Source organism: Populus euphratica, unplaced genomic scaffold, assembly GCF_000495115.2.
Source record: "Populus euphratica unplaced genomic scaffold, PopEup_1.0 scaffold43.1, whole genome shotgun sequence".
Taxonomy (NCBI): domain Eukaryota; kingdom Viridiplantae; phylum Streptophyta; class Magnoliopsida; order Malpighiales; family Salicaceae; genus Populus; species Populus euphratica.
In genome coordinates this window covers 1,279,039-1,421,375 of record NW_011499889.1, presented here as the reverse complement: position 1 = coordinate 1,421,375, position 142,337 = coordinate 1,279,039, and the positions used below count along the sequence as shown (strand labels likewise).

Sequence of the window (142,337 nt, the reverse complement as noted above, 5' to 3'; positions counted from 1 at the left end):
ATCATTATTCTTTTAATATCTTTAAATCCTTCATCTAATTGAATTTTATTTCAATTTCATTCTTCATCATATGATTTCAATTTTTTTCATGTAAAATTTGGCTCATGTTCTTTTTATTGTTGTTTGTTTTGTTTTAGATCCTTTATATATATATATATATTTATTTCATATCTCTATATTTTTTTTATCAAGTCACGAATTTCAAAGGTTAATACAGGTTAATTTTGGTTTAATTCCTTTTAATTTCATGTCTCAATATTTTTTTATTATAAATTTTGTTTTATTGTTGTTTGAGTCTGCCTTTTACGCCACCAATCCACCCTTATGACTACAATCAAGAGTTTTAAAAGTTAATACATATTAGTTTTGGTCTTTTTAGGTTCTTTTTAAAATTAATATTTTTTAAAATTTTAAATTTTAATATATTTTTTTATTAGGTCATATCAATTCTGTATCAATAGTCACAGGATTAACAAATTAATTTGGATTAAGCTACACACACTTCTTGATAGTGAAAGGTAGTTTACTAACTCGACACTTTAGAGATTGGTTTGCCGCTAAAATGCCATGGCCTATCTCTTTTCATTGATTCTAACATGGTGCAGCTCATTTGGTAGAATGAGTCCGAGAGCCCTGAAGTAGCTCCTCTTCCTATTTATTCATGCGTGACCATAGGCCGTCAGGCTCCTTGGTAGAGAGGTGTTACCAGGTAGTTGCCTTCATAATGCCTCTGTCTTTCTTTTCTTTAAAGCTGGATGGCTGCTGCCTGCAAAGTTGTCCTACATCCCTTTCAATTAGTCTACAAGTGTCATTGTAGACAAGGGCGTAGCCAGAATTTTTTTTTATCTTGGGTTGTCAAATAAATATATATAAATTATTTTATAAGATTAATTATTAATTTATATATATATAATTTTCAAATTAATAATAAAGTTTTAATTTAAATTTAAAGTATATAAAATTAAAAAAATAAAAATAAATTACAATATTGAAGTTCTACCTTTCCATATTTTGTAGAATAAAATTTATTAATGATCGAATCTGAATCAATATTTTCAGCAAGCTCTCGATGTAAATTATCATAGAATATGTTAAAAACTCATCTTTTATTTTATTATAAAACATAATTTTAAAATGTTTTATTGTTGAAAATACTCGTTTTATGGTGGCAATGAAAATAAACAAAATTAAAATAAAATAAATCAACTTGTTAATCAAATAATAATGTTATGACTTATTTATTTTAACTAATCCTCAACATAATTCAGAAATGATAGAGATATTCTAAAAGTTCTTATGATGAATCACATCAATTTAATAATGTTCTATCCGAAATTTCAAATAATATATTTTCTATTTATTAAAATCTTCATGATAAAATTTCTTAGCAAACTTGCAAATAACATCAACTTTAAATGATTTAAAGTTTTTCTTAAATTCTAAAGCATAGCTAAGTACAAGGACTTTTATTATCCCATCATTAAATCTAAAATTCAATTATTCATACTAAAAATCTATTATTGAGTTAAATATATCATAATAATAATGTTAATAAACTATCACTGGTTTTTGTTATTGATATAAATGACCTATAGTTTTTTATATGAAGCATTTATATATGGTATGCCAATCTCATATTGTGTGCAAATAGATTACACATATACAAGGAGAAAAGATTAATTTTGGTTTAATTCCTTTTAATTTCATATCTCAATATTTTTTTATTAGAAATTTTGTTTTATTGTTGTTTGAGTTTGCCTTCTACGCCACCAATCCACCCTTATGACTACAATCAAGAGTTTTAAAAGTTAATACATATTAGTTTTGGTCTTTCTAGGTTCTTTTTAAAATTAATATTTTTTTAAATTTTAAATTTTAATATATTTTTTTATTAAGTTATCTCAATTCTGTATCAATAGTCACAGGATTAACAAATTAATTTGGATTAAGCTACACACACTTCTTGATAGTGAAAGGTAGTTTACTAACTCGACACTTTAGAGATTGGTTTGCCGCTAAAATGCCATGGCCTATCTCTTTTCATTGATTCTAAAATGCCATGGCCTATCTCTTTTCATTGATTCTAACATGGTGCAGCTCATTTGGTAGAATGAGTCCGAGAGCCCTGAAGTAGCTCCTCTTCCTATTTATTCATGCGTGACCATAGGCCGTCAGACTCATTGGTAGAGAGCTGTTACCAGTTGGTTGCCTTCGTAATGCCCTGTCTTTCTTTTCTTTAAAGCTGGATGGTTGCTGCCTGTCCATTTACATTGATTCATGCCTTACCGCGGGCCCTGATAAGCTTTTTTTTTCTTGTTTCACTCCAATCTTGATCTATCAGCTTCAGTTCTTTCTTCTTTCCTTTTTTGTTTTTAAAATTTTAATTAAATTAATATTAATATATTTAATAATATCTTTTTTTTAATACCACAATATATACTGACTAAAATCTTTTAGTTTATGTAAGTGGAATCTAAAATAAATTTATATTTTTTAAAATACTAAAGGTAAAGGAAAGAATATAATTTTATTATTTTTTTATTAAGATATTCTTATCAATTTATTGGATAAAAGATAGATTATTTATATAAAAAATAAATAAATAAATTTAATATTTTAACTAGATTTTTACTAAATTCTGCGTTTTAGTTATTTATTAAGAATGATTTTATAATTCTAAATAATATTAGATGGAAATATTAATGCTAACTTGGAGTTTTTTTTTATGAAAATAAATTTAGAAAAAAATAATTTAAATTCATTAGAGCTCTAATTTATTTTTTTAAACTTATTAATTACTACATTACATTTATCATGTATAAATTAAAATTTTAAAAGGGCCAAGTTGTGCTACATCCCTTTCAATTAGTCTACGAGTGTCATTGTAGAGAATACCTGCCCTGTTTTCCACATGGTTATTTCCTCTATTGAAATAAAATGTCTTTTGCCATTTCTTTTTTTTGGTCTTTTTTGTTTATATACTCATCATCATCCCGCCGCTCCTATCATTCAACGCTTACTTATATGAGATATGAGAAAAAAAAAAAAGGATTATTTAATTTAAAAATAATCAGCCCGCTCGGTTCCGTCCATTCCCGCTAGAAATAGTTGCATGCTAGAGAGATCTCAATTCTGTATATATGGCAAGCTTAATGGAAAAGACCGCCAACTTCCACCTAGACAAAAAACAAACGTGAGCGCCTAGTGAGAAAAGTTGTTTTACTAGAATATATGTATATATTTTATCATTCAAGATTGTTTATAGTCGATTTTCATAATTTAATTCACTTCGCTTTGTTTATAACTTTTTTTTACTTTTGACACAAATAATCATTTTATTAAATAAAAAATATATTATAAGAAACATAATTATTAAACACAAATTATTTTAAAAGTTTACGTTACAAGTTCAAATATTCTTTTTAATTTTATTAGTTAACATTTAATTTTTTTAAAATTAATTTTATGTTTTTTATTTAATTTTTTTTGATATAAGGTTATTGTAATCATATGTTTATGTTCACGAGGTTTGTGCCTTTACATGAATTGACCCAATTTTGTTAAAATATTTTTAGTTTTATAATTTGATGTTGAATTATTTTAAAGTTTAGCTTCATATTTGATTTAGCTTGCTTGTGTTTATAAATTGTTTTACCTTTTATCAATACAAATAGTCATTTTATTGAGTAAAAAATATATTATAAAAATATCTTAATCTTTGTTATATATTGATCAAATATCAATTTAATTATATATATGAAAAATCTGTACATTTATTTTTTATTTTTAAAAATAACGTACTCACAGCGAGACTGGGGTAGACGTTAAAACGAACTCTACCCAGTCTGACTTGGATCTATAATTGCACACGACACCGTTTTCTGCACTGCCCCAGCAATACGAGTTCAAAAGCTGTTTGAACCGTTTCTTTGTAAAAACAGGTGATGCCCGCCTTTTGTTTCAAAACCCTGAAGACCTCTCTTTCAAAAATTTCACTCAAACTTCGATTTTTTTCACCCCATATTCGGTTCCTTAAGTCCCAATCAGAAGTTTCCAAAACCCATTACTCTAAACTCACATTAGATGACTCTCAACTTCTCTGCTTGCTCTCTCAACAAAAACTCCAACAAGCACGCAACCTACTTGACAAGTTTCCCAAGAGAAGCCGCCATAGCCGAATTGCTCACTGGACTTCTTTGCTTACAAAATACTCAAGAATTGGCTTCATTGACGAATCCAGAGTTCTTTTTGATATCATGCCTGAGAGAAATATTGTTAGTTACAACGTGATGCTGTCAGGGTATTTGCAGTGTGGGAGGCTGAGTGAGGCAAAGGGGTTGTTTGAAGAGATGCCAGAGAGGAATGTTGTTTCATGGACTTCGATGCTTTGTGGGTTAGCTGATGCAGGAAGGATTTGTGAGGCAAGGGAATTGTTTAAGGAGATGCCAGAGAGGAATGTTGTTTCGTGGAATGCAATGGTTGCTGGTTTGATTAAGAATGAGGATTTGGAGGAAGCAAGGCGGGTTTTTGATGAGATTCCAGAGAAGAATGTGGTTTCTTGGAATGCTATGATTAAGGGGTTTGCAGAGAATGGTAAAATGGAGGAAGCCAGGGTTTTGTTTGAGGAGATGGAGGATAGGAATGTGATAACCTGGACTACTATGATAGCAGGTTATTGCAGGATAGGTAATGTTCAGGAGGCTTATTCTTTTTTTTGTAGAATTCCTGAGAGAAATGTTGTTTCTTGGACAGCCATGATTAGTGGGTTCACTTGGAATGGTTACTATGGAGAAGCATTATTGCTTTTTCTTGAGATGAAGAGGAGGTCCAATATAGCACCAAATGGAGAGACCTTCATTTCACTTGCTTATGCTTGTGCTGGTACGAGGTTTCATCATCTTGGCAAGCAGTTACATGCTCAACTGATAATTAATGGGTTGGAATATGAGGATTATGATGGCAGGATAGCCAAGAGCCTTATTCACATGTACTGTTTATTTGGTTCCATGGATTTTGCACGCTATGTCTTTAACAAGAGCTTAAATAGTTATGCTGTTCAGTCTTGTAATCATATGATTAATGGCTATACTCGGACTCGACAAGTGGAAAAGGCTCGAGAATTGTTTGATACTATACCTGTTCGGGACAACATCACATGGACTTCAATGATTGTTGGGTATTTTGATATTGGAAATGTTTCTGAGGCTTGCTATCTATTTGAAAACATGCCCGATAAGGATTCGGTTGCATGGACATCAATGATTTCAGGGCTTGTCCAAAATGAGCTTTTCCTTGAGGCAACCTCTTTCCTCTTGGGAATGCTGGCTCATGGTGTTCCACCATTAAGTTCTACTTATGCTATTCTTTTTGGAGCAGCAGGTGCAATTGCTCACCTTGATTTTGGGAGGCAGTTGCATAACATGCTGATGAAAACATTATCAGACTGTGACTTGATTCTTAGTAATTCTCTGATCTCAATGTATGCGAAATGTGGGGAGATACATGATGCATATAGCATATTCACAAACATGAATTATCGAGACTTAATTTCTTGGAATGCCATGATTGTGGGATTAGCACATCATGCTCTGGCAAATGAAACACTGAACGTTTTTGAAACCATGCTCCAATCCGGGACTCGCCCAAATTCAGTTACTTTCTTGGGAATCCTTTCAGCATGTAGCCACGCTGGGTTAGTTAGTCAAGGATGTAAATTATTTAAAGCAATGAGAGACGTTTATGCAATTCAACCAGGATTGGAGCATTACATTTCTATGATCAATCTCTTGGGAAGAGCAGGGAAAGTAAGAGAAGCCGAAGAGCTCATATTGGGACTGCCTTTTGAAACAAATCATGCTCTCTGGGGGGCATTGCTTGGTGTATGTGGGGTTGCTGAGAAAAACGCTGACATTGCTCAACATGCTGCCAGGCGACTCCTTGAGTTGGATCCTTTGAATGCACCAGCTCATGTTGCACTCTGCAACATATATGCAGCCTGTGGCAGGCATATTGAGGAGCAAAAATTAAGGAAGGAGATGGGCTTGAAGGGTGTGAGGAAGGTCCCTGGATGCAGTTGGATAGTGCTAAATGGAAATGTTTGTGTCTTTCTATCAGGAGATAAGCTAGATCCTGAAGCAGATGAAATGCTATTATTCTTATTTAAGTCTGGTGATGGATGATAGTAGAAGTTAAGGGATTTTCAGAGTTCTGATTGCGTGGACACTTCTGCAATTTTGCTAACTGTTCAGATTTGATATGTGGCACTATCTTGATGATATCTATAAGGTCCGATTCAGATAATCCTTTGGTTGGGAATTATTGGATGCAATCTGGAGTGGCTAAACTTTTTTCTGCAACAGACCTACTTTTTCCTTCAATGCTCCGCCATTGTTTCCGATATATATTGAAAACTTTGATCACTGAAGAAAACAACCTTCGTTTCCTCTACGTAGTTTTTATATGTATATTCAGAGGGCAATATCCATTTGTTCAATATATCATCGTACAAATTCATGTAATAGCACAATACTGCTTACAACCTGAATGCTACTTGTTGTCGTTCCATGTAAATAAGCCCCGTCTGGATCTCAAACTAGTTGGGACATCCAATGTATCCTCTTCCAATGTTAAATTTGTTTCGGGTCAAAAATTTCTATACAACAGCTGAGGGATGAAGTCTGCTCGGCCTTTTTATAGTGACCTTGTTGATATAGTCGGTCTCCCCAAATATCCTTTTTTTTTCCTTCTTTGCAAGATTCTTTCTCACTTTAATTTACTATTATGAGCTTCAATGTTCAAAATTGCTTTATGAGACGGAATATGTTAGAGTTAGTTTGCTTCTGTGATTGTGTTTGCTGCTCCAACAAACCATGAAAATTTAATATTTGATAATGGTATAAATCGTTCATTATTATGCATGAACCTCGTTATTAATAATACTTTAAATGTAAAATTGTTAAAAGTAACTCCATGCTGTTTGGAGTTGAGAGCGCCTCACTCTCCACTATTCACTGAAAACTTAATATTTGATAACGTGTAAATCGTTCATTACTATACATAAACCCCACCATTAATAATATTTTAAAAGCAAAATTGTTAAAAGCAACTCAATGTTGTTTTCTAAAATTATTTTATATCTTTAATTTAAAAAATATTTTTAATCAAATATATTAAATTATTTTTTTTCAATCTCAATCTCAATTATAATTTTAACCAAACATATATAAATATCATACTAACTTTAACTAAAATCTTTTCCTGTAAATTAAATATTTTTAAATCATAACTATAAAAATTATCATGACACCAAGACACACGGTGACTTGCAAAATCTTCAATGTTCAAAACTATTATCACTGGAGGAGCAGCAACCGTGACAAAACTACCGGAGCTTTCCTTTCCGTTGAAATCCAGAACCCATATTCACTTAAGTTCCGCGGAATCTTCAAGCCGGTATGGATATAGGAACTTGAGTGGGAAAATTAGACCTTCATTACTTTAAAAAAAATGGTGATATGGAGTATACAAAGTAAATTTTTATTTAAAAATATATTAAAATAAAATTTTTATTTTTAAAAATTATTTTAAATATCAGTATATTAAAATGATCTAAAACTATAAAAAAATATTAATTTAAAATAAAAAATAATTAAAAAAATACTTTTAAAATACAAAAACAAACAATAATAACTCAAGTTTTTAGTTTTATTCTCAACAAATTTAGTAATATCCCAATTCCTAGTTTCTTAGGATCCAAAAGCTACGACATTTCCATCAGGAGTGGAAGCATTGGCAGATTTTGTACATAGAAAAGGGTCTCCAATGCTGGGTATGATCTAATTATACGTGAAAAAAATAATATTTCTTGTTTTACATGTGCATGGAATTGATATGAATATGTTTATTAATCAGATATCAAGTATGATCAGTTACCCTTCAATCATAAAGATGCTATAAAATTAATCTTCTAACTTTTTTATTTTATTTTACTGAATTTGGCTTGTGAATTTTGTAGTTGACTTACTAGATTCTTTCGTTGTTGAATTGTTGATATTCTTCCTGAATTCAAATTATACTTGATGAATTATTTCTTGTCTGAATTTGTTCATTAGTTTATAACTTATAGTGGACATCTGTTCAATTTGGTTTGGTAATGGATCTTTGTTACCAAAGCCTAAGCCCAGTAAAAAATTGTTTAAGCCCACTTTAAAATAGATTTATTAAAAACCAAATACACAAGCCCATTTAAATGATATTTAAAATAGACTCAACCGAAGGGGTTTTTAGTTCTATCTAAGTTAAATTTTACAAAAATAAAAATTTTTAATTTGGTTAAATTTTTTTTATCTAAATCAAATAAAAATCGATGGTAAACACCCCCAAAAATAACCATATGCAATGTTATTAAAATTATAAATTTACTTATAAAATTATATAATTTTATAAATCAATATATATTTATGATGTAAAATCAAACTAAAAATTTAAAAGTTAGTAAAGTCAATCAGGTAAACTCATATTAATTTTACCAGTATAAAATTATAAAATTAATAATTCATATCTTAGTATTTTTATTATTTTAAATTCATATTTTGTAAAAATTATGCAATCTAATAATCTAGCGTTTAATTTTGATTATAATTATTATAATATTTTTAACTATAAAAGTTATTTTTGTATTTTATTTTATTTTTATTAAAACCTTATATAAATTATTAACATATTAATTAATAATTTTCTCTTTTTTAGTTAGCAAATATATATAATAAAAATTATAAATTAATATGTTTAACTCTTAAAGTAATTAATGTTAAATAGTTTACTAAAATTTAAAAGGTATTTGTTTTTTATAAATTGTGAAATAAGTGAATTTTTTTTCAAAAAAATTAAAGAATTAATATAAAAATAAAATTATTTAGATTTTTTTAATTATTTAATTAAAATTATTAATATATAATTAGTGATAATTTACCAAGTTTACCATTCAAATTTATATTATATATTCGTGCCGTGTAAAAAAAAAAAAAAAAAAAGTTTTTGAAAACTTGACCACGTACCTAGCCTAGGTTTTGAAAACTTGACCACGTACCTAGCCTCTCTTTTCTCTCGGTCTAAAACACAAAACAACCCCAACTCAAACAGCAACTCAAACAGCCACTTAAGTTCTGCCGAGACCCACAAGCTGCCACCTCCTCCACGGGATCCATAGCCACCACCAGCAACAATATATTCTTAAAGGAAGGGAGGAAAGCTGGTATAATAATAAGGTTTCAGTCTTTTTCAATACCCTCTAGATTGAAAATCTTACTTTTTTTTTGCTTGTTTTGTTGAGATTCAACGTGGGCTTCTCTTAATATAGTCTAATATACTTGATTTTTTGTGTGTATATATTGGGTATTTCATTTTTCCCTCGTCCACTAGGATCTTGACTAGGGTATCTCTTTGTTTTTTCTGAAATTGGCAGCGTTTTGTGTATACTGGTTTGTTGCTGTGCATAGGGTTAGTAGGTTTTTTAATTCTCTAATGGGATAGTTGCTTTCTGATAAAAAATCAATCTGGGTGTTTTAGTTTCGACCTTGTTTTGTCAAATTCTCCCCCTTGTACATGGAGAGGGAATGGCAGTTCATGCCGTAACAAAGATCAGAGGGGCTAAAGAAGCAACGGTAGTTCTTGATATTAAGTTGTATGTCCTCTGATTCCTCTTGTAACTTACCATAAAGAATCTGGTCCCTTACAAAATGGTTACTCATTGCTTCAATATGCAGTCCTCTACGATGCATTAGCATTAGCTTCATTAGGATTTGGAGGCATAAGCTTCATAATTCAACCTATGGAAGGAAGATCAGTTGGATAAGCCAAAAGGGCAAGGAACTTATTGTAGTTGGTGTTTCTTCATTCTGTACCTTGCCGGTGCCATAATCTTCATGGCTATAATCTACACCCATCACAACCCAAAAATCTGTGGACTCTAAACCATCCCCTTCCCAAATTAAAATTCAAAATCCTTGCTGGTGTTTGGCTCTAAAACAACCAGTTAGAGAAATTCTTTCAACTGTCCTCACAATTTATCAAACTCTGAATATTCCATTCCCTTTTATTTTCTATCCCCCCCTCTCTCTCTCCCCCTCTCCATCTCTTGGTTTCTCATTTATTGTTCTTCAAAGTTTCTCTTCCTCTTTAATCTCCTTGCTAAAATAAAAACTATCGAATTTCAATTTCAACCACAACACACTCCCAGCCTGCTTAATTTATTATACTCGCCATTGGTGACTGATTGATGCCTCCACCAGACTTCTCCTCTGGCTGCTTGGAATAATTCTTCACTGGTCCAATTTTACTCTCTATCTTTGATTCTATTAATTATTGAATTTTGAATTGCTTATCTCTAAGTTTATGATTATCTATTTTAAAAATAAAGATTACTTTTTTTTTTGTATTAATTGTTTTGTCTGGTTGATTATTGTTTACTTATTTGTGGTATGTAGTAAGATGTTTTAAATGTCATACCAGGAAAGATAATTATATTAATTTATGGCGTCTTCGACTATGGGATCCAAGTCACTTAAAGAATATTTGAAAAAATATGGAAGTGACAATCAAGAAGAAGAGAAGAAAGTGAAAAAGAAGAAGAAGAAAGTTAAACCGAATGCCTCTGGTGTTTTAGTTGTGGATGAAGACCCTGTTTGGCAAAAGCCAGTTAAGCTTGAAGAGGAGGAAAATGATTCAGCTGGTAAAAAAGAATCATATATTACTAGACATTATTTTATTTGAGAGTTTCAAGTTTGCTTTGATAATGTTTTGTGTGTTATGATTGTGTAGATGAAGAGAATCCTCAAGTTGATGAAGACATAGAAGTTAAAAGAATGAAGAGGCTGGAGCTAATTAGAGCTCGACGTGCTTACAATGCAATTGCTGAGGATGGAAGTGGTTGGGTTATATTATCTCCTAACCATGCCAATTCTGCTGATCCTTACCCTGATATGTCCCCTCTTCATAAAAGGAAGGTTCGGAATGACACACCCTCACCTGAGCATGAAGGGAAGCCTTTGCATAATGGTGGAGATGATGCAGATTTGTCTCCTCCACGGCAACAACAGAGACAGCACCACAGTCCATCACCTGGTCCTGATACAAATTTGAATTCAGATTTGTCGCCACCCCTTAAGAGAAGGTATCGAAATGATACACCATCTCCTGAGCCGCAGTTGAAGCCTTCAAGAGAAGCTAGTGATTTGTCACCACCACGAAGGCAGCAAAAACACCATCATTCTCCATCACCCAAGCCCTATACAAAGTCCAAACACTCCAGCGTTCTGAATTCTGATTTGTCACCACCACGAAGACGTAGGACTGATCCTGAATCACCTAAATTGAAGCCTTTGAAAGAAGATACTGATTTGTCTCCTCCAAGACAACAGCGGCAACGACACTATACTCCATCACCAAAACCCGAGCCAGATCTTTCACCCCCAAGGAAAAGAAAGAAGGATGTTGGGAGATCAGGATTGCCTGATAATTCTCATTTATCAACACAGCTTTCAACTCAGAGTGGTAATTCACGTGCATCCATGGCTCAAGACATTTCTCCACCAAGGAAAAACAGGAAAGAATCATCTGATCCAGTTTCTTCAAAGGAACTGCCAAAAACTGGTCTGATCACTGGTCGTGATATGCGGGAAGAAATTAAAACTAAGAAGGAAGCATCATTGTTGTAAGTTCTAATGATTATTTTAAGTGCTCTGACCTCTTTGCTCATTTCATGCGCTGACTTTGTCTATTTTCTGGTTAATTAAGTAGTTTTTTGGTTTCTGTCTGTACAATGTATGTTCACATATTCATTTCAACTGTGAATTATTTTAAATGCAAACCTCTATTGATTAGTGTTAGCTCTCTGGCACGCACTAACCATATGGAATTTTTTTCACATGATTGTGGCAGCTACTGTTTGTTACATCATAGAATGAACTATGGGGTAAAGATGTTCTAAAATGGGAAAGATTGTACTTGTTAAGAAACATTTTCTTTGTGGTTTTCTAGTATGTGGGATTAGTGCAGTAGAAATTTCATATATCATGTTAGAGGTGGTTGGTTGTGGTAGTGAGTTTTTTGCACTCCAAATGTGTTAAAAAAGAAAAATTAAAAATACTACATCAGTTTCAATTGTTTGGTGTAAAACCAATCAAGTCTTGCAATATTTTTCACTGTATCCAAACACAAGTCAAAACACATTTGAAGTTTGGTGAACCTCATTTTATGGTGAAGTAATCACCCCATTATTTTTGTGCTTGCAACTTCGAAAATGTTAGGAAGGGACTTGTGGTATAAGTTGCTACAGGGGACTGCTAATGCTCATGGCCAGATAATTAAACACCAGTTATAGACTTCTCTGTATCATTTGCTGATAGTTCAATATGTCTGCATACTGGTGTTTCATGAAGTCTCTGAGTTTTTGTGATAGGGTCATATAGTTATTTAACTAGCTTTGAGATATGAGTGATATTTCCAGCATTCAGCTCACAAATACATTGAAGCAGCAAGAAAAAAAAATCAACACTAATGGCTGGAACACTCGAATGCTCCTTTGTCTTGGAAAAGGAATAGTGCTTCTTTCCTTCTATAATTCTCCCCTATTTCACCATTAAATTTTACCCATGAATTTCTTATTACAATTTTTGTCTTCTATTTATTGATTTTAATTTAAACTAGGACATTTTGTTGGTCCTCGATGAATATCATGGTGTAGGGAAGCTGCATTCTATGCTCTGATTTCATATAGCCAATGCACAATCCTTTCAGATTGAATTACTTTCTATAATTTGACATTTTTACTTACAATAACATGGAGAAGTGAAGGAACTGGTGTTATGCTATGTTTTGGTGGTTTAATGAATCCAACTTTCTTGATGCAATTTATCCATTCCCTTTTGCAGATTTGACAAGATGGATCCTTCTATAAGTGGACGGGGTGCTGAACCTGTATACCGTGATAAGAAAACAGGCTAGTGAATTCTACAAGATGTTGATGCCTTATATATTTCATGTTTGACAACTAATCTTTTATTTGTAAACCTAAGATTAAAGTTTATGATCATATGCTAACAAATATGACATTTTGGTCTAAGGAAAAATGTCCTAAGTCCATAGTGCTTGTATTAGTCCTTAATTTGTTGCTGATCTAGTTTATTTACGTTTTCACGCTTTATCAAGTTGATGTTATTTATATTGGGTGGGTGTTTTTTTTTTTTGGGTTGGGGGGGGGGGGGGGGGGGTGTTGTTGAACAAGCTTCTGTCACATTTCAGTTGGGAACAAGCTAAACTAAGTTGTGCCTTTTTTTATGTTTTTTCTTTGCGATACATATTCTTCTAGCCTTTCCTAGCCAATTAATTCATGAAAATCTGCCTTCGAACTTTAGCAACTGTAGTTTCTAACTTATAACAAATAATAATCGTACTATTATATATGAATCCCAATCCCTGTCCTTAAAATTGTAAATTTAACTCTGATTAAACTTTATCCCACCAAAAAGCTTATGATGGCAGAGCCATCTGCCAAAACCAGTCCTACTTGAACATGCTTTTAACCATGCTTTACTAATTAATACTGCAGGAGAGCGCATATCAAAAAATGATTACTTGAAATCAAAACAAAAAGTAGAGGAAAAACCCAAGGTACTATTTTAACTTGTATTTATGAACATTCATTTTTGAATGGTCTTATATGTCATAATTTGATGAAATTGTTGCTATAGTTGTTTCCGTGGTTGTGGATTCACTATGACTTTAATCTGATTGGTATTATCTTGGAAGCTACATGATGTTTTGGGATAAAAGAGCCCGCCCTGTTGACATTAGTTAAAGTTGTTTTCAAAGTTCTTTATACACATGGAAGGATTTTTATTTTGCAAGGATTGAGGTTTCACAGTTTGACAGTTGTTTAATGGCTCTTTATCTCTCCTTGTGTGTGGGTTTGCATGCACATAATTACCAGAAACATCCAACATTTGGTTTGTGGATTACATAGATGGCAGGCTTAGTTGGTAAGTTAATTAACCTGCTTTGGTTTGGACACTTATTTGGTTGTTTAGAGCAATAATATTATGACGCCATAAACAAACCTAATATTTGTCCTCGAGGCAGTCATATCATGAAGCCTCCAATAGATTTGCTTCACTTTGACATCATAATATTCTTGCAGAACACAAACCAAATAGGTGTTATAAGCACACAACAATCCAAACTAATTTACCAACCTAAAGTACAGAGAGATTCCACAGATTCGTTCAAGTGTTTACCCCTACACCGCAATGTGAATGTTCCTTGGAACTATTTTTGGACCATTCTGTATCAATTTTGTTCTTTTTGTGCGTCGTTTTATTTTATCCTTTTCCATGCACAGAGCATGAGTTTTACTTCTTTGCTGCATTATTTAATCAGGAAAAGAAGTTAGAGTGGGGAAAGGGCTTGGCTCAAAAGCGGGAAGTTGAAACTAGGCTGGAGGAGTTAGAGCTTGAGAAGGACAAGCCATTTGCACGGACTAGGTAAGACTAAACATGCCAAACAATGCCTTAGTGCCAGTCTTTGCATTGAAAGTGTTCAGACCAGTAGAATATCTCCTTCTCTCTTTTTTTGTTTTTCAGTTCTGTTTTGGACTCTGCATGTCAAATTTCTCACCATGTTATATTATTCCTTAGCTAAAGCCCAGATGATAATTTTGCTTGTTGCAAACTAAAGCAGTCATAGATTAACTATTGGACACTTTTGCTATTGTCATCATTGTTGGTGGTGTGTATTGAATTTCAGCTTCCTGTAAAAAGAAAAAAAAAAACCTTCAACTGGATTTGCTAAACCCATCATCCTGCGCAACAAAAATTGGTAGTTTGGTATGACAATAGAAACTGGATGCGAATAGGAAGCTGGAGAAGCTACCCCATTTTCAATATCCATTTTTTCTAATTTTCATCCAAGGCTACCTGGTTAATATGCTAGTTTAGTGATGAACAATGTTTTTATGCAAAAATAAGCAATGTAATTGTTCTGAAACTGAAATTTTGGATTGAATGTTTCTTAAAACTATATTAGCATATTGATGAATAAGATGCTTGATGAATGCTTCCTATTTATAACTTTTATTTAACACCTTTGTGGACTATTTTACACTTCTTCTGCTTGTTGAAGGATTACATCATTTTTTAGGCTCTTTTTTAACTTTATAATATTGTTGTTTTTTTATGAGAAAAGATTTTGGGTTATTTGTCAAATCTTCTTTTAGATCCACAGAAAGATGGGAAAATAAATGATGACCAATAAATTCCTGAAGATATATTTGTTTTTCACCCACCTTGTATTATGAAAATTTGTTGATGCATGTTGTTATGTTCACAGGGATGATCCGGAACTTGATAAAATGCTGATGGAAAGAGTAAGATGGGGCGATCCTATGGCACATTTGGTCAAGGTGATTAGTTGACTGATTAAGTTGGCTTAGATTTTACATAGTTTGATGCTTGGTTTTTTTATGTATCTGAAAATACAAAGTATATGCTGTTTGACGTTGATTCTTAAATACTGAGTTGGACATTATTTTGACATGTTGCAGAAAAAGCATTCTGAACCGGTTCTTGCAGACCTAGGGGATAGCGAGAAGATGAAGGAATCGGGATTTATAATTCCCCAGGACATACCTAGTCACAGCTGGATAAAACGAGGATTAGATGCTGCTCCAAATCGATATGGTATAAGACCAGGAAGACATTGGGATGGGGTGGATCGAAGTAATGGTAAGTTATGTTTGAACTGATTGCTTTCTCTTTCTGCTAACCAGAAAGAAAAATCTTTAACGAGTCAGTCCTCTGCTTCTTTAAATTGTTTTTAGATCCACCATCCATGCTAAACTATGGTAAGTTACCAGTGTGGGGAGTAATTAGGTGGTAACATGTTCCATAACATGTGTTTGCTAGAGTTTGATATCCAAGACTCAGTGGGACTGAGAGCCCATCTTTTCAATCACTTCCAGTTTTTATTTATCTGTTTTTTCTTTTGTGTACATTCCGTCTAAGTCCTATGTGGAGGATTTATTCTCCCTGTTACGAAGCTGGCTTTCTACGTGCTTAAAATAATACAATTTTCTTGCGCTAAAGTGAGGCTCCTGGCCCACCTAGCAGTAGGTATCATTTTGGGTTATAATGTGTTTAGCTATCCTGGAGAGAATTCAGGGTGTGTGTAGAAACTGATCATTTTGATGTCTCTGTTGTAGGATACGAGAAACAACTTTTCAAACGGATGAATGAGAAACAAGCTACAGAGAGGGAAGCCTATCTTTGGTCTGTGTCTGATATGTAACTGCAAGTGTGTGAACTGGAGTGAGATGGTAATTTATTCCTTTAGACCTTGGCGGCCACTGTCACAAATTAAGCATGAATTTTACAAATTAACTTCTGTTTCTTCTCTCCAATCCCACTATTAGCCTGTTTTTTCCTTTTTTGTGTGAGCATATGGTGCTCTCTTGGAGTACATTTGTAGCTCTGATTGATTAGATTTGTCATAACAAAGAATCTTTCAAAAATCAAAACCTGTTCCGGATTTAATCCCCCATCCAGTGTAAACTGATGAAATTCCTTGTATATATTTTTAATAATCTCTAATTATTGTTCGAAGTTCGACAATAATACAAGAGTAAAATATATTTTCTTATAATTTATCGTCTTGTTTATCAAACATTATATAAAGAGTTATTTTATCTTGTACATCATTTCCAAGTTCAATTTTGTTTCTCATGTTCTTCTGTATAGTCTTTTTTTTCTGACACTAATTAAACACTACCTTACAAATGGAAACCAACTATATGTTACGAGTTTAGCTATTATGTTGCCTGTGCCTTTCTCTAATATCTTCTCCGAGTTCAAAATGTAATGGATCTTTCTGGTTAAATCCTGCGGAGAAATTATGTCTGATATTTGCAGTGTAATCGATTTTCAACTAATGATGCAAGGAGATCAACCAACCACCATCTTTTTGCAGTATCTATGTGAAGGTTCGTGTTCTCTGTCTCTGTCCACACTCGGAAAGTAAAAGCATATGAAGGTTCGTGTTCTCTGATCTCAAGAGTTTGAAAAGCGCGAGGGTGCGTTCCATCTCTGTCCACACTCGGAAAGTAAAAGCATGTTGTGTTTGGTGGTCATGAACTGAGTTGTAGTTGAATTAGGTCTTCAGACCTTCAGCAGTGCTCCGCGTACAGTGATCAATTATGGCTTTGCCGCAGGGGCGCTGCATAAGGGCGGGAGGAGCCCACGACACGTCCTCCCGAAGTTTATTCTGATTCCCATAATTATGTAAATTATTCAATTATATCCCATAAATTTTTAAAATAGCCCCTTAAATTTTTATATAATGAGACTAGTTTACTAGCCGCTCTACAATGCGGGGTGGAACTTCAAAAAATTAATGTAAAAAACATCTAGGCTTCCAAGAACTCTTTTGTATTGTTATTTAATCTGCTTCAACAAGTTAATATTGAAACCTCTAAGACATGATTTTTTGATTAGTTTGAGTTTAATTTAAACTATGAAAGTTAAGACATTATTTTATGAGAGTTGTCCATAAATGATTCTGGCTAGAGATTAATGTTTTTTTTTAAAAAAAACTATATAAATACTTGTAAAATCAAGTATAAAAAAAAATAACAAAATTGAAAGGACAAAAAAAAAAGGTTATAAGATGTTGATATAATAAAATTGAAAGGACAAAGAAAAAAAAAGGTTATAAGATGTTGATATAAGACGTGAAAAAAAATTTCTCAGGCAAAACTCCTATTTTCATATTAATTTATCTTTTTATAGTAAAACATATCTTTTAATAGCATATTTTTATTTAAAAAAAAACTTATCATAATATGAGAAAGTTTCAAATAAATCTCAAATAAAAATAAGAAAATCAAATTTGCTAAGTCATGAGATTTTAATAATTTTATAATAATTTTATTGAAAGTAAGTAAAAAAAATAATATTAAATTTAATTCTCAATCAACCCAATATCCATGTTAACCTGTCAAACCTGAGTCATTGAACTAAGATAACTTCATAAAAAAACAAATCAAAACAAATTATAAAGTTCAGTTCTAAATCAATCCAATGTTGTATGATAATTTCTTTTTAAATCAATAAAAAAAAGACACAAAAAACTACTAAAGTCAACCGATCAAACCTTTAACTCAGGTCATGAGATTGGAATAACCTTAAAAAACACAAACAAAATAATTTATGAAACTAAATTTCCAATCAACCCAATATTACAGGATGAAATTGAAAAAAAAATCAATTAATAAAAAAAAAAATATCAAGTCAACCAACTTGACTTACGACATGAGTCATAAAACTATGATAATCATATAGAAAAAAAAAATATGGAGCTCAATTCCCAGTTAATCCAATATTGAAGGATTAAATTAAAAAAAAAAAAATTTGAATCAACCCAGGTTAACCTGCCAAACTTTGATTAATAGAATAAGATAATTTCATATAAAACAAATAAAACAAAACTTATAAAGTTCAATAACCAACAAGTCTAATGTTGGGTGATGAAATTGAAAAAAAAAAACTAAGTTTGAAATAAAAAAAAGATCCTAAAAATTTTTAAAAACCAAGGTGAAAAGGACCTTGATATTTTACTATTCATTACTACAAGAAAAAACCAAGATCTTTTAGTATATAACAACAACAACTATGATATTGAAATTTAAAATAACAAAAAAATTAAAACAGAAAGCAAAAACTTTGTAGCCTTCTTATATTTTTCTATTAACTAGTACAACGTGATAACTTTTTTATCCCTCAAAAGAAAAATTGCTTGTTTTTAAACTAGGGGTATTTTTATCTTTTTACATGGTTCTTTAATTATTATGAATTTGTTTAGGGTGTTTTTGTTTATTCAATATATTTATGAATAGTAAAAAAAACTAAAATATCCTCGGTATAATAATAAAAAGAAAACTAACATTGTAAGAACTAAAATATCCTCGGAATAATAATAAAAAGAAAACTAACATTGTAAGGCAGGGGCGTTGTTATCTTTTTTTAGAATATAGACTATGTATATGACTTTAGGAACAAAAAAATTAAGCCATTGGAATAGGGTATGGATGTCATTTTATCTTGGTTTTTTTGTAATTATTGGTTTTGTTGAAGTAATAATATAATTTACTATTTAATTTATAATTTTTAAATGATAAAAGTTGTTAGCATGTGCTTCCCAAGTGCTAGCTTGTGGGAGATGCCACGTACTTTAGATGACGTGTGTGGTATCTCTCGGTGGTAGAATGTCTCTTTTAGTTCTTTTTTGTATTCTCTTTTCTGTATTGGTGGAATATGGCATCTAAAGATAGTCGGTTTGTTGGGTATTTTTTTTTAACTCTTAATTTCTCTTTTTTACCCTAGAAAATTATCTCTAGTCCTTGTTATTGTTGGTGTTTTGGATTTAGTTTTTTTAGTTTTGATTTTTTATCTTTGTTTCTTTTTGTTAAAGTTTTTTTTGTTTTTAATTTAATTATTCAATTCTAATTTGTATATGTAATGTTTTTCAATTTGATCTTTCTACTTTTGATTCTTTTTTTTTCTTTACTCTTTTATCAAATTTTTTATGGTTTTCAATTTTATCCCGCATATCGGGTTTTTTATTTTTTTTTGCAATAAGAATAATACTAATTTATTTTTTTTTTGCAATAAGAATAATACTAATTTCAATTTATTCCCTTTTCTTTTGATTTCTTATTTTTTTTGCTTTGTTTCTTTTTCAAAGTTTTTATGGTCTTTAATTTATCTTTCAAATCAAGTTTTTTTTTTTATCTCAACGACAACAAATCATTCTAAATTATAATTTAGAATAACAAATTCTTAGAAATTCTAAAATATATTTTTAATAAATTTTAAATGAATATAAATTTAGATTTTGTTCAAATAAAATAGAATAAAAAAATCAAATATATAAAAATATTATATAAATTATATGTATTAGATGTAATCTATAATTGAATATAATAGGAATATATAAGATAGATAATATGAATATAATAGGAATGGTCCTCAAAAGAATATACGGTGACAGGTATAACTATTTATGAATAAGATCTAGATAGTGTGCGTCAATACCAAGATAAAAAAAATATGCATATAGTCAAATAGTAAATTTCTTTTTATCAAGGAGAAAACGCAATAATAATAGTAGTAATAATGATATTGATTACAATAACAATGATTGTGGTAATAATATTAATAATAATGGTAATGATAACAACAATAATGACAATACTAATAATAGTATGAATAGCAGTAGTAGTAATGATACAAATACTAGTAATAATAATGATAATAATAATGAAATTGATAATAAATAAATTAAAAAGAAAGGATTTTTTTCTTGTAGCTATAAAAACAATCCTCTATTCATTATAGTAGTCAAGGGATGACTATGACCTTCCTAAAAAAAAAAAAGACTTGCCTTGAAATTAATATATTATATAAAAAAAAAGACTTGCCTTGAAATTAATAATATTTTTATATAGTTTATTAATCATTATAGATTTGCCCGAGAATATTTTTATCTATTTAATATTTTTAATTATAATAAAATAACAAAAGTACTCTCTAAGATAAAAGAATCAACACAACACAAAGAGGTAGGGGTGTTTCAATATTGTTTTATATTTTTAAATAAACAATCAAATTATACATGCATCTTTAAATATAAGAAACATAAGTAATTGAGGTAAGGGGTATTAAAATCTTTTAGCCTTAATTCTTTTTTGTTAATTATAAGTTTGATTGATGATGATGATATAATTTAACATTTAAATAATATTCTTAAATCTAACATTTTTTTTTACGTGTTAGGGTTGCCATGCAATTTGAAGTTTGAATGAGGCTCTGGATAGTTAAAAATAATTTTTTTTTTCATTATGGATGGTATATGTTATTCAAAAATAAATAATATTGTCTTAACTTTAATTAGTGTCATAATATATTTATTATTATTATTATGTTGTTTTTTAACCTCGTTTCAATACTTAAATATTTTTTTTATATAAAAATATAATCCAGCCCCACAATAAAACATGAACGCCAAGTCTAATTTATTATAAAAGCGAAGTAAGATCATACCTCTCTCTTCAATTAAGAGAATAGTAATGCTAATAATGTCAAAGTTCATTGAAAAAAAGTGTAGTCTTAATAACGGCTAAGAGGAGTTTTTACTCCTTGGCCATCGATTCTTTATGATTTTTCGTCAAACCAAATTGTAAAAACTTAAATTTCTCACGATTTTCTTTACTACCACACAGACTGTCTTGCATCGAACCGGTGAAACAAACCATAAGGAAGAAAAAAATGAAAATGAAAATGAAAACACAAGACCAAAAGAACCAAGAACTCTCATGAAAAAGAAGAAAAAAAGAATCTCTTTATTGCTACTGCACATCTACACCATGGCCACACCCCAAACATAGACGCTAATATGCAGTCGAGACTTGGGACTCCCCACCCGAACCATACCTCAGAGCCCTTTACCTTCCCGCCATAATACAAAGAAAATGACCATAAACCACAAATACTACAAGCACTCCCTTTCTTTGAACAAATTCCTCAAATCCAAGAAAAACCTCTCTAAAACCCCACCAAAACTCTTTCCTAATGACCCGACACCCCAACAAATCACACAAACGATTAGCAACAGCTCAAATGCTCCCACATTAGATCTTAATCACCCCATCTTGCAAAAACTGGAACAATCATGTACTAACATCAAACAATTCAATCAAATCCACACCCAACTTACAGTCTTGGGCCTTTTCCAACACCCTTTCGCCGCGAGTCGTTACATCAAGAAGCTCTGTGCTTGTTTAAATTCAGTTTCTCATTGCGTTTCTCTGTATAATCACATTGGAGAACCTGATGCTTTTATGTGTAATACTATAATGAGAAGTTTTGTGAATGTGAATGACCCTTTTGGTGCTTTGAGATTTTATTATGAAAAAATGATTGCTAAGTGGGTTTTGCCTAATCATTACACATTTCCTCTTGTTGCTAAGGTTTGTGCTGATATTGGGTCTTTGAGAGAAGGTCAAAAGGTTCATGCTTTAGTAGTGAAATTTGGGTTTGAGTTGGATTTGTTTGTGAGGAATTCTTTTATACGTTTTTACTCTGTTTGTGGGAGGACCTCGGATGCGAGGATGGTGTTTGATAATGGGTTTGTGTTGGATTTGGTGAGTTGGAATTCGATGATTGATGGTTATGTGAAGAATGGAGAGTTGGGTCTTGCACGTGAGATCTTTGATGAAATGTATGAGAGAGATATTTTCACTTGGAATTCAATGATTTCTGGGTATGTGGGAGTCGGAGATATGGAGGCGGCTAGAGGATTGTTTGACAAAATGCCATCCAGAGATGTTGTGTCTTGGAATTGCATGATTGATGGGTTTGCAAGGATAAAAGATGTTTCAATGGCAGCTAAGTTTTTTGATAAGATGCCTTTGAAGAATGTGGTTTCTTGGAATGTTATGTTGGCTCTTTATCTAAGGTGCAAGAAGTATAGTGATTGCTTGAGATTTTTTGACATGATGGTTGGAGGGGACTTTGTGCCCGATGAAGCATCTCTTGTAAGTGTCTTGACTGCATGTGCGGAACTGAAAATGCTTGATCAAGGAAAATGGATTCATTCTTATATGAGGGATAATGGGATTAAGCCTGATATATTACTCTCAACTGCTCTATTAACCATGTACGCAAAATGTGGGGCAATGGATTTGGCTAGAGGAGTGTTTGATAAGATGCCTGAAAAAAGTGTGGTGGCATGGAATTCTATGATCATTGGATACGGTATGCATGGACATGGAGACAAAGCCCTAGAAATGTTCTGGGAGATGGAGAAGGGAGGTCCTATGCCAAATGATGCTACTTTTATGAGTGTTTTGTCTGCATGCTCACATTCAGGGATGGTTTGGAATGGTTGGTGGTACTTTGATCTAATGCATAGAAAATATAAGATTAAACCAAAGCCTGAGCACTATGGTTGTCTGGTTGATCTCCTTGGCCAGGCAGGTTTGAAAGAACCGTCAGAAGATCTCACAAGGAAGATGCATACGGAGGTAGAGCCTACTTTATGGGGAGATCTTCTTTCAGCTTGTAGGGTCCACTGTATTTCAGAACCTGGAGAGATCCTGGCCAAGCAACTAATTAAGTTATTTCCAAATCATATTGTTCCATATTTGTTATTATCAAACACATATGCCGCTGACGGGAGGTGGGATGATGTAGAAAATTTGAGAAGGACTCTGAAGAATAAGACTCTTAATTCAAAAATGGTTTTCACTTCAAGGAGGCACTCAATGTTGAGTGAGGCGGCTGCTCAGATCAAATTGTCTAATATAGATTCTATTAGGACTTGAAACTCAGCCATACTGTTTAGCAAGTTTTAAAAATACACCTTTTCAATTGGAGATGGCCAAAATGACAATTTTTGCAATGGGAAATACGGAAGTCTTTTGGATGTCAAGTGTGAATCCCGGGAAGCACGTGGACTCCAGGTTATGGGCTAACTCGTTCAAACCGCTGATTTTCCCTGAGAAAGAACCTTGTAACTGTTTAAGGATACCATATCCAGCTGCAAATTGTAAAGATAAGGTCACACTGATTAGTAGCTGAAGAGGTGTGTTAAAACTGATTTCTTTTGTTTTCCAGTCTGAACTCTAAATCCATGATAAGCTGATAGCACATTTGCTGTGTATGAAATGTATTATGCCATTGACCTTTATCTATGGTTTTGGTTACAAACTCAGCATTGAAGACACTTTGTTGTTTCATTATCTTATAGTCCTGCTATTCTATTCCATTCATGTCAATGTGTACTTTTGTAGTTGACCTATACATCGTGGGAGCATTAAAAGGGTGTTTTATGTTTTTTATATTTTTCCCTTATCAGAATACGTATTTAACTTCTGCATAGCAACTTTGTGAGAGTAAGATATAATTTTGCTAAAGTTAAAATTTTGTTCCTGTGAATAGTAGTCTTCTGTAATGTGAAACATTTGTACAAGGTTTGGTGATTGGTGCCATTAAACCGAATTGGTATCAATTCTTGTGTGTGGCTCAATATGAGGTGTTAAGACATTTGAGTTTGATCCAGAACTGCTTAGATCTAACTTGGTTTAGATTACTTGAATTAGAAAGGCATCAACAATATCATAAAATGGGGCAATAGTATCTGTCAACTGAAGTTTCAAATTAACAGATAAGTGGACTCTTGATCTCCCATGCAACTCATTGTCTATATCCTGTCAGGGGAAGTGGTTAATTCATCTTTAAAGTTGTGTCCTCATTTGATTCTGAATGCAACTTCCACTCGAGGAGTTATATGAGTGAGAAAACTATCCTATACTTAAAGGCCTTTGTTGCTGTTGATTAAGTGACTGTAGCACATTTGAAGTTAGATTTGATTCAAGCTGTCCACCCCTTCAATATGCATGAACATTTGGGTAGCACGTAAAACAATCCATGAGATTGTCTTGGAATCCATCCCCCCCCCCCCCCAAAAAAAAAAAAAAAAGTTTTAGAAAGTGGGCATGAATTTTATTACATGCTTCTGTCAGTTCATATGTAAACTAAAGGAAACTGTGGAAAATTTTTATTTTTACCTTTCCAAACTTGAAGCAGAAATATTCAGGATTATGACAAGGTTGTTTTACATGTTAATGGAACACAAAAGTTCCTGCAAACCAGTAATATATTGAGTTAATCTAGCCAAATCTGACTTCCTTTCTGCAAGAACACATAATATTAGCTATAGCAATGGAGGCTGTAAGCTAGTTCTCTCACTAACAGAATCTCTAGTTTGAAATTATGTTTGTTTTGAGCTCAAATGAACACACGTTTGGTTTTAGATAAGCTGAACTTCATTGCTTTTGCTAACAGTTAGAGATGGATTGCATGAGGGTAAACTCTCCACTTAAAAGGTTATCCCCCCTGCAAATTTCTAGGATACATATGGGAGCATTCTGAAGGTAGCATGGTGATTTACAGATTTTAAGTGCATGCTACAGAACTTTGAAATTATTAGATAAAGAGATATCATGAAAGGAGAACCATAATTCTTGTCATATTTATCTACAACTTTGTTTTTATCCTATAACCAAAATAAAGTCTCCGATAATAACATGACACCATGCCATTGTTGCAAGGATTCCAGTGTGATTGGATTATCTGTGGAATTTTATACAAAGATGCTGTTTTTCTCTGATTATGAAAGAATGACAAGCTATTTAGTACAACCAGGTTCGGATGCCGACATGAGCTGATTTTCTCTTTATATATGTACAGCTATGTAGTAATTGTTAGATGGAATAAGCGTTAACCGTCAGATGTTGGACTTCACTTTTGTATGAATTTTTTCCCGTTCTCCCCTTCAAGTGCCAACAGTGATCAATTTATAGAAGTTGGAAACTTTATTCGTTGGTAACTCTGCTATGCAACAAAGTATATTAATTTATAAGAATATCTAAAGGGAAGGGTGCAGTATTTTCCATTACTGGGATTAGTGATGTTGACTAGTAGTAGACATTCTGGCTAGTGTAGAGGAAAGTAAAGTAATAAGAAATCAAATTTTATTAGTATACCAGGAATTTTTATAGTCAACATTAAAATGATTACTTCCGTGAGTTTCTTAGACCCTATACCCGTGTACAAAAATAAAGGATAAAATAATAAATAAACGAAGCGCAACGGGCTTATTTTGATAGATTTATCTGCTTCCCATGACTTTATAAGTTTACTTGTACTCCTGTATCATATGTTTCTCCAGCTTTCCAGTCATTAGGTATGTTGTTTACTGGAACTACCCATGTCTCGTCTCCATTTTCATCACTGAATAACATTCTTAGTGACAAGGGTCCACGGGGGGGAGAGGTAGTTGTCCATACAGCTCCGTAGCTTCTGTCCAAGAGCTTGCATACAAAATTTTGCGTCTGCACATAATAGAACTTTTGTTAGTAACAGTTTCGGTGACTCAAAGAACATGTAAAATTTGGATGATTTAAATTTGGTTGTTTTCATTCAATGAGCTAGTGACTAGTTGCTGATTTTACTTTCTTTGTATCCAGTTTCTTTTCCTGTGTTATATCAGCTAATATTCCCTTTGCCGTCATCTTTGACTAGGCATATTTAATAAAAGGTGCATTTGATATTATTACAAGATGTGCATGTTACCTCGCATAGCTGAACAGCAGTAATATCGCTTCTTCCTTGTTGATACCAGATGACAAAACCCAGATAATAAGGATAGTTGCTGTTCTCGTCGATTTTGATGGTTATATTTTTGTTTGAATAGCTGCATGAAACACTGCAAGGAGAAAGAGTTCAATAGTCCACTGTACATGACAAATCTTCATGAAATAAAGAGCAGGGGAAGTTTTCATCATGAAAACGAAGGAATAAGGCTGCTTGATAACCCTTCTATGATCAAGTTGCTATTTCTAAGAGTTCATCTTTGGGGAGATTGTTTGAAATGCTTGCCCTGCTGGTGATTAAAACCAAGAATATACTTCTTTTTGCTCACCCTATTAAAAGCAATCTTTTTTTTTCAAGTCATTCTTAAACTTGCTTTCACCTCTCTTGTAAATGAAAAAATAAGAGGTTCTTGCTTCAAGTCTTATTATGTACAACTTACCGTCTATATTCAATATCAACCACTCCAAGGGCTAATAAAGATGCAGCTGCATCTGTGGTTTGAGCCATCCGACCGAAGGCTCGTCTGCTGAGAATAAAGTCGGTATTATCACTTGATCCTTGGTCAGTTATAACAATGGTCACTCCCTTGTCAGTGCAATAGTAACTGTTGGTGCACCTTACCTGGTTCAGTAAACGATTATGGTGAGTATTTCGACGCTTAAAGAGAATCAATAACAGAATCATGCCATGTAATGATAAAGCGGGGAAAAAAGAATGTATGTTTGCAGTTCTTTTTTTTTGGGTTACAAGCTGGTTTGCAATCATGATGCTTTTAATTGGTACCTGATAGCAAGCACCACAACCGACACCATCACGGTAGAGGTCAGATGCGGCTGCTACATCCCCACCATTCAGTGTTGCTCCAAATGAACCATAACCACATCTGCCAGCTGCAATTCATGAAAAGAGACTCATAAGAAAGCATGCTCAATTGGTAATAAATGCACAGTTAATTTAATTGTTTTTATTCTTCTAATATTTAGTAGAGGTCTCTTACTATCTGTTCCATTTTCATCAGAATTTGGATAGTAAGCTGCCCGAGAATGAATGAAACAGTCGCTACACGTTGCAGCCTCTGCCAGAGTCTGCATAAAGAACAATGTTGCCGAAAAGAACAAAAGGAACCGCAGAGAAGAAGCCATTATCGGATACAAAGAGAGAAGATAATAAAAGCAAAGAAGATAAGGTGGTAATGCATGCAATGAACAAGGTTTGTGGTATTTATAGCAAAAACAGCCTCCCATATTCTTTAGTTTGGTAAACTTTGCCGAGTTTGACATTCAGATAAACAATATTTTCAACGCGTGGAACTCTGTTACGGGTGTTTCCTAGGTACCTTCTTAGACTTGGAATTACTTGTTTTGGTAAAATATAGAGAACTGCAATCTCTCATTTGAAAATTCTCTAGCAAGAATTTCTAATCGCGATTTATTCTGCTTTCACCATAGAAAATCTAGCAGCTTTTTACCGTTGTCCTGTCAAAATCGTGTTAGAGATAATGCATTATTGGAAATATACGTTAGCTGATTCACACATACAGGTTGCTCGGCCATGATGATCTCTCTCTCTCTCCCCCTCGGAGGGTTGGTTGTAATTGGGCTGAATATTGAATTCAAATATTGGATACTACAAATCAATTTGGCGTGAGAGGTTGGTAAAATGAAGGGGACAGTTTGGTGGATTTCCACCAAAGAGCCCTTGGGTTAGGCATCTATTGGTGTTCTCACCGGTCACCGTCTTTGATTTCTCTGGGCTGGAATGTGCATGGGAAAAACAAATATTGTTTATTTTTGCGTTATAGTCTCTTTTATAAAGTATTTTTTATTTGAAAAAATATTAAATTTTAATATGCTGATATTAAAAATAAATATATTTTTTAATAAAAAAATATTTTAAAAAACAGCATCGCAATAATAAATACATAATAAATTTTTACACATAACGAAGCCTCCCGAAACATCGAATTTGCACCATAAAACGTGAGATGAAGACCGCTGAAATGACCGGCATACTCTGTCATTTCTATTTCTTAATGCGTTCCAAAGAATTCAACGTCGTCATCTCTTGGAAAGAATTCAAAACTTGAGTTCAGTGCACCCTCAGTTTTCCTGATCAATGGTACTTGATTTTACCAAGCTCTGATGTTCGACTCGTGTTTCTTGAGCTCAGGAATTTAGCCAAGCTGACTGCACATTTCTTGACAGGCCGAGAAGATGCGTAAGCAGCACACCAACGCAGACTGGCAGGAAGGGAGAAGTCCATACTCCATGGAACTACATCAGCCATGACATGGAAAGCACTAGTCTCAGCAAGCCGGCGTAAAATTGACTCAAATGAAAGGTTTTAAAACAAGTTGTGCAGTGCCTTTCAGGGGCATGATGCGAGCTAGTGTTTGATGGACCCCTGATATCATGCATGAGAAATACAAGTCTGATGAGAAGTTGCATAGGTTAGATGTAATCATGAAATCATGTTGGAGCTCTGAAGTTTTTTTATGTGTTACTGTCCTTGGAACCCTAAACTTGTTTTGTTTAAACCCTAATGATAGCCCCCACCATCCTCCAGCAGACGTAATTTTAACTCTTAAGCAATGCATAAACAGTATACGCCTTCCATCGTTTAGAATCTGGACGTGTTTGCTATGGCCTACTACACCTAGGCCCAGAAGGGTGCTCTTAATGTGATAATCGGCTCATTGCATGCGGGTGATCAGGTCTGTACCTGGTTGTTAGGGTCCACGTGCGGTGTATTTGGGCAAGCCCATCTGATTGGACCCTTATTATTTTTTTGTTATATTATATGGCCCGCTGCATTTGTTTTTTGAAAATAAATAAATGACACGAGGTCCATAGGTCAGATATTTTTTTTGAAAATAAATAATAATAACAGAGATAGGGGGCACGTGGGCAAATAACAGAAGAACAAATGCAAATGACAGGCAAGTAGCCAGCTGGTCTGGAATCTCCCCATTGGTTCTCTCTTTAGATTAACGCCCTTTGGCAACGAGCATTTGTTGTTTTTCAAGAGCTAAAGAAGAGAGAAAGAGAGGCTTCTGTATTTCGAAGGGCATCAAATCATGACTGTTTCTGATACGTCAGTTTTTCTCATCTCTCTTTCTTCCTATTTGTATTTTATTGGCTTCTTTTAAATGCTTGGTTGGATCATCATCATCGTGTTCTTCTCTCTTTTATTTTTCTTGGAGTTATGATCTCTCTAGCTTATGGCTATCTTCCTGGTTTGTTGGACTTGATTTTCATAATTTCTTTTTTAAGAACCATCATATATGTATTGGTTTTTTCTGCGATCTGTTTGCTGTATCACATGCATTGCTCTGGATATGCCGAGTTTGACAAGGCAATGTTTTTTCCCCCCTCTTTGCCTCGTTTTTCGTGACACTGATGTCGGTATAATTCATCAAAAAAGAGAGCGGAGTTATGGTTGTGGAATTATCATGATCAAGGGTCATCGCTGCTCTCTGCATTGATGTTTAAGAAGATATATTAAAGGGTTATGGCTGAAATGTCAAAAAAGGGCAACATTAGTCTGGCAGCCTAGTTTCTGTTGATATAATAATATTCACTATTTGATCCAAACTTATTGAAGGAGTATTTAGGGCACAACTTATTGAAGTCATTCATATGCAATTGCTAAATTGTATCCACCTCCCCTGATTTTTTAACTTATCGAAGGAGTATTTTCGGCCTAAGGTCTTAACAGTTAGGCACATCTGAAGATGTGAGCTTGTGCTAGTGTGCTGGTTTTATAAGTTTCCCCTGACAGCCAGCCCCAAATATGTATGCATCAACTCTATGGTTCTTCTCACAATAACTTATCAGGAACTATGACTAATGATGCTTTTAGCTAGAGGTTTTCAATTTTAGGCTGGAAATGAATTGCTGCAAGCAACTTTGCTGTTATTACTTGAAAGTTAACACCAAACCTGGGTGCAATAGTTAGGAGTCAACATCATCCAGTTCCATGGTTGATTATGCTTTTATGCTATTATCACAGAGTTGGACCTGACAAAAACAAACTGAAATGGACAAGTTTATTCCTCTTCTTTTTTCCTTTGTGATATCATGTAATATTGGAATAAAGTGAATAAACTTGAATGACGAAAAAGTGACTCAAATCTAGTGGCAGAGTGGTTTGACACTGGTTCTTGATGCTATTTCGATGCCAAAGTAGCTGGCAGATAAGCTGGTGCCAGACTTGTCAAGATAAAAGCTTTGTGTTTTTTTTGGTTTGGGATTCTTTACTGTTAGATCATAATCTCATGCAGTTGTCTTTAAGCAGTAATTTTTCTCTCTCCAAGCTTGCTCCATTGGAAGCTGTACTATTTGATGTTGATGGGACTCTATGCGATTCAGATCCCCTCCACTACTATGCCTTCCGAGAAATGCTTCAAGAGGTAATGCGTCTATGTGGAAAAATCAGGTCTTGATTGTGTTGTGATCTTAATGTTTCTTTTACACACTTGTGCATCACACCATGGAAAAGTGTAAGAGGACATGTTCTTTCCTTAAGGTGGTGAGAATATCTTAAATCATGTTGTCTAATTGATAGAGACATATGACCTTTCACTTGAGCTATACTTTTGAAAATTAATCCCGATTAGAGACTTAATCACATTGCATTGTCAACCAGATAAGTTTCAATGATGGGGTGCCAATTACAGAGGAATTCTTTGTTAAGAATATTGCCGGGAAACATAATGAGGATATTGCTTTGCTCCTCTTTCCCAATGATCTCCAACGAGGCTTAAAATTCATGGACGATAAGGAAGCGATGTTTCGAAGGTAGATCACCTGCTAGTTCAGTTCATGTGTTGAGATTTTCGCTTGGTTAAACCATATAACTTATTCCATGCAAACAGATTGGCATCTGAGCAACTGAATCCTGTAGATGGCATATATAAATTGAAGAAATGGGTTGAAGATCATGGGCTGAAACGGGCTGCAGTTACTAATGCTCCAAGATCAAATGCTGAACTTATGATCTCACTTCTGGGCCTCTCTGATTTTTTTGATGCTGTTATCCTTGGGGATGATTGTGAGCACGCCAAACCACACCCAGAACCCTACTTGAAGGCTCTTGAAGTGCTCAAGGTGTCAAAGGACCATACCTTTGTGTGCGAGGTCAGCCTTTTTCCTGGCAGCGTTATTTTCTAAGCTTCTGCAGCTTGCGAGATTTTCCTAAATTTGTGTTCTGTTTTTCCTTGATTAGGATTCCGTTTCAGGCATAAAAGCTGGAGTGGCAGCCGGGATGCCTGTCGTTGGTTTAACTACCAGAAATCCAGAGCATCTATTGATGGAGGCAAAGCCAGCACTTATTATAAAGGATTATGAAGATCCAAAGTTGTGGACAGCTCTGGAAGAACTCGATAAGCAGGAAGCTGCTGTGAAACCTACTGCTTGAATAATTTCTTTGGTAACTAGAAGGATTATGATTTACCTGAATAATTCTTTTCCACGTGAACTTATGTATCTTCCCCTTGAAGCTGCTTGTGGGTTTATATCAAGCGCGTGGGCTCATAATCGACGATATCAATTTGGTTCCAGGGGCCGTGGCATTACGTTACATTTAACTAGAACGTTGGATATGTAATATTATTAAAATATTGGAACAATCACTTAAGAAAAATGCAATCATAATTCATTAGTGTATTCTATGATCGGAACGTGTTATCTAAAATCCAAGTTATATTTGATGATGATGATGCATTCTCTGAAAATTGCTATTTGGAACTGTCACTTTCGATTTTTTTGTCTTTCCAGACATATTCGAGTATAATTCAAGCTATTACAGAGTTATAGTCGAAAAGAGAAGGATAAAATTATATGTTAGAATTGAAAGAATGTCAGCTAGTTTTTTTTTTTCTTAAAATAATCCATACATATTAAAATAAATAAATAAACAGAGGAATCAGGAATTAACCAGGGAAAAAATAATCTGTGTGCAGGCTCCTGTAGTGTAGAGTCCCAGCCGTACTAATAACTTGACGTTGAAACACCTCTGTGGAGGTCCGTGATTAACATGGTTAGTCATCCCCGTATACTTTGCTCCCCTTCCATAGATTGTCTTTCATATATCTTCAGCGCCTAGACATCTTGTTCAACACGCACTTGAAGAAGGACAGGATTCTTCATATATCTCAAAGAGAGCAGCCCCTTTTGCTGTCTGAGGCTTCACATCAAAGGAATGGCAGTTTCTTCTCGTGAAAACTCAGTTGAGAGGTGTTCTTTAATCTCGTTTGTGCTTCATATTTGTTTCCAAGTTTAAACGTTGATCATGTATATTAATAAAATTTTAAATGGATGGTAATTAGGAGGACGGAAATGATTGAATTGATCAACGTTGATCAGTTCTCCTTTGGTTTGTAATAGATAAATCACAATGGAGGGGTTCCTATTGCCGAGAAGTTCTTTTCAGAGAAACTTTTTGGCAAGAATGATGAGGACATGGCCTTGGTTCTATTCCCCAGCGGTATCGAAGGAGGCATGGAATTTCTTGTTGATAAAGAAGCCATGTCTCTGAGGTAAAATGTCTCACGATCTTATATAATTAAAAGCTTTCTGAAGCCCTTACCATGGAATTTCTCCAACGGAAAAAAACAGCTTGTTCCCAGAAAGATTCACGGCTGTAAATGGCTTATACAAAATAAGGGAATGGGTTGAAGATCATGGCTTGAAATGGGTTCCAGTTACTGTTCATACTAAACACTCCAAAGGAAAAACTAAACAAAAAGAGAGATAAGAGAGATGGTTGGTTCTTTATCATTCGGCCAACACCAGCAGAAAAACTACAACCAAATGAAACTCTTCATATTAAAGAGCTTGTTGATATTAAACACTCCTTAATTGAGGTTCTACGAGACTTGGAAATCTTGGATTTTAAAGTTAGGATTTAATATTCTTGTGTTTAATTAGAGTTTTAAAATGCCTTTTAATGTTGTTTAGAAAATGGACTTGATTGGTTTAATGATGTTTCGAGGCTAGAGGGGTGGCCCGAGGAAGAAGCCGGTGAGATTTTTCAGTAAAAGTTATATCCAGTCCTTATAGTTCATAAATATTGCAATAAGTCCTTAGAGTTGTATGCATTCTGTTATAAGCCTACAATGACATCCTTAAGAGCGCAAGCAAGCAACAATGGCGGCGTTATCTTCGTCCTCAAACCCCCATAGCTCGAAATCAGAAAATGTCCAAAGCCAATCAGGTTGAGCAAATGGTCTATCAATTTCAGTCGATGAGATGGAGTTCGCCCGAGTGAATTATCTTTATCAAAGCACAATCCTGAGCAAGATCACTGAAACTCTCATGCTACTTGTAACCACAACAGGTCGTTCCCCTTCTTTCCTTTGAGGATCGTGGCGGACCTCATCTTGTTTAGAGATGCAGCTCGGCTATCTTTGCTATAGAACAGGATTTTGACCGTCTTTTAATGGAGTGCATGACGTAGCCAATAAACTGCTTTTCATCAAGCCCAGGCCTTCTACTCCTTTCTAATTGACTGCGTAGAATCAATGATGCCCATGGCTAAACTGTTGGATCCCCATGGATCCTTTTTTCCCCCGTCTTTGCCACCAAAATAAGGCCGAGAAGTGGCTCCCGTGTATGTTTCATATCGTATTCACTCCCGTTACGTTTGCAGATTTGCTTGTACGTTGGGCAACCGTTTATTTGCCATGCGTGTTCCTCTGTTTATTCTAAAGTGCTGATCGCTTGATTTCAGCTGGTATTAATATTTCTAGCCCGCAAATTGGCTGATGAGCATCTTTACTGAATGACCTTGTCTCAAATCTGGACAAAAATTGTCGACCATTTTGGAATGTCCTTTGTGTAATGTTTTTGGTACATAGTTTTTCATGGAATGAGAACAGCTGAGATTCACATATAAGGAGCATCAGCTCCATCTGTGTTGTGCAAGTCACTGATGGGTGATTTCATGAGTCATGATGATGGGTTGAATGATAGTAAACCCTAAACCCTAAATTCAGTTTTCAACTTCAAATACAACCCACGTTTTAATTTCATTTAATTTACCTGCAATAGCTCCTCAAAAAAGAGTAATTTACTAGTTGTATCTTATTTTTAGTGGATTTAATTAGAATCTTGGTGCACGAACAAGCTGATATTTACAAGGAAGCAGAAAGAAAGCAGAGTAAACAAGGAAGCAGTCGGTGAAAAACAGAACCATAAAAGTAGGGCAAAAAATAACCGCAAACGAGGATTGAAGCCACTAGCATACATAGCCATTTAGAAACAACAATCCTTGGACAGCACTAGTTATAACAAAAATTTATATGGAGGAGGAGGGAAATGACAGTGTATGACTGGAATAACTGTGCATGACTGTTTACATCCATGCACTGCATTGTTATACAAGGACAGACTGAACCACTTCCCACAAAAAGAAGTGCAGAGTAAACTTTCTCGCAACCTGAAATATCAAAATGCAGCATATTTAAAAAGCTCAGAATTAAATCTTGCTTAGAATCATCCAAAGATCTCTCAAACAAATCATCAAAATGCAGTCAGAGTAAACAGGCAGTCCAAGCAAAATGTAAGACCAATTGACACCAAAATTGCAGCTACAGGCTCAATGGACTCCCCTGAACTTTAAAATTGAAAAAATATATTCATGCAAGAATCTTCATATCCCTTAATCATGAGTTTACTTAGCTTATGTCTTAAAGATAAAACCGTTCTATCTTGCTATCTCTAAACAGGATGAATCAATTACTGAGAATTTTACCCATCAACCACAGAATAATTCAGAAGTTACCTCACATTTCTGCCACGTGACACCCTTCTTTGTGTTCCTCTCTGCTTCTTTGATTTTCTAATCATGATCATCATGACCAGAACCCAGCAGAAACTGTCGCTCTGTTTCTTCAATATTCCCACCACTTAATGAGCAGAAGCTAATACATCAGAATAGCATTTCGCTTGTAGTTTCAAACCAGCATCAAAATTTAGAATTAATTGAGGAGAGACCAGCCCTTGTTCTCCTAGCAACATCAGCAAAATCTTTGATCCTCCTGAATTTTTGGATCAGCGAGCTCAAATTTTCAAGTAAAGCCTTCTCCTGAATAGGTATCCAATTACATGGAAATGACACATCAGTCTGGCAAGAGACATCCTGGTACACTGACTGAAGCCTGTCAATTGACTCGATGAGGACAATTCTTAGCAAATTGCAGTACTCGGGTGATGACTCAACTCAACATCAAAGAACTATCCCAAGTAAATGTGGTCCTATCTCCAGGAATTTCCATATGCAACACCAGAGCCCCCTGAGATAAGACAACATCAAAATCAGAATCATATAACTTGCATTTAATGTCAGAATTTAGAACCCTAATTTCATTAAAAAAAATATATATATTTCACAATCCTCCTTGGAGGCATAGAGCTATTGACCATGGTGTTGTTGGATCTTGAACCCAATAAGGGTTTTTATGAAGTCACCAAATTAAATGTGCCTCAGTATTTGCAGAGTAAAAATAAGACAATATGTGTGTAATGAACAAAAAGAACAACTGAAATAGTAAAACCCCATACATAATTCCAAGATAGAAATTATGGACCTAGCAGGTCAAAATTCAACACACCCCATGAAATTGGTCAACCAGTAATAGGACAAAGTACACAAATCTTATGGGGGTGAAGGCTTGGAAACAAAAAGGAGAGTGAATAAGGAAGCGAGTAGTGACAAACAAAAGCATAGAAGGCAAAGAAAGCAGAGTAGGATTTAAATCAATGGCATACCTTCTACTATTTCAAACAGAATCCATGAATGGCACTCATAACAGAAATTGTACTAAAAATTCCAAAAAGAGAAAAAGATGTTGCTAAGTAATTTTCACAACTCTGCTGTAAGAAATACAAGATACATAATCCGTTCAAATTTGGATCCTGTGTAGAGTTATTCAAATATCTCACAACCTCATCATAATGATCCACATCAATTCAAACAAATAGACCCAAAGCAAAATGCAAAACCAAAGTCAATGAAATTGCAGCCAGTGGCAATTAAATGGAGTATTTTGCACTTCACATTGACTAAATATATTTAAATTTATCCAAGAAGTCCATATTCTCTAATCATAAACAATTTAACTTATTGCGGAAGAAACTGTTCCTCTTAACAAGATCAATCCAACAACAGAAATTTTGCCAGTCAAGCATGGAATGATACAATAATTACCTTAGATTTCTGCCACGTCAAACCCGTCTTCATGTTCCTCCTCTTCTTTGCTTTTCTGATCATAAGTATCTTTATCAGAGCCCAAAGGCAACTGTTGTTCTTTTTCTGTGTTATTTCCACCACTTTTTATGAGGGAAAGCTGATCCATCGTAATAGCATTTCGCTTGTAGTTCCAAACAAGCATTGAAATGTAGTCCTGAGATGAAACCAGACCTTGCCTTCTAATGCTACATAGTTGATCCTCGAGAGTTTTTGGATCATCAAGGCTTATATATTCAAGCAATGCCTTCTCATGATCAGGTATCCAATTACTTGGAAATGGGGTGTAATCAGTCTCAGGTACAAGAGACATCCTGGTCTACTGAAGCCCATCAATTGACTCGGCAAGGCCCATTCGTAGCAAATTGCGGTAGTCAGGTGAAGACCCTTTCTTCTCCTTCAAAGGATGACTCAGATTCCTGGAACCAATCTTATACACCTTTGCACGTGAACGCAGCTTGTATTTTGCAGCATATAGCTTTGCAAGTGAACCCCTTATAATGTATGAACAGAAGTTCACAATTTTCTTCCTATTGTCAGCATATCTAAACCACTCAACCATTGTTGACAAAAATTTGTTCATTTGTGCATTTGTATGAGATTGAGTGGCATGGAACATTCTAAAACAAGGCTGTGGATCTGGATCCCTGTCCCCCTTCAGAAAGTTCAACTTCCTAAATTGCTTAATGCATTGTTTCAAGCTTGCTGTGACCGACAAAAGGGTGCCCACACCTTTTTCACTAATGATCTTCCCACCAGTGGCAGTGTACCGTAGAGTTGGATACACAACTCTGCGGCACAATACATGATCAAGAAACATTATACCTTTAGTTATGTGCTCAATTGGGAGGCTCTCATTGTCAACCTTGAGCATGTATTTCTGATCAACAAACTCAATCAATTGCTTCCTCAATGTGGCTGCATCTGCTCTCGGTCCTCGCACACCAATCAGGATGTGACCCCCGTATCTTACATAATCCATCTTCCTGGTTTTGTCTGGGCCACTTGTAGGCACAAATTCTGGCCAGGATGTATTCCCCTGTTCTGCTTCCCCTTCTGGACTATTCCATATGACATCACTCTTTGAAGGACGATAAAACTCCTTAAGCTTACCCTCCATCCACTGGTCCAATTCATCTAAGCAGATGTTAGCCAAAAGAGGACTGAGTATCCCACAGTGTCCCCATGAAGGAATCTTCTCTGCCTCCTCAGGTGCAAACCCAAAAAAGGTGTCTAACCAATATGGATCTGGCTTTGGCTCATCCTCTGCCAAAACCCTCTTTTTTTTTATACTTCCTCTTCGTCTTCTTCTTTGGCTCTTCCATGCGACTCGTGATCACAGGTGTAATCAATGCTGCCTTTATCAAATCAATCACTTTCTTATCCCTCACACCCCTCATTAAAGCACTTATCACTAACCCCACCTTCATTCCATCCAATATTTTGCTGAAATCCCCTTTTATATACCACAAATACCCAGCAAAATTCCTCCTAATCACCCTCAACACTGTATGTGCATTTCTACCAGGTCTAAAAGCAAAAGACTTTTGCGAAAACCGTGCTTCATATATCGGCTCCAAAATCATAAATAACACCTCCTGAACTATCTTATCCTGAAATGCTGCCGGTTGTGTGGTTGTCAAAATTGCCTTAATCTTCCTCTTCGACAAAGATTGATAGTCAGTCTTATCCTTCGGAGACTTTATAAGAAAATCCAACCTAGCACCCCACTTAAACCTATTATCAAGAACTGCATTTCTAAGAGCTAGCAAGTCCTCCAATAAAGACCTTTGTATCGCACTACGGGGCATATAGGCTCCCATGTCATCAGCACACACTTTCTGATAAGCCAATACCCACAGTTCAAAACGGCGAAGATAAGTGGTCAAATTGCTCACAATTCTATCTGGTTCTCGAAAATTCTCAATCCACATTTGAGAGCAAACTGAGACACCATCTTCCTTCATCAGGTTGGATGGGTCATCAGGGTCCTGCGCACGCCTGTGCCCCGGAGTGAATGATAGTAAGCGAAAGAAAGCGAACCCATTAGTCCTAGGGTTTAAGGGATTGCATTGAGAGTACAAAAGGGTAGTGCTGGTGGCTGTTGTGATTGGAATAGAGTTAGTGTTAACGAGGACTTTGTAGGTGAATACTGCAAGGCGACGATGCATTTGGTGATGGTGAAATCAAGAACAACCCTCTTTTTTAGGTCATTTTTGGGTTTATAATGAACATTAATATTACAAAGGTGAGCATAAAATATGAGATAAAACCCAATTCAAAGATAAACAATGAGAAACTGGGCGTTCAATGCAGTGAAGAGAGAATTTGAGAGGTAAAAGTAAAACCAAACCCTGGCTAAAACCCTGAAAACTTCTTTTTCCTTGGAGGTTTGGGGATTCCTGGTTAAGAAAATATATAAGTTTTTTAATAATTGCAATTGATATTTTAGAATTATTACAATATATGTCTATAAATTATTGGATTTTCCATAGCTTCCATACATTATTAAATATAGGTATAAATATTATTTTAAACGATCAATGATTCGAGAAATATACACGATGAAATACAATAATAGATAATATATGTGAATATATAAGCAGGCTCGGATTTTTCATTAAACTGAAGAAAATGTTCTGTGCTCCCATGAGATAAAAATGTCTCCTATAGCATCCTCATGAGCCGGATTCATATACCCAGCTGTATGGATAATTTCACCATCCCTTGAAACTTGTACATGATGAGTTGAAGTTTTATCACCCATTTATATGTAGTGAAGATCTGAATTTCCATTTTGTCGAGCAAGATTCAATTTCCATTAATTCTCTTTATTTCTCTCAACAAATCATGAATTGATTTGTGTTTTTTATTTTATTTTTTCTATACAGTTTTGGCAGTGGTTATAATACCTTGAACGAGAATCGAGATAGAACGGCAAAGTTTTCAACTCTGCGGAAGAATCCATGCCTTATTCTTGGATGGGATTGCAGATTACAGGTTGTCTTCTAAATTTTAAAATATATTAAAATAATAATTTTTTATTTTTAAAATTTTATTTTTAATATTAATACATTAAAATAATTTTAAAATACTAAAACAAAATTAATTTGAAGTAAAAAAATAAAAATACTTAAATTTTTTTAAAATACTTTTAAAATATAAAACAAACACAACCTTGATAATTTTTTTAAATTTAACAAAAAGCAGTGTGATTAAATTTTTTTGGTTTTAAGTTAATTTTTTTATATTTTTATATTATTTTGAAGTGTTAATATTAAAAATAAATTTTTTTTTAAAAAAAATTATTATTTTAATATATTTATAAATAAAAAAAATTTAAAAATAAGACACTAACTACTTAAACCATGAACAACAAAGAGAGATTTTTGAAACAAACATAAAAAAAAATATATTAAAAATTATATATAACAATGCTTTCTGAAAAAATAGTAATATATTCAAAATAATTTTGCCGAAGTAGCATCTCGGGAGTTAAAAAATCGCATGAAAAAAATAAATCCCTTCCGGTATAAAATGTTTGTGACTGAGACAGTATTTTGCTCTTCTTGTTTGTTTTAATCATTTTGGTAAAGACCCTAGGGGATCCAAACAGCCAAAACTCTAACCCGACTCGACCTGTTAGCAGTCCAAAATCGGGCTTCTCTTTCTAAGGTGCCTTCTCCACTGCTCCATCACCAATCACAGACACAAAGTATTAAAAAGCACATACCGACTCCTATAGATCTCCTCCTCTCTCCGATTTGGCTGATCAACTATTATACAGATCCCTGAAAATATTAAATATATAATGGCACCAGTCTCAGCTCTTGCGAAGTACAAACTGGTATTTTTGGGAGACCAATCAGTCGGTAAAACAAGCATCATCACTCGCTTCATGTATGATAAATTCGATAACACCTACCAGGTAGAACCCATATCATTATTCTGTGCCTAGCACTCAGATTGATTTTTTTTTTGTTGGCTGATTTGTACTATTGTTTTGATATACCCATTTTTGGGTTTTGAAGTTGCTTGTTCTTTGAAAGATCCCACTATCTCATAATTGAACTCGATCTTCTTTTTTTTAGACCTTTCTTCTTACAACAATCAAGGAATCATATTGTTTTCTGGGTTTTTTTGTTTTTGCTATAAAATGGGGATACTTAGTCGTTAGAAAATCGTAACTATAAGTTAAGAGCTTTGCCCTTGTTGATGTTCAATCTCTGTTATTCCTGCCTCGGTGTTTTCGTTCTTCATTTTTTTGGGAAGTTGGTCAGATGAAGGGGCCTTTTTTGTAGTCACTATGATTTGCTTATTCGTTATTTCAAAAGTAGTTAATCTGTGATGTTGATCTAACTTATATGTATCTTGGAACTGATGAACAGGCTACCATTGGCATTGATTTTCTATCAAAGACCATGTACCTCGAAGACAGAACTATTCGTTTGCAGTTGTGGTTAGATCCATCACCTCACGGAACTGATTTTTTGTTTTCGTGTTAGAAATGCAATATGCATATTGCTTTTGTGCGTGAATCCTGCACTGAACTCTTTTCTTGAGAGGGGCTTTATCTATTCAGTTCTCGGCGGACAGGATTAATGTTGAATGGCTTGCGTAACTATATCAGTACCATGATTTATTTAGCAATGTGTTCTTGCGTTCAGTTGAATTTCTAGTGCTCATTCATGTCCGCATGGACAACAAAATGCTGTAAAACAGAGAAAAATAATGTTGCGGGCTTTAGAGTGCTATTTCTTTTCCAAAAAATATGCACAAATTTTATGATTGCAGAAGCTTTGTATTGAGTCAAAATGAATGGCAATCCATTAAAGAACTAGGAGGGATAGGCATTCTTAAAGAACTAGGAATGGAGATTTGCACATTAGTAGATGTGAGGGACCATATTATTATCACTATCTTCATAAATCTGATTGCAGTATTTTGTATAGGCCAATGCATATGTGTATGCACAGACCTATCTTTTTGTATATATAGTTACACAAATGCATATGCATGTATTATCAATCCTTGTTCTTATTGATTTTTGTGTGGCTTACTATTTCTCATGGAAACTCCTCCTTTGTGGATGATAGACCTTTTGCTTCTGTATGCTTGCAGGGATACAGCTGGACAAGAAAGATTCAGAAGCCTCATACCAAGTTACATTAGAGATTCCTCAGTTGCCGTCATTGTATTTGACGTTGCAAGTATGAAGTTTTTTAAGTGTCATTTATCCATCTTAAATAAATTGGTGCTTCAAGAGATCAAGTCAAGTCACTTATCTTGTTGCTAATTCCCTGATTGGCATGTTGGTTTCGTGAAGTCATAAACTTGTTTGGTCATGTACTCTTATTGCAATCAAGACTCATTGGTCTTTTTTTCTTTTATACTCATCAAACAAACTTTCAAACTATTTGTTTGGAAAAAGGAATCCATGTCTCATGGATGTTTCCTAACTTGATGGTTCATGATTCAGGTCGGCAATCCTTTCTGAATACTTCAAAATGGATTGAAGAGGTTCGAACTGAGAGGGGCAGCGACGTCATCATTGTCCTTGTTGGGAACAAAACTGACCTTGTGGAGAAAAGGTGAATGCTTAATGACAAGCATTACCATGGTCATTGTTTGCTGTTTTTGATGCTCTCTTTGTGCTCTGGGTCACAGTCTCACACACTCAAGTAGAAACACTGTTTTCTGGAATTATTTCCTACTGGTCCACTTTTGCTTGATCTTAGCCACTCATTTTGGCTTGTAAATTTTTGGTCCTAACAATTACCGAGGGATGTGAATTATTTGATGTTTTCCCTTGCTGCAGTCTGATCATTTCGGTCTTTCATTTGCATTGCCTCATGTTAATTAACATTTCATTATATGGATGATTTGACAGGCAAGTTTCTATAGAAGAAGGAGAAGCTAAAGCTCGTGAACTTAATGTCATGTTTATTGAAACTAGTGCAAAAGCTGGTTTTAATATCAAGGTATGCTCTCAAGCACATTGTCCTCCTCTATATGGCCTCCTGAAAATGTTGAGTTTTTCATGAGCCTAAAATGAACACAATTCTTTGCCCAATATGTTTTTTGAGTTAATGGCCAATGGTCTTTGAGAAGCGAGAAAGGGGAGAAAACAAAGAAAGTCTGGGCTGGATGAAAAATCAGTTGCAGGTCTATCATATGTCTTTTTCCGTTTTCAATCCATGGAGAGTAGATTAGGGGTATGACATTTTTTTTCCGGAAATGACATGTTTAATTCCTCACAACTTGTCCAAAGGGTTCCATGTCTCTTCTCCACCTCCCTTTGCCTCAGCAAACCCATTAGGAAAGTAGGCTTGCATATTAAATCTGTTGTTGGCTAATTAATTATTCTCTTTGGGATAAAAGAACAGGCCCCAAACTTGGCTATGGATTCGCTTAAGTTTTACAGGATCACGCTCTTCCCTTCTAATTGCATATTCTATTAACTTTTTCCCTCAGTTACGAAGTATCAACCAGATATAGTCCAGATGTCTACCTTGTCTAATGGTAGGGATCTTTACATGTCTGGGATATCAAAGAGAAGGAAGGAAATCTGATGGATGGGCTTCCCATCTTTCATTTATCCATCTCTTGAAGGTGTCCGTCATTGCCCAATAGCATGCATATAATGATTATCTGAGCTACATCTGGACTCAACATATTTTTTTCTCTATATGTAGGGGGGTAAATGTTTGGAAGAAAGCTACAGTTAAGCAATTTTGCCTTGGGAGTTGAAAGAGATCAAAACTATTTTTTTATCCTGACAACTTTCTTGGAATTTGAATTTGTTATTTTGGATTCAATGCCTTAGTGTCCTTGATGTGACTGCAGTTTTCTTATTCAGCGCTTATCTGTTTAAATATTCATTGTTGTTGGTATTTTATCTCTTTGTTGATGAAATTTGGTGCAGCCTTTGTTCCGAAAAATTGCTGCAGCGTTGCCAGGAATGGAGGCACTTTCTTCAACAAAGCAAGAGGACATGGTTGATGTGAACCTAAAGTCTACTGCTGGATCTGCCTCCCAGACTCAGGCTCAGTCAGGTGGATGTGCTTGTTGATGCCCTGAAACTTTGCACCGTTGCTATGACACCGTCCCTGCCGGAATTTTCTACAATATTTCACTAATATGTAAATGACTGACATATTTCTTCATCTTTTTTTCCCATTCAATTTGGGTAGCGTTCCCGTGTGTTTGAGGAACTCTCTGGTAACACTTGAGTAGTTGAAAACTAGGAATAGAAAGACTTGTGATTGGGGTTTTCTTGTGTTTCTTGGGTTGGTTATAGAGTCATAGGTTGTGGAATACGCAGTGGAATTACAGGCTTCCATAGGCTTTTCTTTCTTTGTTATGTTAAACGATCTGGTAATATTATGCGTACATCACATGCATATTGGAGTTATGATTTCCTCTCTGAGTTCACCAACTTGATGGCCTGATGGGTCTGTGGTGGATAGCAATGCCACCTCACTCTTCCGAAAGTCTAATGGCAGCTTCATCTTTCTTGTAAACAAGTTGGCGTTTTAGATCATTGAACCATGTTTTGCAGATAGCTCAAATTTGCCTCATGATCAACTGTGATCCCAGTCCTGTATGCTTTGTCCTATAAAGACTATGATCGTCGTTGAAGTTGTCCAGAACAAACCAGCACCTTGTACAATAGGGACCTTGCTATTATTTAAAAAGAGGACTCGGACTGCTTGGAGTAAGCTTCTGTTCGCTTCTGTATTTTGTTTAATCACGGGGGGGGAACTGTTCGTTTAGCCGAATAATTTTTGTTTTTTGCATTGACTATATAAGTAATTGTGTTTTAAATTTTAGTTTTATAAAAGATGAAATAACATTTTTTATTTATAAAGATTTTATTTATTTATTTTACATGTCAAAATTTATTTTGAAACAGTTTTAATTTTAATATATTTTTTAAAAATTTATTTTATTACAATCACAACTAAAAGTATTAAGAAGGTATTTTTAAAAGTTAGAATCGCAAAACCTATTATAATATAACACACTTTCAAAACCTTGCATAATGCTTCCAAGTAATATTTGTATTATTAGATTTGATTTCACCTGTTAAAATTAGTTGATATAAATATTATAGATGATGTTGGATTAAAAATCTAATAAATAAATATGTTTTAAAAACATTTACTAATAGAGATTTTTAAAAAAGCTTATGTATTTAAAAAAAAAAAAATTTATTTATTTATTTTAAATTAATATGTTTTTAGTATTTTCAAATCATTTTGATTTTGATATTCTAATATCAAAAATAACTTTAAAAAAATAAAAAATTAATTAATATATATTTTAATACAAAAAATTATTTAAAAAATAACCATACTTTTTCCAAACTAAAATTAACTCATTAGCCAAGTGCAAGAAACCTTGTATAAATATTATTTTTCCTCCTCTCAGCTGCACAACTGCCCTGTCTTTTTTTTAATTTCTTCTTCAAACTTCGGATAGTTGTCAATTGTTTTTCTCTCAATCGCCGATGCTCTTTGCTTTCGTGTGCCACACATTTAGCTTTCGATTGGGTCAGTGTGAAGCTTTGGGTTTCTGCCTTAAGTTCGCATGTGACTGTCGTACTCTCTCCCAAGTTAGTTTTCTGGTCCTTCGCCCTTTCTTGCTTTAAACTGACCCCAGCCAGAACATAAATATTCAGAACATTTTTTAGAAGAAAGAAGTTTGGCAAATAAAGCAGTTGAACATGAAGATTCTTTCTGAATCATCATCTACCAAGGCCAAATCCCGAACTTTGGCAAGCTTATAGAACTTCTTTCTTTTTAACCATGTCTGCAAAAGTTAACGTTACTTTTCATGGTAACTAGCAGAAAGACCCATTTTATTGTTTTGACTTTTAAGGAAGAAACACAAGTCAACTAAGTTTTAAGGTACATGCAACATGAGACATGCACTGGAGAAAGGATTTGCATGGTAATAATAAGGTAATTTATTCTATATACTACTGAATTTCTTTTCTATTTTCTTGTTGCCCGCTATTCGTAAAACCTGGAGGTTAGAACTTCCCATTCTATCTTCTTATCTTCTTTTTCTTTCCTTCTTTATTTATGGGAGAGCATCTAAAGCTCCTGCGAAGATCCAGTATAATGGATCCTTATAGAATCACTTAAATGACCATGAATAAGAAGAAAGTGCTAGGTCGCTAAAAGCTGGCAAATTTGAGAACAATTGCCATCTCCATGGAGCTAACTATAATCAGAGCAAGGACTTGTAAGAAGTTTATTTTGATAAACGTTGATGGGTGAGGTATTCACAGCGCATAAATAGTGCAGCTAAATTATTTACATACAGCGAGACTGAGCATGTGAATGATACACAGTGCTATATCAGATAACTGGAAGAGATTGTAATTCTCTTCTGTCAATGGAGAAACCACTCCTGTCTTCTCTGAGAACCCTTCTTCGCAGGTGGTTGATGCTTCCATAACTGCACCCACCTTCACTTCAGCGACACTATAATGTTCTGTCAGAAATGCTGCCACACCATCTACTATTGTCACAAGAGCATCTGCATATAGTTCCAAACAATCCTGTAAGGCAACCAAGGCAAAGCGGTCTAAAGTTTCATAACTCAACAAGTACTTAATGGTTGAAATGGTGTTGGTTGCATTTTCCAGAGCTAGTTCCAAGCCAATTATTGCTAGTCCGTGAATATTTGTCACATGGCTGACGGGAATTGCTTGGAGAGAGCTTATACAAAAGTCATAGCTGAAAGTTTTGGAATCCTCCGCACATTTTTTGCAGGTTCGGTTTGTTATATCGATGGTCGAAGCATCAAGGGTTGAAATGCTATTGTTAGGAGTAGGAGTTACTAAGAAGAAGAAAAGGAAGCAAAGAGCAAAGGAAGAGAAAGAGATGTGGTTCATTTTGATCTCTACTTGACATTTTTCGGCCTCTTTTGTTTATATAAGCATATGGTTTTAGACAAGGAGTGGCGTGCAAAATGTTTCAGGGGAAGCTTCCGATTCAGTCAGGGTATCGATTCCTTTCTACTGATGAGAAAACAACATGGCCAATACTTGAAAACATGAGGAGCTTTTGGCTAAATCTTAAAGGAAAAGATGCTGAATGAGTTCTGAGAATTGTTGGACACAGGATCGTGCACAGGTATAAATACGTCTATTATGGGAGGGGAGATCTAATAAAGGAAGCTTCCGAGAAGGTCACTAGTGCAAAAGAGTATACGGAAATAACTTGAACTGCAATCAGAAAAATGTAAAAACGAAAGTATAAGAGAACCAAAAAAAAGGGGAGGATGGTTTTTTCAAGAGGAATGAAGAGGAATGCTTGAATGCCAACTAGCTACCCTTACACTAGAATTTTAAGAATTGCCTAGAAATTAAGAGGAGGAAAACATTAAAGAAGCATTTGCTTTGTTCTCAGATATCGTAGACTATAATTTGAAGTAATTTGTACGCAATTATTTATCAAATTTAAAACAAGAAGCTAGTGTTATGCAGCTTCTCAGTTAGGAAAAAACTTGGAACGAAGTCATGAAGTTTCGTTAGGCGAAAAGTGCTGGTTTGGAGCTTCACTAACAATCCAGCAGTCTTATCCTTCTGTATAGTTCATTTGAGTGTTTTAAGGAGAAATTTGGGAACGTATTGTTGAATACTTCGATTAATCATACGATCTTGATCGTAACAATGACTGTTACTTTTGTATCTTCTTTCTTTTCGGAGAGGTTTTTTTATAGCATGTACACTAGGTCAAACACACACACACACACCCAAAAAGACGCAGAAATAAGCGTTCATGTGAAATTATGTGAGATCATTGTGAGAGAGAGAGAGAGAGATTCATTCATTATAATGATTGTTTATAAACTCCAAAGATTACAAACGATGAAGGGTGGAGATATTAGACTTCGATTTATGTTTTAGGTTTTAGATTTTGTTTGTTTAATGAAAATTAGCTTATTTTTAAGTGATTTTAATAAAAAATAGATTTCTAAAAAGTAAATTATTCTTGATATTTGGTAGCATTATATAAAATAAGTTAGAAAATATTTTTCAATATTCGATTATGTCATTAAAAATAAGTTATAAAAACTTATTAATATTTTTTTTTAAGTTTATTAAAATAATGAGAATAAATCTTACAAATTGAAAAGTTTAATAAGAATAAATTTGAAAGAAAATATAATTTTATAAATTATCTCCAATAAAATAAATAACAATCAAAATAATAGAGATCAAATATAACATATAAAAAAATAAAAGATAATGAAATTAAAATAATAATTATTATTATAATTTCATAAATTATTTCAAATAAAATAAGTGACAACTAAAAGAATGAGGACTAAATTTGATAGATAAAAAATTTTAATTAAAAAATAATAATAAGAGAAAAGCAAATAACAATTATAAAATTAAGGACCAAAGTTAATATAAAAATCAAATTATAAAGGATGAAATTGAAAAAAAAAGATTCAAAACAAAATATATAGCAATCAAAAGTTTGATAATCAAATTTGTTATAATCAGTAAATAATATGATATTTTTAAATTTTTCACAACTTTTAAAATGTTTTTTTTCATCCAAAATAAAAGAAAACATTTTCCTGAAAACCAAACAAAATTTTTCTTTGACTAGAAAGTGTTTTTCTTTAATTAATTTTTCTAATAACAAACAAATACAAGAAAGTTTGAAAAGTGATTTTCAAAAAATTACTTTCACTAAACAAACAAGGCCTTTGTTTAATTTATTTGATTTTTTATTTGAGGTTTATTAATTAAACTTTATTTGTTAGATTTTATTTAATTATTTTTAAGTATTTTATTTAGTGTGCAATAAGTCCTATTATTAGTTCTAACAAAATTTTGGCTTGTAAATTTTTGGTCCTAACAAATACCAAGGGATGCTCTCAATCGGATAATCTACTAAAATTATAAGAAATAAATTTAAAATACACCATAAGTGTGATGGCCCAGCAGATCCAAAAGACAAAATCATTGAAAAAGAAAAAGGGAAAATAATCAAGTTAGGAATATTGAAAAGGCAAATATTCATAAGTATATTCAAGTACATGAAACAATAAAAATAAGAAGATCTCAATAAATTATATATTTATAAGTACCTAAAAATAGTAAAAATAAAAAGATGGAACCAAAATGAGATAGCTATCGATAATATTTTTTTCATATAATATATTGCTTGCTATCATTAGTGAAAACAAGGATATTGAGCTTAAATATATTAAAGAATATCTATGTAAAAATGATTAGATAAAATAAAATAAAGCAATCTAGACATAATTAAATTCAATTATAAAATGTAAAATTTTTGGACTTGTAATCCAAACACTTGAAGGTGTAAAGCTAGTTGGATACAAATGAATATTTATGCAAAATTAAAATAAAAAAAATATGGATACAAATGAGTATTTATGCAAAATTAAAATAAAAAAAATAAAATCATAAGATATAAAATATGATTAATAGCACAAGGATTTTCATAAAGACCTAGCATTAATTACAATAAAATATATTTTTTTAATAATAAATACAATTATATTTTAGTATCTCATTAACTTGGCACCTCATGAAAGATTAGATATGTATTTTATGGATATAGTTACCACTTATTTATATAGGTTAATTGGTAATAATGTTTATATAAAAATCCATGAAGGATTTAAAATGTATGAATTATTTAGTTTAAATTCCTAAAAAATTTACTCAATCAAGTTGTAAAAATCATTAAATGGATTAAAATAATCAGGACAATGTCGTATAATCTTTTTAGTGAATATTTATTGAAATAAAGGTATGATATTGATTTTATATGTTCATGGATTTTTTATAAAAAAGTTAGAATATGATTTTGCTATTTATTGTTATGTATACTGATGATTTAAATATAATTAGAAATAGAAAGTGCTTAAAAGATTTTATATCAATAAAACATATCGATTAAGTACTCTTAATGGTTATTAGATCACTTAATGTAAAAAAAAAATCATTTTAGATCAAATAATAATAATCATGAATCAAATGGATATGTCGATGTATGATATTTATCTGATTCATCTAAAGGTCAATTTTAAATAAGTTATCTCTTTACATGTGGTAACATTGTTATATTATGGAGATCTATAAAGCAAGTATTAGTTGCACTTTTATGTGTGGTTGAAATTGATGACTTAGTATATTTAAGAAAAATGTGGTTTATTCTCTAATAAAGAAACTCAAATCATATTTGATGGAGATAATGTTACATATATAGCTTAATTAAAAAAATGAGATAAAATAAAGGACATCTCATCAAAAATCTTTTTCATACATGATCTTAATAAGCATGGTGATATTAATGTATAACAAATTTATTTAAAAAATAATCTAGCATATTTATTTATTTATTAAAATATTATCAACTACAATGTTTAAAATACTACAACATAATATCAGAATGTAATAGCTTAAAGACTTAAGGTAATATATTTATGAGTGGGAGTTAATACATGTTGTATTCTTTTTTCTTTTGCCAAGGTTTTTTTTTTCAATAGGTTTTCTCAAGGTTTTAAAAAGAAAATTTTTAATATGCAAGAGTGAAAAAAAAAACATATAAGAGAGAGCACTCTAAAACCACATATTATATATTACATATGAGTGTATATTTATTTATTTTTACCTTTTCATCTTCATGTTTATTCTTTATCTCCAAGTTAATTTAAATTCTATATCTTTTTATGATATTTATCCTTATAAGTATTAATGTGCATTAAACTATAAATAGAAGTGTTGTAGATATGATATTGTGGTGTGACTATATTTATAAGATTATATAAAATAAGAATGCTTTTTCTATGTTACTCTAATCTATATTTTATTTATTTATTCTATTTTCTTTAGTATATTGTCTCTTTCTAGATATATAGTTTTATAATAAATCTCATGTTCGTTGAGCATTAATCAAATACTTTAATATATTGTTTGGTTATTAGAAAAACAAGATTTGGAATAAAAAATAAAGAAATTTAAATGAAAAGTAAAAAATGGAATCACATTTTAATTCTAATTTTATGTTTGGCATAGTAATAAATAATCATAATGAAATTTAATTTTTTTTTATATATCTTATTATTTTTAAGATGAAAATGAATAATAATTATTAAATGATATCATCAAAGTAATAAGATTAAATAGATGATCATGATAGTAATAATAATATAATAATTAAAATTATATATTTTAAGAATTAATGCCACCATGAGAGGAAGTGGCGATGAAAGAAAGATGGTGGAGTGAAAGCGGTGCGGATGTTGGAAAAGTGGACATTCAATAATAATAATAATAATAATAATAATAATAATAATTTTTAGAAAAACGTAATCACCACAACCAATAAAAATAAAAATTTTAATAGCAATATTAATAATAATAAATAATATAATTTTATAATAAAAAAAATCACTTATATTATTTTTTTATCCTTACATTCCTGTGAGAGAGAAAAAATTTAATTTTTATTTTCATTCTTACTTTTCATTTTTATTTTTTTCAATCAAATACCTAAAACGTGATGATAAAACTTTTATTTTCATTCTCACCCTTCCATTATTTGTTAGCCAAAAACGTCTATTTCTCCTTTTCATATTATTAGTCTTCTTATACACACACATATACATACATACATACATACATACACACACATGCAAGTAGATTTACTCAATTAGACATGAATTGGTCCATGAAATCACATTTATCTTGTCGTTTCATTTGCCTCTCATGCCTAGAGGTAACATGAGGATGCTGTTGAATTAATACGAGAGTAATGTTGAATGATCATCATTATAGTTTTAATTTAAGAATTATTTGTGAAAAAAGCAAATACTGATAAAGATATGTAAATCTTCAAAGCGCGTTCCTATGAATGAATTGCTGGCAAATACTTATTATTCTTTTAATTTTTTCTGATATAATTCTGATATATATACATACAGTCAATTTGTGCCTCCCAATTTTCAAGGTTCCTTCCTTCATTGCTTGCATCATCACCAACCCAAAGACTTCTTTTAGGTACCATTTTTGAAGGAGAATCATTCATTTCATGGCGTAAGTACAATATATCGAAAGTTCTTCAGAAAGAGAACTTTATTATATTGAAGGAAAATAAGTTAATTAAAGTTTTATGATTAATCAAAAGAGTCCAAGGAAGTATATTACCGTTTCAGGGTTATTATAAACTTTAATCGAAGGGTATTTTAACGAAATCGTGTGTTTTAACACATTAATTCTTACTATTTAAGGACTATTAAAAACTTTATTTGAAAATTATTTTCATCAAATTGAGGCTAATAATTAACTAATTGAAAAATAATACAAGGAATTAGTGTATTACCTTTTCAAGTTTATTATATAATAATATCTCAAGATTATTACAAACTTTCTTAGGGATACGAAAGCATGCCAGTCTTGCTATAACATGAGGCTTATAACTAATTTAAAAAACACAGACAAATAAACCCACACCATACAATTAAAACAAGAAGATTATATTTAATTATTTCTAAAAGAGAAATACGAAGATTATGTAATTCATATGATATCATAAACATATAGAGGTTTACCCGCGACTCCAACATGAATATATGAGAGTTATGATCGACTTAACATGTTGATAAAAGCAAGCATAATTGCGGTCAGTTGAAAAAAAGTGTCGTTCTCCTTTGTCAAGGGAGAGACCACGCCTTCCCTCTCCTTGAAACCATCCTCGCAAGTACTTGAAGAATCCATGGCGGCACTGGCATCTATGTTAGCTTTGGAATAATCTTTGGACTTCAAAGCACACATGGAATCATGCAACGTGGAATTTGCATCCGCGTAAAGCTCTAAGCAATCTTGTAAGGCACTCGTATAGTATTTGTCTAAATTTTGGGCTTTCAAAAGTTGTGAAATGTAGCAGCTAATGTTTGTAGCATTTGACATGGCTAGAACTGTTGAGATCTCCACCAATTCTTCAAGGCTTGCCTCTTTGCTCTTGGAAATGGCTTCAAGGGATGCTATACAAAAGTCACGGCTCAGATTTGGATCGCTCCTTGCGGCTTCGTTGCAATAATGATGCAAGTTGTTAAAGCTCAATGAACCATGAAAAAGTAGGAATACAATAACAAAGTTGAAACTCAACGAAAAGGAGTGCTTCATGTTCCTTTGCGTAGGAGTTTGAAGATGGACCCTCTGTAGCAAGCATGAACTGGAAGAATGTAAAGGTTTTCTTCTTTTCTGCCCATATATATATATATATGGGCAGAAAACCAAACATCCTCCTTCGTTCTTATTTGATTTCTGTGGGCAGAAAACCAAACATCCTCTTTCGTTCTCACTTGATTTCTGTTTGGATTGTTGTTGGCTATACGGCACTACAAACTTTTGTAACCAAACACCCTCTTTCGTTCTCACTTGATTTCTGTATGGATTGTTGTTGGCTATACGGCACTGCAAACTTTTGAAGGCCATATCGTCGCATGTTACTCGTTGATCAAATAAAATGCAGACATTGACTTCTTCGTAGAATTATGCAATCTTCCTGACTTGTAACATGGTGAGAGTTGAATTTGCCATATGGCTTGTCTTCGTTTACTTTTTTTTTTTCTTATTCCTTTTTGGGTTTCTTTAGGCAATCTTTTCTTCTTCTCAAATTGCTTTATTTTGAGCATTTATATTTCATGTATGCATATAAAAATGGGATTAACTGGCTAGGGGAGCTGGCCATGTGGGGTTAACGCTATGACTGATGACAGAAGCTGGGAGATAGAATAGGCTCTTTATTTGTTTTTCCAAGACTAAATACATAATTATTAGGTAAAAGATCAGTCTTAAGGAAAGACACAACGTGGGGTGTGTTCCGCGTAGAGCGACAGCAGGTCTATTTTTAAAAAATTATGTGTTATAAAAAGATTTTGATATAATCATAAAATTATTATGGTTATGATTTAGGAATTGTTACTTAATATTATGATAATAAAAAAAAATTAATGATACATAAAAGTTTGAATAAAAAATTACTTGTTCAAGAAAAAAATACATTATTTATAACATACCTTACTTGAAATAAATAATATTGTCGTTTGATTGTTTTTCTAAGTCATGTCTTTATTTATTGATCTTGTCAAAAGTTTAAGATAGATCTCTTTTTATGATCTTATCAAAAGTTTAAGATAGATCTCTTTTTATAAAAAAAATTGTATTTTATTGAATTAAATCTTAACCGTTCTGAAGTCTAAATTTTAGCATCATATTTATTTTCTAAATATAACTAATTCCTAACATTCCGAGTAGAATAATTATTATGAGTTTTTTGTATTTTAGTTAAATCCTAATGGATAATCATAAATTGGTTAAGATATCTATTTTTTTATATTTTTTAAAACATGGTAAAAATGTTGTGATTTTTATCTTTTATAAAATATGATTAAAAAACTTTTGGGATGTGACCATATGCACGTAAATAAAATATCTTTTTATTTTCTGAAATAAAAATTTATTTTTTGATTTATTTTAAATTTCAAAGGAAATTAAATATTTTTAATATCACATCTGTATCTTACGATGTAAATTTATAACCTAATATTATATAAAATTATTGATCAAACATGCTAGGAGGTCCACAAATATTATTAAAAAGCCCTTTGAAAAATTTAAAAAAATTTCTTTATTTTTTTATATTTTTATATTATTATATTATTATTAAACCCACCTGGGTCAGGCCAAACCCAACTGGGTCAGGCTCAGCCCAACAAACCTGGCTTTCCTTTTTTGGGCCTAGTTTGGGCCGAAAAGGGTCTTGTCCAGATCCACATAATTGTTTCCCAGCCGATCAACTATATTAATTAATTATGCTACATACAAAATGAATTTATATTCTGCATGTAATAGTCATTGTTACAACAAAGAGATAAAAGCGTTACCTAGCTTTGGGGTGCCTAGCTGGTGGCATGGCCGGTCATGATAGAAGGTCGATGTGAGGTTGGTGGCAACATTAGTAGAAGAGTTGGTGGCGAGTGTCAATTGTTGAAGAAGAAACCTATAGTGGAGAGTAATAATGAGAGATTGGCAATGGTGGTTCTTACCTCCAGCGAGGAGATGGGTTAGTGGAGAGGTTGTGTTGTGGTTATTCATGGAGGTTCTGAGGTTGTGGTGGCTGGAGAGACGATAGGGAAAGAGAAGGGAAGAGAGAGAATTGTCGATATAAAAATAATAATGGGGAGGGAGGTTAGTTTTTTATTAACTTTGCACCCAGATTTCTCATTATCAGGGCATGAAATCTATCCGTATTTATAAGAAGTGGAAAAGAGATATTTTGTTTTAATTGTGCCAAATCTTAACCCTTGCTTTAGCCCTAAAAAAATCCTAACAATTGGCTTAAAGTGATTATCATGAACTGTAAATTTTGATAGTTAAAGGCTGTCTAAGTTGGCTTTTTTGGATCGATGCCATAACCTTTGCAGTGTCAATTGGCCAAAAAGGACCATATTGAGATGTAGTCAAATATCATGCCATCATTTTCATGCAAGTTTTGTCAAATTTGATGAAGAGATGAAACAATAAATGTCCCTAAAAAGTAACTTCTTGAATAATCTTTTTAGACAGAAATAAAGAAGATATAACCAAAACAGCGTCATTTTGGTAAAATTCAATATAGTCATTTGACTTGTGAATTCAAGATGAACTATAACCAAAACAGCGTCATTTTGGTAAAGTTCAATATAGTCATTTGACTTGTGAATTCTCTTATCACACTCTTAATTGGCTTCAAACTTCTAATTTATATGATTTTATCCTTACCAGATTTCAATGTTAGCCCTGGCGTTCAATATTTTTTTTTTCATTTTGGTCTTTAGTCTTGAATTTCTTCAATTTAATCCTTAATTGACCATTAAACCTTTAAATCTTTTCAATTTCATCGTTGATTTCATCTAATTGGGTCCCTAGAGTTTGATGTTTTTTTCAAAATGGTCTTCAACAGTGAATTTCTTGAATTTAGCCTTTAATTGACCATTAAACTCTGAAATCTCTTCAATTTCACCTTTAATTTCATTTACTTTTGTCCTCGGAGTTCTGTGCCTTTTCAAAATGGTTCTTCGTTGCAAGTTTAAACAATTAAGCTCTTAATTGACCCAAAAACTTTATTTTTCTTGAAATTTTATCTCTAATTTGAACTAATTAACTTTGTAAAAATTAAATTTGGTCCTCTAAAATTTTAATCTTTTTAATTAAGCCTAAATTAGGCTCAAAAAATTATTTTTTCACTAATTAAATCCCTAAAAAAATTAATTTGACCCATTTAAAGTATAATTATGTTCTTGCATCTAATTAAATCCTTTAATTGGACCCAAATTAATTCTTAATCATAATTAAACTTTTAATTTGACCATTGATTAAATCAAATTGGCAATTATGTTATTAGACTTAATTTCTATATAAATTCGTCTAATAATAATTTAATTTGATCTTAAATTTCCATTGTCTCTCTAGTTTTGAGTACAACAGGATAGTATAATTATGCTTCAAATTTGTCCAAAATTTCATCTTGATTTTATGCATATCTAAAATCTTTTCTCAACCATTTTTTATCTATACCACTAGTCTTTGACATTTTTAATTTTATTTTAAAAAGAAAAAAAAAGGTAAATTTAAAGGAGTAACCTAGAAATGGGTCACAACAAGTTTCTATCATCATTGTTTCCGTCTCTTCTATCCTAAAAAGTAACCAAACACTACCTAAGAGACTAAAATGTAAAATATAACATTTTATAACTAAATATAATTTTGAAAGAAATATGAAAAATGTGTAGAACTTTGTGCCCATTAAACAACAAATGAAAAAATGACCTTTTTTTTTATTAATTCCTACCATTGTTCTTTATTTTTTTTAATTAAACCATATATTTTTATTTTGTAATAAAAACATGTAATGTTACATGGAAATAATACTAGATAATTGGTTTACGCTACGTTGCGAGTTAGATTAATTTTTTTAAATGTAAAACAAAATATCCAAATGTTTATGATGTGTGTCGTCCTAAGAGCGCAAAGTTGGGGCGACCCTTCCCAGACATGTTCAAGATGGTCTTTGGTTAGTTCATAAGTCACTACCAAGTATTATGATTATTAAAAATCCTAACTGGTCTTTTAGATATTTTAGACAAATAACTAATTGTATAAAAGGAATGTATTAATACATCTAATATGCTCTACCTAAGATAAGCTATATTATTTTTCTTTGTTTGTCATGGTCTAATGGTGTTTCTATTAGTCTAGTATGGTGGGTTTACTATGATGAACAAACCCTAATTTTCTAAGTCAAGAACCTAGTCTGGAATGATAAAGTGTTCTCAATTATCATTGAGTTTTTTTTTAGATAAATTTAGAATTTTTTGCTATTGGATCAATCCAAATAATATTTCATATAAAATTCATTGTAGTTTTTATTTATCCTTATATTATGAGTGAATGAGTTTTATTACTCCCAATAATATTTTAGATATTAACCTCATACAAGTTTTTTATTGTTATATTAAAGATGAGTAGTAATAAATCATTATCTCTAATAATATTTTGGATATTAGCCATTTTATGGGGTCTATTATCCTTATATTAAAGTGAATAATATATTATCTTGCTAAAAATATTTTTTTAATATTTTTAAAATATAAGCCAAATCCTTTGAAATTTTACAAACTTGTTGTGAAATCTATACAATATCTTTTTTTAAAACATGCCAAAATATTTTAGATTTTAAAATAATTCTTGAACAAATTTTAGGATTTTTTATCATATGCAATTTAAACATTTAATTTTTTTTGTCGTTTTGGTTTTAAGTATTCAAAAACATGTAAGAAAAATGCAAACACACAAACTCATATCTTTTATTAATTTATACAACAACAATTGCATTTAAAATTATCACATGTAATCAAAATATTAAATCATTTGACTGAAAAAAAAAATAGACAACCAAAAGGAGCTGCTGGAATGCAATGGGAATGCAGGAGTGGCAAAACATATGTTCTATGCCCACCACTATTGGCTGCGAGTGGGAACACACATCATCAACATCAAAAGGGTAGAACCAATGGATTGGGTAAATCTCCTCTTACGTTATAGTTTTATGCCACTGATTAATATTACTATTACTTGCAAAAAACAAAAAAATTAACACAAACAATCAAGGTTGTTTCTCTCTCTCTCTCTCTCTCTCTCTATTAGCTTCCAACCTCACAAGGCACTACCATATAAGAGGGCAAGTAAGTTGTTTGTGGTGGTTGTAGTTTGTTGATGATAGGCTAGTTAAGAGAGGGGCAATATAACTCTCGACTAGGGAAAAAAAATTGTTATTGATAATGTTGGTGGTGGAGAGGTATTGTGGGTACTTTTTTCTTAACTGGATAAGAAGCAGTGTTGTTTTCATAGGTCACGACTGGAAATGGAGGAGGTGGAAACCGATTACCATAACTAGTGACTAATAATATAAATATTGTAATGGCTAGGTATGTTGTGAGGCAATGACAGGTTTGGATGATTCATGAAGGCACTTGTGGTGGTTGGATCACGCAGTAGTTGAGAGAAGGAGCTGTTTACTGGGAGGCTGGTCGTGGATTGTTTTGGTAACATAATGGAAAAGGATGAAAAACTAGTAATGGGTGATAACTTATAGAGGATAAGTTGTTGAGTTTGTTTAGGAGAGAAGAACAAAGAAGGCTCATGTTTCCCCTTTTAAGTTTCTGTTTTAAAAGGGTATTAATGGGTGATGCTTTTGAGAATATGGCTCATGAGAGGGTTTGGGTGACTCGGTTGAAGAAAAGTTGGTTAAGTTTTTTTTTTTATGTAGAAGAGAGTCTTTTTTTTTTCATGGTTTATATTTTTTTAATAGTTCCCTGGTTAATTTTTGTTTTTTTGTTTTTTTGCCTTCCAGATTTCTTCACCATTTTATAGGCAAAAGTTTACATCTCTTCCCTCTTAATTGCTTGGTGATCAAGTAAATTAAATTCACTTTAGTCCTTCATTTTTTTCTTGCACTTTTGATCTTGTTGTTTATATATTATATTTTTTAATTTGTTTTTGTATTTTATTTTTGAAAAAAAAGTATCATCAATGTCGATTCGATGAGAAGATTTAATCAATAATTTTAAAATGAGTGTGCTAAAATTGAACACATCAAAAGTATATTTTTTTAATCTTAAATCCATTGAAAAGATATTGAAAATGATACAAATACATTAAGAACATAGTTTTTTTGGGTTTTTATTTTTTTTTGCTATTTTTTTTTGTTTTTTCAATTTTTTGAAAAAATAAAATAAAAAATTAGGTAACAACAACATGTTTTCTAATCATTAGATCAAATAAGATACATATTGAATTATATCTTTTTAAAATATTAATACGATGATATATTAGATGATATTTAAAAAAAATAAATAATAATATATTGGATCGATTCAAGTATATATTTAAAAAAAAAATAACAATATATTGGATCGATTCAAGTTAACATATCAAATATGTGATTCGAGTCTTAAGATCATGATAACCTTATTGACAGAAAATCAAAACGTATCAAATATGTGATTCGAGTCTTAAGACCATGATAACCTTATTGACAGAAAATCAAAATAAATTATAAAAACTAATTCATAATCAACTCAATATTAAATGATAAAATAAAATAATATATATATATATATTAAATTAAAAAATGGACAAAAATCTCTTACCTAAACTAATAAATCAAACCTGCAATCCTGCAACTTGGATTGTGATATCAAAATAACCTTATAAAAAATATTATAAGCTTGATTTTAGAGTTCTCATAATTTGAAAAATCAATTAAAGGCAGGATTTTAGGGATTAATTGAAGGAATCAATTCGATCTTGCAAAATTATTTGGTATTTAGGATTGAAAAGTTAAATTAAGGGATTGATTTTCTAATTACTTGGTTAAATTGAACTTAATTAAAATAAATTATGAATTAATTGGACAAAATTGAATCAAATGAACAGAAAAAATTAGGACTAACACAAAAATTAGATAACCAATTGGTCCTTAAAAGTTTCCCTCTTTTTCATTGTAGTCCCTTGCTTTTGGATTTTTTAATTTTATTATTGTTTTAAATCTTGGATTTTCTTTTAATTTAGTCTTTTAATTGATTTTTCCAATTTAACCGCTTTTAATTTAGTTATTGATTTCCAAATTCCTATATTTTTAATCAAATTTTCCATAAATCATATTTTTCTTCTTGTTCTTGATTAAATCAGTTTAAATCCCTAGACTTAACTATTTGTTATAAATTCATCATTAATTTCTAAAATTATACAATTTTGATCGATTTAACTTCTAGTTTTGATTTTCCTCTTCAAATAAGTACCTAATTAACTTTTAATTCGGCATTATGTTTCAAATTCAACATTGATTCATTATGTTTTGTGCTTTTAGGAAATTAAGTTCATATTATTCTATTTCTCTTCCAATAAGTTGCAATCCATGCCATTTTTTATGATTTTTATAATTATTTTTAATTTAATTTGACACATGAATGATACAGATGAAAAAAATAAAAATAAAATGATTAAAATTTACTAAAATGGCACACTTTTTTGGATTTTCTTTTTTTATTTGAAATATGTAAAAATATTAAGTAAAAAATTGACTGATGACAAGGGAGGATTAAAGAATAATAAAGATGAAGAGGTGCTTTTAAGTGGAAAGACGTTAAACATGAACCACCAATGCTGGAACCGCACCCAATAGCTATCTCACGTGCCCATCCTTTACCAAAACCTTTAATTTCACGTGCCCCAACACTAAGGGTTCCACACTCTACAGCCCAATTAAACCAGCGCGTGTAGCGCGTCTTTTCAGTTTCTCCCCAACCCCGAAAAACCTGAATAAAAACTCTCATCTCCCTCCCATTTATATCAATCGCGCATTTCGCTCTCCAAACCCTAACCCTAAAGACAAAAATCCTAATCGGATCATAATCTCTTATAATCTCCATGAATAACCAAGACAATAACCTCTACGAAACGGCCTCGCAGCCAGACACAGCAACAGACGCCTACACCTTCCTTGAATTCAACACACAAGGCGAATCCGATTTTGACTACCCGGAATTCCGCTCTCCGGTGGCCTGGCCCACTCCTTCTGATTCTCTTGGTGCCACCTCCTCCGCCGTAGACCCTACCTCATCCGACCACCGTACCGCCGCTTCCACCCCCGATCTCCACTCTGATTCTCCTGCTGCGTCTCCTGTCGCGTCAAAATCTGCAGTGCGTGGCGGTGGAGCGAATAGCGGGACCCAGGGGGTGGTGGAGGGGTTAGTGGCGAGCATAGGAGGGTTGAATTTTGAAGAGACAGGAGATGATGACGGGTATGAGTTTGGGAAAGGGGATTTTACAGAGCACGCTTGCAGGTACTGCGGGGTTTCGAATCCTGCGTGTGTTGTGAGGTGTAATGTGCCGTCATGTAGGAAGTGGTTCTGTAATTCAAGAGGGAATACATCTGGTTCGCATATTGTTAATCATCTGGTGAGTATTGTTTGTTCGTTGCCTTTGCTTGATTTTTGTGTGGGGTTTTTTATTGTTATCCATGGGACTGAAAGTGGAGTGGCTACTGACTACACTGTAGCTTATAGAAATTGAATTGTTTGGAGACTCGTTGATCTGAATTCAGGGGATTTTAAAAATGAAAACGTGAGATCTTAGGTAAATGAAACTTAAAATTTGGCTCCATTTAGCTTGTGCCTTCTTCTTTTTTTTTTGAATTAGCGTAATTTGTTTTGGATGTTTGTTTGTTTTTGAGGGGGGGGGGATTGGCCAAGTAGGGAAGTGTTAAGTCTCATTGGGTTTTGCTTTTTTTGGATTTAATTGAAATTGAAGTGATTTGTTTGTAATACTACATGATTTTGAGATCTTAAAGAGTTCATTATATGTAAATATCTAAGAATGGAAATGCAAGATGTTACGAGTGAAGGGTTTCAGGTTGCTTTGGGTTTTACTTACGAGGGATATGGTAATTAGGTAATCTCACTTGCCATTTAGACTTGAAAAATGTGTGAATTGTTGATGGTATAGCAGAAAAATGTTATTGCATCAGGCATCTGCAGCTGAATGTTCATTACCTGGAATCATGCATAGAGATTTAGACTTAACTGAAATTAATTTAGAAGAAGTCTTGAGGAAACTATTAATATGACATTGATTTTAGTTTGCAGTTCATAATGAACTTTGCAAATATCCTAAATCATTTCAGTGCTGTACTTCAGAATGTATTTGTCACCTGATGCCCCCCATGCACTGCATTTTCATAGTCTGCAAAACTTAATGAAAGCAGCTGATTTTGACATTCTCTATTTTACCTGTTGGCTTCTTGGTTAATTTTGTGTGCAATAATTTTTCACATTGCTTTTGAATTGAGTTTTATTCTGTTGAATCTCCTTTTAGGTTCGAGCAAAGCATAAAGAAGTCTGTCTCCATAAAGACAGCCCTCTTGGAGAAACAATACTTGAGTGCTACAACTGTGGTTGCCGAAATGTGTTTCTTCTTGGATTTATATCGGCCAAGACAGAGAGTGTTGTTGTCCTCCTCTGCAGGGAGCCGTGCTTGAATGTTAATGCACTGAAGGACATGAACTGGGACCTGAGCCAGTGGTGCCCCCTTATTGATGATAGGTGTTTTCTACAATGGCTTGTGAAGGTTGGTAGTTGTCCTTTAATCTGTAAAGAGTTCTATTATTTCTAGAACTTAATTACATGTTGCATTTTGTAGATCCCATCCGAACAGGAGCAGTTGAGGGCTCGCCAAATTAGTGCTCAACAAATAAATAAAGTAGAAGAACTTTGGAAAACTAATCCTGATGCCTCCCTTGAAGATCTTGAGAAGCCTGGTGTTGATGATGAGCCACAGCCTGTGGCATTGAAGTATGAAGATGCATATCAGGTGCCTCGTTTAGTGATAGTTTTTAAAATTAGGTTTGATATATAACTTGGGTGAGCCAGGAATTATAACAATTTCATTATGGCTCTTAGCTAATGAGTTGACAGTTTTCTTTTCTTGCAGTACCAAAATGTATTTGCTCCACTTATTAAGCTTGAAGCTGACTATGATAAAGTATGCAATATTTTTTCTTTTTCTTGTTTTGATTTTGTTGTTCTCATGATAAAATCTCTCAGGAACACTTAAAAAAGATTGGGCAGCTTCTTATAATGCTATCTTATTGTAGATGATGAAAGAGTCTCAAAGCAAGGATAATGTCACTATTCGATGGGATATTGGCCTTAACAAGAAGCGTGTTGCATATTTTGTATTTCCAAAGGTGCCTTGCTCTTTTGCTTTTGTTCTCTTATTTCTCAAACTTTCTCCCTTGTGTCTCAAGCTTCTTTTGAAACATGGGGCTTAGTTTAACTTATTAGTGTCCAGCTGGTCTAGAAACATGGGTCTTAGCTTGGCTGACACCATCTTCTCTTTTCCTGTTTTCCATGTGCTGCTTGATTTCTGTTTTCTGCATGCTTCTGTCTGTATTTTCATTTCATTGGACTGGTGGTGTTATAGGAGGACAATGAGTTGCGTCTTGTACCTGGTGATGAGTTACGACTGCGCTATTCTGGAGATGCTGCTCATCCAGCATGGCAATCAGTTGGGCATGTGGTATGCAACTCTTTTCTGATATCAATGCTTGAAATTCTACTCACTTTCAATTTAATCCATTATTAATAGGCCATTTACATCTCTCTCATAGGAATACAACGTATTACCAAATGCTTCTAATGTTGATATTAAGTTTCTTCTCTACTATTTCAGATCAAGCTAACTGCACAAGAGGAGGTTGCACTTGAGCTTCGTGCTAGTCAGGTGCCTCTGATACTAACATGCTTGATTTCTCACTTCTGGTTTTCTGTAAGTTAAGCTGACATTAATGCTAAGTGCTATTATTTGTATCCAGGGAGTTCCTGTTGATGTGAACCATGGTTTTAGTGTTGATTTTGTTTGGAAGAGCACGAGCTTTGATCGGATGCAGGGAGCAATGAAGACTTTTGCAGTGGATGAAACCAGTGTCAGTGGGTAGGTTGGCTGATTCATTTTTGTTTGTGTTTTTTATGTATCGTGAACACACCAGACAATGAGAACTGACTACGAGTCATGCTCTGCTTTATCTCAAATTTATTGATATGTCTATCTGAAATAGGGCTGAGTAGCCTTGCTAGGAAATTCACTATCTTATACAAAATTATGTTATGATTAATGGGCAGTTATCATTTGCTTGTAGCGAGTTGCTATTTTGTATCTGTAGGCTAATATTGAGCTAGTATATATCATCGTTTTCCTTGTTGCTGTCAATGTAGAGTTCGTGTGTCGAATACGGGTTGCCATTTTTGAATTTCTATATAATGCTAGTTTCCTTCTTCAGGTATATATATCACCACTTGTTGGGCCATGAGGTTGAGAATCAAACAGTTCGTAATGCATTGCCTCGCCGTTTTGGGGCACCTGGTCTTCCAGAGCTGAATGCATCCCAAGTATGATGTCTCAATTACCCATTCAATTTCCATATTTAAACTAGTTCATCTTGTCTCATACTAGGATTTTCCTGTTCAGGCTACTAATGATTCTTGAGATGATCCCTTTACTTGAAAATCTGTGGTTTCATGTTGTTATGACAAGAAGTGCATTAGTTTCCTGAATGCTCAAAACATACGATAACGCGCCCGGGGAAGTCCCATGGATTATTGAATGTATATTGATTTCTGTCCTGAGACCCCATTTGACATTGTTTTAGTTTTATGTTGCTTCTTATTTCTGTTAGCTTGTAAAGGGTATTTTTCCTTTACTCTCTATCTGCACTGAAGTTGTCTTTATCTGTGATAAGAACAAATAAGGGTTGTCGCCAGGAGCAGTATCATATTCGATAATCAGATGCACGTCCTTGTTTTTCCATTGAATTGTTGCGGACAAATGAATGACTTCCCTGCTATTTACATGCGAGATAATTCCGTGGCATGAACTTTCTGTTGTAACATTTTGAATTTAGTGTAGCTTAGATATTTCCAGAGATATTTGTGTGTCCATAAAGAATGCAAATTGCTGTCATCACTTGTATTAACTTGCGATTTTTCTCTGTTTAGTTTTGCTTATTACCATTTTCTTGACATTCAATTGTTTTAATGGAATGTCTTTTTTAATTGTGCAATGCTGCAAATGATCCTTACCTTTCTCCACTTGATAGGTTCTTGCTGTGAAGAATGTCCTCCAAAAGCCCATTAGTTTGATTCAAGGTCCACCTGGCACAGGAAAAACAGTCACTTCTGCAGCCATTGTATATCACATGGCCAAACAGGGCCAAGGGCAGGTAGTTTATTGAAAATGCTTTCTATCAGTCTCATTTAGATACCTGACTGTATGTCTTAAGGATCCCCCCCACTCTTCCTTTAGGTTTTGGTGTGTGCCCCAAGTAATGTGGCTGTAGATCAGCTAGCTGAGAAGATAAGTGCCACTGGCTTAAAGGTAAGAAAGCAAAGCCCTGCCTATTGTTTTACTAATTTCATATTATTTTCCCCTGGCAATTTGTTGTTATGTTGTGTGGTCTCTTCAAGAGTCAAAGTATGTCATTTAAGCTCACATTAGTTGAGCCTAAATTTGAAAATTCAGAGTAAAAAAAGTTCTGTTAGAATGGACAAGAAGATTTGCCAAGAAAGAGAATAAACCATCCTCTATGTTGAAAGTGCAGATACTTAGACCAAAATAGAAGGGCTTTCCCATCTTGGCCAATAATAGTTAACGGTCCTCTTCTAGATTCCTTTAGTGACAAGCGATGCTCAGAAAATTATCCTATCCCACCAAAGCTGCTTTGAGAGGAAGTGACCGTTTAATATCTAATCCAACATACAACAACATAGCACCTTAAAAAATATTTTGCACTTTGTGCCCTCCCGAACTGAATAATTGGGTCAGCAAATCCCCTCTCTATTCAATAACATCTACCCCAACAAATAGTTGCACAGTAAGAAATAGTGTCCTCATAATTTGCTTATGACCTATTGGACGAAACTTGCTAGTGAAAAATTATACACTTTGGTGACTGGGCTGAAATGTGTAAAGTTCCTAACTTTAGGAGAGCTATTTTTTAGGAATCAACATCAAGAAAGTAGAATCCATTCTTCCTTCTCCGCTGATGATATCTTTTTAGTTGTACCCACTAGAAAAAGTTATAGTGATGCTTTCAGACCAGGTGCCATGTCCTTGGTCATCTCCAAACCTTTGAGAGCATGTTTAGGAGTGTGGTTTCGGTTGTTTTTCAAACTGTTTTTCACCTAGAAATATATTAAAATAATATTTTTTTAGTTTTTAAAAATTATTTTTAATATCAGCGCATCAAAATAATCTAAAAACATAAAAAAATATTAAATAAAAAAATTCAATTTTTTTCAAAAGTGCTTTTAAAACTCAAAAACAAACAGGGCCTAATCTCACTTCCTCTTTGACAATGTGCTGTCTGATACATGTTTTCTGATTAACCCATTTGGAAATATTCTTTAGGGTTCTGCATTTCTCTCTCCCTCTGTTTCTCCCTTCTTCTTTTTTTACCATCATTTTTCACAAATGATCCTGGAAAGGTGGTGTGGCTTTTATACTACCGGCCCTTTTTTATTTTTATTTTATCTCTATTTGTGTGGATAATTCCATGGCGAATTATATCCTTGAAGTTCTCTCTTTTTGCTATTCCCTGATGGTTGTCTTGTTGAAGGCTCAAATTAAATTTTGGAAAAAGAAAACCAGTCCTTAGAAATATATGCTGGTATTTTCTTATGATATAGTAACACTAAACAATGTATGGGTTACTATATGTTATAATGACTGTCTGGGTGCTTAAATTAAATCTTTTTGTAATACCAATCATTTAAATTAACAAGTAAATGTATTTGAGTTTTTGTTTTTGTGGATTGTATTTCCTCAAACAAGGTGGTTAGGCTATGTGCAAAATCAAGGGAAGCTGTTAGTTCTCCTGTTGAGCATCTCACCCTTCACTATCAGGTTTTGTCTATTAGTGGCACCTTGCTTTTTTGTTTTTCATTTGTGCACTTCTCATATTTATGCTTTCCTGGTATATATTCTCATTACTAGTGACTGTTACAGGTCAGGCATCTGGACACTTCAGAGAAAAGTGAACTTCACAAGTTGCAACAATTGAAAGATGAACAAGGTGGCCTTTTCTTAATTATTTGAAATGAAATTAATTGTTAATTAGCTGTTGCAAATAAGATGTTCATTTGAGGGTTGATCAGCTTAGTTTCTGGATAGACTTGCACACGCCCACACATCCATATACATTAAAATAAGGGATTACATGTCTTTGGACCTTGCTAATTTGTCACTCAATCTTTAGAAATTTATTTTTCTTACTTATCATAGAAGTAATTATATTTGGCTTCTGGATTTGAACCCATTGCTACTAGAATATGAAATAGGAATTCACTGACAACATGATTTATTTTGTATCTGTTGTAGATTTGACTTTATTCTGGTTGGATGTACAAATCTTTATATACAGTTCTATGGTGGGCCTCTGGGGCTTGTTCTAATATTGTACTCTTTCTTTCTTTCTTTTGCCTGTTGTCTGTTCCTTTTATCATCAGGGGAACTGTCCAGCAGTGATGAGAAAAAATACAAAGCACTGAAACGAGCGACTGAAAGGGAAATTTCTCAAAGCGCTGATGTCATCTGTTGCACTTGTGGTGGTGCTGGAGATCCTCGGTTGGCAAATTTTAGGTTTCGCCAGGTAGAAATGTGCCTTATTTGCCTTTTGTTGCTGGACTTGCAGAAGCTTACACTCTTAACCTTGTTTTAGGTACTTATTGATGAGTCAACTCAAGCGACAGAACCAGAGTGTCTTATTCCTTTGGTACTTGGGGCGAAGCAGGTACTTGATATTATTTTGATTTACTTGCCTGTTTTACTATCACATGCTTCAGTTTCTAATGAGAAGTTATCTGGTAGGTTGTATTTGTTGGTGACCATTGCCAGCTTGGTCCTGTCATTATGTGCAAGAAAGCTGCTCGTGCTGGGTTAGCCCAGTCTCTCTTTGAACGCCTTGTTTTACTTGGTGTGAAACCAATTAGATTGCAGGTAATAATGTTGTCTAACAGTTCTCTCTCCAAGTGTGGTCTGCGCATGTACATTTGGTGATCACATTTATCCTGGTTAGAGAAAGTGAATTGGCCCTGAGGAACTGGGCATTATCTATTGTAAATTTTCCTGTATGATGTGTAGGAGTTTTGGAGTATATGTTTATGTGATACGCCTAATAGCTTGTTTGGAACCAAATGTGTTTTGACTACAATTCATAAACTATCACGATTTTTATGTCTGGACTAAAATACTAAACCACATAATTGAATTCAATTATACTGTTTTGAATAGTTGTGGAAGTGAATTGAATTGAATTGGTTTGTTTTTGGGTTCCAAAAATTTCAGTCTAGAAGTGAGTGGTTTGTTTTTGGGTTGCCAAGATCATTCCCTCCTTGCCCATAGCTGTTTCTTAAGCAAGAGTATACTCTGTACTTCCCAAAATGCTTCCTCCTACTGCCTAGCCTCCACCTCTAATCATTTTCATGCTTTCATTTACTGTAGCTATATTACGGTTAAGTTTGCAAAGTTGAAAGTCGAGATAAGGTTCTGTTGGTAAAGGAAGAATCAGAGTAAAACAGTACCTTTATTTGTGTATGTATGAAAGCCTTATTCATATTTAACTTGATAGTCTTGCTTTTCCACTTCTTAGGCAATTTCTTGAGCGAAAAAACCATTGCTTTTGTTGAAGAATAGAAAGTGTTGGTAAAGAGAAGTTGTAGGGTTTTCGAGAAAAAAGAAAGGGCCAGTTTTGGAATAGTATTTTTGATTTGGAATTACAGTAGCAAATCAGAGGGCTCCCTCTAATTTGTTTTTTTCCATTTCTTATGATTTGAATTCCATCAATACCTTCAAAAGGGGTTCCTAACACAAGAATTGATTTAACCCTTGGAATTGAATTCAATTCCAAGGTTCCAAACAGCATGTAAAGACGTCTAGAGAGATTACTGTCTTCATAAAAAAAAAAAAAACATCATTGATGTTTGTTATTTGCTTTCACTAACAGATTTTTGGCTTAACTCAAGTTACTGCATTTATGCCAGTTTTTATGCTCCAAATTTTGGTGCAATTGATAATTTCTTTAGTCAAGAAATCTTAGCTGATGAATGCTCATTTTTGTCATCGATGAGGATGTTATCAAGAAATGCTAATTATGTTGTCTTTTATTGTTCAGTTTTCCCAAGATCCTTTTAGGTTCAATGAATTTCACATATTGTGTATCAAGGCAGATGTAATTTTGTTCATAAAATTCAGCTAGGCTGGTACTTATGTTTTCTGCTCTCAAATTTCAGGTTCAATATCGCATGCACCCGTGTCTTTCTGAATTTCCATCTAACAACTTTTATGAAGGCACTCTACAAAATGGAGTGACTGTCAATGAGAGACAATCGTCAGGCATTGATTTTCCTTGGCCTGTGCCTAATCGTCCTATGTTCTTCTATGTCCAGGTATGTTATTTGCCTAGTGGTTATATTACATTACAATCACTTTAAACAAAAAGAATAATTACTTAGATTCTGCATTTATTCTTATTTTCTCTCTTTGTTGGGCTGATAATGAGTGTGGGAATTGTGTAATCTTCCACCAAGAAGTAACTATGACAATATATATGTTTTAATATGCTTATAAATTGTTAGCTTAAAGAATTTTCCGCCAAATGCTTTTAATGCACCACAATAATGGGTCTCATTTGTTTATATGATGTTATATTTTTCCAAGGATGTGTGTTGTAACTAGATAGCTGTTCTTTAGATGGGACAAGAAGAGATAAGTGCCAGCGGGACATCCTATCTAAATCGTACGGAGGCTGCAAATGTTGAAAAAATTGTAACTACGTTTTTGAGGAGCGGTGTAGTCCCGAGCCAGGTTCTTTTTTTCTCAACTTATTTTCATAACTGCAGTTCTTTTTTACAACACATTATTTTGATCATCCATAACACTTTACAGATTGGAGTGATAACACCTTATGAGGGGCAGAGAGCATATATTGTGAACTATATGTCAAGAAATGGTGCCCTCAGACAGCAACTATACAAGGAAATTGAGGTCATAAATGGTTTCTATACTCTGGGTCTGGATGTTGTTCAATCTTAACTTGCAATTGCTACATAGTTTATGTTTTTTGCAGGTTGCAAGCGTTGATTCATTTCAAGGAAGAGAAAAAGATTACATTATTTTGTCCTGTGTTAGGAGCAATGAACATCAGGTTGGTTCTCTACACCCTCCCCCCAATTCTATAGATCACAAAAAATTATGTGGTTAATTTAAATGAGGAAGCTGAATATTCAGAGTATGAGCTTTATCTTGCACTCGTGTTCTATTTTTATAAGTTTGGGTTGTGGTCATTTATTTATTGCTCTATATTTATTATGTTTGCTTTATCATATTATCAATAATACAGTCCTCATTTCTGTATGTCGACATGCATGTTGACATCTTGTCAGTGATGGAGACCATTGTCAAACCCTTTGTTGGTAATCACATGAATAAAAAAGGCGATGTCTGGTCATATGGCTCTCAAATTGTGGTCTTAGAAGGGAGAATTTTGGTCTGGCCCTATTATTCAACATTTTAACATTTGCATTGTGGTCACCTTGTAGTCGCTGTTTCCTCTTGCCTCTCACGTGTATGTTAGAATTAAGGATCTTGGTTTTGACAGTGCTGTGAAAGCACTTGTCTGATATGTCTGATACTTAATATATGTGAGTGATTGTCAGAAGAACTTGCTTGATGGATACTTGAATTTCATATTTCAGCTATTGGAAATATTTCTGTTATGTTGAGAATTGCCAAGTCATTATACTAGAAAATGTTTTCTTGAAATTCATTTCAATTTTATCACGTGGACGGAATTTGGTGCAGTTTTATGACTTCGCGTGTTCTTATGTGGTTCACCATAAAAGCTGTATCTGGTGGTAGATAAAAACAATTGTCATTTATGATCACGTGTCGGTGCTTGACTGCTGTCTCTTTTTCTAGGGCATTGGATTTCTTAATGATCCTCGGAGGCTGAATGTTGCTCTAACTCGTGCTCGATATGGTATTGTCATCCTGGGAAACCCTAAAGTTCTAAGCAAGCAGCCTTTGTGGAATAGCTTACTAACTCACTACAAGGTATGTCTTCTTACCTGGTGTTATGCTTTCTAGGAATTCTCATTTGCTTTGCTTGGTGGAATTTGCTAATGTTAGCATTAGTATTTTGCTGAGATTGATTGGGAAATTTCAGTTTCACGTATCTGTGTGACATGCTAATAGTAGTTCTTTTTTCTGAAACTTCTTTTTTGTTTTGAATATTTCACCAGGAACACGAGTGTTTGGTTGAAGGACCTTTGAATAACTTAAAGCAGAGTATGGTTCAATTTCAAAAGCCCAAAAAGGTATGGGGTTCAATTTTAGGCAAGGGCAGCATCACTGACTAAGGATAAATTTATCCAAGTTTCTATTTTTGTGTTATCTTAGTTTGTCCAGCATATCATGAAGTACTTGTCAGGAATGAATACAAACTGATTGTGTTTGGCTATGTTTTCTCACAGATTTATAACGATAGGAGACTGTTTTTTGGTGGTGGACCTGGAATTGTCCCAAATGATAGTTTTGGGTCTGTTGCCTCAGCTAGCTCAAATGCTGATAGAAGAAACTCCCGTGCCAGGGGTATGCTACATTTCACCTGTCTTGCTACAAATTATAAATTTTTTACTTGGTGATGGCATTTCTATAGTCCCACAAGTCCCCAAGTGTGTGCATATTCAAAAGTAGAATAAGACTAAAGCACTCATTATGCAGTTAAGTTCCTCTGCTTAGATACTATGTTGTACTTATGTTAACTTGTCAGATTTTGTGTTTTCCCAAATATAGGTTCTTATTTGTCACCAGGCCCACCCAATGGTGCCCATAAGCCTGGTGTTGCTGGGTTTCCAATGCCTCGGGTCCCCATTCCACCATTTCATGATGGTCCACCTTCTCAACCATATGCTATTCCTACTCGTGGAGCTGTGCATGGGCCCATCGGAGCTGTTCCTCAAGTCCCTCCACCTGGAAGTCGAGGTTTTAGTGCTGGGCGTGGCAATGCTGGTGCACCTATTGGAAGTCATCTCTCTCACCAGCAAGGCATTGGGAATATTGGATCATTCAACTTTCCTGCCCTAGAGAATCCAAATAGCCAGCCATCTGTGGGTGGTCCCCTATCTCAGCCTGGATATGTTAATAATGTAAGCTATGGTTTCTTGACAATTTGCTTGACCTATTTGATTTGCATTTGCTATTATAGTATTATTGTGTCATTAATGTGTCTTTTGCATATATAGATTCCAGTTCAAGGGTCGAGCCAAACCTTTCGTGATGGATTTTCCATGGGTGGTATGTCCCAGGTATATTCCCTGCTATGCATGCTTAAAGATTACATTCCATGTCTTGGTTTTACATTTTTTTTTTCTTCCTAATTTGCATTTTAATGGAAATCAATTAGGAGTTCTTGGGCGATGACTTCAAAAGCCAGGGATCACATGTTCCTTACAATGTTGCTGATTTCTCAACTCAGGTATATAAGCCCTGCTATTGTAGAGATCATTTTATATGTCCTGTAGTTTTCTTTTTCCATATATTGTGCAAATGGAAAAGGAATGCATGATTTTGTCCATGTCAGAATTTTCAGTTTTATATTCCAAATGCTAGTCATACTCCAGTCTAGGTTTGCTTTGAAGTTATGCCCTGATAATGGTAGGCACTGCCAAGGCAGCAAATGAGGCAAATTGAGAAGAGTAATTTGTCACTAAACTTCAGTGTTTGAAGTTTTGCTTCAGCTAAATAGGGTTTTTCTTTGTGGTTGTAGTAGATTATGTCACTACTGTTTTGCAAGATTCATTGCAATGCCAAATTCTTTGCAGGCATCTCAAGGTGGATATGCTGTCGATTATGTTACACAAGGGGCACAAGGTGGGTTTCCAGGGAACTTCTTGAATCAGAATTCTCAACCTGGATACTCTCGTTTTGGTTCTGGAAATGATTTAATGTCTCAGGTTTGCTTCTTGACAACATGTTTTTTTTCCTTCCCTGAATCATCAATTGTCTGCTGGTTATCTGATCCTTGATGAACTGTTTATTGCAGGATTACATGGCGCATGGATCACAAGGTCTATTCACTCAGGTTGGCTTTAATGATCCCTCGCAAGATGATGCATCACAAAGCCAGTTTGGCATAGCCAACCCTAACCAGCTTCAATCACAGGTTTTTTCTGATACCTGAAGCACTAAACCATAAAGAAGTTGCAATAGGAAAAATTACTAAAACTGCAAAATGTAGGAAATTTGGCATCATATATGTTTGCATGTTGATGAAATGCTCACAGCTTTGTCAATTTTACCAGTTTTTGTTTGTCGGTATATAAACCAGTGGTCAATTTTATGTGCAGGGCTTGATGAATTCCCTTTACTCTCAGCCCTTTGGCCACTACAACACTCAGCAGCTGAATTTGCAGGCTCCACAACAGCAGCCTCAGCAGGGTCAGGGTATCCAAAACCAGAAAGTCCATTACAATGGTTGAAAAGTGAATGGGGAGGTTTTTTGGCTGTGATGGGTTATGATCTTCGCATTCAGCAACCTGGTTTGTGCTGTCATGTGTGCCTAAATATATCCCCGCCAAAAGGGCAGGAGAGTTTGCCGTGCTTGTGAGGTCAGTTTGGTATGCTTCATAAGCCAGAGAATTCAGTGGGTGATAAGAATAAAAGAGAGTGGGCAATAGCTCTGCAATGGGGTGTATGAGCAAATGTGGCCGCACATCCAAGGCTGAGAAAGAAAGGGTAAAACCCAGGTGTCCGCTTATAAAGTAGTGTGTTTTGAGAAGGTAAAGTTCCGAAGGAGCATTACATGGCATGGTTTGTTGGAAGGGTGTGGACGTGAAGACGAGAGGGGCGCATAATATAATACTTGATCTAAAGGGGAGAGACCTCTATTAATAATTATACAAAAGCAGTTGCCCCTGAAATTTTCTGTACAGCGACGGGAAAGTCACCTAGCCCTTTCCAAGCGCGCAGGATAACACATTCAGCCCTTCCTGACATGTAATTATACTCTGTTGTAAGTAGTTAGACGCTGACGAGATCTCCTATGAACCTTGTACCGTGCAGCCAGGGGGATCTTGCTCTTTGCTGGGATGTTGTTTCAAATGTGGAATTGGCTTTTACGTTAGACTAGCCTTGTTTTGAAGGCTTTGTCCCGTAGTTTTATTGGGACTGCGTGGTCACAGGCTACTTTTGGGAGGCTGATTAATAGTGGCGATGGTTTCAACTTGTAATCTTACATTTCCCGTCCTTGCTATTACTGATGGAATCGAAATTGAAATGATATCTGGATTGATCAGAAGATGCCTTCAATTGTCTAGTAAAAATACTGTATGAGAATGAGGGGGTATAGTAGTGGTAAAAAAGGAATAATAAAATAAAGTCACCACCCGGGTAGGCGGGTTGAGGTTCTCCTAGCTGCCCGCTACTCGGGGGTGGAAAAGGAATAATGTGTTAAAGTCAACGTTATTTAATGGGTTGTGCTTGTTAGTTTTTAAATTTTATACCGAAGGGTGGGAGCCCGCAATGTCTAGACTGAAGGAAGGGATTGTTATTGCGGCGGTTTTTGTTTTTCTTTTCCTTAACTAGTTGTTTTTGTTTTTTTTGCAATGATTTCGTATTATAAATTTTGATTTTATAAAAGTTAAAATATTTTTTAAATTTTATTTTTAATTATTGAGATTGGTTTAATTAAAAATTAAATTTTAAAATTATTTTAATATTTTTTTTTGAGATTATTCTAATTGATTTAGGTTATTTTTATTAATTTTATCTTTTAATATTAGATAAATAAAAAATTAATTTTTTTATAATTTGTTTAAATATATTTTTTTATAAATTTTGACTTGATTTGGCAATATATGATATTGTTTTTATAATTTTTTAAAAAATAATTTTGAATTTTTCTCCCTTAAATTATATCTTTATCAATTATTTTAAATTTATTAAATTATATTAAATTAATCACCATGTAATTTATTTTTTATTAAAAGAATATATAAATTTTAAATTTTTTTCATCTAATTCACCACGAAGATCATATTAATGATAGAGTAATCTATAATAAATAAATCTATTAATTTTTCACATGATTGGCAAGGGGATAATTTCGATGCACAGTGGAGGCTTTGTCAACTATATTGTATGGCTAAAAATCACATCACGAGCCCTTCTAACACAAGAAAACATGATACAAATTGTTTTTTATATTGATGTTTATTCATTTAAGTGCATCTTGTGGGAGACTTTTTGATGCTATTTCGTAACATAGAATAGAATGATGGAAATGAAATTGAAAGTTTTGTTTTCACTGTGTGTACTTGGTTTCCGAAGAATGAAATGAGGATGAGAATGAATAGTGTGAATAAGAGTAAAAATCAAACATGGTTCATTCCTACTAGAGAAAGTGAAAATAAAAATAAAGAATTAGATAAGATTTTGTTTAGAATGGTATATTATTTCAATCCAATTACTTCTATAATTATAGATAATGACATAATATTTTTTCCCAAAAAAAAACTATATATTTTTTGTTGTTGTTGTTGACCCGACCATCACTTTTTTTTCATCACCACCTCCCATGATGGTGGTATTAATTTTAAAAAAATTATTTTTTTTACTATTGTTATCACACCATTTAATTCTCCTCCTCTTCTTTGTAATCATAATTTTTATTTTTTATCATTTATACTACCACCATTATAAATAAATATGTTTTTTAATCTTTATTCATTTTTATTTTTAAATTGAGATATTAAAATTTTAAATTTTATTCAGATTTCTTGTTACTATTCCAAACATTGTATCAAAATTAAAATATCATTTCGGTGATATTTTTGGTTATTGATAACCAGATAATACCTTAATATCAAATATCTATAAAATTGAGATATTTTATAATTTTATAAAAAAAATTTAAATTTTTTTTATTTAACTATATAATAAAAAAATAAGATCGCAAAATAAAATACCAACTTAATACTGAGATGCTGTAAAAAAATAAATCATAAATGAAGATCAAAATATTTACCATCACCACATGTGAATCATTCTTATCTCTTTAAAAACTAAACACACTTAATATCATTAAAAAATCATCACATACTAATTAAAACGGTCTCAAATTTTATTTGAAAAAAAATATCAACTAATGTATTATTTAAAAAAATCAAAATTAAAAAAATAATAATCAAGCCACGCTTAGCACTTGGCCTAGTCAATTTTAAGTTCAATAAGGCAGATGACGCCTCCTCCGCCACATACATCATGAAAAAAATGATGCACTGTATGCATCAACAAACAATGTGTCATTTATTTATCCTCGGAATCTAACGTGACAGCTAAAAAAATAAGATTTTTTTTATTAAAAAACTCATTTTTAATCAATTCTTAGCCCAAAACACTTTAGAGACTTTGTTAAATCAATCTGTAGCCATGAAAAATATTAAAAACCACCCTAAAACCTAAAATACATTCAAAACAAAAAACAATTTCAAGCTTGATTTAATTTTTCAGGTGTTTCAAGGTAAAAGAAAAAAAAAAGCTTATTTAACTTTAACTCTCCTTATCATATGGAATTACTTAACATAAAAAACAAGAATTTTGATAGTTGGATTCCTCACCGGCATACATTTTATCTCTCTACACTAGAATCTAATAACCTCCTTTTCTCTTCCTCAACCAAAAAAAAATTAAAAAATAAGTACAATGAACTTTTGCACTCAAATTGAATTTTGTAAAAGTCTAGGGATCAATAACCTAATAAATAAGAAAAATGAGGGACTCAAATGAATTGTTGATATAAATTTTCAATATATCACCTATGTTACCGGTTTTTTCACTTTAGTCCTATTTTTTTTTTTAACTCAACCCTCTTTTACAAAAAAACACATGCAATTAGACTTTAATTTGGTCTTAAAAAGGCATGATTGTACAAAATAAATAAGGACTAAATTAATTTTTTTTTAAATTAAATTATTATAATCCACAATAAAATATAGAACGGTGAATAATGTTTTTGTAAATACTAAAAACACATGTTTTAGCTTTATGTATAATTACATTCACTTTCCTTTTATATAATTATAAAATTTGAGATATTTGTAAATCATATTTACATTTTAGAAACAAATTAATTTTATGTAAAGTTAAGTGATTGAGGCAATAATCATATTGTTTTATATTTGTCAGAAATGCTAATTTTTTCGGACTCATCTGTACATTTGAAATGACCCAATATAACTGGTCAAATTTCTTTCTAATTCAATTGATATTAAAATATTTTGGATAATTTAGTCAGAAATCTATACAAATTTTAAATTTCACATCTCTTTATTTTGTATTATTGATTGGCTTATCTGAATTTTGTCTAACAAATAATACATCATTAATACCTTTAATGAGTGGTTTCAAAAACCTAAATCTTAAGCTGTATAAGACCTCGTACTTTAACTTTTTATATTATTGCGTGTTGAGAAAATATATTTCATATGAATTGAAAATATGGAATTGTTGGGAGAATTATATTGATTATATGATTTTATAATATGAAGATTCATTATCTTTAAACTATTATTTGCCCACACTACAAGTAGTTGCTATTGAAAATAATTAAAAAAAAAAGACTTTTAAGACTAATACGAAGGCATGAATAGTGTTAGATTGCAAGGTAAAGTACTCTTCTACAAACACCCTTAAGAACTCGTTTAATTTTGTTTACAAGAGTGAAAAATTCAAACAACGAGATGACTTGTATTTACAGTGAAGTGTGACTATCATTATTTTTCTAATATTTTTATTTTATAAAAAGAGATCTCTTTTAAATTTCAAATAAAATTAGTAGATAAAAATATAATTTAAAAAGATAATCAATTAATAATACAATATTTTTTAATCGAGTGTACAAGAAAGGATGTATCTTTCTTACACACAAATAGTCCTCTTACTTCAATTTTTATAAATCATTAAGTTTTTTAATAATATTATACTAGATAATAACTTTTAAATCTTATGATTATAATTTTATAATTAAATTTAGAGCTTCCTTTTAATTCCAGGAGGAAACTTCACCAAATGATATCATGCACGTCTGCAATGAATTCTTAAAAAATCATGAAATCCGAATGAAAAAACATAAATAAACCAATTCTAGAGTGGAACATCCAATTAAAAGTTAAACTGCATATTATAGTTTTAACACGTGGTTCATGCTTCAACTTGTGCATCTAAGCTTTTGATTTAACATATCCAATTAATATGTTGATCATATAATCAATTCTTATTCAGGTAGGATATTCTAAACAAGGTTTAAAGAAACATACCTTTAAGCTTTCATATTTTTCATTTTAGTTTTTAAATTTTAAATATTTATTATACCTTGATAATTTATCACTGCAAAAATAGATAGAAAAATATCTAACTCTATATTTATTTTTATATTTTAAAAATATTTTTTATCTACTTTAAAATATTTTTAATAATTTAATATATTTTTAATATATTAATATCAAAAATATTTTTTAAAAATTAAACATCATTAATTTTATATATTTTCAAATAAAAATATTTTAAAAAATAATTATCATCACCTTCTTAAAACCACATCATGCAACTAGCATTGAGACCCGACTTGCGGTTTCCAGGGGCAATCTTGCTATTTTGACTCAAACAAGAGGGTACTTCCGAGCTAGGCGCTTTTTAAATATTATAAAAAATAAAACAGGAGTAAATCTGGGAGAGTTCAAGCCAGCTATGCAAAAACGTAGCTTGGACTCGTATTCACTCTCTCCTATCTCAGCTTGTAGAAAAAAACAGTATCAAATCAATTTAAAAATAAAAAGATATACTCCAATAAAGGTGGTAATCTAAAGTAAAAGAAACAGACAACAGTTACAGGCTTTAAGCAGGAAATAAAAGAGAGAACCATTTACGAAAATAGTGAAGCATTGCTCCTTTAGATTCACCACAAATTTCTGCTTCTTTCTCTCTCGCCAAACATGGTACTTCCTTTCTCACACTCACTGTACTCTCTCTGTGCCATTTAAGGATTCAAGTGAGTGTTTTGTTTAATTTTGGTCACTCGATGTTCGATTTTCAGTTTTGGAAGCGAGAATTGTAACGGCAGATCGTTTTCGTTTTAGTGTTTCGAAGTAGAATCTCACTTGCTCTGTTTAAAGCTCTGTGAGAATGTGAGTTTCTACTTTATAAGCTTGAATTCTTGCTATTAAAGTTTTTTTTTTTTTTTTTTGTTATGTGATGAATTTTGAATTTGCGATCAGATTTGCGTGAATGAATGAATTCAAATTATCAGATATTTTTTTTTAGCGGAAGTTCCATATTTGAAGTTTTGAAATGCTATCAGAATTGATTTTCAATAATAATTATAAAAAAAATCAAAAGCACATTATGCTTACTGAATCGCGGTTAAAATTGTCTTGTTTCGCGAAATAGAGAAGACTAGGGATGAGAATATTTTAACATTATGCAGCAAAATGTGGCAATCTAGGCAGTTGAAAATCAATTTTGAAAAGAAAAAAAAGGTGAAAAATGGTGTTGCCAGTGCCAAAGTTTCAGTGATGGGAAGATACGATAGGTATCATTTTGAACTCGACATAACATGCTGAAAGGATGCTTGAGTTTTTTTACACCGGAACAAATCTTACATAAACGAGGAGAAATATTGTTTCTTAAAACGGTTGTTGTACCCCCCTTTTTTTGTGGTCGAATGTTGTTTTATATTCTTAAGGCTATTGTTTACTTTTCCTGAAAAGTTTATTTGTGAAATGTTCTATTGAAAATAATAAAATCCCACACTTTAGCGTGCTAGACTGACTGCCGATTTCATTTTGTTGTTTTCAAATCTTATTGTAAACTCTTGGTTTACTTGACAGGTTAACTGCAACCAGGTCATAGCAGTGGCTTTTTTTATGAAACAGTTGTATCTCTGAAGAGTTGGGGCATGAATGACTGCAACACGCATGTGTATGACCACACTGAACCAACTGATCCTCAGGAACTTAAGTTTTAAGTGCAGGAAAGAAGCCCTGGTACTTTTTTCATGTGGGCGGTAATGTGTCCTTTGCTAATGCTATGGTACCCTTGCTGGTGCATTCTTTTAGGGAATTTTTGTGTGCCTGTTTTTTCATTTGGGCCAGGGCAGCATGGGGGTGGGGGCATTTGGTCAGGAAATGGGTTGCATAACTCCGGTTCAATTTCAAGCAATCACTCTAGAAGTGGCATCTCTAGCTATGCCAAGACATTAAAATTTTCTCTGCCATTAAACAGTTCTGTATCCTGTGAGGACCTAGAGGGAGTGGGATCATTTGATACCACATGCTTGGTAAACTCAAATTTGTATTTGAATTCTGATCTTTATATTTATGGTACGGGAAACCTAGAGATACTTCCACATGTTTCAATTGGATGCCCAATAGAAGGATGTATGGTGACGATCAATATGACTGGCAATGTTAACATTGGTCAATATGCAACAATTGTTGCTGGTTCAGTTGTTTTTGCTGTTGCCAACTTGACCATGGATAGTCACTCTTCTATAAATACAACAGCCTTGGGAGGATCACCACCACCCCAAACTAGTGGTACACCAGTTGGGGATGATGGAGGTGGTGGTGGGCATGGTGGTCGAGGTGCTTCCTGTTTGAAAAGGAACAAGACAAGTAATTGGGGTGGTGATGTTTATGCATGGTCAACCTTGGCTGAGCCATGGAGCTATGGTAGTAAGGGCGGTGGCACATCTTCTCGGAATAAATTTGGAGGGAATGGTGGAGGACGCATCAAGATTCAAGTAAAGGAGATTGTGTGCTTGAATGGATCTATCGCTGCAGAAGGTGGGGATGGGGGGCTGATTGGGGGAGGTGGGTCTGGTGGAAGCATATTTGTGCATGCTGTGAAACTGTGAGTCCTTGCTGTTTGAATAGACTAATTCAATGCTTGTTTGCCCTTTTTTTATGTTGTGGTAATGGATTTTGTTGTCTTGATGTTACCTACTTGTTGGATAGCTAGGCATCATTAGTGGGCTTCACTATCTTTTCACTGTCAACAGGCCTCTTGTATGAACTCCTTAAATAACATTGTCAAAGTAAGATTGAGTTTTGAATAGGTTTCTTTGTATTCTCTAGCAAATTGAAAGTAAGGTTTGTCAGTAACTACACTATTATCAAGTAACTGAGCAATGCAATAAAAAAATTCATGTCTAGAGTATTCTACTAGTGTCGTGGTGCTTGATGTGTTTTCTCAAGTGCACGAGTATCCCTATTAGATAGTCATAATCAGAATTAGGGAACCCCCATTCCTTTAGAGTACAGAGAAATAGAAAAAGTTTATGATCATCTATTTACTCTTAGAAGGTTGACTAGAAATCGATGTAATTGGCTTGGCTATTTAAGGCATGCTTGCCTACCTTCTTTATCATCTTTCTGTTATTGTCTGCTACTTTGCACAAATCTATAGGAGCCTCCATGGTTTTGCTCCCCACTCATGCACTTCTTTGGCTATAAGTTTTGAAACAAAGAGTGGTGGAGGGGGATTGGATAGATCCTAGATCTGACACTTCTTATGCATCTTTTTTTACTGTATCTTCTCTTGCTTTATGCTGTCTAAGAGGTTCATCCTCTTTTTAATCCTCATTCAAGTTAGCAAGAAATAATTTTGTAGAGTATTTTGCCTTCAATTCTGTGTAGCTTGCCGCAATTTGATTTGAATGTCTGGTTCAGTGACATTTTAGCAGAGCACATCCTCAATCGTATTTTGACCACTCTCTTTTTGGGTCAAAGGTTACCATGTTTTATCAATTAATGGCCATTTCTTGTCCCTTTAGGTCAAGGCAGTGAATACAATCAAAGGTTACAATAAGTAGAACAAAGTGGGTCTTATCAAAAGGTGTCTGTATAGAAGGTTGTAGGCAGCTCAGATTCTGCATTGTTTGTTCTATCTTTCAAGTAAATTCATGCTATTGTTGTTGTCATTTTTATAATATTTTTTATTTTTTTGTTCAAAAGAGATGAAAAGATAGGATCCCTTTTTTTATGCTTCTCTTACCGTGTTTAAATATACATTTTTAATTCCTTAAAAAGGTTTTGGAAGCTGAATGATGAGATTTTATTTACTGGAATTTCCTTTTTTTGGGCTATTTATGGGGCATTAAACTGTTGAGATTTATACTTGATGCATTTCTTATCATATCAGGATTAGGGAAGAATTTTTCTATTTTTTGGCAGGTTTTTTTTTCCTGGTTAATTCTTTTATGCAACTTCTTGCATCGTCTTTTACTTGAACAGGAAGGGATATGGAACTATCAGTGCAGCAGGTGGAAGGGGATGGGGTGGAGGTGGCGGTGGAAGAATTTCTTTGGATTGTTATAGCATACAGGAAGATGTGAAAGTTACTGTACATGGTTTGTTCTGATCACACATCTGTATCTAGTAGTATAAGCAACTTTAGTTAACTTATAATAATTAATTCATGTGCAAGAGGCTTCACTTGCATATTGGAAGTTCCTTTTGATAAGATTGAGCCATTTACCTTCTAGTCTTGGACTCAAAAGCTATGACTATACTTTTGTTTCATTGATTTGATAAAAAGGTGCCAAGCTGATCTATACATGGCCAATAGGGTACATGTGAAACCAATAAAGTTTTCTTGTTATGGGACCCTGCCGGGTGTGGTACTAAGAGTTCTGTTGGCTGTGAGCTGAATTCACCACATTTCATGTCTCATTTTCTAACTAGTATTTCTAATTTCTTATGCATTCATCATCTTTTTATTTTTGCTGTTTTTCTCTTTTGGAAGTCATGAACCTTTTTTTCTCTATCTTCACCGTGAACAACAGCTAATGTGTTTTTCTGTAATTATTATCATGTACCAAGAAGATGGAACTTTTGTTGGTTTGTTTTGAGATATGTTTTGTTGTGGCAGGTGGTTTGAGTATTGGCTGTCCTGGGAATGCTGGAGCAGCTGGTACATTCTTTAACGCAGATTTACTCAGTTTAAGAGTGAGCAATGACTACGTGATGACAGAAACAGAAACCCCTTTGCTTGATTTTCCTACCACAATTCTATGGTCAAATGTTTTTGTGGAGAATTATGCAAAAGTTTTGGTCCCCCTGGTTTGGAGCAGGATTCAGGTTGTGTAATCTGTCTTTTCATGCATACATATTTTATTATTTTGTTGAATTGGTCTCATGTTTGTGCTCTCTGCCTACTTATGACATCAACAAGTTTTAGCACCTAGTATTCACATAAATTGTCTCCCAAAGTTGATCTTTCCTCAAAAAATGGAATTGATTCCTCAAGTGAAGCTGTGTGCTCTAACTCTTAGATGCACTGGTGCTTTGTTGGTTGTTCTCGCTGGTAATTTATGACTAGGTTCTTCTTGAAAAGATAACATGCCAATGCATTGTTAGTTCTCTGCAACCCAATATCTGACTTGTCATATGGGCCAGACATGAATGCAATTATGATGGTGAATTTTCACCTTGACATTACATGCCAACAAGCATTGTAATCCATTTTCTGATTGATTTTAATTTAAAATATGTTTCACTGGGGTTAATCATCATATTGATTGAAAATGAAGAAAGGCTACTTTCGAATTTGATTGATTTTAATTAAAATATGTTTCACTGGGGTTATCATCATATTGATGGAAAATGAAGAAAGGCTACTTTTGAAATTAATATTTTTTAATTAAATTTTAATCTTATAGGATTATTCAAGTTCAAAATTTGGTTACGTTACATCTACTCAACATATGTTTATTTCTGTTGTAGATTGTGAACGATGTTAACTGAATTAGCACAGCAGGTTTTCCTTTGAATCCATGCTTGTTTTAGCCTGTGTCATTTGTGATTTTTGAAGCTTGAGTTAATGAAGAAGTTGATTAATGAATCTGTTGTAGAATTTGGTTTAGAAAGTGATAGGTTCAGGAGACATCTTCTCCTAGGAGATTTCATTAACTTCTCTCTAGTAGACACTTTTTCTTGGACTTAAAATGGAAAACTTAAATGTATATTCTTGACCCTTGTTCTGCCATAGTTACCTGTGGATGTTGTCATTTTTTGTACTTTTTGAGTAATTATCCTTTGCTTTCCAGTGGTCTCTGAGGAGAAATTTGGTCTTCTGTCGCCTCTGTTTTTCATAAAGTGTTACTGTCATTGTTTTGCTAAGATTTGTTCAAGAAAAAGAGATAGATATGAGAAGGTGAAGAAAGATGCGAGAAAGATAAAAGGGGAGAGGGAAATGAGAGTTTAAAAAGAAAGGAGGCTGCAGATTAGGTTAGTTCACAATGTACATCATCTACACACGAGCATGAGATTACACAACAACCCTTGACATTATAATATAAATACTCCCCACAACATTCCCACTCAAGATGGAGCATAAATATCTCTCATGCCCATCTTGCAAGTGAAATAGTGAAACACCTTACTACTAAGTCCCTTGGTAAACATATCGGCTACTGATTCTTAGACTTTACAAAGGGAATACAAATAGTCTTATTATTCAACTTCTCTTTAATAAAGTGCCTATGAATCTCAATGTGCTTGTGAGCAATGTTGATAGTTGCTTTATTATCACAAAATAGTGACATGGGATCATCATTTGTTATTCCTAATTCATGCATCAGATTTTTAAGCCATAGGAAGTCACACAATCCATGAGTTATTGCTCGATACCCTGCTTCTGCACTAGATTGTGCCCCCACATATAGCTTCTTGCTCCAATGAGACTAGATTACCACCAATGAAAGTACAATATCTTGATGTAGACCTCATGTCATCTAGTGATCCAGTCCAAACAGCTTCAGTGAAGGCCTCTACCTTCAAATGTCCATTATTGTTAAGATTTATTTAAGAATTAGAGAAAGATATGAGAAGGACAAGAAAGATGTGAGGAATAGAAAAGGGGAGAGGGGAACAAAGGATGAAAGGAAAGGAGGCTGGAGATTAGGTTAGTTCCCAACCTGCACCATATATATATATATATATTTGAGAAAGAGCATGAGATTACATAAGCACCCTTGACATTACAATATAACTGCTCTTCACAACAACTGTTCTTTGCTGCATGATGAATTTCACACCTTCTGAAGAATAATACTTTAGCATTGTTTCCAACTCCTTGAATGTAGGTCAGAGGCCAAATTAGTTTATATCATGGAGGCAGCATTGTCTTTGGATTGTCTGAATTCCCAGTATCAGAATTTGAGCTTGTAGCAGAAGAGCTTCTGATGAGCGATTCTATCATAAAGGTATCTTTGTTGAAGAATATTCATGTCTCTTTTTTGTTTAGGCTGAATCAATATGCATGCGTTTGTCTTGAAATGATCCATAAACAAAACCTTTAACAGGAAACATGCAACTTAAGTTACACAAACAGATATACACTCAGAGCCATATGCATCATGCACATGTAGATAATGTTATTTGTGTGAAAACTGGATACATGAATCTGTAAGATGTTTACTAAGATTAAAGAGAAATGAGGAGTAGAAGGAAATGGATTTCTTGTTTTTTCTTTCTTTCTTTCATTTTTTTTGGGGGCAGTGTTTTGGGGGGGTTTTGCAACGATTTGGAGTAGATTGAGGGTTCTGTTTTTAGATCCAAATTCCTCTCGATTCTGTCATGCCAAAAGTTGGATACACTGACATCTTCAAAGGGACTGAAAAACTGAAGGTCTGAAGAAATGCACCCTGCTTCCAAGTTCTTGAAAACATTGATGCATGAATTGGGGATTGGGGCATCACCTCCTCCTAGTTGGCAAGAAAAATGAATATTGAAGTCGTTTTGCAATTTGCACTGGATAGATTATTGACAAAGAGAAGGAAAAAAATAAGATCTAATTTTGCAAGGGCTTAAATAAGGACAGTAACTTCAACTTATATCCCATTCATGCTATTGAGAGAGGTGCATGTTTGGATATGCAATGAGACCAGGGAAATCTTGTGTTGCTTTGCATTATGACTAATGCCCAATTTTGTATTCTCTCGCCTTTTGTCAATCAACTTATTCCATCAAAATAAAATATTACTAGTGCACATAATAATTTGTCTAGTTAATTGAAAAAATTGAGTCTAGCCTTTAAATTACTACTCATTTATTGCAGCCATATTCCCTACATATTCTCATCAAGAATAAATAAGAGTGAATACAAGTAATTGAACACTGTATCTCATTAATGAGAAAAGGAAAAAAAGTGAAAGAAATCAAATCAAGTGGGTTTTCAAGTCCCTTTGTATGCCAGTTTTTGCAGCAATAATTAGCGTGTTTTAAAGACTTTTCTCTTTTAGGATTGTTTTGAGTTTCTATGCTTCAAATAACTTCTCTTTTGGGTTTGGTTTGAGTTTCCATGCTTCAAATATCACATAGATCTATCTGTATTTTTTTATTGAGGACCTAAAATCTTCCACGTCAAAAAATGAAGGTATTTGGTGCATTTAGAGTTGCTATCAAAATGCTACTCATGTGGAACTCCAAAATTGAAATAGATGGAGGTGGAAATACTATTGTTACTGCTTCTGTCCTTGAAGTCAGGAATCTGATTGTTCTAACGGTACAATACTTTCAACCTCATTGTTACAGTTTATCATTTCAAACATATATCATTTTTGTTTTCGAATTGAAAATTTGAGGCTTCTATCTGCTTGTATTTGCAGGCAGGCTCTGTCCTCAGTTCAAATTCAAATTTGGGGTTATATGGTCAAGGACTACTGAAGTTGACGGGTCATGGTGATACAATTAGAGGCCAGCGACTTTCCTTGTCTCTTTTTTATAACATAACTGTAAGCCATTAGCATCTGCATACATTTGATCCATTTTTATTTATGGTGCAGTGTTTTTCTTTAAGGTTTATTGTAACCTTTGTGCCATGTTGAAACTCAAATTGCTTTAAATATTAATAAATTTTCTTAGCATGTAATGTGCCTGATACAACAGTCATGCAACACACATAGATTTGTAAGCTCTACAACTGGGAGATGGTTGCAAGGAATTGTTTGAGACTGTTGATATTTCCCACCAAGAAGGTAGCGAGGACAAACATTTGAGATTGATAAAAAGATGTGTGGTTGGATATGGGCCCTATGCCAAAAAAAAAAGTCACAATGAAAACTGTGTTGATACATTGGAGGACATAAAAAAAACTATCCTCTCCAACCTTGTCTTTCTTTTTCATCTTTATCTGTAATATTGTTAGAAGCTGAAATTCTGTTGCAGTTTTTTTTTTTATATATATAATGGCATATTGGGTCTTCTATTCTATTTGCTTTTGCACTCTTACCTTGTTCAAATTAGAATATAATTAGATATGAATTCCTTTTATTCTTGGATGTTATGAACAAGAAATTAAGGGTACTGGGTGACATTTCAGGATGATGTCTGAGAATAGTTCTAATCCCATAAGCGCACTGTTTGTTTTTCGAGATATGAATGGGAATTTTTTTAAGCCTTGTGTGACTTTTCTGTCATTGCTATAAGCCTATAACTGCTTATGACTCGTCAAATACAGGTTGGACCTGGTTCTTTAGTTCAAGCTCCATTGGATGATAATGCTAGCAGAAGTTTGTGAGTATGAACTTCTATTATAAGTACTGGGATATCCTGTATTAATAACATTAAAGCATCATGATATTCCCTTTATCATTGAACCATTTATTTTATTTTATTGTTGTTGCAGGGTTACAAAATCACTCTGTGAGAGTCAGACATGTCCAATAGATTTGATAACTCCCCCAGATGATTGCCATGTTAATTACACACTGTCGTTTTCACTTCAGGTAAGAGTTAAATTTAAAGCATGAGTATTTCAGATACTAGTATATGTCTGTGCTTGAGGCAGATAGAAAATGACTTTTTGTGCGAGGCTAATCTTGCTCATGGTTAAGTATATTTAAGCAATAAGGAATTAAAGGAATATAATACAGGAGAAGTTGAGAATGTTGAAATATGAAACCAAGGCACCCTTAATATAACGTCAAAAATTATTGTCATCATTTACATGCAATATCAGCTTAAGTTTGTGACTTTTGCAGTTTTGTGGAGTCATCTAAGAACAAGTTAATGTTTCAACACAAAGACTGGCTGGAAATGTCACGAAACATCACATTGCATGCCACTATCATAGATAAATTGAGCAGCTTTGGCATCGGATAGCATATATTTATTCTTAAAACCTGTCCATTTATAATGCCTTCAGGGTAGAATTGTTTGGTACCGCCACAATATTAGCTGAAGTGCTGCATTTCTTTGGAAACCATCTTTATATAATTCACATCAGCATATATTGAAGCATGTGTTCCACAGTAGCTTCAGCATGTCATTCTTGGATTTTTCTTAGTTTCAGGGACTCAAAATTTTCTTTGATGTCTCATCAACTATCTCATTATGATGGAAAGAGTTATATTTTTTTAACAGTTTAGACTTCTTCGATCAGTTTATGAACCAAGTCGTCATTTCTCTTATATGTCAGTGTTGGCTAGTCCTTTATCCTGTGCAATCTTTTAGTTTGCAACTGTTTTATGGCTTTAACTCTTATTTTGATTTATCAGCTCTTCTGTTTCTATCAGTGTTTATTATGAAATCTCTAAAAAAAAACATTCACTTTATATTTGGCAGATTTGTCGTGTCGAGGACCTCCTTGTAAATGGCATTGTAAAGGGGAGTATCATCCACATCCACAGGGCAAGAACTATCATTATTGATGCTGATGGCTTGATTACTGCATCCGAGTTAGGTAGTAAAGAGTATTCCCAGCATTATTCCATTGCTTTCTTTGGCTATTTCATGATCATTGTTCTAATTGAACTGCTCTTTTTAAAGAGCATCCATGGTGTACAGTTGTATATTTTTAATTCTAATATGCAGAGCTCCTCTTCAGGTTGCAGTGGTGGCATTGGGAAAGGGAACTATTCCAAAGGAGCTGGTAGTGGTGCTGGACATGGGGGAAGAGGGGGCTCAGGTTGTTTTAATGGGATTGTGAGTAATGGCGGCAACAAATATGGTAAAGCTGATCTTCCTTGTGAATTGGGAAGCGGAACCGAAGGTCCCAATCAGTCCTATGGCAATGTGATTGGAGGGGGAATGATTGGTAGTATTTTCATAAATCACAAGTTTAGCAATAAAAGTTTCATGTTTACCTCACGTTGTTATTTTTCTGGCTTACAGTTGATTGTGATGTTGAATATTTCTGAACAGTAGTTTGCTTATCCATAGATATTAGCAATCTTATTCTGTGAGCTTTGAGTTTCTTCACATACAGCATACTGCTCGACATCATTCCCAGATCATGCTTGCTAACTTGTGCTTCATGTTTGTTAGTGATGGGATCCATCCAGTGGCCGCTGTTGAAGCTCAATCTTTATGGATCTTTGAGAGTTGATGGTCAAAGCTTTGATAAAGCATCAATAAATAGTAATGCTTCTTTGATTGGTGGACTTGGTGGAGGTTCTGGAGGGACGGTTCTTCTTTTCCTGCAAGAGCTTATGCTTGCAGAAAACTCATGTTTATCTGTTCGTGGGGGCAATGGAAGTCCTCTTGGTGGTGGAGGAGGTGGGGGTGGAAGAGTACATTTTCATTGGTATAAAATAGACATTGGGGATGAATATGTTCCAGTTGCAATTATAAGTGGTTCAATTAACAGAAGGTATGCTTCTTTTTTTCTTTTTATGTGCGTGTGCTTGTCTATGTATATATATTTTTAAGCTAACAAAACCCAACAGAATCCATTAAAAGTCACCAATAAGGTGCATTCTATGCACGGAGAGCTAAACATAGATATAAAATTACAATTCAACAAGCTCTGGCACCATGTACTCCTGTGAAGATTTCCTTGTATGCTAGAAATAAAGAGGGTAAGGCTGGCTCTTCTCTGTCAATGCTGTTTTGTGCTGTTACTTGCATAACAAACTACAAAATTACAATTCAACTCACTCCAGAACCATCTACCCTTGTGAAGATTCCCTTGTGTGCTAGAAATAAAGAGTGTAAGGCTGGCTCTTCTTTGGCAATGCTGTTTTGTGCTGATACTTGCATAACAAACAACAAAATAGCTATTTGCAAGCTCATAACTCTTTCTTCTAGAAGATCCTCCACCTCTTGAGCAATTACCTCTTTCATAGAGCTTGATGGGCAGTACCACCCACTGCTTCAACACCAGCTCCCAATGGCACTCCAGCACCGAAACAAAGTATTGAGAGCTTATAATGATGGAGGGCCTAGGGTTTCTTTGTTGTCTCAATATAAAGCACATAATACTTCTATTGTGAGACAATATTGAATGATAAATTAACAAATTCCTCTTCTCTACGTCCTTCTCTTTTGTCCTTTTCCATCTCTTCGTCTTCCTCCTTTCGTCCATTCCTTTTCTTCTTTTCTCTGTTCTCCATGAGATAAGGATCCTTAGCTGCTTCCTTACAAAGAGATCATTGATCCGCCAACACCTCTCCACTCTCTTTTAGACCATTAATGGTCAAATCTTTCTTTAGTTGAGATAAAATGGGTTTACAAATCATACCTTTCTTATATCTAAATCCTCACATTCTTTTTTGCAGGTGATTATTACCCCTTTGTGTAGCTTTCACTTTGTTATAGTATCAGCCGTTTTGTTTTATTAAAAAAAGAGAATTGTAATCCAAGCCTTCTCCTATACAGAAAATAAAAGAAGAAGTGCATGATAAATTAATAGAAATAATTAGAATTGTGATTCAAGCCCTCTCCTATACAGAAAATAAAAGAAGCAGTGCATCATAAATGAATAGAAATAAGTTGGAGGGGACTTTGATTTTCTGAACTTCACAGGAAATCACTCGTATTGGACATTATTTCTTCTGGTGAAGCTTCACAAAAAGATTTCATATAAAATAAAAATAAAAGTGAAAGTGAAATGTTTCTTTTCTGTCTGTTATCTTCATACATCTTCTACCACTCTTCATGATTTAAGTTGAAAGAAATTGTAAAATAATGCTCCACTGAATACCCATTCATTGGCATGGAAATGATTACTCGCTCCACAAATGAGTATCCCATGCTTTGAGACAATTGTTAACCTCAGAAGAACTATTTTTCCTCATGAAAGCCAATTACTGGGGTGCTTTATTGAACAATGTGAAAGATTTGATGCCAAACTGTGTTTTTGATCACTTTATTTATCCAAACAATCTTTTAAAATATTTCCGAAGGTATATTTAGCATTAACTGCAGGCATTGTTTGTAATGTTATGATAGCCTGGATTTCTGATATAGAATAATAATTTTAGTACATGGAATTTTATAAACAAATTGGTTAAAATCTTAAAAATTTCTCATGTGATTTGTGACATCATAGGATAAACCTTTTGCATAAACTATATTCTTGATGTACTTGCTTCAAATTTATACATGATCAGGCCATGAACATCATTATCTTCTCTCAATTTTACAAATTCAAACCATGATAGACATGTTATGTGATATGAAAGACAAAATTCCTATATAGAAACAACCATGTGGACTTCTTCATCAAGGCTGGAAATGCTGATAGTGCTTTTCACTTTTGCCTTCTCTCTCTTCTCATGCAACATATATTGACAGTTTATCATAACTAATTTTCTGATAAGGGAATATCTTTTTTGGAGTTGCATATAACAAATAAGTTTACTTCATGATGTCCAACAGTGGAGGTGCTGGAGAAAATGGTGGTCTTTTTGGGGAGGAAGGCACGGTCACTGGGAAAAAATGCCCAAAGGGCCTATATGGTACATTTTGCAAGGTACTTTTTGTTCTTACACAGCCTTCATGTGATTGCCTGTTGCTTCATTCTTGAAGTTAATGTAATCAGGGCAGTTTATAAGCAGGGCCAGGTCAACAATATGTGCAAGTCCTGCATTTTTTTCAGAGGATTTTGATAATGTAGAGTCTTCTAGGAGCATTAAGAGGTTTACTGTTGTTTTCTTTAGCTTTGAGTCTTTAATTTCTTGGTGCTATTTGGGATTCCTAATTGTAGGACTAGGAAAAGCCAAATAATCTCTACAAACTTGGTTGTAACCCATGCTTTGGACATTTGATTATTATGCTGAAGTAATTTCTTTAACCTAAAATGGTTGGCATATGAATAATTAAATATGCAAAAATATTATAATGCTTGAAAAAATGGACTCAGTGGAATCTGGGTATATGATATATTTTCAACAAATCATGTAAAGGCTATAAATCAGGACAAATGAACTCTGAAGTCTATTTTTCAAATGCACAAACACTTGCGAGTCTAACTAGCATTTTAGTCTTAACTACCATTGAAGTGTAATTTGTCGTTGTTACAAACTAGTAAATTTTTTTTCCTTAATGATAAACAAGAAGTTGCAGAATAAGTGTGGACGGGTAGAATGGATGTTTCTAATTTTTCACGCTAACATTTAAGGGATAGCAGGCATGTGTTTTATTTTTTCTGGTGAGAGCTGTACGATAAAGTGAAAATCTACTCCATCATACCTAGTGCAATTATATACACTACTTATTCTAATCCTATCAAATTATAAAAGGAATCATGTGAATAAATTCTCTGAAACCTTTTTTTTTAAGCTCATACCATCAGTTAAAAGAAACAAATACATAAATATGTACACAAAATGAAGAATTTGGTACCAAGAATAGAAAGCATGAATGAAAAATTTTCACTGGACCACTTTCTCCCCCCTCTTGATTAATAGATTGTTTGCTTGACTTGTCTCCTATAATTTAATGATGCAACTTATCTGTAGGAATGCCCTCTCGGTACTTTCAAAGATGTCGATGGATCTGATGAAAGTCTTTGCATTCCTTGCTCTCTTGATCTTCTCCCTAATCGTGCAAATTTTATATATGTTCGAGGTATTTTTTTGTGTTGTACTGATTGACATGAATCTCTGTATCTCTACCATTTTTTAACTGATGTGGTCTGATATTGAAGACATTGGTCACTGCAGGGGGGGTTAGTGAACCATCTTGTCCATATAAATGCATATCTGACAAGTACAGGATGCCAAATTGTTATACTCCTCTTGAGGAGCTGGTGTATACATTTGGAGGCCCTTGGCCTTTTGCCCTCATTCTGTCTTTCCTTTTGGTGCTTCTAGCTCTATTGTTGAGTACAGTGAGAGTCAAACTGGTAGGATCAGGTTCTTGTTATGGTGCAAGTTCAGTTGAGCATCAGAGTCATCACCACTTTCCACATCTACTTTCCCTATCAGAGGTACTTCCATAGTGAACTGCCTTTGACTACATAATCTGCAGCTATAAATGGGGCAGGATACAGCACTTTGACAATTCACATTTGATTCTTATTTTAAACCTAGGTGCGAGGAACTAGAGCTGAAGAAAGTCAGAGCCATGTCTACAGAATGTACTTTATGGGTCCCAATACTTTTAGGGAACCCTGGCATCTTCCTTATTCTCCTCCCAATGCAATTATTGAGATTGTGTAAGTGATTCAAGGATACCAAAGGATGGCATAGTTGACTATTTTTTAATATAATGTTTGGGGTTAATTTTTTATGCCTCAGATGATTTTGATTGATTACATATTTTCATGCAAGATTCTTGACCTGAGTAGACTAAATCCACTTCTTGATGCTGACATGATAAAGTAAATTGTAAAGCTTTTCTTATTTTGTGCTAGTTTTCCATTTCTGTCCTGTATACCTTTATCCTATTAAAGTTATTCTTGCACTAAGATATGGTCCTTTGTGAGTTGTTACAATACATACCTGGACATTCTTTGCAAGCCCTAGAAGTGAAAGCATAGATTGTGCGATCCTCTACCATTTCCATCTTATTCTATATCTACTAATTATTATTTACAATGGGAAAACCTTTTTGATCTGCTTGCAGATATGAAGATGCTTTTAACAGATTTATTGATGATATAAATTCTGTTGCTGCCTATGATTGGTGGGAAGGGTCGGTTCACAGTATTCTTTCAGTGGTTGCCTATCCTTGTGCATGGTCCTGGAAACAGTGGCGGCAGAGAAATAAAATTCATCGACTTCAGGAATATGTCAAGTCTGAATATGACCACTCGTGTCTTCGCTCTTGTCGATCTCGGGCCCTATACAAGGGGATGAAGGTTTGACTTGCTGTCTTAACTTTTCAGTTGCCCCATTTACAGAACTTCACTTTTTTCCAGGCCTTTTAGTTCTCAATACTTCAGGCTAACAGCCACTTCTCATTTTCTCTGACATGATACTGGCACCCCTTTACTTTAGTACTGTCTTGCTGGTGGTTTCAAACCGATAAGAAATGCTCATGCATGCAATTATGTTTTTCTTGTCTTTTGAAGCTCATAATTTGTTCAAAAAACAATGTATTGAGGAGCAAATTCTGTGTTGTGAAGCTCATAAAGAAATGCTCATGCATGTTAAATGCTGCTATCCTTGACCCATGAGCAATTGCTGTGTTGTACCACCCCACTTTAATTATTTTTTTATGGTTTTTTTAAATATAAGTTATTTTTTAATTGAATGGAAGGAAAAAATATACAAATCTAAATAACCTAAGTACCTCTTATATGTTGACAAATTATACGTGCATATAGGTTACTAGTGGTTTTCTATTTGGTTTTAATTACTCATGAATTGTGAGCTAATAAAAAAATTAAAACGAATAAGTTGTGCATGTCTTAAAGTATATAGAAATAAGTAAATTTTGTTTTGATTAGTATGTTATGCTGAAGCATGACATATTTGGGTCATGTTGTGGTAGTCCCTATTCCGTGTTGGCAGAAGCTCATCATTGTTTGAGGCTCAAATCACTATATTGTATGGTTAAATCAGCCCCTCTACATGAAAAAGGCTATAATTGACCCCACAAAGCATTTTAGACCAAACAATTGCAGTTGACCAATTGCTAGCTAATTAGATGTTTACTCGTGTCCTAGTTCCACTAAAAATAGGATGAAATGGTCCTGTTTATATGGCAGAGAGGTCAATTTTACCCATATTCATGTAGAGGAGCTGATTTGACCAGATTACAGGGACGCAAGGTAATCCATCATGAGTTTTGTCATGCTGGTTTGTGTACTATAAAACTATAGCCCAGCCCAAGCAATTTATTGATGCTGTCCATTGGCTGGTCCGCTATTCTACTCCTTTACAAATTAGGGTGTTTTGTAGTGATTCTTTTTTGTTTAGGCTAATATGTACGAACACCTCCTGAACTATAGGCCATTTTAATTGACACCTAAATTGTTTTTTCTTATTTCAACCCTTAAACTATAGTGTTTTTATTGACATCACTTCTATTACATCCCTTGTATTGTTCATTAACTAGCATGTGAGTTGTACATGTTTACTTGCAAAATATCATAAATAATTGGTGAAATAACATTAAAAAAATTAACCTCTGCTAATGCTATGATAAAAATGTCATTTGTAATGTAATAAGATTACAAATCAAGAAATTAATCCTTAAAAGTTTTTTGACTTCTAGTATTTTTTAAGGAAAACATGTGATTTGCATGTTATATTTAATGGCTATACTGGACAAAATATGCCAAAAGGGGTGTCGTCAAAACACTCTCATTAGAGGGTTGAAATTAGAAAAAAATCAATTCAAGGGTGTCAATTGAAATGGCCTATGCTTTAGCTTTTCAAACAGTTTTTATCTGCGTTTTCTTTTTAAGTGGGAGAATACCCCCCACAATCATATTGTCTTTATACAAGTGGCAACTGATGCAGGTTGGGGCAACACCAGACTTAATGGTTGCTTACATTGACTTTTTTCTTGGTGGTGACGAGAGGCGTTTAGATATAGTGTCTATAATACAAAAGAGATTTCCCATGTGCATAATATTTGGAGGTGATGGGAGCTATATGTCACCTTATAATCTACATAGTGACACATTATTGACCAGTCTTCTTGGTCAGGTATGACTTTTGATGTAAAATAAGATTAAGCACCATGTTATTTTTCTCCAAAGTTCTTCTGACATGCAGAAATACATCATTGCAGCATGTCCCTGCAACTGTCTGGAATCGTTTGGTGGCTGGTTTAAATGCTCAGTTGAGGACTGTGAGGCATGGATCTATCCGCTCTGCTCTACTTCCTGTAATTGATTGGATATGCAGCCATGGAAATCCCCAGCTCGAGTTCCATGGAGTTAAGATAGAGCTAGGATGGTTCCAAGCTACTGCTTCTGGTTACTATCAGTTAGGTGTCTTAGTAATGGTTGGTGATTATTCTCTCCATTCTATGCACCAGTCTGACTGCATGGATAAAAGCAATGGTGAATCAGCAAGGTAATTTTGAGAATTATAATCTATAGTGTGTTAGTGTCCATGCTCTCATTGAATTTAGACCAATTTGGAAGTTTCAGAGACAGCCACAAGAGATAGAATAATGTTTGATTAGTCAAGTTGTAAAGAGAATTTTCCATTAGTTCTCAAACTGTTTTATTTAATGTCTTTAATTGGATAGAGGAATATGCTTTAAAAATGGAGAAAAACTTGCATTTGTGAAGTCAGAAAAATCTTGTATCCAAAGCAACTTGCAAATATATTATTTTTATGGAGTGATCCAAACATCTTGCTGCAATGACTTCATTGTTCTTGAGTCTTCGTATGTCATCTTATACAGTTAGCCATCATTCATATTACAGGAACAATCATTCATATTACAGGAACAATGCCTCATGTACGAGCAGAAGTCTTAAGCTGCTTCAGCAAGAGCGGCCATACTTGAGTCAAGCTTTATCTCGCAAAAAGATGACGGGGGGAATTAATGGAGGTCTTCTGAATGAAGCTACCTTGAAATCTCTGGATTTTAAAAGGGACTTTCTCTTTCCACTCTCTCTCTTATTGCATAATACTAGACCTGTCGGTCGCCAGGTACTGGATGGCTATTCATTTAGCGCCTCTCTCTTGTTTTCCTTTCTTTATTCACCAAATGCTTCTATTCTTTTATTTATTTTTATTTATTTTTTATTTCAGGATACTCTTCAGCTTTTCATTACCATCATGCTTTTGGCAGATCTTTCTGTCACACTTCTCACATTACTTCAGTTCTATTGGATTTCTCTTGGTGCTTTCCTTGCTGTACTGCTTGTTCTTCCTCTATCCTTGCTTTCTCCATTCCCTGCAGGCTTGAATGCCTTATTCAGCAGGGAACCTAGAAGAGCCTCACTTGCTCGTGTATATACATTATGGAATGCGACATCCCTGTCTAACATTGTAAGTTGTACCAAAAGTGCTGTGCTTTTCTCTCAAATTACTTGCTAGTCACAATTTGCTACTGTGAAGCTTCTTGAGAGCTTTGGCTTTCCAAACAAGTTCCCTTTTATCCTAGTTGCAATTCAATAGAGTGTTTTAAATCCATTAGCTAAGGCAGAAACTTCACATCCCATAATGCCTTCAACTTAAATTACTTACTCTGCTTTCATTCCACAAGTTACTTTCTTTTAGTTGACTTGATAAGCTATATAACAGTTTCGTTGCTTCCTGCAGGCTGTAGCTTTCACTTGTGGTATTTTTCATTATGGATTTTCTTCTTTCCGACCACCTGATGAGGAAAACACGTGGAACATTAGAAGGTGACGTTTTATATCTAATCTGTCCTAAAACAAATGGTTGGAGTGTAAGATGAAAAATCATAGCTGCCAGTCAATGCAAAGTAATGTGCTGCGTGCTGATGCAATATACGTGTGTACAAGTCCCTAAGCATTCACTTGCTCAATATGAGGAAGTTCAATGACAATTATACCTGTCTTATTAAGTTATACTATGGATTACTAAATGCTTTGCTGTCTTATCTAATGCTTGTTTTGGATCAAAGGTGTGAAATAACTGGTTTCATTTGTTGAGCCTTTTTATTCATTGCTGGCGTAGATATTGATTTCATATTGAATGATGGAATTTATTTACTTACTGCATTTGGAATTCTTAATAATCTGCCCCTTGGTTTCTCCATATGTTGGATTTGAAGAAAGGCCACACAAAGATTTGGCGCTTGCAGAAAGAAAATTGCATCAGTGTTCTCAAAACCCAACAACAGTAACATATATATTTTATGCAAATTCTTCTAGTTTTTCTGAACTCTTTGGAAAAGACTCTGTAGATGGTTTTCTTGGCTGTCTTTTTTTTTTTTATATGTTGAACAGAGACAACGGATGTGAGATATAGTAAAATCAATCAGAATCATGTGACTTGATCTGTTAACTTTGTCTTGATATGTCTGAAAGGTGACGTGATCTATTAACTCATAGCCAAAGAGACCATCTCATCCTATGTTGCATGCCTTAAATAACACATTATTTTCCAGGAACATTGACCTGCGATCTCTTAGCCAAGCTGGTTGGAATTGATTAACTTACCTTTTTTCATTCTTTGCTTTTGTATCTTTTATATTTTATCAAGAATCTGAAAAGCTTTTGATCATGTTTGCCAACAGGGAGGACGATAAATGGTGGCTGTTGCCAACTATCCTTTTGCTGTTCAAGTCAGTACAAGCTCGTTTTGTAGATTGGCACATTGCTAATGTAGAAATCCAAGACTTTTCTTTGTTCTACCCAGATCCAGATGCTTTTTGGGCCCACGAATCTAGTTCATGATTACATGTCCTGGTTTCTCTGTCTTGTCAACAGGATCAGGGGAAGAGGCTTTCACTTTTTGTGTCAGGCTGTTTCCCCAGGTGAGACAACATTGCAGTGTAAATTCGTTCAAAATTGTGTAAAGCATTGGTTATAGGTGTGCAGTTTGCCGTCTTTGTAAGTAAAATGCCACAGGAATTACTGGAGGAAAAATGTTGAGCAAGATAGATCAGTCGTATAGTAGATTTTTTAGTTCATTGTAGAATCTACACTAGATTAAGATTATTTTTTTGTAAGAAACTGTTTTGGTTTGCCATACCACCCCTTCGATCTCTTTCCAAGCCTTATGGGTGTAATTGCAATTAAGTTAATTGAGTTAAATTAGAGGTTTAATTGTATAAATATTAAAGTTTGATGGGAAATTAGAAATTTGATTGAATAAATTTACAATCAAAGACTAAACTGAAAAAAACGCTTGAATATAAAAATTGAAATTGATCAAATCATGGGTTAAATAAAAAAAAATTAAAAGTTGATAGTTATAAACTTAAAACTAATTATCAAAATGAAAAAGATGGTATCTTAGAGGTTGTTAATTGAGTTTGATAGAGGTGAAATTAAATGAAATTAAAAGTTTGGAAACAATTATGAGTTTAATTAAAAGAATAAGGACTCAAATAAAATTTGTGAATTTGAAACTAAAAACTCTAAATGATGTAGATTTAATAAAACGAATACAAATGACACATTCAATAGATTGAGTTCGTGTTATAGAATAATATAAATAATATCTTTGAATTTTATATAAAAGTTTAAGTTATTAGGTTGGAATGGTTACTTGATATGATATCAGAGTCTTGATGATCAAGTTGTTATGAATTTAAATTTTACCATCTTTATTTATTTGATAAAAATCAAGCAGAATATAATGTAAGCCTGTGTAAGTTTCAAGTCTGAAGAGCTTTCACTTGACAGAGTATGTTAGAAAATAATATAAATCATATCTTAAAGGCTCATTTAAAAGTTTAAGTTATTGAGTTGAGATGATTCCTTATCATTTTGTTTTAATATTTTTATCTAATTAAATTAGTAATTTTAAATAAATAAATATGGGAGTTGCAGACATCTAAATTGTATAAGGTTGGATCTAATTGAAAGATGTGAAATCTATATACCATCTTGAAGTGTTCTCAAGTGATGATGATGTTAAAATTACTTTGATGAGACCTTGAAAATAAACAATTTAGTTAGTTAACCATGATTGAACTATATTTTTGCAAGAACCAATCTTTTTTTTGTATGCTCATATATAAAGACTTCTAAATAGGTTTTTATCACCCTAAGGCCAAGATGTCAAAAATGAATTTAAAACCTCTTAAAATTCTAGAAAAACTTTATGAATATTCTTTTAAAAAGAGAGCTAGAAAAAGAGAAAAAAAAATTTCATAAGAAATTTAAGTGTAAAAGTCTAGAAGTCTAATATAAAAAAAAATTAAAATTTGAAAGTATAGTAGATTGGTGAGAGATAAAACTTTTTAAAGAAAAGCAATGCATAAATTATTATAGGAATAATTAAGAAAAAAATCTTTTAGTTTACTTATATTTTAAAATTACATTTATTTTTTTAAAAATTACACTTTATACTGTAGAGTTAATTTATATGTTAATAATAATTTACATTCTCAAGCTCGCGTTTAAAAAAACAAAAATATTTAAAGAATTGTTATTATATTTTATTGAATGACTAAATAATCACTAAAATATTAATATTACAACTTTTTTATTAAACTAAAAATCCCTAGCCATGGTGACTAGCCTTTTCCTTTTCTTTTTTCTTCTTATTGTTCATTCTTTTCCATTTCAATCTCTAGCAAACCCACAATAGAAAATTGAAGCCATTATTTTTGGACGTGACTGAGTTATTGGTGGCGCCCTTTCCTGCCTTGGCTAATTTGATTTGCAAGACTGGCAAAGAAGATGAGTTGTTTGGCCACAAAATATGATCAATTGTTTTTTAAAATGACTGAAAAATAATTAATTTTGGTATGGTCGCCGTGGGTCATTTGAAACTATTAAGAGTTAATAGCAAGAATTGGTTTTTTAAATTCATCTTTGAAATAAATTATTAAGCACAATTTTACGAAAAAGCATAACTAGCCTCTCTAGAGGAAGCAAAGCTCCCACAAATTATAGGTTTAGGATGAAATAAATTTTAAGCCCTAGCCTGTATATGAGATAATAATTTGGTTTGTTGAGAAAAAAACTTGATGGATTGTTTACAAGAATAAATTTCAATTTAGATTACAGTTTTAAAGAGAAAAGTGAGAAAAAAAATAAATCAAATGAGTTAAAGGTAAAAAATACTTCAAACTAATGAGGCCAAAATAATATTTTTTTGTTCGAATTTTTAAATTAAAATTACAAAACCAATTAATTGTGAAACTCATTTGTGAATCCTGACGGGGCTAATGAAGAATTTAATGCTTCTATCCATTAAAATTTTTCAACTAAATTTCTCTTCTTCTATGGTTTTGTTTTTTATTCGAATGATTGTAACTCTGCATTTTTTAAATCAAGTGTCTCTATTTTATCTTTTTGTACTTTAAGTTTTGATTTTTAATATATATTTTTTATTTTATTGTATATATCCCAACTTGAGTAATAATAAAAATCATATAGTTGCATATTATTATTACATTTGGTTTCAAGCTTAGAAGGCAAATCTAAGGACTTAACTCGTAAAGAGGCAATAATTACCTCGTAAACAAGCATAATGTGGATTCTACACAAACCTGAAACCAAATAAGTTCACACAGACTTATCTCTTATAATTCCTAAACAAGAATTGTTCATATCGAAGTACATGAAATAATTATATTAACCGAATAATCAATTACAAGCCTATATATATTCTCATTAAACCTTAAACAATTATGTCCAAATGGTCATCAGTTCTTTTAAGTCTTACTTCAGCCAAAAAAAAAATATAGTTTACTCTGGTAATAAGCTATTTTGATTCATAATAATAATTATTAAAAAAAAAACAACCTAAGAATTTACTTAGGTTATTGGCCAAACTTACTTTTGGCAAGAAACTATTGCTAGTTCCCCATGATAAATCGTCATGATTTATTATCACGCGAACTAGTAAAGTTTCTTGCCAACAAGACCGAGAGAAAACATTATGTGGTCAAGGCAGTAAATAAAAACATGTAAATAAAATAGTAAAAATAAATAAACATATGAATTGTAAAGGAAACAATAAACCTAAGAAGATAAATTGAATAAAAGATAAATCATAAAGCTATAAGTAATTTCCAAAGAAAAATTCAAGAAAGTTGAAAAACATGAAATAAATTGCATTGAAATTGTGTATCGGGGCACGCCGAAGAATTATAAAAAACGTGTTCTTTAAACACTATTCTTCTGCCCTAGTTCTTGTCTAAAAAATAGGAACCTTGAACAAGAAAATCATTCATTAGATCATTCAGCCCATGAAGCGTTCTAGGCCCATTAAGCAATGCCCAAAACTTCGATCATCTTGATCCTTTATACCAGTTCCAATTATGTTATAAATCCTTTTATCAAGAAAATCATTACCATATTTCAACAGTACAGTGATATCACATATCCTTTTGTTTATCGGGGGTATCGACATGTTCTTTTAAAAAATTAACTATATAACCGAGAATTTAAGATAAATTATGTTTAAGCCCTTAAGTTTTTATTCAATTGCACTCCAGTCTCAAACCATAAATTATGTTTAATAATAGCTTTAGGAAAGAAAAGAAAATAAATTAATGAGTTTTTAAAATAAATTCCTAATAATGTGAGTCTCTGAGCAGAAAAAAAAATATTTTCATTAATAATAAAAAAATTCCAAATTGAGAGATTATAAGACTCTGCTAGATTTTGTTTATTAAATAATAACAATAATAATAATAGAGAGAGAGAGAGAGAGTCACGCGCGAGGCACGTGAGATAAAATCCACTGGTGGAAAATAACTTACAGCAGTAGGCGAGCAATTCCACTATTCGGCAATTCCATCCTCCGAGACGCAGGTAGACCTTTATTTCTTCCAAAAGCAGCCGTCAGCAGCAACAATGTTACGCCAAGCATCACGCCTACTGACTCGATCCATCGCCACCACTCAACAACCGATTAGGGTGATGGCGGCTCGACCCATGTCGACGGACTTGCCAGCCACACCCGTCGAGGACTCAGCATTTGTTGAATCATGGAAAAAAGTGGCACCAAACATTGATCCACCTAAGACTCCATCGGCTTTTATGAAGCCTCGTCCTCCTACTCCATCTACTATTCCTTCTAAGATCACTGTCAATTTTGTTCTTCCATATACATCAGAGCTCACCTCCAAGGAGGTTTGTTTTCTTCCTTTTATTTTCTAATGTAGGGTTTTACCTCTCTTTTTATGTGTGTGTATCAATCCACATGGGTTTTCTTTGGATTTGGAGATAATAGCATTTGATTTGAGTAATTTGTTTATCATTTTGATTTGGGATTTTCTTTTATCGAGCTGAAATTTATTTCCGTTGTTGTTTCCCTTGGGGTTTATTTAATTGAATTATTTTTTTAATTATGCGATCGATCTAAGATATTTGAGCAGTATAAATATTGTAGCTTAACTAAGACCGGATTTTTGTGTTAAGTAAATTAGTTTAAAGTTTGACGTACCGGTTGGTATTCGTTTGCGGGCGGGTATTTTGGCTTGAATTTCTTCTTTTTTTGATGCACACATTGGCTTGCATGTTAGAAGAGTTATAGCGTAAAATCCATGTTCTGCTTTCTTTGGTTTAGAGGTTTGAGTAGGGGGGGTTTTTTCTGTGTACCATCTTGTATCCTTGTCCGCTATATTCCTTTCTTTGACTTTTATTCTGGTTTTTTTTACATTTATGTGCCTTGCAGCACCTTCAATTTTCACTTTAACGATCTAAAAGGCTTATGAAATTAGAGTTGTTTGTTTGTGTTCACATTTGGTTTTGTGTTCACATTTGGTTTTAGGATCATCTTTTGTTCTGGATACGTTGCTGACAACAAGTAAACTGGGATGTCTTTTTCTTCACCCAGCTTTGAGTTTATTTTATGTTGAAACTACAAATGATGTTGGGTTAGTTTGGGGCAGCATTGGGTTGAAATCTTCATAGTTATGCTGATTGAGCAGTCACTGTCCATGCAGCCCCAATTCAATCAATTTGTTATTTAGTTTACTGATATTCTTGATTGAGACAAGTAAAGTATCTTGATGTTCTTTCTTGACCAGAATTTGGTACCTCTGGTACTAACTGGGGCAGTGCCCAACTTCTCTTTAAACTTCCCATTGAGTCCAACCTCTTATTTCTTCTCCTTGTCCAACTCCCTTTTCTTCTTCTATTGGTTTTTTGTTCTGTCCCTCAATCTAGTCTCTCCAGGTATAGAGTGCAAGCTTTGAAATGAACCATTTAGAGTTAAAATGAGTTGTTCCCTTTTCTACCACATGCACTTCAATATCGACTCCAGTAATTCATGATGAGGTTAATAACAGTAGCATTGGGGATAAAAAGGCGAATTGCCTAGTCAAGCGTGGTTTAACACATGACAGCGCATGATCAGTTGTCTATGTTTTTTGTCAGGCCCTTCTGCCATTTACCTCTAGGCTTTTGTATGTGTCTGAACTCCCTGTGATTCAGTCAGTGACTGCTTGTAATTTTGTGCATGTGCTTTCTAATTTCTCACCCACTGAAGTTGTTCTTACTATTAAGTTAGTCATTCACTTTAAGAAGAGAACGCAGGAGACGAAATAAAAATTTGATCGTGCTTCAATGTTAGAGGAGGGCAATTACAGTCAAAAATTTATAATCCAAATAAACCAAAGCCCTTTGATGTCCTTGTTGGAGTGTTTAAGTTGATCTTCTACATTTTCACACCCAGTCATAACCATTTTCTGTCTTTGTTTGAACCTTCTTATAGCATGATGTACTTCCCAGCAATTTGATTTCAGATGTTGTATGGAAAACAATCAGATGGCACATTGGTGCGCTTGCATCAGCATGTTAAGAGGATTGTTAATCTGCATGCTGTACCCTAGATATGGAATGGAGGGATTCCCAAACGTTTGTAGCTCATGCAAAGGCGTTTTTTCAATACATATACATTCATAATCATCATGCTTGTTGATGTGATGCAGGTTGACATGGTCATTATACCAGCAACAACTGGGCAAATGGGTGTTTTGCCAGGGCATGTACCTACTATTGCGGAACTGAAGCCTGGGGTCTTATCAGTCCATGAAGGAAATGATGTGAAAAAATATTTCCTAAGCAGTGGGTTTGTCTTTGTCCACGCGAACTCGGTTGCTGATATAGTCGTCGTTGAGGCTGTTCCAATTGACCACATTGATCAGAACTTGGTTCAAAAGGGGCTAGCAGATTTCACACAGAAGCTCAACTCAGCTACAACTGAGTTGGAGAAAGCTGAGGCACAGATTGGTATTGATGTTCACAGTGCTCTCAACTCTGCATTGGTAGGTTGATGGTCATTGTGGTCCTGTCTTCAGTTTTTCTCACAATTCGTCCCTGTCTGTTTGATCTTGTCTCTATAACTGATAAGCTCTGCCAAGATATGTTTTTTCTGTGATTTCCCGAGATCTAAATAAAGCCTTATAAACAAGAAGTCCCATGCTTTTTCCCTTCCTTCAAGACACCTCTCTGCTCAGGATGATGTTTCATTCCAACTGATATATCTGTTTCTTGAAACACAAATGGAATTGCTCTCTAGTTAATTGAGACTGTTGATTATACAGCCAGACCATTTGAATGACACTGTTTTGAATTCATTAGCGTCTTGCATGAATCCTGATCGTTAATGGTCATATGACAAAAGCATATGCATTGAAAATAACACAAATAATTAGAAGATTTGTTTGAGTGTTCTCGTGTTCTCCTTCATTTTGCATGCCGCTGCAGGCACTGAGCAGAGCTTCTCTTTTCTGATGTTGGTGATAACATTGAGACCCTCGATTGATAATGCGGTGATATTATACAACAACGGAAGTCCAGTGTAGAGTCCCAGATTTCTGAGATCTCACCTCCAAAACAAACAATTTTAGCTGAAACCTTTTAGTACTTGATCAAATCACGCAGCAGACCCCCCTTGTGTTATACGTTGATAGATAGAACAGAAAGCAAGTTACCAAGGACTGTCTCGCATCCTCCACATAAAGCTACCTAATACAATAATTATTGGATTTTTCCCTAGCCAAGCCTCGAGCCTTGTATTTTAGAACTTTTGCCACTCCACTCCATCTCAGCTGAATATTTTCCAAACCTATCAAACACAAGCTACCCTTGCGCTATTAGTTATTGAAGATAGATGTAGAGGTTCGTTCACGTAGAGTCCACACACAACCATTAAGTGGTTGACATAATCATAAACTTTATTAAACCTGTTGGGCACGCCTCCGAACAAATTTACACCTTACGATCACCATTCCATTTAATTAAATGCTGGCGTTGCCTGGCTCCATTATATAAGTAACTTGTACACAATTTTTATAATCAGACGGAAGAAACATGGAAGGTTGCGGAAATAATAGGAAAGCGGTGGCTTACCCACTATGAATACAGCCACGTGAAAGGGGAAAAAGGACTTGATTCATGAAAACTTTTCTCAAAGATTACAAATGTTAAGGTCCCAGCAATTGAACTTGCCTTTTTCCTTGTTAGAGCACTGACCAGTAGGACTTGTAGCACTCCTTTTGATCTCCGATTACGATGGCAGCGGCGGAATAAATATGAACTCTGTCTGCAATTCGATGTGGGACAAGCCGAAGGACCATGTCACCAGGGATTGGTTAGAAACATGCCTAGGGGGTTGTCATAATTTTGAGTGTTGTCTCCACGGACAACCACCCTCAAATGCTTGCTCCAACACGTCTTCCATTTGCTTAGCTGGTAAAATCTGTCAAGATGAGAGTTTGATGTATACAGGTGAGGCAAGCATCACAACAAATATCCACCATCGTCCACCATGCTTAAGTTTCTTACGGTGGGAAAACTTAAATAGATGAGATCTCTCAATGTGAGAGATAAGCATATGATCAGAATCTTCCCAAAGTGGAAACTAGATGAATATGGAAGTTCTGGCTATTGACCTGTGCTCATTAAGCAAAAGAATATATCTGCCATCTGAAAGTGAGGGGTAAATGAATCTAAAAGAGGACAAGAAAGGACACTGCGGTTCCATAGAAGACCAGTAAATCTCTGTTCAACATGGACTGATAAAGCAAACAAACAATATCCTTCAAACAGAAACATTACCTCAAGACTGCCAAGCACAGCTGCCGGTACTTCAACCAAATCCTTCAAATTTCTCTCTGGCAGAATCACTCTCTTGATGCCATAGCGGTGTGCTGCCAATATCTGCAAGAGAACAATTTAAGAAAATGCACCTCTGATATAAGCATGCCACACATCAGAGATGCTGAGCGCCTAAGCAGATGGTGTTCCTCACAAACTAATGATTATAGTCCATAATTTTTAAAACTGATACCATGTGTCCATTAATCAAATATGCCATAATATGCAGGCTAAAAGCTATCAAATTAAACATGCATATATGACATAACAAGCGCAAGATTTCAGTTACATCCCCAGCCAACTACAAAACTTTCCAGTCACCACACTCCATTTTAAAACAAGATTTGAATTTCTTAAGAAATGTTACAGAATTTGGCATGAGACTATCAATCAGCATTCCCAACGGCTTAGCCAGGTAGCTGTCAATGAACAGAGAATAAGTTTTGGGTGGTCCTAATAATTTCAATGGAACAGACCATTATTTGCCAATTATAGGAAGAAGATCAAGCATAAAACTAAAACCTAAATTAGAAGTCACAATACAATACACAAACACGATATGTATGAAAACACAATAACAGCACATGTGTTTGCATTTGCAGCAAGAACAGATAAGACCACATAAAACTGCAAAAATGTTCACGTTTCCAACAAGCACACAAGTCAAGATGTTTCACAGGTCAACAAAAGTATATTAAGGTCTTAATTATAATTCAAAAAGAGCAACCAGTCAAGTGGCATGAGAACTCCATTTATTAAGCTTTAAATGGAATAAAGAAGCAAAAAATGTTGTTTGTTGTGGTATATGGTTCAACTTGAAGGGGAAAAAAATAAAGAAAGAACCGGTAGTGCTCAGGGTTAAACCAATAGCTCTATCATGCCACACCACAGTTAGGATCCTCTTTTTTAATGGATAAAAATAACAAGACCAGCTAATCAAGAGACTATACCTTATCCTTGATACCGCCAACAGGAAGTACAAGGCCCCTCAAAGTCATCTCCCCAGTCATAGCTGTATCTGCTCTTACTCTTTTCTGGCTAAACAGTGAAACCAGAGCTGTTACCAATGTCACACCAGCTGAGGGTCCATCCTTCGGTACTGCACCAGCAGGGAAATGTATATGAACATCTCGAGCCTTAAGGAAATTGGTTTCATTAGCAGCTGCCAACTTAAGATCAGTTGCCCTTGCTCGTACCTACATCATAGAAGACTCAATAACACAAGTGTCTCGAGAGAAAAAAAAATCTATTAATAAAAAACAGGATTATTTTCTGCATAACATCTCATTTTTAACGTGATTTATTTCCAATCATGCATTTCAAACAGAGAAAGATGCTACACCCCTGAATGTAGGGCAAATAAGCATTTCATAGGTGATTTAAAAGCAATTTAAAGCTTGGCCTTCATCAATAGTGATGATTATTCATTTCATAATCCTAAAAAGAATGAACTGATGATCGGGAAAATTTTGAATTACCCATGTCAGTGCTATTTGTGCTGATTCTTTAATTACATCACCAAGTTGTCCAGTAAGATGTAATTCACCCTTTCCAGCCGTTGCTGTAGCCTCCACAAACTGAACCTCTCCACCAAAGGCAGTCCAGACAAGCCCAACTGATATCCCTGGGGATGCAACACGCTCTGCAGCTTCTTTGTCATCAAAACGTGGAGGCTGCATCAAAGTAAAAGATCCTCAGAAGTGGTCAAATTTACAACAGACCTTACCGCCTGCATTATGTAATTGGGAAAACCATTGTACTTGGTCAATACAAAATTTAGCTTCAGACCACACAATGCATGGGAAGGCATAGCAACAGTGAGGAAATATGAGATCATGCTATAATTCAAAATCTGACACATAATGGAAGGTTGAGCAAGCTGAACTTCCTCAATGCATGACAAAACAAACAACATGATGCCAGCAGTGTAGCTGTCATGCATGACTTTTGGCACATGCCAATTCTATCAAAGTAACTGAAATGCCCAAACCACAATAATACTCAGCATTCTCAATTTGGAAAAACGAACCACCAAAGCATAACCAAATGTCAACGTGTTTTTTAAGATCATCCAAGCGAGCAAACCCATGAATAATCAATGTAAAGAACATCTTCACAGTTAGGTTCCAGCAAGAAAAGATTAACACCCTTATGTACAATAGTAAACCAACTGGATCTAATTGCTAAGCAGATGGTTATCAAGCTCACACCCATTAAAATAAACTTGAATGATGTATTAAAGATCAGAAGCATTCAAACATAAAGCATCCAGTTGAAAATCAAGAAACGATGAAAAGAATTATTACCCCAAGTACTTTCTCCAGCATAGGCTCATCCACAACCAAAGGTGAGGCGATGCTGAATGTGTTTGATATCTCATGACTGTTTTCATTCATTGGTATAACTTCCATTTCCACTTCAGCTCCCTCAGCGAGTCTGTTATCCAGCAATGGTGAAGCAAGCTGATGAATATCTTTGCTCAACGGGACAGCTTGTTCTTGCTCCACAACTCTCACAGCTGCAGCACGAGCCAAGGCAGCCAAGTTCCTCTCCAAATTGCGTACACCTGCCTCCCTTGTGTATCTCTGAATGACAAGTTTCACCATACCCTACAATATGTTGGAAAGGCTATCAGGATGTATATTCATTGACAACTTATGTGCAGAATATTACAGAATATGCAATATCTTGTCCATAAAATTTCTCACCAAGTCCTATCATCTTCTTTTTTTCTCATTTTCTTCATAATTCTAAAGAGGGAAGATATTGATGGCATGGATTCACATTAGTTTGGGAAGAAGCTATCAGGTGGTCATATGTGAGACCAGATAATTTCAAAAGTATTATGTTAGCCAGATGGTGATGCTGAATTCAACTCATCTCCATCCCAAACAAGATGGAGCAACTGCACAGATCCCATCCCACTTTCAGTGAGTTGTCATGATTCTAAATCTGCATTTTTCACTTCAAACCTTTGTCTGCCTCTCCTTCTAATCACTCAAATACTTCATTCTTATCACAATTACCATAGCATCCCAGCATTCATAGATCACTATTGGACGAATTATTTCAGCGAAATAAAATGCAAAAAGTGGATAAAGAATTTAGAAAGATAGAAATGCAATGATTGGATGATATCCTTTGATAGATAATAAATAACCACATCGTTCCACGCATTTGATGACTAATGAAGTAACTGGTTGACAACTTTCAACAATAAATATTAATGAAGGAAAAATTGGAGCACTTCCATAGATGACCTTCAAATAAAAAATTGTTCGCTCCAATATGAAATGCTTAACTATTGAATTGTGTGATAATAAGAAATAATAAATTTCATCTCACAAACAAGCATTATTCTGCAATTGTGAAGGAAAGAGATGTCCTTAAGCATGAAATTGATAACAAGAAATTAAGATGGTATCCTTGTAAATTATTAACATCGGTCAAGCAATAAATTCACTACCTCTGGAATTTGAAGGAACTCAGAGCTCAGCCCATGTTGATCCAAAACTCTTGGAATCAAATACTGCATTGCTATTCTAAGCTTTTCTTCAGCTGTGTATCCAGGCAGCTCAATGACTTCCATCCTGTCCAAGAGCGGTGGAGGAATAGGCTGCATCCTATTTGCAGTTGTCACAAAAATCACCTTTGAAAGGTCAAATGGAACATTCAGATAGCTACGGACCTTAAGTTAAGGTAGAACCATTCCGACATACTTATCATGAGAGAGATGTTATTTTACTCAGAGTTTAGATTTAATGCCATCAATCAAATCTAAATTTCAACACCTCCAAATGAACTTCATGCCTTTAAATTTCTCCTGGTCCTATAAAAAGAAAAATAAATAGAATTTGCATCATTAACATTAGTGATGAAAACTTTAGATTTATATAGGGATGCAATCATGCCCAGTGAGACAAAACCAAGATTCAGTGAAAGACATCTCGCAGCCAAAAAAAGGATACTGATCGTTGAATGTGTTATTCTGTTCAGGATCAAGAACCTCCAGCAGAGCTGCAGCTGGATCCCCACGCACATCAGAACCTGTCTTGTCAATCTCATCCAGCAGCATCACAGGATTGCAAACACCCACTCTCTTAAGCCAAAAATACCAGGAAAGTAACGTAAAATCATTCACTAACTTGGTCACATGATCTTTGTTTGCAAAGAGGAATTTGGTTCATAACTTCAAAATTCAACTCTTGTGCAACAAAAAAATCAATTGCAGGATGGTAAGCAACTGAATGATCTAATTTACACCCAAGTTCTATGCTGCCTCATGTGAGAGATCATGTTCAGAAGGAGATAAAACACTAAAACGGGAACATGAATACAGAAGGTCACAATTATCAACTTGCTGTATTATCCTAACTAAAAATAACTCTAAAGAAAAACTGCAAGAGAGGGGACAAAGCTCAAATTAAGTAAATCGACATAGTTCCTGGAGTCAGGACACACACTGTACATAAATAGATGCATAATTCCATGGTTAAGCATGAAAATTAATTGAGCCTTCTTCAGTTTAGATCATTTGTCTATTCAAAATCCATCAGCATCACATTCTTGGCACGAATCAGGGCATATGAACTGGGCCAATGGCTGCATTACTGATCAAAGCAACCCTGATTTTTTTTTCCTTCTACGGATAAATCTATCTGTATAAATTAAAGACCAGTTGGAAAGCGCGTTTCATTTCCTCTACATGTCATCAATCACTAAAGAAAGGACAATAATCTCCCCCTAATCACACCAATCTAAAAGAACAAACTTCAGATTTTTGCATTCCTTGTGACCGAATTTAAGGTGCCCATATGTTGTATGATGAGAGAACTATTTCAATCAAAAAGAACTTTTTGATATCTTTTTGATTGGAATTAAAGCAACTAGGCCTTCTCCTCTGGAAGTAAGGCAAATCTTTTATGCGTGAGATTTCAGTCATAAATAGATAGCGATTAATGACAACTAGTTTGTGTGAGATAGCTATATGGAAGTTACAGGGGCATAAAAATCTGATGCCCTAGCATAATAGAAAACTTCCAGCTACCCCACTTGGAAATTATTTTCCTAATGAAAATGCATTCTGGAGGCTTGTGTCCCAAAAAGGATATTGACAAGAGACAGCAAAGATTGGAAAAATATAATCCACCAAAACACGCTCTACCTTTATTCCATCTATAAGACGCCCAGGCATGCTTCCGATGTATGTTCTCCTGTGCCCTCTAATATCAGCCTCATCCTTAATGCCACCAAGGGATATTCGAACAAATTTTCTGCCCAAGGCAGCAGCAATAGACGAAGCCAGAGATGTCTTTCCAACACCTGGTGGGCCAACAAAGCACAAAACTGGACCTCTTGCCTCTGGTTTAAGCTGCAGTCGAAACAAATAAAACCAGACTAAAATCCAATTGAAATTTAAAATTTTAAAGGCACTCAAGGAAACAACATTTAAATATGTCAACCTTGCGAACAGCTAGATATTCAATAATACGTTGCTTGATTTTGACTAGACCATAGTGGTCATTATCAAGACGTTCTTTTGCAGCTTTTAGATCCAATTCATGTTCTTCACTCACTGTCTGCCAGGGCAGGTCAGCAAGAAGCTCCAAGTAAACACGTGAACTATTATATCCAGGTTGCTGAGGTTGCATTTTCTTAAGCCTCCTGAAACACAGAGAAAAAAAAAGTGTAAATATAGAAGAGGATGAACAGAAAATTCAAGACTCCAGAATACAAAATCCAGGTCTTGCATTAGAACACTTCTGAGCAGGAAAGACTCTAATTCAAATGAAGTCTAAATCTTTCCAGAGGAAATGCATGTAAAACACAGGAACCACAAAATTTGATGATTGCAAGTATCATATTGAAAATAAATCTAATTAGGATAAGGACCTCTTTCGGCACTATGATATTCCATTGAGATATTAGAAATGCAGCAGCCCAATGGATCTGCAAGAATGATCCACCTAGCCTCTATGTATGAGTAACACTAAAGCTTTGGTAGTCCAACCAGCATCAAAAAACATTGATTCAGATTTCAGAGTATAGCTTGGTGTCAGGGTTTGCACAGTCGTTACCACACTAAATGTGTTGGAATGTCTGTAGGTGTTTTCTCAGATGTACATGTTGACATTTAAGTTTTCTAACACAATCAAGTCTTCATAAAAATTGTCTTGGACTTCAGAGATTTCTAAACGGAGTCATCTACATATGAAACTGATACATTTCTAAACGGAGTCATCTACATATGAAACTGATAACATTTCTCCACACAAACTTTCCAAAGTAATGATATTTTAACACTGCATCAACATGTGGTTTTAGTAAAATCCTTGGCTAGAGAAGAATCAACTACTTTTATTGCCACATTAAATCCAGCAATCAAAAGATTGTGATCCAAAAACACATACCTCAACTCCCTTTGGGCATGCTTCCAGATATTTGAAGGCATTCCTCCACTTTGCATCTTCCTTTCTAGGGCAGCTACATCATCCTCATCATCATCATTGTCACCAAGCTCCTCTTTTATAGCCCTCATCTAGAACATATATCAAATGGATTAGCTCAAAAATTAAAACAATTAAATTATCTAGCTGAGATTTAAAAAAGAATGTTCTACAAGCAAATAATTTACTGAATAGCTGCAGCCATGCACTTTAAAAAAAAACAAAAACAAAAACAGCATAAAAGAAGAAGCAAACTAAGGCCTAACAGAAACAGCCCCAACCAAGTCACCAAGGAGGCAATCACACAGACCAGGAGGATAGGTCATCCACTGAGTCTCCAAAGCAGCCTGCTGAGAACCCATCTTAGCAAGGAAATCAGCCACACTTCTAAATATTAAGCATGAGACACAGCCTGATAGCACTTCGCATCTTTGTCTATAAACATTGGTCCATTACATACAAAACTAACATGAAAAGTTCCACATCAGCTACACCAGTTGATGTCAATTTAATACCCAAAAGAGACCCTTCCATTAAGGAGCCTTTCAGGCCCCTTCAATCACAAAATAACTTTGGGGAATCTTGCAAGTATAAACTGCTACATTGAATAATGAACTTGCCCCTTCAATCACAAAATAACTTTGGGGAATCTTGCAAGTATAAACTGTTACATTGAATAATGGACTTAAAAGATGAAAATATAGTGTAGTTAACACAGTAGAACAACTAGACTTCCACTTTTATCTTTATTTAAAAAAAAACACTTCAAATTAAATCCAAATGACAGGACTTGTAGATTTCCTGAACCTCCATCCCCCACAGGAAAAAAAAATGCTTATCACTGATAGCAGCATGAATCCTCCTAAGAAGCTCTGCTAATTGGTTAAGACATAGCTTGCATCTACAATAGCTTACATCTGACAAAATTTAAATTGCACGATTGAAACCAGAAAACAAGGCTCTCATTTCCATAGTAGATGCTTCAAATATGCTACAGTACCTGCATATAGTACCCTGCATATTATACTAACTAAGAAGAAAAGCTAACCTGCTGACGCAGAAGGAACTCTTTCTGTGATTTTGACAATTGTCCTTCAACCTTTTGCGTGATCTTCTCTGCCACACGTATTGACTGTCACAAATAAACATTAAAACATGACTTTTTGAAGGCTGGAGGGATAATCAAGAACACTTCATGTAAAAGCATTGGATGTTTATCAGAGGATGAACTGATTACCTGTAAATGTCGATCAACCAGCTCAGTAGCTTTTGACAGTCTTACTTTTAGATCAACTGAATCCAACATAGATAGCTGCTCTTCAAAACTTATCTCGAAGCTAGCAACAAATATATCTGCTAATTTGTGAACAGGAACTGTCTCCAGAAGGACTTTTGTCCTCCCACCAGTCTTTTGTTTCTAAATGCAGAAAATGAAACAACAATCAGTGACAGAATAACAATACAAACACGAAAAACAATATGAAGAAGCTAATTCTTTTCAAGTAATAAAAGAATCAACCCTCTTGAATGAGACACATTAATTTTACTGATTAATTTGCCAACGATCATACCTTACCATGACAAGGTTCACATATAAACAGGGGGGTGCATTGCATCTCATAATTTAATCCCCAAATATCACAACAGAAAAATTACCTGCTCAAGAACAGAAATCAGCTCCATTGCAGTTGCTTTGAACTGGCGAGACAGTGCTATAAAATCAGGATCTTGGTCCACTTGCTCCAGCTCTAACAAAATATCAAGAGAGAGGAAATAATTCAGCACACTGATCAACGACACTACATAGAACACATTAGTGCTATATAACTCAGTATCAATGCATGCGGGAAACATAGAAATTAATTCAAAACATACCAGCATTTGTCATTTCAAGTGGAGATATCCGTGCAGTATAATAAGTCCCTCTCGTAACAAGTTCATTGAGGTTGAATCTGCACAAGCCTTCAAGAACAACTATATACGTCACCCTCCCACTAGGTTTCTCCACTCCTCTAGAAAGATGCAAAGCACGAGCCGCCACTCCCCTAAAAGGAACTCACCAACCGTTGTCGCTACTTTAACTTAAAATTTAAAAACAGCAAAAACAATGAACTTGAATTTGGAATTAAAGTATAAACCTATTATGCCAGTGAAAAACTTCCTGTTGGTGTTTCCCATCAAGCTTGACATTATCCGACGAGGTACTGGCTTGAGTTTTCGAGCTTCTCTCGCTGGAATCACTACCAACACCTAAACAAATCATATTTCCCTTCAATTTATATATAACAAAAAATAAGTCAAACGCTACCAAAAAGAGAGATTAGAAACACAAAAGGATCACTAGTTTTGCCTTGGGATAACGTTGGGCCCACAGATGCTGTCTCCGACGAGGAAGCAGCAGCAGCAGCATCCCTGACTGGCAAAATACCAATCAACCCCTTCTCTTCTCTCTGCCAAAGCTCTTGCTCTACCAATTTCACACTAGAATTCATCGAAAACAATCAATTTATAACAATATAAATAAATAATCACGCAATTCATCACGAAGAAAAATCGAATAATTTATAAAATTCCGAATATATAGAAACTTGAATCCATAAGTGTAGTTCTAAATTAGAGAGAGAGAGAGAGAGAATCAAATAAAAGAAAATGAGTACCTGCTGGGAGAAGTACAGCGAATGCGAATTATGGCGCCAGGTAAAAGAACCTTGTTTCTAAACGGAAGGATCGCTAACCGACTAGGTAACTCCACCGATTCAGCCATTTTTTTTCGTAACTCAAATTACAGAAGAGAAAAGGAGAGAGGGGGGGACAACAATCAGTTTTCAAGGGAGAGGATTTTTGTTTATAAAGAGATAGTTTCGTTAAAATAGAGATAGAAGGACGAGACAGATAATATATTAGCAAAAAAGAATATGGAAATAGGGCGGGCTGGCGGGCGAGGGAGTTTGGTGAGAGGTGGTGATCAGTCAAGAGGTCAACCAATGAAAATATCCACGCGCGTTTCTCTTCTCAATCTCGTTTTTGCTCTCTGCATGTAAAAGCTACCATGTGAATTTTGTTATGGATTTTCTTTTACTTTTAATTTATTTTTTTATTTATTTTCTCTCAGTTTTATGTAACATTTTTATTTTGGGTATATATCTATTTATTATTCGGATGTGTAAGAGGCCTCCTAACATGGAATGTTCCGATTATGTTTTAATTCTCACATGAATTATTTAAAAAACAAATGTGATTTGCATGCGCCCCTCCGGTTTTTATGCTAATTCTAGCTTTATCATGTTTTGGAAACATATTTGAAATTGTAATTTTTTAAAAAATAAATTTTTATATTTTTATATTTTTTATGTCAAAAATAATTTATAAAAAAATATTATTTTAATATATTTCTGAAAAAAATACATTTTAAAGAGTAATTATTAACATACTTTTAAAAAAACTTTTTGTTTATAACGTTACTGGTAATTTACACGTGTTTCAATTCAAATTCTAATATAAGAGATATTATTAATGTTTTATAAAATAATTAAAAAATATATAAAATAATAAATTAAAAAATGTTAATATTAATTAAATACCAAAATAAAACTTTAATTTTTATAATTAAAGGAAAATTTTGATGCACATACAAATATTTTACATTATCTTCCTTTTGTTTTATATGTTTTCATTTATTTTGAGGAAAATTGTCTTAATTAATCTATGGTTTGGTTATCTTTTAATTAACTTTGCCTTTATTCTTTTATAAATTACAATTTATATTTTAGATCAATGCAGTATTTCAATTTAAATTAAAAATAAATCTATCCTCATATATAATAACATAACATAAACAACCACACATGCCATATTATTTTAACACAATTTCTCTCTTCTCGAGTACTTTTTAATTAAAATTAAAATCTAATATAGTTTAACCTAAATCAAAATCATGGAAGGGCATCTAAGGATGTTTTGTAACAACCACAAATGACATTAGTTTAACAAAATTTCTCTCCTTGTACATAATTTATCTCGCATCTCGAACATAATTTAACAAAAACCAAAATCTAATATAGTTTAACCTAAATCATGACCATTTACAGATATCCAAGGATGTTTTGTTAGATCTAAGTGGTGTTTTCGTAGAGAGGGAGAGCTTAGGCTTCGATTCAATAATTTTCAGCAAATATTGTCCGATATTAATTTTAAAGAAAAAACATATCATGAATTTTAGAAATTTCCTAAAAAATAATAATCATACTTTGGTTTTTTTTTTTTTGATTTACGTGGGGTGTCCGGGCCAGCTTGCGCGCACCACGACTAATCCCCACGGCCCACTGAACACACTGCAAATCCAGTAGGCATGTAAGGTACCGCGGGAATAACAGGCGTGCATACCAGGAACTCGAACCCAAGTGCAGTGAAAAAAGACAAACCCTTTATACCGCCAGACCAAGCACTAATTTGCTGGTATTTTACTCTTGGAATAGATGATCCAAAAGGTAACCAAGTTAATCTGCAATTTAAAATATTGCAGGACCTTGAGATCTCATTTCGCTGCTTGAAACTGTTCAAGTTGACTGCCCATGAGTAACTATTGAGATGCAACAAGCACGGCCTCGAAACGGAATCCTTTTTTCACCGGAATGCAAACGATGAGCATGAAGTCAGTGTTTTATCAACATTGAAGTAGCAATGTGGTTGACAAATCATGATAAATAAATAAATAAAAAGTTTGTATGGAATTATGATATCAGTTATGATTGAAGATATTTTTTATTTAAAAATATTTTATAAAATATATATTTTTTAGACTAAAATATCAAAATAATAAAAAATATATTTTTAAATTTTTAAAAAATACAGTTTTCACTGCGTTTTTAAATACACCATTATACATATAACTATAATAATAAATTATCTTTTCTGTTTTATTAGTAATCGTGGATGTGTTATTAGTTATATATATATATATATATATCAATTAACCTCTCCAACATTAAAATTAATGATTAAATAAGTTTATAATAACCTTAAAATTTATAGTTTATGATACTTCTCGAATGATTGATGGATAGCAAACCCAGATATTATCTTTCCTCTGTTGCTTTTCCATGTCATGGATTTGCCGATGGTGAAGGGATGTCAGTCCAGCTTTGATGGGTATCTTAACAGTAACCCAACCACACGTCCTGGGATTGATTTGCAAGGTGGACCTTCTCTAGAAAATATTAGTGATTTTTCTTGGCTATAAAAAACACTATTTTTCTTGGCTAGAAAAAATTGCAGAGAAGATAATGGATGGTCTGGACTCTAGAGAATTAGCGTTCCAATAAAGGTCATTTGTTAGGTTTGGGCCACCAGATTTCGTGGAGGAGAAAATGACGAGGAAGGTGCCTCGTTTTCCTATTTGATGGTGAAATTATAATATTTAATATAAAAAAATAGTTATTAATTGGAATATAATTATAATTTGAAAAATAAGATTTTTTTTTCCTTAGATAAGTGAATATGTAAAGTATTATAAGCTAATAAATTCTAGGATTTAAAACTATAATTTTTAAAAAACAAAAACAAAATAATTACACTGCAAGAAGTTTGAGGTAAGGTAATTTTTTTTATCTTGGATTTTAGTTATCGTTGTTGCTAGATAGAAATTCTATTTTTATAGTTATGTCATATCAATATAATTAATTTATATAAAATTTAAGAGTAAAAAAATGAACGATAAATTAAAAAAAATATTATAAACTAAAAAAAATATAAAGAAATCAATCACTATTTAAAAATAAAATTCAACCAAAAGGTTAAAAAAATGAGAGACAAAGCATTAGTGAATATTTAAATAAAAAATAAATGTAAATTAAAAACAAAAAATAAGCTAGGTATTGATGACAACAAGCTATACAAACCTAGGCATGCTTGGTTTTTTTCCCTAGGCATCATCCTCTCCTGGGTTTTTTTATACCATTTGAGATGTTGTTTGCTAAAAAGCTTTTTAATTATTTTTGGTGATTGAAAAATTAAATTTCAAGTTTTTGAACTCTGAACTGTAATAACTTGAAAATACTTAAAAAAACAAAAAACTTATTATATTTATACTGACACTACTTATTTTTTTTATTTTTTTTAGATGGCCTCTTTCAATAATGATAATTTTTTTATTATACGTTTAATTTTTGAAGAAGTTTTTTTAATTCATCTATGATTTTTTTAATCTTTTTGTATGGATAAACTATGCTTTTTTAAATAAAAAATATTTATTTTCAGATAATATTTTTAATATGTGTAGCCTTACATATTATTTTTTTTCCTTTTATTTTATTTAATAAATTTAATATGATCTTCCATTTCTATTGTAGTTTGATTAAATAAAAAATATTTAAACATATAAAAATTAGCAAAAATGACTAGGTAAATATCTTATCTTATGAGATTAAATATTTTAATCTATATTTATCTCTTAGTTTTTTAATTTTTTTAAGGTGTCATTAATATTTATTTATTTTAATTCTTGATTTATTTAATTATATGCATGCATAAATTTTTTAATTTACTAAATTATTTAAACTACAAAAATACAATGAAAAATATTGCATGTATAGTTTTTTTATAAAAAATTAAAAATATTTGATCCACAACATAACATTTCATATAATTAGATAATCTCTAGAAATAAACATCATGGTGTAAGAAAAAATCAGAAAAATTGGATATTAAGAAACAAAAACTTAAATGTCTACTGAGATAGAACCTAGATGTAGAATTATTAAAAATATGTATATATTAAAAAGGTAGAAAATTAACATCGTCAGTAGCAGTAGTTTAAAAAAAGAACAGGAAGAAGAAGATTCTCAAAATACTGCAGCAGGATTTACATGCTATTAAACTTAGTTTTTCTTTGCGCCATCCATAGTTGATTTGTCATGTATCATTAAAAGACTATGTCTGGTGCCCGACCTTTTAATTTTTTTTTTACTGCCTTGCCTTCAATTACATCTATCTGAGTTGCAAACCTTTTTTAAATTTTAGCATCCATTGTTAATTTAGTCCAGTTCATTTAGAAGTATGATTACAGATATTTTTTAAAATATTTTTTATTTGTAAATATATTAAAAAAATATTAATTTAAAATAAAAAATTTTAAAAATAAAAATATTTTTAAAACACAAAAACAAATAAAAATTCAAGTTTTAATGTGTCCGCATCCTTCACCATGTGGCAAAATGCCCTCAGTAAAAAATTATATACCTAACCTTTTATTATTTTTTATTTAAATGTCTTGTCTTTAATTTTACTTATTATATATCCTTTTATTTTTGTTTATCTTATTGTATGTCGGTACTTCATATGTTAGGCCTAATGTCTCCGTTATCTCATGATTCATGATGAAAAAACTGGTTCCCAATAAAAAAAATATGACAAGCAAAAAAGAAAAAAGAAAAAAAGGAAAGTAAAGATCCAAAAATAAAATACAAAAAGAGTGAAAGATAAGATTCAATTTTCAAATCTCGAACCCCTACATCTTGAAAATAAAATTAAATCGGTACTATTTTAATTTTCACTTGCCTGTCACCTTTTATTTTTTATTTTATAATCTTTAATTTCTTATTGAAATTATTTTAGCATGAGTCACGAGATAACGAACGCATCAATATCCAACTCTACTTCTTTATCTTTCACAATCTTATTATCTCAAGTAAGTAAACTTCAATGCGATATATTCAAATAAACTTCAATGCGATATATTCAAATAGAAAAATAATAAAGAATCAGGCACCAAATTACAATTTTATCTTCTATAATTTTCTACAGGATCCGTTTATTGCCACGTGGATTGTTTGGAATGTGTCCCATCACCAGCGAATTAGGTTGATTTGGTGAATGCCTTAATTTAACTTTAATGTATCTTCTTCTCTTAATTCTCAAGCAATGAAGAGATTGTCGGCAGTGTAGTTGACACTTCACAGTAGTTTGGTCATGATTTTGATGAGATTTAATTCATATTATACTAAATTACATAAATAGAATTATTTTATTTTAAAAAATAATATAAATTATATATTAAAATCTATTTAATAACTTAAATCTTTATGTTAAAATAATTTTTTGATATAATATTAAAACTTTAATAACCAAACAATCACATATTTGAATTTTATTCTTTTAATTTATTTGATAAAAATTAAAAATTAAATAATTAAATTAATACAAATTTTAAATTCAGGTTATCACTAAAAAAAATTAAATAATTAAATTAATAAAAATTTTAAATTCAGGTTATCACTAAAAAAAATATATTAAAAATTAATATAAATTGTATCTTTATAGAATCTAAACTTTTCAATTAAGATAATTTTTTGATAAATATTAAAAAATAATATAAATTATATACTAAATCTTAATAAAAAAATTTAAATTTTTATATGAGTTTTTAAAATATAATTTATATTATATAATGAATTTTTAGTAAATATTAAAAAATTATCTAAATTATATTTTATACGGTTTTCAAAAATATAATTTATATTCTAAAATGTGTTTTTAATAATTATTAAAAAATAATATAAATTATATTTTATAATTTCAACGTATCAGAAGCTGCCAGATCGAGATTTCAATCTCTTACTGCCTTTTCCGTCACAAAAGAGTGATGTGAATCTCTTTCACTTCAGATGCCTTTTCCATCTCAAAAACGTGAAGTCTCCGGCGATTTGAAGTCGTTGTTTGACGATGATTAATGATTGATGATGTGATCATACATGGTGTCTGACCATATTTATTTATATTTTATTGTTTAAATACAGTAATGTTGAAGTAGATGTAGCAAATAATACAGGGAAAATGAAACTAGAAAAATATTAAAATGCATGAAGTTTATAACTATTTTTTATAAAATTTCTAAATCATAATATTATAATAGCTATCTTATTGTTATTGTTATTATTATTTGTATCTGTGATAGTTTAACTATAAAATATTTATATTATTTTATTTTATTATGAAGAAGTTATTAACTCTAAAGAAACTGTATATTAAATTTATAATAAAAAAAATTGACAATAATAGAATGTGGAAATGTAAAGGAAAATAATTTTAATATTTTATCTCGAAAAGAATGCTTCAAGCAAAAGAAGAATAGCATTGTTTATCAACATATTTATTTATTTTATTTAAAAACTAGTGAAAACAATTTCAAAAACATTAAAAAGGTCTTCTCCAAACTAAATACATATATTTTAGTTTTTGAATGAAAAAATATTATATTTTAACAGCAATTCATTTTTTAATTATTTTATAAAATTAAATTGTTTTTCTGCTTTTAAACAATTTCGCAACTTCTCTAACATTTCTAGTTTTTTAACGTGGGATCCGTCTGTAATTCATAGCCATCTTTTAGCTATCAAAAAGATTTGATTAGCTTTTTACCGTAAAACCAATCTCACCGTCAATTCTGAACGAGTACCAAAGCTGTGGATTCACTATTATTTTGACCATAGGATTAGTCAAATCCATCTCATCAGTTAAAAATACAAGTTTGACATCAATTCACTTTAGTTTTTTAATTGATTTGAAAAGGTTAAGTAGGATTAGATAAAAAAACAAAAGACTAGAGACTAAAAGCCTATTATGTTAGAATTATCATGTAATTATTTTTTAAAATATTTTTTATTTAAAAATATATTTAAATAATATTTTTTATTTTTTAAAATTTATTTTTGACATGACCACATATTATAAAAACATATTAAAAACATTTTGAAAAAAATAAAAAATAAACAGCAAAGTACAGATGGCAAAAAAATCATCCGGGGAACTAGGAAGGGACCATGATTAGTACAATTTAATCTCCAATTAAGTCAACTTTTTGGTAGCGTTTCTTGTCTGAAATTGTTTACAAGAAAATTGTTTTTCTATTGCCATGATTGCTTTGCATAAAAAAATTTATATAAGAAATATTAACTGAAATATTTTATAATCAATTTATATAATTAGTTTATTCATTAAAAATATTTTAAGCACGTGAAGTTTTATAAAATATGTTATTAAGTATAATTAACTCATATTTATATATCTATTTCAATCACTATAACTGCACTACACCACTCACTGCCACCACCTTGTCGCTTCTCTTCATTATCATTTATCATTGCTTAATAAATATTATAAAATTTGTTACACATAATATGGTTTACCTGCAAAATAAATGTTTCCTTATTATTTATTTCAAAATTTATATTTATTTAGGAAGAATATAAAATATTATCTTATATAAAAAATATACAGATCACGTGAAAAGATTTTAATATAACTAGTAAATAGATAATATATTTTTTGTTAAGTCCAGATCAATGAATCATCATCGCATCCTGTATTTTGTTTCGTTAAATTTTTTAAACCTTTAATGTAGAATCCAGGTCAGGTAAATAGTTTCTTTCGAAGACTTGATAAGCGCTGATGGTATAAATTATTACCAGCGATCGGAACCCGTGAGGGCGACGACACGTGACATGAGCCAAAACTAACACCGCTAGGAAAAGCACTATTCATGCAGCCTCGTGTGCTTTGTATACCGGAATAGTATAAAAATAGTATTGTTCATTTCAAAATAACAACAACATTTCTAAAATTTTATTATTATTATCCTTAAATTGATTGGTGATAGATTTTTTTTATTTTAAAAACACGGTGAAACAATCAAAATATTTTTTGAAGCAAAAATTTGTAAATTAGCATCACGAGATTTTTATTATTTTTATACTAATGTTTTATTTATTTTTTTATTGCTAGTATTTTATTTTTTTATTGCTAGTATGTGGGAGGATTGTTAATCCTTTTGAACGACATGTATAACGTCTTTCAATAGCTAAACATTGAATTTTCTCGTATCATTGAAAATGTTGCAGTGTTTTTTCTTTTTAGGATGGGTGTTACGGTGTGGGTTTGACAATGTGATATTAATAGCCTTTTTCTCTAATTTATTAATATATCAAATTTAATTTTTATTATTTTTAATTTTAATTTTTTTCATAGTATTTTTATAGAATTTTGATTTGTTTTTTATTTTATATTTCAATCATAATTTGTGATTTTTTTTATTTTTTTTTAATTTAGACATAATTCTTTTGATTTTCTATCATAATTTGTGATTTTTTAAATTTTTTTCAATTTAGACATAATTCTTTTGATTTTCTAGGCTCTTTATTCAATTGATTTTTCCTTTTCTTTTTACAATTCAATTATTTTTTATTTTTATTTCGATCTTGATCTTATTCTTTGAATTTTTGCCATTCTTTTGTTAAAATTATCCTTATTTTTATTTCAAAGTCAAGAATATTTCTATAACAAAGCGATGAACTTACAGTGTGTTTGGTATTATGATAATCTTTTGTGATTGTAGTTTTTAAAAAAATTGTTTTATAAAAATATTTTTAGTTGAGGTTAGTTTGATATTTATATATGTTTGATTAAAACTGTAGTTAAAAACAAGATTAAACAAAAAATAATTTAATGTGTTTAATTAATAGTGTCTTTTAAATTGAGATTATAATATATATATACAGTGCCTTTTAAATTGAGATTATAATATATATATATATATATTAATAGTTTTAAATTTAAATATTATAGATTTAACTACTACTATTATATCATAAAATAAAAAATATTGTATAAAAAATATTTTTTATTATTTTATTAAATTATTTACAATTTATTGCATATAAAATTAACTCAACAAGAACTACAATTTTCATAATTTTTTGAGCGTACAATAAAATGAAGTAAAATATTATTAAAAATAAAAATAAAAATATAATAAAAATAAATTTAATTTATTTTAAACTAATTTTTTTAAAAAAATATTATTCACGAACAACGCTAATGAATTAATATATTCATTACACCAGTTTGGTTTTTTAACCAAAAAAAAGCACTGTTCACGTATGAAATGTGTAGAGGAAGAAAAGAGAAGCCGATAACTGCTTTGAATTTAACTGTATTTTAAATACAATATTCAAAGAACCCATCAGAAATAAATTGCGTTTTAAATATTACTAAACAATTATTTTACCGTTGTTGCTTCAAAGATAAAAATAACCTCGCAAACAAATGGACTTTTAAAAATAAGAGAAATTAAATGATATTAAATAATTAAGCTGAAAATTACCTCAATAAAAAAACAAAAACAGAAATTAAGGTTTGATTGAGAAGGATCCGGAGATGATGAAGAAGAGGAATGAACCTATGGTGGTCGGGAGTTTAGGACTTGACTCTCTGAGGATTAGAGAAATGTTTTTTGCCCCCCGAGTGAAAACAACAGCAGCAGCAGATATAAGATATTGATTTTACAGAAACTCGAGCACCAGTCCAAACAAACAAAGATTAATTAGAGAATCATATCAATAAAATTTGATTAGACCCATTGAAGTCCCATCCAGATTATGGCCCATTAATAGACTGATCTAGAAGTCTACGTGTTCGTGGGTCTATTTCCTTTTATACCCTAAGGGCCCATAACCAGCCCATTATCTATTTCTCCTAACATCACCCCCGATATATTTACATTTCTAATCTCTTCCCTGATAAAAATAAATAAATAAAAACAAAATAATAAAACGTTAAAAATCAAATCGCCTCCTCTCCCTCTGCAACCCATACGAAATTAACCGTAAAATTACACTAGTCCACCCGAACTGCAGCACACACACTTAAATGGCAGCCTCTTCTCCGGTCATGAGCAATAACAGCTCCGACACCGGCCAAACCTCCATCTCCACCGCCGCCGGAGGCACTGTATCTTTCAGCGCACCACCGAAGACTCTCCGCGGCCTCAACAAACCCAAGTGTATCCAGTGTGGCAACGTTGCCCGCTCCAGGTACACATATGTACATGTGCACGCGCATATGTGTACTTTATAATGTTATACGATATCGTTTCGCTTTTGCAGTTAGGTATTGTTGGTTTCACCTTGGAATTACTTCAAAAATACAAATTGTAGTATTGAATTTAAGAGGTGAAAATTGTGTGGGTTATTTATGAAGATAGTTACTGGAACAAATGTGCATGTTAGGTGTCTAGCCCTAGCCTTAGTTGTATTGTATTGGTTGATATCGGTGAATCCTTTTGGGCGGCACTGGTCAATAGAGGAGTTAATTCACTTGGGGAGAAAAAGAATTGGTGATTTACTTTCTCTGTCGTCTTGAAAATTCATTATGTGAATGATTATCTGTCTGGGAATTTTAGCCATCTGTAGTGAAATTTTATACCCATTCTCGAGATTGTGATCTTTAACCATGGCGAGATTTTCCTAGGTGTATAGGTTAAAAAATGCTGTTATGTAGCTGTGAACCAGTTTAAGTGGGGTTCTCAACAGAGTATTTGGAGATAGGCTTACCTTTTTTTTGTGTCCTCGGGTATTGACTTTTAGGTTATACAAGGTTTGTCTGTACAGATTGCTATTCGAGGAGAGAAGTACATTTTTTACTTGCTTTCCAAGTCCAATGGAAAGTGATGACTCAATTTGGTATATAGAGATTCTGATGGTGTGTTGATCGGCTTATCTTTCAGTGTTTGATATATTGATTTGTATAGAGAGTCACGTAGTAAATGCCATTATTAGTGTTAGTGCTGATATTTAAAACCATGCATGCATAGTGGATTGGTTTGTGATTGTTGAAGAATGTACTCCAGTGTGCATAGGTGTTAGAGAAGTACATATTTATCATGATAATCACTTGCCTTTTATTATTGTGTAGATATCTTTAAAAAATTGACATCTTTTCCATTGTTTATACCTTTCATCAATGGAATTGTCTATGCAGGTGCCCTTATCAGTCATGCAAAAGCTGCTGCTCAAGAGCTCAAAATCCATGCCACATTCATGGTATACCAATTTTCTTCTGTAAATCATGCAAACAACTATTCTTTTGTGCTGCATGTTATTTTCCCAACATTGAGTTTACAATGAAGTTCTTGGAGGTTCCTTGTCTTACTATGGACAGAAGCAACTTATGGGACAAACTTAGTAACGATTCTTCATTAAAAAATTATTCTAAATCTGAGGATACTCCTTGGTTAGTATCTATCTTCATACGTTTTGTTATACATAGCTTGGAAGGAGTTTTTTTTGGAGATAAATGACAGTGTCAAGGCATACAACCATATTTTCTATTTAGCTAGTTAGGGAAGCGCTCTCATTCCACCATTTCTAATGTTATATCATGTCAAGCCATCCAAACTCATTTTCTTTTTAGCTAGTTAGGGAAATGCTCTCATTCCACCAGTGCTAATGTCATATCATCTGGGAAGTATGTTTTTCAAATGACTAAATGTTCATATATGGTACATGGTCATATTTGAGATTGCAATCAATATTCATTGATTTTTTGGGAGAATCCACTCTGGTAATCCTTGATCTTCAGATGTAACAATGATAATTTCTTCTCAGATTTTGCGCATTGATCAATTTATATGTAGACACATTGATGGGCCTTTTTTACTTCATATGCTTTCTTAAATTTGATTTGATAGTAGATATCTGAAGAAAAGGGTTTATCTTTGGTTTATCAGCATTTGGGGCTGAAGTGATAAGATGATCTAGTGTCACATATTTTACAGTAGGTTTAGCCCCTGACAGAATTTCCTCCCTGATGACGATGCATGAACAATTGATTTTCACCTGGCTACTTGGGTTGAGTTCAGTTGAATTTGGTATTGTAGTTTGGGACTGCCATCATTTCTTGGTTTGGAATATGTTGTGTGCTTCCATGTTCAATCACTTTATTCTAGAAAGATGGCAATGAAAGGTTGTCCATGGAAAAGAAACTATGCGATTTTCTTGCTTATGTTCCATTTGTGTTGGTTTAGGGTGTCTTTTTTGTCCGTGAGATAAAAAATACACTGATCAATAATCAATGCAACAAAGACTGGGCACCACTTATTGTAAACTAAATGCATAAAGGGCATTATCAATGTCCATTTACTCCCTAGTTCATCCGAACCAACACAAATTGAACATAAGAAAGAAAATCCCATTGATGAATGGTTCGGGCTTGTAAAGAACTTGACTAAGCTTAAGATTTAAAGGGGAAAGGTAGATGATACTTGAGAAATCAAGTTGCTGGCAAGTCCTAACAGAGTTTGATTTATTTTGGTGTGATGTAATCATGTAAATACCAAAGGAGTTTTAAGAAATCTGATATTGAGCTTTAGAATATAGAGGAATAAGACTGGCTGGTGGTGAAGTGAAAAATTGATACTGTAAAAGAGAAACTGTTGGTTGAGTTCAGGATATTACCCTATGAAATGTGGATACTCCAATACATGACATAAGGAGCCTGCCTATGGATATGAGTTGGGTACATTCTGAACCCTGTCTGAGAATTTCCCATAATTAGCAAATTAGTTTCTCATTCTTATTTTTTAAATTTTTTACTTTTGATATGAAGAGAAATTTAACTTGAAACACAAAGGATAAGAAAAAAAGGGGTCTTAGAGAAGATTGGCAAAATTCTGAGCTCAAGATTATCCTCAGTAGACTTGTAACTTGATTACTTTTAGGTTCTTAATTTAATGAAGGGGTTTGAGTGCATGATAATATATAGTTTTAAAGGGTAAGGAGACTATGTAATTAACATTTTGCTGATAGGTCTTGGTTGATGTTTTGGGAATGATTTTGGAGAGATTCTGTGTAGAATGTTCTGTTTTCATTTTTTGTTTCTAATATTTATTTTTATTACTGGAAGCTTCATTTGAATGTTTGAAGAGATGAGCTCTTTGACATGTTGTAACTTTATCATTTATCAACATGTCATATTCTGTTGCACCTCCTGCTTCCTTGGTTGGAAGTAACTGAATCAAAACAGGAGAAAATTAAAGAAGAGGGATTATAACTAAGAGAAGAAAGGAGAGAGTGTTTGAACTCTGGACACATTTCTTCCTAAATTAAAAGAGGTTGAATTTCCATCAATCAAAGTCTTGTAACTTTAAGATCACATGAAAACTTATGTCTTTTCACTGTTTAGATAGGGTGTAATGATCGCTTAGTTCAAAGCTATCAGATAAAAACCTAAAGGAATCACCTAAAGTTGATGAAAACTAAGACATATAGAGACCTACAAAAGCAAGTCATGTGAGTTAAAGTTATCTTTAGTAAACATGCTCAGTATTCCTTGAAAACTAAAAGATAAACGCTCAAAGGACCACCCTAAAGTTGAAGAAAATATGCCCAGGACATATAGAAACAACTGAATTATGCAAGCTATTATCATGCAGATAAAGTCATTTATTTCACCTAGCAACTCTGCTGCCACAGCTGATATAAGGATTCGTATAGCTCACTTCAGATTTATGTTTGAACTAATTATGCAAAGTCATGTTTCATGTGGACACAGGTTTAAAGTCCCAACTCCTAAGTTCCTATATTTGTGTGTGGGTGCATGTATATGTAGAATAGTAGCAAAAACTTAGATGCCAAGATTGGATGCATTGTCTCACAAATCGTAAGAACTTAAAAATGCAGATGCCACATGATTTTGATGGTGGGAAGAAAATTTTACCTAATAATTTCAGTATTGCAATTGTCTAAGAAATTTCACCTTCATGGTTGATGTATTATAAATTTAAATTTTAGTTTGCTACAGTCCATCTGTAAAGAATTAGTAAATTGTCTGCATGCCATTTGATTTTTGGTCTGTATTACATCCTAATTTTTTTAAATGCAGTTCTTAAAGCAAATGCAACATTTCCGGACAAGAGTCCAGCTTCAAGTGCCCCTCTCTTTGAGCAGCAGGTTAATGAAGCGCCTCCTGCAGTGTAAGTCAAATTCCTGTCTATAAGCAAGAAACTACCTTACATGATTCTTGTGTGTTGTTTACATCCTTGTTGATTCTTGTGTCGTGTTGTAACTTTGATGCTTGACAAAGTATTAAAATATCAAGCAAGAAACTACCTTACATGATAGTCAGATATTTTTACACCTGTAGATATCTATATTAATGATTTTTTAACTGAGGCAGGTCATAAAAATTGCCATGCGACTCAAAACAGGTATATGGGGCATATTTCTCTTAGTCATGTGAAATAGTGAATCATTTAATTCTCTGTGTTTTCCATTGAATTCCTTTGTTTCTTCAAAATTCACCTTGCTTTTCTAAGGTTCTTGTTTGCTAAATGCTCCCAAACGTTTCTTTTCTTTTCTTTTTTTCCTTTTTAACTTTTTTTGACTCGGTTGTCTGTACTCTGTATTGCTTACTTTCTTCGCTGTATCCTATTTCTGGTCTGGTTTCTTGTTTGTTTTGAACCATGGTTGTTTCTTTTCATTGGGATTTGTTTCAGGAGTTCGCATAGAGCTGCATCACTTCGGCAACTTTCTAGCAATTTTTCTCAATTCAACAATTTGCATTCCCCACTCCGCTCAAGAAAGCCATTGACCAGAAAGGTGCGTTATAATAAGGTTATGTTATATCTTGCTGATTGTGTTATATGTTGGTGCAAAAAGGTTTTTTTATTTTTATTTTTTTATCATTTTACCTGATCCAAAGTATCTATTTTAGGAAGCTGCGGCTATAAATGAATGGAGGTTTTCCAAATTGAAGGAATTCAGGGACAGAAACATTGAAGTGGAAAATGAAGCTTTTGATCGGTATATGCATAATATTAGCTTGCTGGAGGAGGTATTTTCTTTGAAATCTTTCCTAAAAGGCTTCACTGAGGACGAACCACTCTCTTCAAACTACGACCACGCTTCTGCAAAAGAGGACACTGAAGAAAAGATGGTTTCAGAGCAGAAGTTGAAGCTTAGGTCAAATCTGAGCAGGAGCGTGAATAACCGTAAGAGGTTACAGCAAATTGTTGATGTGGGGTTAAAGAAGCTTCAGAAACTTGAGTTGAATAATGGCAGTGTTAATAACCAAAAAGAACTTGATGAAGGGCCGGAGAGGGCAAAAAGTTTGCGGGCAGAGAGGGCCTCAGCTTTAAGTGATCTGATGGACAAGTTAAACAAAGCCCGCAATGAAGAGGACCTAAAATCTTGCTCGGAGACAAAGGCCCAACTGTATAGCCATCACGCTAGGTCTAGAACGGAAATCAAAGATTTTGAGGTATTGAGGGAGCAGACCGCCAAAAAAGACGTGGCACCCCAAAAAGAAATGGATTTTTTTTCACAAAAATTATTTAGAGCAGTGGAAATTGACCGCGAAGCTCTGACTAGCATAGATGCACACTTCTCGTCCCTCGAAAAGATAGAAGATCTGTGATGTGGTTAGGTCTTTATTAGAGGATAGTGATGAGGTTAGTCTAGAAGATTGAAGGTTTCAAATTTATGCTTTAATACTGATCTACTCTGGTGGCCTGAACTTCTCATTTAGTTTTGTCCATTCTTGGATGTCATCGTTGTGTGAAAATTATTCCCAGTTGATATGGCAATTAGTAAAATCCATGTTGCACAGATGATTTGCCTGTTTTTGGATCGATCTTAAAAATAAATTTTAAAAAATAAAAAAAAATACTATTTTAAAGTCAAAAGCAACTGGAAAGGTTAAAAAGGAGCAGGCCCCGAAGCTGTTTGGTCAGGGGATAGGAAAGATGATTTAGAGCTGGGCTGCGCTTCATATTTGGATTTGGACCCAGTGTGCTACAGCAGGACCAGCTGTAAAGAATGAAACGCAGCTCCAGTATTTAAGATGACTGGTCAAAAAATGGTTTGAAATACTCAAATAATAATAATAAAAAAAGTTGAAAAACTAAATTTAGGCTAACCCAAAACTTAGGGATAATTTTGAGTAATATAGCATTCGTACATATAGACATGAAATCTGAAGGGAAACTGGGTCGATGGCCAGCAATATTTCTTCTTTAGCAAGATATTTTCAAAGCAGCAGTTTTGTATGATCTAGCAGTACTAGCGGTTGATCTCTCTCGTCTTCTTTACCTCTTGATCTCAAGAAATCTTAATTTGGAATACGTGGTTTTCAAATGATATCATATGCCAAAAGCTCTAACAAAAAAATATTGCTTTTCTCCTGGGTCATAATTTAGGGTTTGTTTGGGTGGAGCTCTCTTCAATGAATTGAATTTGTGGAGTCCTGTTCTTGAGAGAATCTGATGGTTCAACCTCTTGTTTTGATTTGAAAACATTACAGTGGAACCCACCAAAGACAGAAAAAAATGGCCTGGAGAGAAAAATAAAATAAAAAATTCCACAGCTATGGTCTAATCTGATATCTATAATTATATATGGAACAAGTGAGCAATCCCTTGTTGAATTATTTATCTTTGAATCAAAGTCATATTGGTTTTGCAGAGAACGAATCCTGAAGAGGTGGCTTTCTAAAGGAACGTGCCATAATGACAAAGAAATCCCAACTTTCTGAGATTTCCCTCAAAGGTCTTCTTCGAGCCATTAAATCTTGTTGGTTTCTTAATGGGTTTTGCTTTTTTTTTCTAGCCTTTATTCTCCTATATACACTTCTCAACTCACAACCACCTTTCTTGGTGGATATCTCCTGATCATTTTCCCTTGAAATAAGGGTGTCATTGCTTTCATTTTCTAAGGCTATACTCATCTCAACATCACTTTTTCAAGGACCTTTAATTTGTGTTTTTATCAACCCCATTATCATGGCAGCCAGTTGATCTTAATCATGATTCTTCTTGATCGATTTTTGGTTCTTTGTAGACTAAATTATTAGCTCGCCAATAAAAGAAAAGGAAAATGGAGTAAATGACTTTTGGCAATGACAATAATGCAAGAGAGAAATCCATTTCCAAGCTTTAAAAGTTGTTCCCTTGTGACATAAAATGCCACTACTAAGTGGGGAATTCTCAATGGATAATCCACCTTTAGGATGAAAGCGAGATATATTTGCCCCCCTCAAGCTTCAGCTTGAGCTCTCAAGACCCAACTTGGCAGAGTCCCTGTCAGCAATTGTTGTTTTTTTTAACAACGCCTGGATCTGTGGCATATACAAGCAAAAATCAAATCCTTCAACTATGTCCCATTTCCTGGAGTTCCATTTCCACATGCTTTCCATCTGGACCTTTCTTGATTCACAGATCATGAAAGACGCACCGTAATAATTATGTTTTTGATACAGGATTAATTAAACAGACTAAAGCTATAAGAATATCACATGTAATGGTCATTTCCTAACACCTTGATTGTTTGGATTAAAAAAAGAGTAGATCCCTGGTGGCTGTCAAGAAAGCTCAGATCGGCAAGGCAGCATCATTTTCTGTGATGTTCCGTTATATATATATATATATTCCTCTTTTTAAAAAAGTCTTCCCCATGTGTATGTGCAGCCAAGAATCATGGTTTCTCTATAATTGTGTATTTCGGTACTGTTCGAGCTGTGATTGATGCCCTTCCATTTCAACCATATATGCATGCCACTTAAAAGCTTTCACGATGGTCTTGTTCTGCTTGTCAAGTCTCACAGTTGCAGAGGACCACATGGTTTCGGCACGCTACTCCAAACCCTGTAATAATTACATATAACCAGGTCCACCCATCTTGTTTGATTCCCAGGTTAGGTTAATGCTTGGTTAAAAAATAAGGAAGCCTTCCCTAATACTCTCTCTCTCGGGTGTGAGTGACGGTGACTTTGCCCCTCGATTTGAAATACAAGTGCTCGGACGTAGGCACAGCTCTTGATTAATTTACCCACCATGACAGTGACAAAATATACAGCGACCCATCAATTAGGTTAAGTTAGATAGGCAAACTAACCCGAGGACATGATCCAAATGAAAGAAAATAATGCTGAAAGATTAGAGCGTGCATGGTCCCTACAGGGGCTTGAAAACTCCCCCAAGTAGCTGCTGCTGCAACCTGTCCCTGCCGAGCCATCGACCATACATGTATTCCAAGGGAAGTGGCTTCCCCTTGTGCCCAACGGTTCAAGATATCTTTAATTAATTGAATATTAATGCGTAATTGATGAGGTGAAAATTGGGGTTTGTGGGATTAAGTCAAGAGAGGCAGGTGACAGACAATCCACGCCACATGACACGTTGCGACAGTACACACTTAATTTTCCGTGATGAATGATTCATGGAGACCATTCCAAGCAAGAAATTCCAAACCCTAATCAAGCTTTCGAGAGGTAACCTCCCAGCCAAGTATGTTAATTTCTCAATTCCATTAGACCACGATTGTATGATGATCATGATATATGCCTCAAACAATAATAATATATGGCTGGTGAAGTCCAAGTCTTGCTGCTTGATTGTCTCCACACTTAGATTTTTATTTGGAGGGGGTTTCTTGACATGTTTATTTTAATTAAAGCAACAGGGTAACGACAGGAATATAAACCCCTCGATCGACCGAGAGCTTCTTCACCTCCACAAAAGCAATAAACCCCTCGATTGACCGAGAAAGGAGATGTTAATTAAATGGTATGATTTTATTCAAAACCACTCCTTAAGAGCTCATCATCACCTAGTGGTTTTCAAAATGCGTTATAGTTCTCTCTCTCTCTTAATCTTAGTTTTAAACAAAGTTTAGACTTGTGTAAACCGATGAAGGACCTGCATAATTTTTAATATTCAGTCCCAAATGATTCACTAAAATCAATCACTTTTGGATCCAAATATACATATTATCCTGAATATACACGATTGAAGAGAGCAATATTTGCATTGAAATAAAAGTTTTTTGTATGTATATATATATACATTTTGAATAATTAATAGCCGAGAGCAATGACACGTGAACATGCATCTGGGTTAAGGATTTGGAAAGGTTGTAGCATCTTCTTCGAATAATCATATAATATACCGCAAATTAAACGTGCATTAATTAATATGTACATATATGCATGTAAATACATTGGCTCCTCTTTTACCCCTTCGTTTCTTTCTTCCCGTCCTCCCTTTCCCTTTCTTTTTTTTCCTCCTTGTTCTTGATAGATTCACATTTCATTCATAATAATTTACTCTGAGACTTTATTTTAGAACAAAGTCATGCTATAATCTACCCGTTGATTAATTTGAAAACCTAGCTAGAGGTGGCTAGCTGTTTCCACTAGTTAGAAATTAATGAATTGGCCGACGCAAATATTTGATTGTGATCAATTCAAGAATGCCGTTGATTAATGGGGCTTCTAAATACTCTTCCATTTAGATTAACTCTTTAAAATTAGACTTCTCAGACACCTAGCTCCAAATAAGCAGTTAATTTTGGTATAACTAATCTGGCTAGCTAAATTTTTGATTTGTTTTTCAAGGATTCATCATGGTCACATGTGTTGTTGCCTTGTGTGGAACTCCCTCCGAGGGTCATTGCTCATGTATTCGGTCAATGTGTCCAGCTCTTGATATGCAAGGACAAAAACACATATGCCAAAAAGAGAAAAGTGGACATTTTTGATTTGTTATTATCATTAATAATATCTTGTTTTGTTTTTTAGATCATGAGATCCTTCCTTGTTTGTGTTAATTAGAAGTGCGCCCGCGCACTTATATATATATATATATATATATATATGGGCACTAAAAAAGAACGGCCAAGAAGGCTTTGACCTCATACAGCTTTAATAAGAAACAAAAATATGGTTGAGGTAATGTTTTGCATTTCATTTTAAAGTGTTTTTTTTATAAATATATTAAAATAATATATATTTTTACTTTTAAAATTTATTTTCAACTATATCAAAAAATAAAAAAATATCAAAAAATAATTAATTTAAAATAAAAAATTAATTTTTTTTAAAACATTATCACACCACTAAAAAACAAACGGGCTATTAGTTTATTCTCTAATCCAAATCACTAGTATTGAATTTCTTTTAAAAAAAGAAAAAAGAGGCAATGTTATGCTTTGCAACCAAGTAAACCTAATCTTGTAATGGGTTGTTGACATGAATCATGATCATTAAGGAGTAATATAAACAAGGCCTAATCCACCATAACAAAGCCAAAAAACCGCACATCAACTAAGCAAAAGGCATGAAAAAGAAAAGAAGAGAAAAGGTATAGCTAGAGAGAGAGAGAGAGAGAGAGAAAGTATAGCTAGAGAGAGAGAGAGAGAGAATGGGTGGTGATAGGATTAACATCAAAATATATAAGCATGTTACTTTACCTTACCTGTCTAAAGTAGAGGGTGGGCAAAGCGATATATCGATCCAAATGTACTAGATTTTGTACCAACACCTTGTCCTGCATGTGTCGCAAGTCACATGTCCATAGCACATGACATGCTTGATTTTAATTGCCACCTCACCTATTTTATAGTTGCTGTAAGAGATTTGCAATCCTTAAGATGCCTTCGATTGAGCACATAATTGGGCCCCTTTTCGTAGGACGCTAAGCAAAATATTATTTCACCAATATTTAGTGCCCTTTTTATTTTTTATTTTTTTATGTTACGAGTCGTATTTATCTTTCCCCTCTGGAAGCAGAGGGGGTAAACCAAAGATAAAAACCAATGGCATAAGAATTCTAAGAAAAAAAACATAATTATAAAGAGGAGGGATGGATATATGTGGTTCGAAAGGTGATTTTTAATTTTGTGAAGGAAAAATAAATAGATCTAATGGTAAATATATATTATGAACCTCCTTATGGTTTTTATTCACTTAATCAAAACTAGATTGATTCATATTAAATCTAAATCTTTCTATATATATATGTAATTGATCGGGAACTATTTATCGTGAATGACACTATATGAGTTTGTCACTTCTATATTAAAGAACTTGCAAGGAATTCACAATTGAAGGATGGAAGAACTTGAAATCAGGAAAAGTTGAAGTTCTCATTGCTTTGCACGATCATATACCTACTGTTCAAAGCAAAAATAAATAAATAAGAAAAATAAAAATTCATGCGCAGCTAACTTCTAATTACCTCATTAAATGACTCCTGACATGATCGCCATTTACTTGATAAATAATAAAGCTCTTATGAAAGTCGAACATGGTAGGAAATCGCAGATATTGATTGGTACAATAATATAGCTAGCTAGTTTCAAATCATCAATTTTGCTGACCTTCCCCTCGATGATGATTATTATTGCTGTCGTCGTCGTCGTCAATTTCATTATTAATTTCAGGTCCAAACAGAAACCGGGGCATCAATTACAAGAAAGAATCCTGATGGGAATTTTCTTTAATTAAAACTTGGCTCTAATGTCAATTTGGATACTTTAGAAATGGATCCAGTCTTCAAAGGAGGGCACGAGAACGCGAAGATGCTTATAATGCATGTGATGGGAAGTCGAGGAAAAACCTCTTTGGGAGCTTAGGGAAGTTCGAAGCGTCAGAACCCATTTACAAATCATCAGCAAGCATGAAATAAGCTAGATTGAAAAGAGATTCTATAATGCCAGTCCTTTTCCTTTTATTTTCCATCATTTCTTCTTACCAAGGTATAGTGAAAGGAAGAATGCAAGAGTGACATCAGGAGGTGATTTGAAATGGGGATACGTGCCAAACTAAATATGGTAGATGGATAGGAAGAAAGAAGCATAAATAATGGAGCATGCATGTAGGAGAGGTCATCACTCAACAGGGCAACAAAGCGACGTGGAGGCAAAGGAAAGAAACACTGACAACATGTATATGCTTTGAGAGATGGAAAGAGAGCTGAGGTGGGGTGGAGCTGTACTAAGAGATAGGACTTTCTTAATTTGATATAGTAATAGTTCGTCTTCTAATTTAACTTAATAATAATGTCGGTTGAGCACTTGGAGCGGTAATTCGTGTGCGAGGAGGGATTATTGGTATATATCTTCGAAGATCATAAAACAAATATACGGAAGAAAACATCTGATCCAAAAGCTTATATGCCCATTTCCCCTTTATTCATGATATCACAGTGAATCTATCTTTTGTCTGAAGTTTCTCCACTCTTATAGGTGTAGAATTAAAGTTAAAAGTCCAAGTTTTTCCCCTCTCGCTGTAAAAAATATGGCACCAATTAGCCTCTTTCCATCCTCTTCATGATCAGTATCAATGACAAATAATAATAATAAAAATCCAGTGTCGCAGAATTTCTTATTCCTTGCAAATGAAGTTTCTTTTGCTGTTGAAGTCCATGAAAGACGTTGATTACATAATTGAGGTTTCCATGTTCTGTCCTGCAAGCAGAAAGCTAATCAAAACATGTTGATCACATAACACACACACACACACACACACACAGAGGCTATGACTATAGCTGGAAAACTCCCGAAATAAACTTTATCTAGCTATATGATCATTGGGAAATATAACAGAGACATCTTTGAGAATTCACTAGAAAGATAACGAGGTTTCTAGGTAATCACTAGATACAAAATTATTTGACAAAAGAAAAAGGAAAAAAAAAGAAAAAAGAGGATATATAAGACCAATATATATTTCAACATTTCCTTTGGGCGTGAGCAAAGTGTATGACTCATGGCGGCTGGCTAGCACGAATGCCTGGATCATGCATGAAAGGATGAGCCATGCCAAGCCACTACAATGTATCACTTAATTCTGTTTCAAGGGCGACCCATTTGGTTGACATTCATTTCATTTTATTTCTTGGCTAGGAATGTGGTAGTGCACCAAATGGCTAGCTAGCACTACGCAATAGACTGTTTTTTTATATATATTATTTTTTGGCTGATGCAAGAAGACTAGACCTCTACTAATTAACAAATCTGATCTATGCCTGCCTTAGATATTTTTAAAGCGAAATTGCGTATCATCCATAATTCCTTAAGCTGGGATACTTTGATTAGTCAAAATTAATATGGGCCGGGATCACAATTGATTGAAAACGAAACGGCTAATTCATGAGAATCATAATGCTTTTGAACTCTTTCTTGAACAGTATATAGAGAAGTTGGACCCTTTCTCTTTTGCGTAACAATTTTAAAAGAAATTAAAAGAAAAGGTATTTCGATGCGAGGAAAAACGCCACATGGCATATGTGATATTTACTCGGATTCTAATCAATTATACGTGTCAATAAGTTTTTTACTTTTTAATAGTAGGTGGCTGGATAAGTTTAAACGATACTTTAATTAATTTTTTAAAATTCTGTAAATTTTTAGTAATTTTAAAATTTATAACATTAAAATTAATAATTTTTAAAAAATAAATTAATAATCTAACCAGTTAAATTATACCCTCAAAATTATACATCAAATAGTTTAATACATGAGGGTGGAGTGGGGGTGAGTAAGTGGAGACTCAAATCTCATCGCATCAATAAGTAATGCCGTTTTTCTTTAGAGAAAAGAAAATGACCGCAACCAAACATGGCAGCGCACTCCATCAGAAAATGACCTAACCTACACGAAAACAATATTAACCGAGCTTCGAATCGAACAAGAATTAATGGGAGAATGCCTAACCAGCCGAAGGAGACCTCCACAGCAGCATGCTAGCTTGGGAAAATTAAGGGATTGAAATAAGAACTTGTGAAAATGAAGATATGTGAACTAGTTAGCTGACTTATTCCAAATCCATCCATAAGAATCGGTCACTTTATTCCAACTTAAACTTTATGCAACAATTTTTTAATTTCACGATTTCACATTCAACTGCTAGAAAAGAAAACAGGAGAGCGTGCGTGACTTGTGTGTTTCTTTGGTTCTTTCTTCTTTGTTGCTGCAAGAATATATTACTTGCTCTGTCTATATGTTTGATTATTGCTTGCATGTATTTGCGTGTGTCTGACGCCTGAATGTTATTAATGCGCCTCGTTTTCCTAGGCTTGGCGAGAGAGAGAGTGAGAGGGGGAGAGAGAGAGAGGAGATACTGTGTTTGTGCATTAATCAATATTCACAGTTTCTCGCGTCTCAAAGTCTCAGCTTACCATAGCATTATTGCTCCAATAGAACTACATTATACAAGCTGCCCTTCACTCTGTCCACCTTAACAAGCGGCTGATAAGTGAGAATCTAAATCCTCCGTGTCCCTCGAAATCTAAAAGAAAAAATTGCATTTTTTCAAATTATATTTAACTTAATTATAATACACCATATAATAATTTTTCAACACTACATCCATAGTTAAGATTTTAGATTTGCTATATATATTTTCCTAAAAAAAATTAGATATGTAGGTCATCTTAATGTTAATGTCTTCATCGTGTAGAAATGTAGCTAATACAATATTGGGAGTTAAAAAGTTATCATTTGGTTATTTTATTTAGAATTATTAAAAGTACTGAGTATACTGAATTTATAAAAAAATTTAAATATAAAGGATTGATCATTATTAGAAAATATATTTAAAACTTCAAGTGTACTTTACCTCAGATAAGTTATATTGTGTGATTTATATATGATTTCAAGGTTTTGATATATTCTTAATTAATTATCTGTTTATGAGTCAGAATAAAATATCTTCATCGTGTAGAGATGTAGCTAATACAATGTTGGGAGTTAAAAAGTTATTATTTGGTTATTTTGTTTAGAATTATTAGAAGTACTGAGTGTACTGAATTTATAAGAAATTTATTGATTATGATTAGAGAATATATTTAAAACTTCAAGTGTATTTTATCTGAGATAAGTTACATTGTGTGATTTATATATGATTTCAAGATTTTGATATATTCTTAACTAATTATCTGTTTATGAGTCAGAATAAAAATTTACTCCTATAAATAAATTTGATATTTTAAATTTAATATGGGCTCATGTGCCCAAATAAATTTTTATAGGAAGGTTTATATAAGTATCTTAATAGGGTTCACATATCAAAAGGTTTCTCCATAACTTGTATATTATTGTAAAAATTACTCCCAATTAAAATTGATAAAGATCTCAATAATCCTGAAATTTTTTTTGTTAACTCCTGATATATAAATATTACTTTATTTATAGGTTTATCATTTATACTAGGATGTTGATCACTAATTTTCATGAATTGAAATTTTTAGGATTATTAAAATATTAACCAAATCCACAAAGAATTTTACAAACTTGATGTAAATAAATAAATAAATAACGCAATGAAAAATCAATATAGTTATTTTTTAAAACCATGCTAAAATAAGTATTTGTCTTGATTTTGACTTGTTCGTGTCAACCCGAAAGCACTGGTTTGGCCATTAATTGAATTGAAAACCAAGAATCCAAAATTAAACCAAAATGGAGATTTAAACTGAAATAATCAAAATTAAGAAAAACATAAAAAATATAAAATTTTCTAACAAAAATATATCAAACATCAAGGAAAACAAAAAACACGAAGAATAATGGAGAACATTTAAACTCAAACTCAACAATATAAACATTAAATCAAACTGGATATCAAGCAATAAAATACAAGGTTTTGTTCACAATCAAGCATATATCAAGAATCAAGTATCAATTTTCTTCGATTATTATTCAAACATCATGATTTTTGTTAAAAATAAGTTTCAATTCAAAATCAAAATACTAAGATTAAAACTCATAAGAACATGTTATTGATACTTGAAAGCCGTAGATTATTTACTAATTATGATATAAGAACTTACATAAGCCAGAATCAAATGAAAATGACATTGGTTTTGGTTTCGAGAATGATGGTTTTGACTAGATGATTTTTTTATACAAAGACATGCATTTCTCACTTTCTGATCTTCGATGAAAGATTTATGGTCCTTAATAACAACCTTCTAGGAGTTTCTAAGTTTGAACACATGAAAAATTTGGGTGGTTTTTGTGCAAATCAATATCTAAGTTAAGGCTAGCTGAGTTGGCCACTTTCGAGATTTCGCTGAAGCAACTCCAATATAAACATCATTGGAGACTACTTGAACTTAGTAAAAAAGATGCACATATTTTATTTAAATCCATCTTTGTTTAATTTTGAGGTTTGTAGGTTTATATTTATTCATTTAAAGGTGTCAATTCGATTAGTTTGGAATCTGAAAAGATAGTGATTATTGATTAAAGACAAGATGTTGGAGATTTCTGTGAAAGAATTGAGAGCTAAACATCCAATTTCATGGAAATAAGGTTGTAAAGTGATTTTTTTTATTTGCAAAAAACCCCTTGCCATTTAAAGGTTTAGAACCTGACAATGAGCTATTTAAAGATGCCAACCTAATCTTCCAAAATTACAAATGAAGGAGATAAATAATGGGTGAACAATGCGTCGTCTAGGTTAAACCCTTAGATATTAGAGTTTCTAATTTGAGATTTGGCATGTTTCATTTTAGTCCCTATTCTTCCTATTACTTTTAATTGCACTGTAATTGCCTCTCAAACTTTTAATTTTATGCAATTTCACCAATGCCAAACTTAATCACCAACCCTAAAGTTTAGCATCATTTCTATATTGATCTCTGGTTTTTAGACCTTTAAT

The 142,337-nt window shown here is 33.3% G+C and overlaps 13 protein-coding genes across 22 annotated transcripts; 9 read left to right on the top strand and 4 right to left on the bottom strand.

The window, feature by feature from the left end:
• The first annotated feature begins 3,870 nt into the window (after positions 1–3,870).
• LOC105130978 (pentatricopeptide (PPR) repeat-containing protein) lies at positions 3,871–6,719 on the top strand. The gene has a single exon (XM_011033725.1). It carries the CDS (start codon positions 3,945–3,947, stop codon positions 6,177–6,179), a length of 2,235 nt encoding a protein of 744 aa, XP_011032027.1. The 5' UTR covers positions 3,871–3,944; the 3' UTR covers positions 6,180–6,719.
• A 2,347-nt stretch (positions 6,720–9,066) lies between these two features.
• Positions 9,067–17,517, top strand: LOC105130977 (pre-mRNA-splicing factor of RES complex protein). 5 transcript variants are annotated; one of them, XR_843339.1, is made up of 11 exons: positions 9,067–9,266; positions 10,510–10,729; positions 10,819–11,710; positions 12,930–12,997; positions 13,607–13,668; positions 14,434–14,537; positions 15,382–15,454; positions 15,596–15,776; positions 16,253–16,366; positions 17,017–17,063; positions 17,150–17,517. XR_843339.1 is itself a non-coding variant. In XM_011033722.1 (11 exons), exons 2-9 carry the CDS (start codon positions 10,531–10,533, stop codon positions 16,336–16,338), a joined length of 1,665 nt encoding a protein of 554 aa, XP_011032024.1. In that variant the 5' UTR covers positions 9,067–9,266; positions 10,510–10,530; the 3' UTR covers positions 16,339–16,366; positions 17,017–17,029; positions 17,080–17,517. The 5 variants fall into 5 exon arrangements, 2 of the variants coding, with proteins under 2 accessions (XP_011032024.1, XP_011032023.1); XR_843341.1 differs by lacking the exon at positions 17,017–17,063 and adding an exon at positions 16,959–16,992 and having other exon boundaries at positions 17,129–17,517; XR_843340.1 differs by having other exon boundaries at positions 16,959–17,063.
• A 3,819-nt stretch (positions 17,518–21,336) lies between these two features.
• LOC105130976 (putative pentatricopeptide repeat-containing protein At5g37570) lies at positions 21,337–23,845 on the top strand. The gene has a single exon (XM_011033720.1). The coding sequence runs from the start codon at positions 21,575–21,577 to the stop codon at positions 23,426–23,428; it is 1,854 nt and encodes a 617-aa protein (XP_011032022.1). The 5' UTR covers positions 21,337–21,574; the 3' UTR covers positions 23,429–23,845.
• A 1,772-nt stretch (positions 23,846–25,617) lies between these two features.
• Positions 25,618–27,530, bottom strand: LOC105130975 (expansin-like B1). Its single transcript, XM_011033719.1, has 5 exons — positions 27,259–27,530; positions 27,045–27,151; positions 26,701–26,882; positions 26,241–26,373; positions 25,618–25,999 (listed from the first exon to the last, which is right to left on the bottom strand). The coding sequence occupies exons 1-5, from the start codon at positions 27,503–27,505 to the stop codon at positions 25,796–25,798; spliced, it is 873 nt and encodes a 290-aa protein (XP_011032021.1). The 5' UTR covers positions 27,506–27,530; the 3' UTR covers positions 25,618–25,795.
• Positions 27,531–29,218: 1,688 nt separating this feature from the next.
• Positions 29,219–32,001, top strand: LOC105130974 (haloacid dehalogenase-like hydrolase domain-containing protein Sgpp). Its single transcript, XM_011033718.1, has 5 exons — positions 29,219–29,354; positions 30,558–30,672; positions 30,909–31,060; positions 31,138–31,399; positions 31,488–32,001. The coding sequence occupies exons 1-5, from the start codon at positions 29,338–29,340 to the stop codon at positions 31,677–31,679; spliced, it is 738 nt and encodes a 245-aa protein (XP_011032020.1). The 5' UTR covers positions 29,219–29,337; the 3' UTR covers positions 31,680–32,001.
• An 8,094-nt stretch (positions 32,002–40,095) lies between these two features.
• On the top strand, positions 40,096–43,935 carry LOC105130973 (ras-related protein RABH1b-like). The gene is made up of 6 exons (XM_011033717.1): positions 40,096–40,437; positions 40,898–40,968; positions 41,631–41,719; positions 41,989–42,100; positions 42,400–42,490; positions 43,435–43,935. The coding sequence occupies exons 1-6, from the start codon at positions 40,321–40,323 to the stop codon at positions 43,579–43,581; spliced, it is 627 nt and encodes a 208-aa protein (XP_011032019.1). The 5' UTR covers positions 40,096–40,320; the 3' UTR covers positions 43,582–43,935.
• Positions 43,936–45,559: 1,624 nt separating this feature from the next.
• On the bottom strand, positions 45,560–46,441 carry LOC105130972 (Plant invertase/pectin methylesterase inhibitor superfamily protein). The gene has a single exon (XM_011033715.1). It carries the CDS (start codon positions 46,414–46,416, stop codon positions 45,829–45,831), a length of 588 nt encoding a protein of 195 aa, XP_011032017.1. The 5' UTR covers positions 46,417–46,441; the 3' UTR covers positions 45,560–45,828.
• A 5,453-nt stretch (positions 46,442–51,894) lies between these two features.
• Positions 51,895–52,793, bottom strand: LOC105130971 (putative invertase inhibitor). The gene has a single exon (XM_011033714.1). It carries the CDS (start codon positions 52,696–52,698, stop codon positions 52,153–52,155), a length of 546 nt encoding a protein of 181 aa, XP_011032016.1. The 5' UTR covers positions 52,699–52,793; the 3' UTR covers positions 51,895–52,152.
• A 7,609-nt stretch (positions 52,794–60,402) lies between these two features.
• On the top strand, positions 60,403–74,026 carry LOC105130970 (regulator of nonsense transcripts 1 homolog). Its single transcript, XM_011033713.1, has 29 exons — positions 60,403–61,077; positions 61,993–62,244; positions 62,317–62,487; positions 62,608–62,658; positions 62,771–62,863; positions 63,100–63,195; positions 63,349–63,399; positions 63,491–63,609; positions 63,956–64,064; positions 64,772–64,894; positions 64,978–65,049; positions 66,505–66,576; positions 66,679–66,745; positions 67,179–67,321; positions 67,391–67,462; positions 67,540–67,668; positions 68,961–69,116; positions 69,421–69,534; positions 69,616–69,714; positions 69,797–69,874; positions 70,648–70,782; positions 70,971–71,045; positions 71,202–71,319; positions 71,524–71,876; positions 71,973–72,035; positions 72,134–72,205; positions 72,552–72,683; positions 72,773–72,892; positions 73,077–74,026. Exons 1-29 carry the CDS (start codon positions 60,547–60,549, stop codon positions 73,206–73,208), a joined length of 3,798 nt encoding a protein of 1,265 aa, XP_011032015.1. The 5' UTR covers positions 60,403–60,546; the 3' UTR covers positions 73,209–74,026.
• Positions 74,027–78,471: 4,445 nt separating this feature from the next.
• LOC105130969 (uncharacterized) lies at positions 78,472–98,602 on the top strand. Of its 5 annotated transcripts, XM_011033709.1 has the most exons (24): positions 78,473–78,722; positions 78,821–78,911; positions 79,614–80,637; positions 82,020–82,135; positions 82,657–82,865; positions 84,872–84,991; positions 86,164–86,292; positions 86,396–86,521; positions 87,247–87,302; positions 87,415–87,514; positions 88,353–88,470; positions 88,615–88,824; positions 89,055–89,379; positions 91,389–91,482; positions 92,471–92,579; positions 92,675–92,940; positions 93,044–93,168; positions 93,579–93,813; positions 95,423–95,611; positions 95,697–95,983; positions 96,343–96,571; positions 96,674–96,913; positions 97,187–97,272; positions 98,130–98,602. In XM_011033709.1, the coding sequence occupies exons 3-24, from the start codon at positions 79,781–79,783 to the stop codon at positions 98,287–98,289; spliced, it is 4,386 nt and encodes a 1,461-aa protein (XP_011032011.1). In that variant the 5' UTR covers positions 78,473–78,722; positions 78,821–78,911; positions 79,614–79,780; the 3' UTR covers positions 98,290–98,602. The 5 variants fall into 5 exon arrangements, with proteins under 5 accessions (XP_011032013.1, XP_011032011.1, XP_011032010.1 ...); XM_011033711.1 differs by lacking the exon at positions 78,821–78,911 and having other exon boundaries at positions 78,472–78,722; positions 96,364–96,571; XM_011033708.1 differs by lacking the exon at positions 78,821–78,911.
• Positions 98,603–102,273: 3,671 nt separating this feature from the next.
• Positions 102,274–105,085, top strand: LOC105130968 (ATP synthase subunit delta', mitochondrial-like). Its single transcript, XM_011033706.1, has 2 exons — positions 102,274–102,651; positions 104,454–105,085. The coding sequence occupies exons 1-2, from the start codon at positions 102,373–102,375 to the stop codon at positions 104,796–104,798; spliced, it is 624 nt and encodes a 207-aa protein (XP_011032008.1). The 5' UTR covers positions 102,274–102,372; the 3' UTR covers positions 104,799–105,085.
• A 598-nt stretch (positions 105,086–105,683) lies between these two features.
• Positions 105,684–116,071, bottom strand: LOC105130967 (lon protease homolog 2, peroxisomal-like). 2 transcript variants are annotated; one of them, XM_011033705.1, is made up of 17 exons: positions 115,727–116,071; positions 115,420–115,550; positions 115,208–115,338; positions 114,945–115,114; positions 114,726–114,817; positions 114,307–114,486; positions 114,118–114,201; positions 113,034–113,161; positions 112,086–112,287; positions 111,788–111,994; positions 110,592–110,722; positions 110,090–110,303; positions 108,930–109,232; positions 108,102–108,296; positions 107,574–107,819; positions 106,585–106,686; positions 105,684–106,225 (listed from the first exon to the last, which is right to left on the bottom strand). In XM_011033705.1, the coding sequence occupies exons 2-17, from the start codon at positions 115,477–115,479 to the stop codon at positions 106,142–106,144; spliced, it is 2,529 nt and encodes an 842-aa protein (XP_011032007.1). In that variant the 5' UTR covers positions 115,480–115,550; positions 115,727–116,071; the 3' UTR covers positions 105,684–106,141. The 2 variants fall into 2 exon arrangements, with proteins under 2 accessions (XP_011032007.1, XP_011032006.1); XM_011033704.1 differs by having other exon boundaries at positions 115,208–115,319.
• Positions 116,072–125,639: 9,568 nt separating this feature from the next.
• On the top strand, positions 125,640–131,505 carry LOC105130965 (uncharacterized). The gene is made up of 5 exons (XM_011033703.1): positions 125,640–125,932; positions 126,879–126,940; positions 129,780–129,870; positions 130,393–130,495; positions 130,611–131,505. Exons 1-5 carry the CDS (start codon positions 125,769–125,771, stop codon positions 131,310–131,312), a joined length of 1,122 nt encoding a protein of 373 aa, XP_011032005.1. The 5' UTR covers positions 125,640–125,768; the 3' UTR covers positions 131,313–131,505.
• The last annotated feature ends 10,832 nt before the right edge of the window (positions 131,506–142,337 follow it).

Excerpts from the sequence above, each read along its gene's own strand:
- LOC105130978 (XM_011033725.1), top strand. The coding sequence starts at position 3,945 with ATGCCCGCCTTTTGTTTCAAAACCCTGAAGACCTCTCTTTCAAAAATT.
- LOC105130977 (XM_011033722.1), top strand. The coding sequence starts at position 10,531 with ATGGCGTCTTCGACTATGGGATCCAAGTCACTTAAAGAATATTTGAAA. Across the intron at positions 14,538-15,381 it reads AAGCCATTTGCACGGACTAG|GGATGATCCGGAACTTGATA; the intron begins GTAAGACTAAAC and ends TTATGTTCACAG. Across the intron at positions 15,455-15,595 it reads CTATGGCACATTTGGTCAAG|AAAAAGCATTCTGAACCGGT; the intron begins GTGATTAGTTGA and ends GACATGTTGCAG.
- LOC105130976 (XM_011033720.1), top strand. The coding sequence starts at position 21,575 with ATGACCATAAACCACAAATACTACAAGCACTCCCTTTCTTTGAACAAA.
- LOC105130975 (XM_011033719.1), bottom strand. The coding sequence starts at position 27,505 with ATGGGAGGCTGTTTTTGCTATAAATACCACAAACCTTGTTCATTGCAT. Across the intron at positions 26,883-27,044 it reads GTTGTGGTGCTTGCTATCAG|GTAAGGTGCACCAACAGTTA; the intron begins GTACCAATTAAA and ends TTACTGAACCAG. Across the intron at positions 26,374-26,700 it reads GTTGATATTGAATATAGACG|TGTTTCATGCAGCTATTCAA; the intron begins GTAAGTTGTACA and ends TTCTCCTTGCAG.
- LOC105130974 (XM_011033718.1), top strand. Across the intron at positions 30,673-30,908 it reads TCCGAGAAATGCTTCAAGAG|ATAAGTTTCAATGATGGGGT; the intron begins GTAATGCGTCTA and ends ATTGTCAACCAG. Across the intron at positions 31,400-31,487 it reads ACCATACCTTTGTGTGCGAG|GATTCCGTTTCAGGCATAAA; the intron begins GTCAGCCTTTTT and ends TTCCTTGATTAG.
- LOC105130973 (XM_011033717.1), top strand. The coding sequence starts at position 40,321 with ATGGCACCAGTCTCAGCTCTTGCGAAGTACAAACTGGTATTTTTGGGA. Across the intron at positions 40,969-41,630 it reads ACTATTCGTTTGCAGTTGTG|GGATACAGCTGGACAAGAAA; the intron begins GTTAGATCCATC and ends GTATGCTTGCAG. Across the intron at positions 42,491-43,434 it reads AAGCTGGTTTTAATATCAAG|CCTTTGTTCCGAAAAATTGC; the intron begins GTATGCTCTCAA and ends AATTTGGTGCAG.
- LOC105130972 (XM_011033715.1), bottom strand. The coding sequence starts at position 46,416 with ATGAACCACATCTCTTTCTCTTCCTTTGCTCTTTGCTTCCTTTTCTTC.
- LOC105130971 (XM_011033714.1), bottom strand. The coding sequence starts at position 52,698 with ATGAAGCACTCCTTTTCGTTGAGTTTCAACTTTGTTATTGTATTCCTA.
- LOC105130970 (XM_011033713.1), top strand. The coding sequence starts at position 60,547 with ATGAATAACCAAGACAATAACCTCTACGAAACGGCCTCGCAGCCAGAC. Across the intron at positions 62,488-62,607 it reads AGTATGAAGATGCATATCAG|TACCAAAATGTATTTGCTCC; the intron begins GTGCCTCGTTTA and ends CTTTTCTTGCAG. Across the intron at positions 63,196-63,348 it reads GGCAATCAGTTGGGCATGTG|ATCAAGCTAACTGCACAAGA; the intron begins GTATGCAACTCT and ends CTACTATTTCAG.
- LOC105130969 (XM_011033708.1), top strand. The coding sequence starts at position 79,781 with ATGTGGGCGGTAATGTGTCCTTTGCTAATGCTATGGTACCCTTGCTGG. Across the intron at positions 95,612-95,696 it reads TGACCAGTCTTCTTGGTCAG|CATGTCCCTGCAACTGTCTG; the intron begins GTATGACTTTTG and ends ACATCATTGCAG. Across the intron at positions 96,914-97,186 it reads CGACATCCCTGTCTAACATT|GCTGTAGCTTTCACTTGTGG; the intron begins GTAAGTTGTACC and ends TGCTTCCTGCAG.
- LOC105130968 (XM_011033706.1), top strand. The coding sequence starts at position 102,373 with ATGTTACGCCAAGCATCACGCCTACTGACTCGATCCATCGCCACCACT. Across the intron at positions 102,652-104,453 it reads CAGAGCTCACCTCCAAGGAG|GTTGACATGGTCATTATACC; the intron begins GTTTGTTTTCTT and ends GATGTGATGCAG.
- LOC105130967 (XM_011033704.1), bottom strand. The coding sequence starts at position 115,833 with ATGGCTGAATCGGTGGAGTTACCTAGTCGGTTAGCGATCCTTCCGTTT. Across the intron at positions 115,115-115,207 it reads GTTTTTCACTGGCATAATAG|GGGAGTGGCGGCTCGTGCTT; the intron begins GTTTATACTTTA and ends AGTTCCTTTTAG. Across the intron at positions 109,233-110,089 it reads AGTTCCTTCAAATTCCAGAG|GGTATGGTGAAACTTGTCAT; the intron begins GTAGTGAATTTA and ends AACATATTGTAG.
- LOC105130965 (XM_011033703.1), top strand. The coding sequence starts at position 125,769 with ATGGCAGCCTCTTCTCCGGTCATGAGCAATAACAGCTCCGACACCGGC. Across the intron at positions 126,941-129,779 it reads AAATCCATGCCACATTCATG|TTCTTAAAGCAAATGCAACA; the intron begins GTATACCAATTT and ends TTTTAAATGCAG. Across the intron at positions 130,496-130,610 it reads GAAAGCCATTGACCAGAAAG|GAAGCTGCGGCTATAAATGA; the intron begins GTGCGTTATAAT and ends TATCTATTTTAG.